Below are 144,179 nucleotides of genomic sequence, written 5' to 3' on the forward strand. Positions count from 1 at the left end.
GTCACAATATCAACAAAACGAGCAGTATACCAAACAACTAGATGGGAGGGGGTAAAAGTAAATTATTACAGACAAAAAAGATTTCTAATGCATCTCAGAGGAAGAGTCTTGGGTGAGCATGGTGTCAGTGGCTTCTTTGGTGGGTGTAGCGGCAATTTCTTCGGTGATGTCTTCCATGGTTGCGACGGTGGTCTCCTCAGTGGCCGTTGCAGGGGTAGAAGTCTTTTTCGCACGGGGGGGGGGGGGGGCAGCCACTTCTTCTCTCGCGGTCTCAGTGGAGTCGATCACTGGGGTGGTAGGCCTTTTAGGGAGAAGCCTCCCTTCCTGTATGAGTCGCGCATGCTCTTCTTGGATTTTCTTCACCACCTTCTTGTCGGCTAGGAGCTTGAAGCGGTCGCGAAGGATAGTCATATCTGCTTGTTGTTTCTTCAGTAGGTCGGCGGCAACATCCTTGTGTTTTTGGTTGAGGGCGTCAATGGCTGCCTGGTGTTGTTGAGTAATGATAAGCACCCAAAAGTGTATTATGAAACCCCATTGAGACATATAAATTTGGTTAATTATGTGTTTAATAATCATAAAATAAATATGTTTTCATACTTTTGCAGGTATTCGCAGTAAACATGGGAATATAGATTAAACCTGCAATAAAGCATGGGGAACGATGTATATATGAATTCTTCCAAATTCGCACAGAAGCATCAAACTTCCGAAGCTCCTACCTCTTGAACCAGGACTCCGAATGCGACAAGTGAGCTGCTCAGACAATCAGGGCAATGAACTCTACGCATAGGCAGGAAGTTGTAAAATTGCCCAAAGACCAGACCGCCACTAGACTGCACATGGACCCACTATGTGGGGCCGCAAAATTGGATGAGTCATCAATCATGGAGCATATCAAGACAAAAATGACAAATTATTGGTGCAAAGTTGACACCTTGCATGTAATTAATTAGATTAGGTGTTAATAGTGAAAAAAAAATACAAGGTGTCACTTTGTTTTAATGTGGTGGATAAAAATGAAGTAAATGTGGTTTGATGTTTCACGTGGGAGGAAATGAGATTTCTCTCAAATGGAGAAGAAAACAAAACAAGGCGGGACACTCCATTTACTCCCTTGACTTCTTTTCCTTACCTTGTATTATTTTAGTTCCTTAGTCTTAGATTTTTATTTAGTTTTTATTTTGGTAAGAAAAAGTTTATAATAGTTTTAATAGAGGAAACTTTGGTTTTCTTCTAGTGGAAAATAAATTAAAAGCAAGTGAGTTTAGATAGTTAGTTTTCTTCTTCTTTCTCTCTCTCTCTTTTTGTCACATTCTACACTTGTAATCCTTTATCCCAAGGATCATGAGCTAACTTCCCTTTTGGGGGTTAATAAAACTCATGTGAGGGAAAATATAATCTTTGTTGTTTGGTTTGGTAAGTTGTCTAGGAAGAACAACTAGACCTACATCCTATCCCAAAATGATAGTTGGTGTAGTGTCTAGTTAGGGATCAAAGTGATGAGCTTAGATATAAGTCATTGCCTTGGTTCCACATGCTAGCATGTATGAGCTTAGAGATGAGTCATACATGTTAGGGATCAAGTTTTCTTTTATTAGGACTTGTCTATGAGTTCTAGGAAGAATAAAATGAACTTATTAAAATCAAACAACAAAAGTTATCTTCACATGAGGAGGATTAACTCTCCACCTTTGCTTTTAGTAAAATTGTATTGTGTATTAGTTGCATGATTTTTGTAACTTAATGTTTTTAATTTTTGTGTAGTAAAGAAACCAAGTATTTAGCATTAATATAATCATATTTAAACTTACTCACTAGTTCCCTAAAGAGTAAAACAACCAAGTTGTAGTTTGTCCTAAGATTTAGGTTGGTTCGAATCCTTACTCCAAACTATATGAACACGAAGATCGTGAGTAAGAAAAATCTTTGAATTCGCACTTTCGCATAAAAAGAGATTCAATTCTCTAACGTAAAAAAGGTGAATATCAAAATGGCGCCGCTGCTGTTCTAAAGGCATAGGACTTGTGCTACAGATTGGAATTTGCTCCAAGGGGAACCCCACTCTCATCCTCCTTTAATTTTTGCTGTTTTTCCGTTTTTGTTTTATTTCTTAATTGTCGCCGCGCAAACGACCTGATTATTCTCAGTTTTTTGGTTGTACTTCCAGAAACAATAAGTTAGGACCGGGAAAGTAAACTACATTAATATATAAGGTTGCTCTGAAAATTTGAGCCCACTCTGGGAGAATCATCCGCGTGCGCGGTACTGGACTCACGTCCGCAGGTGTAACCCGCGTCCGTGGGTGTCGGAACTCTTTTGCTGCTCATGTTCTAGCTCCAGCATCCACTGATCTATCTTGATCCATATTCAGGTCTAATTCTCTGGAACGGTAACAAAAAATTCAAATATCTTCTGGGATTAATTACGTTGACGGATTGAAACATGCGTTTCATTTCTTTGGCGACTAGCGTGACGCTACAGGTTCCAAATTTTTACTGTTTTTGTATGACTGCCATGTACGTAGTTAATATGTGCTAATTTATGGATTATTATTTACGTGTTAGCCTAGAAATATGCATGAATCATGTTCATATACCTGTAAATATTTATATACGATTAACTGGGCATGAATTGCATCTTAATGTATATATACATATAAATGTTACTGTTTTGCATGGTTATTTGTCTTTCTACGTATAAGTGTCTATTGTTGCATGTTTAGTATTTCTCTACGTATAAGTACACGTCTTGTATAATACTTCGATTTTGTCAAGAAAGAGGAGAACATTCCAACGAGGGTTAAAATCTGAGTTGGGTAAGTTGTTTTTAAACCCTACGGGGTGAAGCTACTCTCTATATGACACTCGCAATCTCAATGAGTATTGCCAAAATCGTTTTATTATGCAATACAAGAGTCGTATTTTAGTCTATGTATCATACGTTGCATGTTTAGTTTTAGCATTGTCTTATTTATATGCGTACGTATACTATATTCGCATGGTACTGTATTTAGATACGTATGAGTGATTCAAATTTGCCTGTTAGTGTTGATATACGTCTATGTAATATCGATCTACAAATTAGTGTACATATACGTATTACTGATGTATATTTGCCTGTACATATGGAAGTATTTATCGATGATACAACCTTGCCTCTTCATATAGCTATACGTATGAGTAGAGTATCTTCACATGCTACTGTATCTAGTATTATATGAGTAGATCGTATTTGCATGCTTGTACTTTCATCCTTGCATAAATCTTTAAAAAAAAATAATAATAATAATAATTAATTAATTAAGAACGACCTTGCATAAATTTTAATTCCATAAATCTTAATCATATTCCAACGGTGTTTAGGAAACTTGAAAGATTGAGGTTACTTAATTAGAACCGTGCTTGCATGAAAAGCCTCCCTCATATCTCTCTTGTAACCTGGTCGTTGGTTTATACACACGTATTCCTCGCTTCACTGCTACATTAGCAGCAGCTTAGGCCTACGTTGTTCAACTCCAAAATCTTTAAGAGAATCATAAAATTTAAGTAATAATAAGTTCCTTCTGTCAATTAGATCTAATTTTATGCTTGCATGAGATTAAGGTCTGGTTCCATTAAAGAATTTGAACATACCTATCGTCGAAAAAAATACGATAAGCAACTGCATAAGTTCTCACCTAAAAATTGTTCTCCTTCTGTTAATTACCTTAATCAAGTTCCTTCGTCGCCATTAACTTCTGCAGTTATGGCTAACGATCCTCCACCAGCTGAGAAGCCCCTGTCGGACTTCTATACTGCATTACAGGAATGACCTTCTTCCTGCATCAAACTTGAGGACATTGTCGGTGATTTTCGTATCCCACCAAACGTTTTTAGTTTGTTACCTGTGTACCATGGTTTGGATCATGAAAAATGGTACAATCATCTTCGTAGGCTTCAACATGCAAGTGGCCACAACATTTCACCATCCAAATTGCCTCTAAGAACAACTCTTTGCTTCGCTATTTCCATTCACCTTAGCGAAAAAAACGTCAATTTGGCTTTACGGGACAATAGCCACAATCCATAGACACATGGAATAAACTTGTTCAAGCTTTCATGCTTCAATTTTACACTCGTAAGAAAAAAACTTGAAATGCTTCGTAAAATTCAATTCTTTTCGTCAAAATTCTCATGAATCGCTTTACGGAAGCATGGAGTCGCTTTTATCGATCTTTTTAGAATGTCCTCATCACCAACTAGACAAAGTCGTCCTTGTCCGTTCCTTCTTTAATGGACTTTTTGATCATCAAAAAGAAACTCTTGATATAATGAACGGTGGTTGCTTCATGGACAAAGGAGCTACTGAAGCATATATTTTTCTTGAAAAACAAACGAAAAAAGGTACACACTGGGGTAACACTGAGCCGTCTAGATCATCAAAGGATACTGTAACAAAGGCTATATCTATTTTTGAGGTAAAACCTGATCCCGAATTAAAAAATTTGATAGAATCCCTAACTAAAAAAGTAGATGCCCTTGCAGTTCAAGTAAACGATCAACTCCCAAAACAGGTCATGAACGTTGATACATCCCCATGTGTTCTTTGTCTCAGTCCTGACCATCTTGATGCTTATTGTCCCTTGTTATATGATAACCGTAAAAACAGTAGAATCCTAAATATTAATGCTACAAGAACACTAATACGTAATCCTACCGTTCTTACGTTTAAATCAATTCTTCTTACTCTCAAAACATATTCATGCAATATAATGAGTAAGGATTTGCTTCCACTCTTAAACCCTCAAGACTTAAATAGAATTCAATTATTCAAACACAAGGAACGATTGATGTGTTTGGTGTTTAAACTAAAACTAATTATAAATTTAAGACAACTAAATCTAAAGATTTAACTTTATGAAATTTAACAAACAATAATTAAAATAACATCTTTATGAAATTTAACAAACAATAATTAAAATCTAACATCAATAACTTAACAACCAAGAAATGAAATTAGATCTAAGCAATAGATAAATGACAAAATCGAATTTGATCAATAATAAACTACTTGATTTATCTAATGAAGCAATAACAATATTTTAATACTTTAAATTAAAACAAGGGAAATAAAAACTAATAAAAATGGAGATTCAAAACTAGATCTAGATCTAAAAACTAATCTAGATCTATTTTTTTCTAACCCTAAACTCCATTCACATTAGCTTCCTAACCTAACTGCCATTAACAAAGAGTCAAGCTTTTGTTTTATACTTCCAGATCCAAAATCGTGCATGGGCTTGGCCATGTTTTGGGCCGTAAAAATCGGCCCAAAACCCAATTCTTTTTAAATCCAAAATGGGCTCTTCAAAGTTGGCTTCGACAGATGTTTCGTCCACTTCTGCTCCTCTGATTGGGTCAAGGCTTGGACCATTGAAAATCTCTTTTCCGAGGGGTCGTTTTGACGTAAGGTAGGCCCAATTCGAGGTCTGAGTCCAAAGATACAGCCTTTGGAAGTTCACGACTTTTGCTCCTTTATCTCGCTAAAGTGGCACATTTCTCATAATGGACTTTGAAGCCCTAAATGCATAAAACACGTAATCGATTAACTCTTACTTATTATTCACATAATTGGTCTAACAAGATGATTATTAAGGGGTTAAAACTACAGTTTTGGGCTATTATCATTATATGCCTCCCCTTCTCAACCATCAGAAGAGGCATGTGCATTCAACATTCCTAATGCACTTTGGCGACAAAGATCCGGAATTTCGCTTAATAAATAACCAACAGCTGGGGGCTCCTCCAGGTTTCGCTAATCCACCTGTTCGACCAACCAACAACTTTATTCCATACCGCCAAGGAAATAATCAACAATACCAACAAAGTCAGAATCAATTTCAAATACTTCGGATGCTAACTATCAAACCAACCGTGGCCTTGTTCCAGCCAATCCAAATCCCAACTATAATCAACAACTTCTCAGCAATAATCGTAATCTAGTACCTGTTGCACAACCTGCGCCACTCGTTACGGATAGGACAAGTGAGACTTTCTTAGCTTACATGAACCAACAATCTCAAATTTTAACGTCTATCCAACAATCACTTCAACAATTGGCGCAAGAAAAGAGTCAGAAAAGCGTGTTTCCTGGACAAGCAGTTCCAAATCCTAAGCCAGCAAACACTGCCTTTGAACTCACCAATGCACCTGGTATAAGTACTCCCAACCGAGGTGAGGTGCACGCAATCACTACTCTTCGATCTGGAAAAACTGTAGACAATCAAATACGTATGCCAGATGATCAACCAAAGGAATCCGACGGTTCAAATGAATCTATTTCCAATAATGAACCTACGGAGGATTCACCAAATATAATAAAGTCAACATCTCAGAATTTAGGAAACAAGCAAGCGGACCCCTTTGCAAAATTCTGCCCTAAGGCACCGTTTCCTGCACGCTTGGCAAAGAATAAACCTGATGAGAATTTTGCTGAAATTTGAGAGACTTTTCAGAATTTGACAATCAACTTACCTTTTCTCGACGCCTTAAAGCTATTGCCAAAACGTGCAAAATTTCTGAAAGATATGTGCACCACAAAAAGAAGAACTAATGTTCCTCAACAAGTGTTCCTCACCAAACAGTTTCCATCCATCACCGAACACAATGATATAGTCAAATACAAAGACCCTGGTAAACTAACGGTTCCATGCACCTTAGGTGACAAATATACGGCTACTGCACTACTAGACATAGGAGTTAGTGTGAACTTACTTCCATATTATTTATTTAAGCAACTAGGTCTTCATGAGCTGAAACCCACCACCATGACTCTACAGTTAGCCGATCGTTCCATTAAGTATCCAAAGGGAATTGTGGAAAATGTCACTGTGAAAGTCCAAGACTTTTTCTATCCTGTCGACTTTGTTATTTTGGATACTGAAGATGCATGTGATTTCATTCCTATCATCTTAGGACGTCCATTCCTAGCAACTGTTAATGCTCTTATTAATTGTAGGGATGGTTCCATAACCATGTCCTTCGGAAATCTTTTGGTCGAGGTAAATGTGTTCAAGATGATGAAACAAATTCCAGAGCCTGACATTGATGGTGAGGTGAACAGGATTGATAGCATTGTGCAAGAGTATTTAACAAACACTTTTTCTGAAGATGAAGTATACCAATTTCTTTTCTTTAGCGATTCTGAATTTGAAGACGATGATTATACACAAACGAATTATTAGAGTCAATACCATTATTTGACCCTACGACCGTGATGTCCAGTAAATTGGAAGAACATCAATCTGTTTACTCTATGGACGATGACTTTCCTCAAGAATCTTTAATACCCACTCCACCCGCCCCTGACTTAAAACCTCTTCCTTCGGAATTAAAATACGTACATCTTGATCCAGATGGTAGTCATCCAATTATTATATCATCTCAATTGACTGATGATCAAGAGTCCCGTTTAATAGATGTCATTCAACAACACCGTTCTGCTATTAGATGGTCCCTCGATGACATTAAGGGCATTGACCCTAATGTATGCACCCATCACATACATCTTGAAGAAAATGCTAAAACGTCATGTGAACCGTAGCATCATCTAAACCCAACCATGAAAGATGTGGTACGGGAGGAAGTTTTAAAATTACTCGATGCAGGTATTATTTACCTTATATCCGATAGTATTTGGGTGAGTCCAGTACACGTTGTTCCAAAGAAATCTGGCATTACAGTTGTGCGCAATGATAAAGATGAATGCATCTCCGCTCGTATTCCAATGAAATGGCGAATATGCATTGACTATCGCAAACCTAATGTAGTAACTCGTAAGGATCACTTTCCCCTGCCCTTCATCGATCAGATGCTTGAACGGTTAGCCGGTCATGCATATTACTGTTTTCTTGATGGTTATTCAGGATATTTTCAGATAGTCATAGATCTTGCTGATCAAGAAAAGACTACGTTCACCTGTCTTTTTGGTACATTTGCATATAAACGAATGCCTTTCGGCTTTTGCAATGCACCTGGTACTTTCCAACACTGCATGCTTCACATTTTCAGTGATATGGTTGAACGTTTTATGGAAATATTCATAGACGACTTCTCAATATATGGAGATTCTTTCGATAGCTGTCTATCAAATCTTGAAAAGGTCTTTACACGTTGTGAAGAGAAAAACCTTGTTCTTAATTGGGAAAAATGCCATTTCATGGTTAAAAAAGGAATAGTTTTAGGAGATATCATTTCAAAAGACGGAATTGAAGTCGACAAAGCTAAGATAGAAAAAATTGCTTCACTTCCTATACCAAAAACAGTTCACGACATTCGCGCATTTTTAGGACACGCAAGTTTCTATAGGAGATTTATTCAAGATTTCTCAAAGGTTGCTCGACCTTTAACCAATCTCTACTTAAAGATGTCGTTTTTTACTTCAGTTTCAATTGCAAACAAGCTTTTGACACTTTAAAATCCGCCTTAACTACCGTTCCCATAATTCAACCACCTGATTGGTCTAAACCTTTTGAATTAATGTGTGACGCGAGTGACTATGCTATTGGACCTGTACTAGTGCAACGCCGAGAAGATAAGCCAATTGTCATTTACTACGCGAGTAAAACCCTTAATAAAGCTCAACGTAACTATACCACCACTGAGAAAGAGTTTCTCACCGTTGTATATGCCTTGGATAAGTTTCGTCCTTATCTAGTGAGTTCTTCCACAATTTTCTACACTGACCATGTGGCGCTTCGTTACCTATTAGCGAAAAAAGATGCAAAACAGAGGTTGATCCACTAGATTCTCCTCTTGCAAGAATTTACTCTAGAAATTAGAGATAAAAAGGTTTGCGAAAATGTGGTTGCCGACCATTTATCAAGACTTGTCAGTGATATTGATACTGATACCGAACCTATCTGTGATTCTTTTCCGGATGAACACTTATATTCCATTTTTTCATCCCCTTGGTACGCTGACATAGTAAATTACTTAATTACCGAGGAAGTCCCTTCATCTGTGTCTCGTAATGACCGAAAAAATTTCTTATCCACTGTGAAATTTTATTTCTGGGATGATCCCTACCTCTACAAGTATTGTTCCAACCAACTAATCCGTCGTTGCATTCCTGACTGGGAACACAATGACGTGTTATCCTTCTGCCATGAACAATCTTGTGGTGGTCATTTTAGTGGTAAGAAAATAGTAGCCAAGGTTCTACAATGTGGATTTTATTGGCCAACACTGTTTAGAGATGCACATGAGCATTTCAAAGCATGCAACCGCTGGCAGCAGCTAAGACAAATTACTCAACGTAATATGATGCCCTTAAATCCCATTTTAATTGTGGAAATCTTTGATGTATGGGGCATCGACTTCATGGGTCCCTTTCCAAATTCTCATGGTTTCCTTTAAATACTGGTAGCAGTCGAATACGTGACAAAATGGATTGAGGCATTGGCATATCGTGCTAATGATCATAAAATTGTCGTTTTTTCCGTAAAAGAAAATATTTTCTCTCGATTTGGCGTTCCAAAAGCTATTATTAGTGATGGAGGAAAAAATTTCTGTAATAAAATTTTTGAATCACTAGTAAAGAAATATGGAGTCACGCACAAAGTGGCAACTCCATATCATCCTCAAACCAGTGGCCAAGTAGAAGTCTCTAATAGAGAGATCAAATCCATTTTGAAAAAAACTGTTAATCAATCTAGAAAAGATTGGTCTCTACGATTATCTGATGCCTTGTGGGCATACAGAACAGCTTTTAAGACACCTATAGGGATGTCTCCTTATCGCCTCATTTTTGGAAATTTTATCACCTGCCGGTTGAACTTGAACATCGTGCTCTATGGGCCATCAAAAGCCTTAATTATAATACTAATGCGGCAGGCACAAAGAGAAATTTGCAGTTAAATGAGCTCGAGGAAATTCAGAGTGATGTCTATGATCTCTCGAAATCTTATAAAGCCAACAAGAAAAGAGTGCATGACAAGCACATATTAAGAAAAGATTTCAAAGTTGGTCAAAAAGTTTTGTTATACAACTCAAGATTACACATTTTTCCAAGTAAATTAAAAACTCGGCGATCTGGTCCTTTCATTGTCTCTGCTGTCACTCCTTATGGGGCTATATCTTTGAAAAACGAAAATGTTGAAAGCGAATTTCAAGTAAATGGCCAACGCGTAAAACATTATCATGAGTTGCACTCTCCAGATGTCGAAGAGACTCTTCTTAAAGATCCAGTCTACACAGACTAATAGAATCACTGGTGTACTTCTTTCCATGTGATATAAACAGGGAAAGTATGCCATTAGGGTAGCCGGGCCCTCTTCTATTTTCTTTTCTAAAAATCCCTAGAGTGTGTGGTTGCAAGCGCCGGAACCTTAGTCCACAAAAACTCTATTCAGAACTGAGTATAAATGTCTTCCGTTAATCGAAAGCAACGCGTGCCTTCTGGTAAACAATGGGTACCAAAAATTTCAACTCCTTCCTTCTCTTCCCTTTTCTATTCTCTTTCTCGCGAACTTCAGCTCATCATTTGGTGTAAATCTCACCCATCTCGAATAGGTAATAGTCGTAGTACTTTTGCTCGAAAGCGACGGGCGAAAAGGATGGGGTGGTGTATGAATTGTCAAACACCTTTCTGTCCAGGTCTTGATCTACTATCCGATATGAGCCGATATAAGGTATATTATTGTCTGACACCAGCTCAGCAGGATAAACTTCGTCGTCGTCCCGTTGCTCCCACAGGTTGGGATTCGTCTTGAGGATTTGACGTTAAAAGACTTAGTTTTGTCTTGAGGATCTGACGTTAAAAGACTCACATTCGTCTTGAGGATCTGACGTTAAAAGACTCAACTTGTTTATACTCGTGCCTTTTATTTTCACTTTTGCACTAAGTGTTGTGCACAAAAAGAGTCGTGATATGCAACATCGGATGGTCCCTCGTTCGCACGGGCAATGGATTCCACCTAGGCCAACCCCGATCGGTTTTCTATGTGACTGATTTCGGGGCGGTTTGAGGCAATACCATATGTACTAAGGGTAATATTATTATTAGACCATTGCACATTGGTCAGGGATGGTACCGTCCTGAACCCTAGGCCCCCAAAACATAAAGGTTAAGCCACAGTCTAGCTGGATTGGGTTCGCCCCAGAGCCGACATGACAGTTGCCTCATATTACATTAATGATTTTCTTCTTGAAATCCGGTGTTGTTAACACGTTCATCTCCCCTTGTACATTTGTATATAAAATTTGTAAATAAATAAACTTCCTTTAAAAAAAAAATGGGGGTTTGCGTTCTATTTTTACAAGATTCAAACCCCCCAAATAAAAATAAAAAGGTTTGAATGTGATTTTGTCATATTCCAGTGGATGGCAATTTTAATGCCGATCGTTTTGATATCTCATTCGTTCAATTTGGAGTTAAAACAAATCGAAATTCCACGTTTGAAATTTCGGGACATAAGGGGAATTTCTGGAAATCAATTGGGCTTGGGCCAAAAATTAGAACCCGACCCAAATCACGAGTCTGGTCACAAAACCAAGCACGCGAGGCGTCCCACGCGTCAGCCCCTCACTTTTCTTCCCCCCCTGCGAAATCCGGATCTTGGTCCCCCATAGCAATCGACGCACGCGGTACTGCTACACTAAATTTGACTCAAGACGCCGTGTCTGAATCAAACCAACTCCGATCTTGTTCTACCAGAACCATCCCCTCACCCCACACATCCAATATATAACCTCAAAAATTCATCTCAATCCCTCTATGGCTGGACGAAGGAGAATCACAGTTGAGAGAAAATTTTAAAATCTCTATAATTCCGGGATGTTTCATCCATTTTTCGATAAGGAAATTGCTAGTAGAGAGTGGGAATATCTCTTGCATCGAATTCCAGCTCATTATTCCGAAGATTTAGTGTTGAAGTTTTACAACAATGGAGGTTTCCGAGGTGATGAATTTTGGATTACGGCGGATGGGTTGGAACATGAAATCACGTTGGAGTTAATATCAAATACAGCACAGATTCCGATAAACTCAGATAGTCTGACCCTGTTGTTATCAGAGTATCCGACTACGATGGACTTAATGTTTGACACGTTTCTCGAGGGAGAGTACAATAATGGCTTGAACTGCGTGTACCAAAGACTCACTCGAGACGAAAACCAACTAGTCGTCACTCAATGGGGGCTTACAACGCGTTATTGGAACTTCAAAGACGTCGGCGTGAACAAGACATTCTTGCACCTGCTGTGGATCCTCCAGGAGAAGAAGAATACTTTCTGTATGGTCCATTTCCTGGGCCATGTTCTTACGACTGCGTCAAACAGGTCAGCCCCTCTTCCTGTACTTGTTACTCAGCTTATGCTTAATTAACTTAGGATTCCAGTCTGCTACTCCTTTCATTCCAACAAGGTCTTTCGAGAATTTTGGAATTTTCGAGACTTGTGTTCTGGACCATTGGGACCCAGTAGCTAGAGATGATATTGAGCATGATAACGTACCTCCTCCTCCTCCTTCACCACCTAACTGTTTTAATGAGGATATCATGCGCCGAATCAGCACTCCCATGGAAGCTTTAAGACACATGAATACCAGCATGCGCATGATGTTTCTTTGTCAGGAAGAGATGCTTACTTCCCAAAATGACTTCCAGCAAGAAATGCACAATCGCCAAGGCCGTTTCCAGAGAATGATGATGGCAAATCAGCAGCAATTCCAAGATCAACTTTCACGATCTTTGGGCCACATTCCGGACCGGTCGGCTTTCGGCCAGGGAGTTAAATTAAGTAGCCCGGCGAAGTAGAAACCCTGGTTCATCTTTTGCTAACCCTGAGGATTCCCAGTAGTTGTTAGCTTAGAAATGACTATGTCATTTATTGCCCTTATGCATTGCATTTTTATTTTTCTAGTGATAAAAAATTATATATCGTTTAATTTCTCATAATTTTGTATCTCCAGATGGTTTGAATGAGAAATTATTTATGTTATGCAATTATTGTACTTCTTAATATATTAGTTTGTTCCTTGATGCATTGGGCCTACTCTCAAAGCCCAACGGTCAGAACCCAACGGATTGATCCAAATGGTCAGAATTCTAATTATAAATACAACTCTCCTTTTCCACTTTCACTTATCCACTTCTCTCACTCTTCACAAATTCTCATTTTCTCAAACATAATGAATCCAATCGAGCGATGGGAAAAGGAGCAACGCGAATGAGCTATCACAGTATTCGTGATAATAGTGTTTATCATTGTTTTGCTGTCACTTATGCATAACATGATCCAAAACATTTAGATCTATGTAACCGACATCTCTCTTTCCGTCTGTCGTTTTGTATATTAGTATGGTGTGTTAAATAATTCTCACACATTTGTACGAGTTACGTATTAAATGGAGAAGTTTCGTATTAAATATTTGTGTATATTAGTTGTCTTTTCCTCTAAAAAAAATAATAAAAAAAAAAATAATAATAAAACAAACCATAACAAAGAAAACACCATCCAAAACTCACCAAAATAATTAAATCGATACTCATGGTGTTCATAGAAGATCGCGCACGCTACAAGGTACGCATAACACTTGTCACACATGCAGCTTGATTATTCTATCCATATGCTATTCTTGAGGTCCGATCATCATTTAAAAATTACGTGTAAGTCTAACTACCCTGTGAAACTTTCCTCCGTATTTTCTAACATTGAAACATCTCATTAATTGTTTTTAGAAATCTGACATGACAAGACTTACTATGGATCCCCATTGTTGCTGTTCATAATCACATGGGTCATTAACTACACTTGAAATTCAGATTGGTACAGACTCATAGATTGGCTATAAATCTCTTTTTTCAGCCATTCTCTTGTCAAACAATTTTCACTATCCTTCCCTCCGTAATAGTATCAAATGGATCAACTAAGAAAAATAATGTCTGAGAAAGACTACCTAAAAGTTTTTGAAGATGGCCGGTTTTCTCCTTATTTTGACACCGAAATTGTACGTCGGGGATGGACGCCTCTTCTATATCATTCAGCAGCTGGTTATTCCCGAGAATTGGTTTTGATGTTCTACCAATTTATAGGACCTGAGAATGGAAAATTCTACTTCAATGCTTATGGACGACGATTGGAATTGACTAGGGAAATTATCTCCGACATACTTCAGATCCCAATGAATTCCGGGGAGTTCCTTTTTCGAGTCATCATTTGATTCCGTCAAAGCTTTACTAAGAGCTACCGTGATCTCATGGCGAAGTGGGAAATAGACATCACGCGTTGTTCTTCAACGCTTCTTTGAAACAGAATCAACGAGTTGTGCTCCACTGGTTGGGACACAATGTGATAGGTACATCTCACCAATCAGAAGTTACAAAGTCTCAACTTCACCTACTTTGGGTTTTGCGCGGACTCAAAGGGATGATTTTTGTCTAATCCAACACCTCTCGGAACGTGATCACCGGAAAACAAGAAAGTCGACCTCTACCTCTACCTACTTTAGTCACGCAAATTATGATCGTTAGGGTTATCCAGTAATTTCTCCAGAAACACCACTTCAAAGAGCACATATTAGTGTACTCCAAACAGACTACTCCATTGGTTTTTGGACTCCTGATACTCTGACAGATGAACAGAACGACCCAAGCTCAAACCCTGACCATTTCTTTGATGAAAATGCCATGCTAAATTTTTTTTAATCCCATGGAAGGCATTCAATTTCTTCATCACGGCATGCGGGAACTATACGCTCGTCAAAATATCATCATTACAACTCTTAAGGAATTCCAAGAACGCCAAGCAATGCATGATGTTGAACAGGAGGAAATCTTGGAAAATCATTCTCAATCCTTGAAAAATTATGCTCTCCTAATGGAGAATCAAACTACATTCTCTGCCAGCCAAGGGGACATTCAGATGCAGCTCAGACAACAAATTGAAGAACGAAACATTGTGGTGCACAATATGCGTCTCCAGTAGCATCATAATAATCCATGATTTTCTTATTGAATAAAAATGGAATAATGATACTAAGTGAATAAATAAATAATCGTATATATTATTACGTTTTTCGTCGTATTATTAATTTGTTCTTATCTTTGTGTCTTCTTTTGTACGAAATGGTTGCTAGAATTATTTACGTTGTGACTAACTAATTTTAACATGTGAATTTCAATGTCATTACAGGAGGGTTTATTTTCTTCCATACTCATTTATCCATCCAATTGCCTTTCTCATTGCCCATTTCTTTACTTCATCCACCATGACATCTTCATCAAATATTGCATCTTCATCAAACATGACACCTCCAAAACTCATTCATGAGCAATCCTTTCAGTCTATGATGGATTCCAATACTTATGGTCATCTCTTCCGTTACTACATCACTAATATGGGTGGTCTTCCCTAGTTCTTCAACCTGACCAAACTTATTCTCCGAGTTTGGCCGCATACTTTTATGCTAATATGGAGGACACACCAGCATTCAATCATGCACATGGATCTACTTAGATGGGTTCACAATCCTAGTTGGTGACACACATCATATTTTTTCTGAACAACAGCTTGCCCTAACTTTGGATCTTCCATATCACGAACCGGCCGCATCATGGCATTACATCTATCATAATTCTTACCGTTCCTTTCAGTGGCAAGTGTTTGTGAAAACTTACGATGATGGTCTTGAGATTAAACGAGAAGGAGCTGGCCATGTGCCATGGCACGACATCACCATTCCCTTAGCAAGCATGACCATGAACATGGGGACTGCGATGTTGTTTGTACTCCTGAACATCATGGGAGATTGACATTTTTCTACTGCCAATGAGGTTTTCTGCGTAGTATTCATTAATCGCTCAAGGTCATACATTATTTAACACCTTAGGTTGTGTTATCTCCAACCTAAAATGAGCTCGCGACTTTTCGGGATCGAGATATTCTTTTACCAGAACGCTTGCGAATCATGAAGACACATTTCCCACAGTTTGCAGCTACTTTTCATGACTGGGTCACGGTAGATTCTATGTGCCCAGCAAACAGAATCATTCGTTTATTAAGGTTTAGGCAATGGAAGCGTCCCGCTCGGTACCTGAGGCATGTTCGTTGTTACCCGAAGGATGAAAATATGAAGAAACATTTGAGGATATATGGAGACAAAGAATGGGCAGAAATTTGGCAGACTATTATCTTTTGGCGCGATGCTAAGGAAATGCATTTCCTTATTGAGGACGCCAAACCTACATATCCCGCTGGATGGTAAATTTGAGCTTGTCATTATACATATATCTAGCTAAAAATTATGTTTTGTGTGCTATGTTTCGTGTGCTATTGAACATTTTATTGTTTCTTTCTGAATAATATATTATGTTCTCCAACCTTTCTGTTCCAGCAATCTAGCCCTAATTTTTGCTCACGGTTCTCAGGTAATTTATCTCTTTATTTATTGATACTTCAAGGACTAAGCATCATTCTGTTTGGGGGTATTTTTAAATCTGTAGCAAAAATTAGGCATATTGTAACATGTATATAGTTTTTATTTTCTTGTTAATAATTGTACTTAGTAACAAAGTCTTATTTCCTTTTCAATGATGAAAATTATCTAGAAATCTCACATTAGTATCCGAATTAGGATTTGTTTTAAGAAACTTAAGATAATACGTATGCAATAGTTTATACATCTTTTCATGAATATTCATGCACTGAGTATCATTGATTGTCATAGCAGTAAGTTTCTAGAACCAATGGTTAGTTACTTAAACTATAAATCCTGTGAGAATCTAACCAAAAGCCTTGACATGAGTGATTTGTGTGTGATGACACAGAGGAATAGTTTTTCCGATTAGAAAAAATCACGCGTCTACTTACTTGATCACCACCCGAACCCTAGGCGAGAATTTAGGCCTTTTTTGGATCGACATAGCTAAAATTCTTACTTGTTACAAATTTTACCGCTAGTCACTCCATTGAACCTTTCATCAAACCTTTCACTTTCACCAAAAATTTCTTACCCATCTATTAAACCAAATAAAAGAACCTACCTAAGTGAGGAGTATGAGAAATAGGATGAAATGTGGAAAAATAAAGAGAAAGACTTGTCCCAAATAAAAGTCAGTTACTTGCTTCAAGAAAGAAAAATAGAATCATGTTCTTAAGTTAAAAAAAAAAAAAAAAAAAAATCATCATCAGTATCCAGAGGCTTAAGAACAAGGTTGGAAAACTCAGTTAGAAGAAGGAAAGAAAACAAGGAATTCTCTAGTATAAATATCTTAAAGACCCTATTCTCTCATACTCGTAAATTTTGATTATCCATTTCCATTTTCTTGTACACTATCACTTAAGCCCCACAATACCTAATAAAGACCTCTAGCTCAATTAGGAGTAGGGTGGTGTGATAATAAGTAGTAGACGTGATTGATCGACATTGGCGGCTCCTCCGACCATTTGAGATGTGAGGAAATGTGTGCTCACTGCACACTGGAGTTAACAAAACCTGAGTGGTAAAATTTTGAGTGGAATTGTGTTTCGACACATACCTGTGAGAACCCATTTAGGTACGCTCTCCAAAGGATCCAAAAACGGCCCTGCTAGTACATTTCAATGCAAAGTTCACTGTATGTATTATCATATGTAGATGTTTTAATTATTGGATGCATATTAACTTGAGTTTCAAAGAAATCAATCCTCGTTCCCTGCTAAGGAGATGTATGGATATCTAAGATTAATTTAAGAAACGAGTTTTTATCACTGAGTCGTTGTAGTATAAATGAAGTTTGTGAGTATCTTCTCTAGAAAACTCTCACGAGGCTATAACTCGTCTACTTGAGAATTTCTAGTGGTTTAAGGCCTTGTTGCATATGGTCAATGCAACCGCACTCTGCAAAACGAGAATTAGTTAGGACTATACATTTTTTGCCACTTATCTGTTTTAATGTCTCTTCTTTGCTTGAGGACAAGCAAAGTCCTGTTTGGGGGTGGTGTGATAAGCACCCAAAAGTGTATTATGAAACCCCATTGAGACATATAAATTTGGTTAATTATGTGTTTAATAATCATGAAATAAATATGTTTTCACAATTTTGCAGGTATTCGCAGTAAATATGGGAATATGGATTAAACCTGCGATAAAGCACGCGAATGATGTATATATGAATTCTTCCAAATTTGCACAGAAGCATCAAACTTTCGAAGCTCCTACCTCTTGAACCAGGACTCTGAATGCGACAAGTGAGCTGCTCAGACAATCAGGGCGATGAACTCTACGATAAAAGGAAGTTGTAAAATTGCCCAAAGACCGACCGGACCGCCGGACTACATGGACCCACTATCTTGGGGGGTGCAAGATTGGATGAGTCATCAATCATGGAGCATGTCAAAACAAAAATGACAAATTATTGGTGCAAAGTTGACACCTTGCATGTAATTAATTAGATTAAGTGTTAATAGTGAAAAAAAAGGCAAGGTGTCACTTTATTTTAATGTGGTGGATAAAAATGAAGTAAATGTGGTTTGATGTTTCATGTGGGAGGAAATGAGATTTCTCTCAAATGGAGAAGAAAACAAAACAAGGGGGGACACTCCATTTACTCTCTTAACTTCTTTTCCTTACCTTGTATTATTTTAGTTCCTTAGTCTTAGATTTTTATTTAGTTTTTATTTTGGTAAGAAAAAATCTTGTAATAGTTTTAATGGAGGAAACTTTGGTTTTCTTCTAGTGGAAAATAAATCAAAAGCAAGTGAGTTTAGATAGTTAGTTTTCTTCTTCTTCTCTTACATTCTACACTTGTTCTATCCTTTCCTTTATCCCAAGGATCATGAGCTAACTTCCCTTTTGGGGAGTTAATAAAACTCATGTGAGGGAAAATATAATCTTTGTTGTTTGGTTTGGTAAGTTGTCTAGGAAGAACAACTAGACCTACATCCTATCCCAAAATGATAGTTGGTGTAGTGTCTAGTTAGGGATCAAAGTGATGAGCTTAGAGATAAGTCATTGTCTTGGTTCCACATGCTAGCATGTATGAGCTTAGAGATGAGTCATACATGTTAGGGATCAAGTTTTCTTTTATTAGGACTTGTCTATGAGTTCTAGGAAGAATAAAATGAACTTATTAAAATCAAACAACAAAAGTTATCTTCACATGAAGAGGATTAACTCTCCACCTTTGCTTTTAGTAAAATTGTATTGTGTATTAGTTGCATGATTTTTGTAACTTAATGTTTTTAATTTTTGTGTAGTAAAGAAACCAAGTATTTAGCATTAATATAATCATATTTAAACTTACTAACTAGTTCCCTAAAAACAACCAAGTTGTAGTTTGTCCTAAGATTTAGGTTGGTTCGAATCCTTATTCCAAATTATATGAACACGAAGATCGTGAGTAAGGAAAATCTTTAAATTCGCACTTTCGCATAAGAAGAGATTCAATTCTCTAACGTAAAAAAGGTGAATATCAAGTAAGAGCATCCAGATTGAGTTGGTGTTGTTGGAGGAGCATTTCCCTTTGACGACTCAGGTGGTCGTTGACCGAATACATGTATTTCTGATGAGATGACTCCGCAGACATGAGTTCATCCTGAGCCTTGAGTTTAGCCAAGTTAGCAGCTGCCAGATCTGATTGGAGTCCGGCATAGGCAGCTTTTATGCCTGAAGGGCCGTTAATTTCTTTCTCCAGGGCGGCCACCTTGGTCTTGGCACTAAAAAGGCCGCGGATCATGAAGGAGACGTCTAAGCTTACCTAGGAGAGAGAGAGTACTCTCTCCCAGTTGGTATACAGAGAGGTACGATGCTGATCAAATGACCCCCGTCTGCATAAGCTATATCCTTGGGCAGATGAACATTATAGAATAGAGAGGAGGCTACAACCGCATTATCCAGAGTGGAGTCCGCAGTATTCACCCTGCGGTTGCGCACATTGAAGATAGGGCAAAAGTCCTCTACAAGGGCCAACTCAGAGACCGGAGCTGCCGGTGGAATTGGTTCTTTGCCAGGCCGGCGAGTGTGGGGAGAAGAGACGACGGGGTGAAGTGGTGAAGAGATGGGGCAGGTTCTCCAGAAGAGGAGGTCCGCTGAGTGATGGGGACAGATTCTTCAGAGGCGGAAGTCCGCGGCCTCTTGGCTGGGGGTGGTTCAGTTGGAGCCCTCACTTCTGTGGGAGGAACCTCCTTCACAGCGTCATCATCGGTATCGCTATCGAACAGTTTCTGTTTGCATACATCCATATCGTCGGGTGGAGAGTGGGGAGAGGTGTACTGATCATCCCAGTTAGAGATGGAGCGGTAAGAAGGGATGTCTTCGAGAGCAAAGGAGGTGGGAGGATCACGAGATTCGAGGGAGCGAGAGGAGGTTCGGGGATGACGGCGGTGGGAGACAGGGGCGTGAGTTCTTTTTCTTGTCGGTGGAGATGCTCTGGGTTTCCGCTCCTTGGGGGGGGGGGCGATAGAAGGGGGCTGAGAAGCTGCAGAAAGTGTGTAGATCAGGGATTTGCAACAGTGGAGTAGCGGTAGTGGGGCGGATGCCCAGGAGGTCGGCTTGGGCAGGGCCGAGGTCGTGAAGTCTTTGAAAAATAGGACAGGAGATGCAAGAATATAGTTGGGACTTGGAGTCCGGCCATCAACCTGCAAAATAGAGAAGAACAACGGGTTAGAGTATAACGAAAGCAGCACATCTAGAGAGGGGGGAAGAACAAAGATACTCACCACGAGTTATGAAGGCGAGATGGGTAAGAGTTAAATCTGAAAGAATGTCCGCGAACAGAAATTGCCCCGATACGTATAAAGGATAATGATGTCACACTTTATCTGAGGATGTGATACGGAGCAAAAGTGACGGCTTCCGAAGGCGTACACAAAAAGACTAGTACCCTACACCGACATCTTTGGTACTTTTCTTAATGAAATAGAGGGAGAAGATATCACGGCTCGTAATCTTTGGTTCGCCGGTTTTATTGTATGAGTTCGCAACATACATGATTCTCCAAAAAATTCCCGATGCCTTGATAGGGGGGAATGTTGAAATGATTACACACCTCAACGTCCAGGAGAGTGAGGGGCAGCCGTAGACCGGCAACAATTTGACCCACAGTGATCACAAGGTACCCGGCCGTCGGGGAACCAGGTGGGGGTAGTGTGTGATAGATGGCACGTGCTCTAAGGTGGTTATGTTGGTTGGAATGTCATAAGTAGCCCTAATGGCTTCCAAATTGGGGAGGTAGAACCGAGAAGGTGGTGGCAGCAAAGGGCCTAGGCGCCCTGAGGTAGATGGGACCGCAGTAGGGGGCCATAAGAGGCGGAGACGCTATTCTATGAGATGGAGAAGAGAAAGAGTCGCCGGATTCAGATCCCGACATCGGAAAAGTAGAAAAACATATGCGAGATATGAACAGACACAAATATTCAGTTCGAACAAAAATAAATAAAGCCTAGAAAACGTACCGACTGAAGCAAAGAGAGAGTGGTTATGCCTGAGTAGAGTGTTAGAAAGAGGAAAGAACCACCAGACGACTGAGGAAGCGCACGTAAACTGGAAACTGATCGGAGAGGGGAAAATGGTAAGGCAGTGAAGAGTAAAGGGAGAAGGGGAAAGTAAAGTGAGAAAGAGGGAGAAGGAAAGGAGTTTAAATAGGGGATGGGTAAAAAGGTAATTACATAGAGTTGGGGAACTCGAGAAGTCAGGTAGACCATCTAGCCAGAATGAGACACGTGGAAGGGCAAAAGGTACAAGGGGCGGCTGAAAACGCGCGTGATGAGTGCAGTCCACCTCACACGCAAACCGAGAAAAGAGAATGTGGGCGGTGGAAAAAGAAGACTAATGAGAGTTCTCGACCCCGGATCCGTTATCCGGACCACGGAGTCGAGAAGGGGCATTTGTAGTGGCATAATGTTGGAAGTTGGACTAAGTCAGCGGTATATAGGATAGGGTGTAACATAACGAAGGAAAAGGAGGAGCATGGTATCGTGACCGCCGAACCCTAGACCACGGACGTGGCATGTGTATGGCCAGAAAAAGAGCCATGGGATGGCAGGACAGATGGACGGTCCAGATGGAGGGAGGAGGATATAAAAAGAAGAGGATGGGGAGAAAAGAGGAGGCTGCTGGAGAGAGAAAAAGAGGGTGAACAGTGAGGGGTATAGAGAAAAAGAGAAGATTGTAAGGTGGAGATATTTTAGGTTCATACAACCATGTTTGTGGAGAATGACATGTTTATCATCCAATCAGATATAACTAGATTTTGGACCCGGGCATACGCCCGGGATCTATTAAATATTTTGTGTGTTGAAAAGGTTTTACAAAATGTCTCATACAAATTTTTGAATCAGAATATATTTTTATTGAAAATAAACCAAAATACGTTAATGAGCAGCGATTATGGTGCATAAGTACTTGGGAACTAAGGGATCAAATTGATATAGCATCTTCACTTTGTGGTTTAGGATATTAATTCATAATTTTCAAATAGAATTATCTTAAACTCGATCTAGCTTGTATAATAGTTTTCCTAGATTTATGGTGATTTAGCGGCAAATTTTCGAATCAGAATATATTTTTATTGAAAATAAACCGAAATACGTTAATGAGCAGCGATTATGGTGCATAAGTACTTGAAAACTAAGGGATTAAATTGAGATAGCCTCTTCACTTTGTGATTTAGGATATTAATCCGTAATTTTCAAATAGAATTATCTTAAACTCTATCTAGCTTGTATAATAGTTTTCTTAGATTTATGTTGATTTAGCGGCAAATTTTCGAATCGGAATATATTTTTATTGAAAATAAATCAAAATACGTTAATGAGCAGCGATTATGGTGCATAAGTACTTGGAAACTAAGGGATCAAATTGAGATAGCTTCTTCACTTTGTGGTTTAGGATATTAATCCGTAATTTTCAAATGGAATTATCTTAAACTCAATCTAGTTTGTATAATAGTTTTATTAGATTTATGGTGATTTAGTGGTAAATCATCACCGTTCGGCTTACATACTAATTTGTACAAATCACTAAAACAGATTGATTGTTTCCATATCCTTAAAGAATACACTAATCCCACTTGAAAAGATTTATCACATGAACGTGTCCTACGAACGGGTGCCGTTATATTAAATTATTCTAAAAATTATTAGCAACTATGCATAGCTATGAGATATGAAAATTATATTAATTACTCATTTAAATTTCTTGCACTACTCTCTATAAAAAGGAAGCATCAAACCTTGATAAAACTCATCGACTTCTTTTTATTGTTAGGTTTAACAATAGAAGTTTGAATGAAGTTTTGTAAGAATGCCCAATGTGGCGAAGATAATATTGAAACTACTTGAATAACAAGACATTCCCAATCACAATAAATGAATTATGACTAACACTACTTAAAATGCAAAACTATATTTGTCGAGACATTTATTCTCTCTATATATAATACAAATATGTTTTAGGACTATTAGTTCAATACATTTACATCAAGTTTCTGATTTTTCATTAATTATTTTTTGAAGTTAGTTTAATGTAATACGTTGCATCCAGTTTCCAATTTCTCATTAATTATTCTTTGAGGTTAGTTCAATGCAGTTGCATCAAGTTTCCAATTTCCCATTAATTATTATTTGAGGTTAGTTCAGTACAATTGCATCCACTTTATAATTTCCCGTTAGTTATTCATTAAGGTTAATTCAGTACAGTTGCATCCGGGCAGTTTTCGATGTTTCGTTAATTAGTATTTGATATTAGTTCATTGCATTTGCATCCAGGTTCCAATCTCTCGTTAATTACTCTTTGAGGTTAGTTCAATACATCTGCATCCAGTTTCTGATTTCCCGTTAATTGTTTTTCTAGGTTAGTTCAATAGTTTATAATTTATATACAGTTTGCATTTATGTAAGAGTCTGTTTTTATAAACTAACTTTCATTTTGGGTTCCTAATTACTCGTAATTACTCATGTGAGAAGGCTAAAAAAGCAGACATTTATGCTTTGAGGTCAGTGCGATGCAGTTACATCCGAATTCCAATTTCCAGTTAACTATTTTTTGAGGTTATTTCAATGCATTTTCATCCAATTTCTGATTTCCCGTTAGTTAATCTCTGATTTTAGTTTAATACAGTTGCATCTAGTTTTTAGTTTTCCGTTAATTATTCTTTGAGGTTAGTTTAAAGCAGTTGCATCTAATTTCTGATTTTATGTTAATTGTTCTTTGAGGTTAGTTCAATGCATTTGCATCAAGTTTTTGATTTTCCGTTAATTATTTTTTGAGGTTAGTTCAATACAGTTACATCAAATTTATAATTTCCTGTTAATTATTCATTTAGGTTAGTTCAGTGCAGTTTCATCCATTTTTCAATGTTTCGTTAATTAGTCTTTGAGATTAGTTCATTGCATTTGGATCTAGTTTTCGATTTCCCGTGAATAACTCTTTAAGGTTAGTTCAATATATATACATCTAGTTTCTGATTTCCCGTTAATTATTCTTTGAGATTATTTCAATGCATTTGCATTTAGTTTCCGATTTTCTACCAATTATTCTATGAGGTTAGTTTAATGCAGTTGCATTCGATTTTTGATTTTTTGTTAATTATTTTTTGAGTTTAGTTCAATGCATTTGCATCCAGTTTCCGGTTTCCCATTAATTATTATCTGAGGTTTGTTTTATGTATTTGCATACCATTTCCGATTTCCCGTTAGATATTTTTCAAGGATTTGCATCCAATTTCTAATTTCTCGTTAGTTATTATCTGGCGTTAGTTTAATGCAATCGCATCCAGTTTCCAATTTCTAGTTAATTACTTTTTGAGTTTAGTTTATTGTATTTGCATAAAGTTTCCGATTTCCCGTTAATTACTCTTTGAGCTCAATTATGTATTTGAATCCAGTTTCCAATTTTATTTTAATTATCCAATGTGGTGTGTAATACCAACTTCTACTGATCCATCTGTAGTGCCCTTGCAAATATGACATAAAAAATAAATTATGTTTGATTTACTATGTGGGATCATCGAAGATTATCCAGTTTCCGATTTCTCATTAATTACTCTTTAAATTATACATAACTCATTATGTGGAATCTTCAAAGATTATCTACGAATGGGTGCTGTTATATTAATTATTCTAAAAAATATTTGCAAATATGCATAACTATTATATATTAATATTATATTGATCACTCAACCAAATTTCTTATAACGTGAAAACCTCGCTTTCCATTAAATAAAAAGAACTCACCTTTGATAAAAAAAAATCATTCAACTTCATTTTGTTGTTTAATAAAATAAGTTTGATTGAAGTTTTGTGAGATTGTCTAATAAGGTGAAGTTCATATATATTGAAGCTACTTGAATAGCAAGGAATTCCCAATCATACGGAAAGAGATAAGATAAACATTATTTAAATGCAAAACTATACTTATCGAGACAATCCCACAATATATAACTCAACTATGTTTTGAGATTAGTTCAATACATTTGCATTCAGTTTATGATTTTCCGTTATTTATATTTTAAGATTAGTTCAATGTAGTTGCATCAGATTTTCAATTCCCGTTATTTATTTTTTGAGATAAGTTCAATGCAGTTGCATCTAGTTTCTGATTTCTCGTTAATTATTATTTTCGGTTAGTTCAATACAATTGCATCCAATTTCCAATTTTCTGTTAATTGTTCTTTGATGTCAGTTCAATGCATTTGCATCCAGTTTCTGATTTCCCGTTAATTATTCTGTAAGATTAGTTTAATGCATTTGCATTCAGTTTCCGATTTCTCGTTTATTATTTGATAAAGTTGCATTTGCATCTAGTTTCTGATTTCCCGTTAATTATTGTTTGAGGTTAGTTCAATGAATTTGCATCCAGTTTCCGATTTCCCGTTAATTATTTCTTGTGGTTAGTCCAATGCATTTGCATCCAGTTTATTTTTTGAGATTAGTTCAGTGCAGTTGCATCCGGTTTCCAATTTTCCATTAATTATTTTTTAAGATTAGTTCCACGCATTTGCATCATGTTTCCAATTTATAATTAATTTTCTTTGAGGCTAGTTCAATGTAGTTGCATCCAGTTTCCGATTTCCGGTTAATTTAATCTTTGAGGGTTAGCTCAATGCATTTGCATCCAGTTTCCGATTTTCCGACAATTATTTTTTTATGTTAGTTTGATGTATTTGCATTCAAGTTTTGATTTTCCGTTAATTATTCTTTGAGGTTAGTTTAATGCAGTTGTATCCATATTCCAATTTTCTATTAATTACTTTTTAAGATTAGTGTAATGTTTGCATTTGCATCCAGTTTCCGATTTCCCGTTAAATATTATTTAAGGTTAATTCGATGCATTTGCATCCAGTTTTCGATTCCTCATTAATAGTTTTTTTACATTAGTTTCATTCAGTATTATATATATTTTTTAAATATTTGTCATTATTGTTTTGCCGCTTTTTTTTTTTTTTTTTTCATTTTCTATTATATATTTTGTGATGTTATTTTTTGTATAATTGTTTTTAACTATGTTTTGAGGTCGTGTTAATGATATATTCAAAATAAGTCGGTGTTTTATCATAGATACTAAAATTGTATGATTTGTAATAGGAAATTAGTTTCTACAAATCACCTATTTTTTAGCAATTTTATTATTTGATCAAATATATTATAATTGGAACTCTAAAAGTGTTTGATTCGTAATAAGAAATTACCTTTTACAAATGATCACCTATTTTTTAGTAATTTTTTTTTATTTGATCAAATATATAAGAATTGGAAATACACTCAAACTCTCAAAATATAAAAATTAGAAATACATTCAAACTCTCCAAAGATGTTCTCTCCAAAGAGATTCTATGTACGTGGGATTGTAGGCTAATAGAAAATACTATCTTTCATATTATAGTGGCATATAGGTGAGAGAAAAAACTAACTCTCATATTAATGTGTCACATAGAAGAGAGAAAATCTTCCATGAGAGGTCTCTGCTTTAGTATATAGACTAGATTTTGAACCCGGTCATACGCCCGGGATCTATTAAATATTTTGTGTGCTGAAAAGGCTTTACAAAATGTCTCACACAAATTTTCGAATCAGAATATATTTTTATTGAAAATAAACCAAAATACGTTAATGAGCAGCGATTATGGTGCAAAAGTACTTGGAAACTAAGGGATCAACTTTATATAGCCTCTTCACTTTGTGGTTTAGGATATTAATCTATAATTTTCAAATAGAATTATCTTAAACTCGATCTAGCTTGTATAATAGTTTTCTTAGATTTATAGTGATTTAGCTGCAAATTTTCGAATCAGAATATATTTTTATTGAAAATAAATTGAAATACGTTAATGAGTAGCAATTATGGTGCATAAGTACTTGGAAACTAAGGAATCAAATTGAGATAGTCTATTCACTTTGTGGTTTAGGATATTAATCTGTAATTTTCAAATAGAATTATCTTAAACTCGATCTAGCTTATATAATAGTTTTCTTATATTTATGGTGATTTACTGGCAAATTTTCGAATCAGAATATATTTTTATTGAAAATAAACCAAAATACGTTAATGAGCAGCGATTATGGTGTATAAGTACTTGAAAACTAAGGGGTCAAATTGAGATAGCTTCTTCACTTTGTGGTTTAGGATATTAATCCGTAATTTTCAAATGGAATAATCTTAAACTCGATCTAGTTTGTTTAATAGTTTTATTAGATTTATGGTAATTTAGCAGTAAATCATCACCGTTCGGTTTACGTACTAATGTGTACAAATCACTAAAACAGATTGATTGTTTCCATATCCTCAAAGAATACACTACTCCCACTTGAAAATATTTATCACATGAACGTGTCCTACGAACGGGTGTCGTTATATTAAATTATTCTAAAAAATATTAGTAACTATGCATAGCTATGAGATATGAAAATTATATTAATTACTAATTTAAATTTCTTGCACCACTCTCTATAAAAAGGAAGCATCAAACCTTGATAAAACTCATCGATTTCTTTTTATTGTTAGGCTTAACAATAAAAGTTTGATTGAAGTTTTATGAGAATGCCCAATGTGGCGTAGATAATATTAAAGCTACTTGAATAGCAAGACATTCTCAATCATAATAAATGAATTATGACTAACACTACTTAAAATACAAAACTATATTTGTCGAGACATTTATTCCCTCTACATATAATACAAATATATTTTAGGGTTATTAGTTCAATGCATTTACATCAAGTTTCTGATTTTCCCTTAATTATTTTTTGAGGTTAGTTTAATGTAGTATGTTACATCCAGTTTCCAATTTCTCATTAATTATTCTTTGAGGTTAATTCAATGCAGTTGCATCAAGTTTCCGATTTTCTATTAATTATTATTTGAGGTTAGTTTAGTACAATTGCATCTACTTTATGATTTCCCGTTAGTTATTCATTAAGGTTAATTCAGTACAGTTGCATCCGACCAATTTTCAATGTTTCGTTAATTAGTATTTGAGATTAGTTCATTGTATTTATATCCAGGTTCCAATCTCTCGTTAATTACTCTTTGAGGTTAGTTCAATACATCTGCATCCAATTTCTAATTTCCCGTTAATTGTTTTTCTAGGTTAGTTCGATAGTTTACAATTTCTATACAGTTTGCATACATGTAAGAGTCTGTTTTTATAAACTCATTTTCGTTTTAGGTTCCTAATTACTGTAAAATACTCATGTGAGAAGGCTAAAAAAGCGGACATTTATGCTTTGAGATCAGTGCGATGCAGTTATATCCGACTTCCAATTTCCAGTTAACTATTTTTTGAGGTTATTTCAATACATTTGCATCCAATTTATGATTTCCCGTTAGTTAATCTCTGATTTTAGTTTAATGCAGTTGCATCCAGTTTTTTGTTTTTCGTTAATTATTCTTTGAGGTTAGTTCAATGTAGTTGCATCTAATTTCTGATTTTATGTTAATTGTTCTTTGAGGTTAGTTCAATACATTTGCATCAAGTTTTCGATTTCCCATTAATTATTTTTTTAGGTTAGTTCAATACAGTTACATCAAATTTATAATTTCCCGTTAATTATTCATTTAGGTTAGTTCAATGCAGTTTCATCTATTTTTTATGTTTTTAGTTAATTAGTCTTTAAGATTAGTTCATTGCATTTGGATCCAGTTTCCGATTTTCCGTGAATAACTCTTTAAGGTTAGTTCAATACATATGTATCTAGTTTTTGATTATTTATGCTTTGAGGTTAGTTCGATGCAATTATATCCGGTTTCTGATTTTCCATTAATTATTCTTTGAGATTATTTCAATGCATTTGCATTTAGTTTCCGATTTCTCACCAATTATTCTATAAGGTTAGTTTAATGCAGTTGCATTCGGTTTTTATTTTCTTTTAATTATTTTTTGAGTTTAGTTCAATGCATTTGCATCCAGGTTTTTGGTTTCCCATTAATTATTATCGAGGTTAGTTTGATGTATTTGCATACCGCTTCGATTTCCCGTTAGATATTTTTCAAAGATTTGCATCCAATTTCTAATTTTCCGTTAGTTATTATCCGGGCGTTAGTTTAATGCAATCGCATCCAGCCCAATGTTTAGTTAATTACTTTTTGTGTTTAGTTTATTGCATTTGCATAAAGTTTCGATTTCTCGTTAATTACTCTTTGAGCTCAATTATGTATTTGAATCCAGGTTTTCATTTTCTTTTAATTATCCAATGGTGGTGTGTAATACTAACTTCTAATGATCCATCTCAGAGTGTCCTTGCAAATATGACATAAAAAAAAAGTAAATTATGCTTGATTTACTATGTGGGATCATCGAAGATTATTTAGTTCCCCGATTTCCCATTAATTATTCTTTAAATTATGCATGACTCACTATGTGAAATCTTCAAAGCTTATCTACTTAATGGGTGATGTTATATTAATTATTCTGAAAAATATTTGCAAATATGCAGAACTATTATATACTAATATTATATTGATCACTCAACTAAATTTCTTATAACGTGAAAACCTCACTTTCTATTAAAAAAAAAGAACTCACCTTTGATAAAACCCTTCAATTTCATTTTGTTATTTAATAAAATAAGTTTGATTGAAGTTTTGTGAGATTGCCTAATAAGGTGAAGTTCATATATATTGAAGCTACTTGAATAGCAAGGAGTTCCCAATCATACGGAAAGAGATAAGATAAACATCATTTTAAATGCAAAACTATACTTATCGAGGCATTCCCATAACATATAACCCAACTATATTTTGAGATTAGTTCAATGCATTTGCATCCAGTTTATGATTTTCCGTTATATTTTGAGGTTAGTTCAATACAGTTGCATCAGATTTCCAATTCCCGTTATTTATTTTTTGAGATCAATTCAATGCAGTTGCATTCAATTTCTAATTTCTCGTTAATTATTCTTTTCGGTTAGTTCAATACATTTGCATCCAATTTCCAATTTTCTGTTAATTGTTCTTTGAGGTCAATTCAATGCATTTGCATCCAGTTTCTGATTTCCCGTTAATTATTCTGTGAGATTAGTTTAATGCATTTGCATCCAGTTTTTGATTTCTCATTTATTATTTGATAAAGTTGTATTTTCATCTAGTTTCCGATTTCCCGTTAATTATTGTTTGAGGCTAGTTCAATGAATTTGCATCCAGTTTCTGATTTCCCGTTTATTTCTTGAGGTTAGTCCAATACATTTGCATCTAGTTTATTTTTTGAAATTAGTTCAGTGCAGTTGCATCCGGTTTCCGATTTCCCATTAATTATTTTTTAAGATTAGTTCCACGCATTTGCATCATATTTCCAATTTATAATTAATTTTTATTTGAGGTTAGTTCAATGCAGTTGCATCCAGTTTCCGATTTTCCGTTAATTTAATCTTTGAGGGTTAGTTCAATGTATTTGCATCCAGTTTCTGATTTTCCGACAATTATTTTTTTTATGTTAGTTTGATGTATTTGCATCCAAGTTTTGATTTTCCGTTAATTATTCTTTGAGGTTAGTTTAATGCAGTTGTATCTATATTCTAATTTTCTATTAATTACTTTTTAAGATTAATTTAATGCTTGCATTTGTATTCAATTTTTGATTTTCCATTAAATATTATTTGAAGTTAGTTCGATGCATTTCCATCCAGTTTTTTATTCCCCATTAATTGTTTTTACATTAGTTTCATTCAAGATTTTATATTTTTAAAATATTTGTCATTGTTGTTTTGCCGTTATTATTATTTTTTTTTCATTTTATATTATATATTTTGTGATGTTAGTTTTTGTATAATTGTTTTTAACTATGTTTTGAGGCCGTGTTAAGGATATATTCGAAATAAGTCGGTGCTTTATCATAGATACTGAAATTGTATGATTTGTAATAGGGAATTAGTTTATACAAATCACCTATTTTTTAGCAATTTTTTTTATTTAATCAAATATATAATAATTGAAACACTAAAAGTGTTTGATTCGTAATAGGAAATTACATTTTACAAATCACCTATTTTTTAGCATTTTTTTTTTATTTGATCAAATATATAAGAATTGGAAATACACTCAAACTCTTCAAAGAGGTTCCATGTACATGAGATTGTAAGCTATTAGAAAAGACTATCTTTCATATTATAGTACCACATAGGTGAGAGAAAAAACTAACTCTCATATTAGAGTGCCACATAGGAGAGAGAAAATCCTCCATGAGAGGTCTCTGCTTTAGTATATAGATAGTAGATAGTATATAGTATATACTATGGATAGGATGCCTTGGATAATTTAAAGAAAGGAACATCTAGGTGGACCTGATGAAGGATTTCTTTATCCTTCCTGCCTTGCAAATACATGGCGGTCTAGTCTTCTTGTTGCGTTTAGACGTTCAGTGTACTCCACAACTGAATGCCATATGATGATTTTAGCTAGTTTGAGTTCCCAATTTGTAATGTTTCTAGACTTGTTAGAACTCAAAACCATGACATGAAAAGGGAGTCAAACCCTTATAAAGGAAAGCTTCTGAAACTTGCAAGTTGTCGAGAAAGCCAAGATAAAACATAAGCCTCCAATCAAGATACCAAGGTGGAGAACTTCTGAAACAGTACTGGAAACATAGGGAAGAGAATGCTTCGCGATATACTCTAGAGAGCGGGCACCCCTATATCAATACGAAACCAGAAACTGCAAGATACAGAGACGAAATACCTAGAGCGCGTGCACGCCTAGCAAAAGGCTTAAACCGAGCATGTGCGCGCCTTCCACTAGAAACTGCGAGATACAGAGAGATTGCGATAACTGCGAGATAAAACGAACTTTGAATACTGAAGGAGGCATGCGTGCCTGTACGAAGACAATCTTGAGCGTATGTGCGCCTTGATCAATACGGAGACAGAGATTACGGAACCTTCAATACTGACTTCGAACCATGGAGAATAATGAAACAGAGAGATTGCAGAACCTTAAATACTGAGTTCGAACCATGGAGAATAATGAGACGAGAGATTGCGGAACCTTGAAAACTTCTTGTTGTGAGAAAGATTGAAACTTGAATTGAATATTGAAAATTAAAAGAAAAAAAATTGATTTTGATTTTGGTTGTTGTTGAGGGATTGTTGACGAAGTAGGAAACGTTCCCTAAACTTTGATAGTAATGTTTATCGCATCAATTTTCAAATCCAAAGCTGGAATGAGAGTTCAATATTATTGTACGTTAGTCCGTACAGTGGGCAGAATGACTAATTATTTACAAGTTACAACTCGATAAGAAATTTAACACCCAAAAAAGGTTTTATTGTTTTAAAAACCCATCTACACAAAATTTAACGCAGAGAATATCAGATCCTGTTACAAACAGCTACTAAAACATCAAAGAAAATAGAGCTAGTACTATTTTTACAATTGCACTGAGGTAACAAAACCCAAGCACTGTTGTAAGCTTGCAAGGAGGTAACATAATCGAGTACTGGTTTACTATGTTAAGGTTCTTAAAAGAAAGGAGGATCAACAATTTACCATTCTCATTAATCATAATAGTTTGGGTAGTCGAAAGACGAAGTTCGACATTGAACTTTATCAAGGATATCTCCTCTTACTCAATAGTAACAGACATATTGATATATGCAGAGACATAACTAATACGAACCTGTACATTTCATTGTTGGCATCTCTCTTGCTTTCAGAGATTCAGTACACCTAAAGGCCATGTTGTCTCCACTGACTGAGGGAATCTACTAGTAGTCTTCAAGTCCCCACCAAATGCAGGTAAACTCAAGAACCTGAAGCAACAACTATCTCTGGTGGCCTCTCAAACAGCATAGATCCTTAGCACCTGCTTTATCTTGGCCCTACAAACTGGGCAACCCCACTTTTTAGCTCTGATCTCATTCAAACAAGACATACATCCAGCCACATGACCACAAGGGACGCAAACACCTTCTAAAGGAGCATCCAGACATATCACACATGAAGATGGTCCGCTCTGAGTAGCACTGTCACTGGGCCCAGCTTCACACACATCACATCCGTTGTATGTGCCTTGAGCAGGTTGGTACGACAATCTACTGTTAGCACCGATTAAAGGAGCTGCAGCTCGTCTCAGCCGACCAGAATCACTCTGACTAGAGTTGTTATCCAAAGAGTTGATCCAATGATTTGTGTTGCTGACTACAGAGCTCATGTGAGCATTAGGAAGTGGTGTTCTCTCCTCCATGGCGGAATGAATTGAGGGATTAATAGCCATGGCTAACTCTAAATCTTCCATGTTAGTTGTTGCAGTCGCTGGAATAAGTGAAGCATTGGTAATTAAGTGGCACAGATCGATTCATCACCTGCAGTGGTGAAACAAGTCAAAATTCTAGTGAACCAACATTTTCTTGCCAACAGAAAAAACATTTGTACCAGTTATTTCTAAATGCAGACTTATCACCAACTTCAACCCCCAAAAGCTTGTCAATGCCAATTGCATGTAGAGTAATGACACAAGAATCATGTGTAGCAATCTTAATTTTCCAAGATGATAGTAGTAAAATTCATCAAAACTCAATAAAACTGAAACAATTTTCCTACTTAACTACCTTAACATTCTCGAAGATGGGTGCTGATGCACTGGCTAGGACAGTTTGGCTGATGAGAACTAAGAAAGGTCAAGGTTAAATTTCCATCAAGTATAAGACTGGTCTTAATGATGTTACAGCAAGTCTTATTGGTCATTACAACAGTCTCACGGTTTTATTTTTCTATTTTTTCTCTTTTCCTCAATGCAATTTGTTTCATACTTTCATCATCTATTTGGGACATAACTAATGTTCAGAAATTCAAACATGAAATTTTAGCAGCAGCGTGTGCCCATGTATGCAAAACAAGAGGTAGATACCTCGCGGGTTCGACATGGATTCGGATGGGGTTCAAAGGCAGAAGCAAGTCCAAAAACAACACCAAATATAAGCTAAAGGTTGAATAAACCCCCAATTTGAGGGAATTGGGATAAACCCTAAAACAACACATCTTCAAGCAAAATGAGTCAATTTTTCTAAAAACAACAATTTGATTTGGCCATAGGCCTTATTTATACAAGAGATTCTTTGGAGCACAGATGACACAGGTTCTCGTAGAAAATAACATGATCCGATTCATACATCAAAAAAGGTACCTGAAGTCCTTAACCGTATTCCAGATGCAGTCCGAGGGTATGTTTATACATCTATTAGCCGCCAGCAATAGACAAAAGAAGATCATCAATGAAAAATATGTTAAAGTTGTGTGACAGTATCAATATGGTGAGGTCCAATGACATCAGACAAGATAAAGATTGACATATTGCAGAACATTCTCCTGTATCCAGACAAACAACAGATCCTTTACGCTCTGGCCGAATAGGGTATGATTAAGCAACCAAAACATATTTCACTAGAAAAAGAAAAGAAACCAAGATATCAATATGCACAAAAAAAGCAAGTAGAGATACCTGAAGTGTGACAGCAAATCGAAATGTCATCAACACAAACAACAGGATGAACACAGCAGTTCACATAACATGGAAATTGAAACACCAGTATAAAGACATTGCTTGGACTGGAGGAAAGCCTGTGGCAGCTAGTAAAACGTCTCCAAAATCACATTAACACCAAAGATTAGAATATAACAGTTTAAATCAAGGATAAGATACCACTTTGAGCCCATACAAACATTGGATCTTTAACATGGAAAAAAGTGGAAAAAAAGTTTTAGAAAAAACAAAAGATAAAGATGAAGAAAACAGGTTCACATACGCGATCCTCAGATGGTAATACTTGCCAAAAGCACCAGTCTGGAAAGGCAAAACTTATTGAACCGTAGAGCTTGCAAACAAGAGCAACAAAATTCCAAAGAACACTAAACAACCAACGCAATGCATGGCAATAGGCAGCTGAATCAGCAGTCGAATACCATCAGAAAACCTCAAGGGAAGATTGATTACTTTATAAATGTCTAAATGTATAATAAATTACAAATACTATGCAGAAATGCACCACGATAACATGTGGCAACATGGGAACTATCAGTTTTTCCTCAGCACAAGAACAGATAGCATAATACATGCAAAAGGATCAATTATCCTCCATTTCTACGCCATTCTGGCACATGCTGCAGTAACTACGAAAGGCAAGGATGGTTGCCACCAGAGGTGGTAGAGAATTCTGCTTCCTTCCATATCTCTGTCATTGTGAGTTAAGTTTGTTATGCTTGTCATATCTCTTAAGCTGCACTTTCAACGTTTTCCCACCCAACTGACACCCATTCATCCTAATAATTGCGGCATGGGAAGCGGCTGATGAGTCGTAACTGACAAATCCTGCAGATGCAAAGGAGATACAGAGACTGAAGCACATAGTTTATTTAAAATCTAACTTAAATGTGTAATGCAATGAGCACAATCATGAAGTTTTAAGGTTCTAGATAAAATGACCTTCATAAAGCTGATATGAAAATCATCTAAATGTTTTCTTGTGTACTGGACACTTGGAGGATGACTTCATGCTCAACACATGAAATTCTTATGGAGTATTCGAATTCCTTAATTTCAGATGCAAAGAAGATAAATATGTGCTTACCATAGCATTTGCTAACACCCGTTGCTTTATAGCAGACCTTAGTACTCAAGACCCTTCCAAATGCTTGAAAAGCATCTGCTAGCTCTTGACCACCAAATTCTTGAGGGATGTTAGAAACAAACAAGTTAGCACCAGGAGGACCTAAATGCAACAAAAAATACACAAACATTAACAGCATAATAAGCACCGAGAAAAATCAGGAAATTAATAATAAATTCTCAACAAATGGAAGTATATTTCTTTGACCAGCCTTCCACTTGAGCCCCAGAACTCACACTTCTTTGAAATGTTCCTCTACTACTCATGATTTCAGGTGGGGTAAAACCACATGAAATAGGCCTGTGACTTATAATTCTACCAGGATAGGCCACGGGATACCAAAGACCAGGCTCAGGTGGATATGTAGGGCCTAAACAACTACCAAATGGCACTGTGACGGAATTTCTTGGACCAATACCAGGCGGAAGATCAGGTGAAATTACACGGAATGCACTTCTATGACTAACAGGCGGAATCAAATTATGAGATCCAGGTCGATTCTGCATTTGTGTACACAAGTACTGCCTGAGTCCGTAAGTTGGTGCCTATAAAACAAAAGAATGATAAGACAGAGTTTTGACTTACATAAACCGCATAAATTAGTATAAAACCAGGTGCAATCTACTCAATCAAATCAGATTCCAGTCCACCCACATTTTAAATGGTGTGCGTTAATTTTTTGTGAGAAAAAGGACAAAGAAGATCTAAAATGAGGAAGCGCTTATATTAAATGGAGATAAGTGCATGGCCCCTAAGAAGGGCAACGTAGGACTAGGATGTACTAGCAAAAAATCCTTTACCACAGTACTAGCAGCAACAATATTAGTTTTCCTCTTCTTTTTGTTGCATGATTTCTCCAAAAACTGAGTCTCTGCCCCCACTGCTTTGTTCTTTGCCTTCACATCAACCTTCTTGTCCAAACCCTCGTGATCAATCTTCTTTTTCATCTTGTTGCTGTTCCAATTCCTCTTCCGCTTCTTCTTCATCTTCTTCCTGTCCTCATCTGCATGAAACAAGTCAGTCATTTAGGCTGTGCTTGATTTAAGGAATTAAGACTCCAGGATATATAAAGATAGATTACAAAATTCAAGTCCATGGGTAGATTGCAAAAAATTCATGGATAGATTGTGAAGGGAAGAGCACCAAAATTGTAGTTCATTTTTTCAAAGTTCATTCAAAGAAGGGTGTTAATTTCCTAAATGATTAAATTAGATGGCTAACTTTCTCTTCTAATAACTTGTTCTTGCATAACTGTCTTAGCTAATTTTCCAGAATTCTTAAACTCCTCCAAAGATACACAGCCTTAGTTAATACGGTATTCCATTTATTTCTTTCCTTTTTAACAAGGTAACAACAAGTTTTTGTTTTCAAAGTTGTTATCATTGGTGATATCATGATAAAACCACTAATACTATATCAGCATTTTAACATACACAGTAGAGGTCTCGAACTACACATGAACACAAGATCATGGCTAGGCAAAAATCTGAGACGAAAAAGTTTTGATAATATTACCTTCAACTGGTCCACCGACACTTCCTGCAACAGAAGAATGGCAAATAGAATCAACAGAAGACAACTTAGGAACATTTTCGGCACAGCTCAAACTATCGCCATTGATTTTCAACTGGCCGGAGCAAGCACCATTTCCACCTCCATCGCTTTGAGTTTCAGTTTTGGTATCTTTAGGTTCATGTTTTTTCCTTTCTTTACTGAAAGCTTCATCTGAAACACACTAGTATTTTAGTTTACTTGGTGTTCTGATATTTTGTCAGACAGGAAAAACAGATAAACTAGTTTGTGATTTCAATGTAGTTATCTAGTGTTGATATCACGATAAGATCATTCATAGTGAATCAGCATCTTGACATACACATTAGATTAATCGAACTGCACATGAACACCCTATAATGCTTAGACCAAAATTTTAGTGGGTAGAGGCATTTGTTATTACCTTCAACTTGTCCACCGCCGCTTCCTGCAACAAGAGTATGGCAAATAGAATCAACAGAAGCAAACTCAGGAACCTTTTCATCAAAGATCGAACTATCGTCATTGATTTTCAACTGGTCGGATGAAGCACCATTTCCACCTCCATGGCTTCCGGTTTGAGTTTTGGTATCTTTACATTCCTGTTTTTTTTCCTTTCTTCGACGGAAACTTCATCTGAAACACATTTGTGTTTTGGTTCACATGGTAATCCAAGGTAACCAAAAACACACTTCCCTTTTTTTAACAAAAAAACAAGTTAACAACTAGATTTTGTTATCATAATAATCATCAAATGTTGATATCATGACAAAACCACTAATAGTCGATCAGCATGTTGACATACACATTAGATATCTTGAACTACACATGAACACGACATCACGGTTAGGCAAAAATTTGAGAGGGCAGAAGCATTCATTATTATTACCTTCAACTTGTCCACCACCGCTTCCTGCAACAGGAGAATGGCAAATAGAATCAACGGAAGCAAACTTAGGAACCTTTTCAACACAGCTCGCACTATCGTCATTGATTTTCAACTAGTCCGAGCAAACACCATTTCCACCTCCATTGCTTTCAGTTTGAGTTTTAGTATCATGAGTCAAGCAGGGAAGCACAACAGACATTTTTTTCAGTGAATAATATATTTATTCATTTCAAAACGCTCATCAATGGTGACTCCTGCAATCTTTGATCAAGTTTCACTCTCAGCGTACTTTCAGCTTTTAAAGTTAATACCAATAGATTCGAGGCGGGACTTGTGACTTCTATGCCTACACAACTCTGCATCTTAAAAATTGTCAATCAATATGAAAAAACAATGACACCTGGCATCCCAATTTCAAAGACACCCTTAACATTTCCGAAACAAAGTGTCTCAATTTCCTTGTCAAGGCACCTACTTTCAACCAGACAACGATTTATCGAACTGAATCCGAAGACATTTTTTACGAGTACAAAGGCAATAAGTTTGTGAAGAAAGCATTATGTATATCCTCCTAGGATCCGATTTACAATGACAAAATAACACCTGAACTATATGCTCTCACTAAATTAGTTCTTCAATCACTAGCAAATGCTTTGTCTATTACCAACTAATACCAAACCTGATTTCAAAAACACGCTGCACTAGTAATTGTTTTGCATTTTAATACATGGAACAGCCAAAATAAGATAAATACAGATAACATAAACTCTTATCATCACATCTTGATGACAAAACCAACAAATCTTCACCAGTAATCACCACATGAGCATTTTCCATCCTTGAAATGATGGAAACGTTTGTTATCCCTTACAATCAACTCCCTACCAACAATCTTTGCCATAATCTTAATCGCATTGTGACAGTCACCACAAATACGGAGATTCTTGATAATCCTAAGAGGCATTCTCGCTGGTGTACTGATCAAACCATAAGCAATGGCCAACCTCTCACTGTGATAGAGCAATGCTTGTTCTTTGGCTTCCTGATCAATGTCATGAAGTACATATCTAGTATCCGGCACATAACCTTGTTCCTTTGGTTTCTCCTCATTCTTGTAAGGAGGCAAGTGACGGTATTCATTCACCCTGTTTTTCCCATCAAGCAAGCTAATAGCAGACCGCTTTTTCGGCGGTGGTGTTGGTATCTTCTTTGGATTCGCCAAAGAAGGGACAAGTCCAACCATCAATTCCTCAGCTCTATCCTCAAGATCAATATCACCATGAACCCGAGCAACCTTCATCAACGTCTCCCAAATTTCCACAGTAGGTTCAAACGGCATCTTCTCAACATACTCCTCCGCTTCAGTAACATATCCACACTTACCAAGTACATCAACTATCCCAACATAATGTTCAACACTAGGACTAATCCCATACTCATTTTTCATCAAATCAAAATGTAGAAAACATTCTTCAATAGCATCAGCACTACCACAAGCCGCAAAAACAGCAAGAAAAGTCTTCTCATTCAGTTTCAAACCCAACTTCCTCATCTCTTCAAACAAGTGTAACCCATCATCACCCAACCCATTGGCCGCATACCCATTCATCATGGCATGCCAAGAATCAAGATCCCGGTCCAACATCCTCTCGAAAACTTGTTTGGCCTCATTCATACTCTCACATTTCCCATACATTTCAATCAAGTTATTCAACAACACCAAATCCCCTCTCATTTGAGACTTAAACAACAAACTATGAACCTTTTTCCCCTCGTCTAAATACTTGGGATTCCCACAAACATTCAATAACTCATAAAACACATTAAAATCCGCATTATAACCATTCCCTAATATCTCCACAGCCTCTTTAACCTTCCCCTCTTTACACAAACTCAATAAATCAACTTGTTGTGTTTGAACCATTACCTGCTGAGGTGGAGGGTGCTGCTGCCACTGATTATTGTTTGGGGGCCCACGTCGCTGAGGTGGAGGGTAGTTTTGACTTTGCTGCTGCTGCCACTGATTATTATTATTGTTAGGGTTTTGAGGTGGTGGGTAGTACTGATTCTGGTTCTGGTGCCACTGATTATTAGGGTTAAAATGTTGTGGATTGGGATTGGGGTGTTGTTGTTGTTGTGTTTGATGGAAGTGATTTGGGATAGAAGAAGAAGAAGAAGAAGTGGTGAGTTTGTGACTACGAGATGAAGATAACAGTAAAGGTGTGATTTTGAGAGTGGAATGAGGGTGTTTGAAGAGGGAGTAATAAGTAGATGATGGGTTTTGATAGAGGAGTTTGGAAACTCGATGAACGGATGAAGAAGACGCCATTAAATTTAACTGTTTTGTTTCGTAGGATGTGGGGATTAATTTTGCTTTTAGTTTGGTTCCCCAAAATAATTAAGGCTTGCAAAGACGGTATTGCCCTTTATTGCTTTTGAACCCAACTCTTCGAAACCATCATTGTTAGTTTTGCATACAACCTCATCTCACCATCAACCTTTGTTAATTTAAGAAAACTAAGAGCATCTCTAGGTGGTGGTAGCATACTCTTCAAATTTGAAGAATGCTACCACAACATTTGATAGCAAATTTCGACCAACTCTAGGTGGTCGCAAATTCGGTCGCAAAATTTATTGGGGACCCACTGACATTATTTCTTGAAAGATTTCGTCGCTAATTTCGGCTAGCAAAGATTAATGTCGTCGTTTTAATGTCGCTACGACAAATGGACTTTTGTCATTTTACAATTTTTTTCAACTCATTCACTCTAGTTAGTAGGAAAAAATGAGTTCCTACGACCTAATCCGCCTATAATAACCAAACACGATGGAGTGGTGGCGGTGAGAAGAAGAAAACATGCATACATTTGGGATAATCCCAAGGTGATCTAGATGATGAACCAACCACTTCCTGAGCTGGAAATCAAGGAGTCGAGGGTCGACGATCCATTGGTCGATTCAATATCGCAATTGATTTTGAATTTCTCTGGGAGGCTATTGATTTCAGCCATCTTAGGCCTGTCTAAGAGGTTTCATGAAAGGCATGTCTCAAGAGTTGTTCTTGAACAACAGGTATGTATTTTAATTTCATAAATTAGTAGTAGTAGTAGTTAATTTTAGTAGTTCAATACAATACGTATATTTTTATTTTTATTTTTTTAATTTTAGTTTCATTTTGGCGTCATCGAATCGTAGATGTGTTATGTATCGGTTCGGTGCACTCCACGCGCTTTAGGAAGTGGTGGGATGATATTAAGAAAGTCGGTGCACTTGACCATGTTAGAGATGCAATTTTAGCGACTCCTTTGCTCATCTAGTTGACATCCCTAAATAAGACCGACATTCGGGGAGTTATTAATGGTTTAGTTGAGAGATGGTGGGATAGTACACATACTTTTCACTTCCCTCGAGGAGAGTTGGGCTTCACTCCATTAGATTTTTGCATGATATCCGGGTTTGAGTATAGGATTAGGTAATCCGTTGAGATGTAGCACAATTCGAGTTGTGCCCAAATGATGACTTTCTTCCCTTTGTCCGACCGAGGAGTCGTATGACGTTGCCGGTGTTAGGATTTCGGTATCAAGGCTGCATACATTACACCGCTGACTCTTGATTCAGATTGCAGTTTTGATAGATTATTTGTCACTTGATTCGATGATGGTCAAACACATGTTGATGAATGTAAAGAGCTTTTCGTATGTATTTGATGGGTGTCTTCTTTTTCCTTCCGCCATTCCACGATTAACTTGGGATTTCTAGCTAACTTTGAGCACTTGCAAGTTGGCGCATTGATTTTGGTGGAGCCATATCTTCGTCATTTGTTGGCGTTGTTTAGATAGGCCCCCGACATCTTCCGTGTTGTCGGTCCCCCCGGATGGGAGGGTTTGTCATTCTCTTAGAGGTATGGTTTTATGAGTATTTCCGTCTTTGCAAATCCTATCCTCACAGAGTATACCGATGAGAGGCCTAGGCTCGTGGCTTGGCACGGACCTTGTCGAATCGGTCATAACATAACTTCAAAACCCGTGATCGAGCTTAGCACAAAAGGCTTCTATTGTTTGGAGGCCTTGAGGACATCCGTGTACATCGGCTCGAATGATCGTAGATATGCATTGTTCATTTCTCATAGGAGGATGGTATTCACTTGTGGGAGTGATATGGAGTGGTATTTAGGAGATAGATGTTACTGTTCATTTCACCATACTTTGGTATCCCTCCCCGATCCGCCTACCCATGTATCGAGGCTAAGGACATGACCTTAGAGCAAGTCATCGAGTAACGTGCATTGGACTTGGCTACTGCTTCGACCTAGTTACATTGCAGACTTATGAGCAAAGATTACCATATTCGGGTTCAGGTGTCTATTGGTCATTTGCTCCCAGCGTAGGTCGCAGCAACATTCATACGGTTAGCAATTTGGGTGTCGACGGAATTCCGTGATTCAGACCACACCGTCCGACGCTTCGTTTGACATGGACCTGTGCACACATTTGTTCCAAAAGACTGATCCCCTACCGAGTGGCCTTGGTTTTCAGTTTGAGCGATCCGAGTGGCCGACGATTTACCTTTCTTCTATTGATGCCACTTTCGCCGCACATTAGAGCCCCGACCTTGACATCTATCTCTCGTAATTATTTTTATTGGTTTTGTTTTATTATTTTGGTTTATTATGAAAATGTCATAAATTATTAATGAATAATTATTTCGTGGATGACCTACGCATGAGATATGAGACAAGCATTCGTGGTAAATGATGGCTTGGCTCCCTCGGTATTCGCCACAAAGGTTGAGAGAGAGACTTCTTTCCCGTGCTCATGTGGATTATGACGATTTGTAACGCCAGATTGATGAGTTACAACCTCGATTGATCGCACAAGGGTGAGTTCATCACAAAGATGGACAGACGGAGAGTTCAAAGACAAGGACAAATCTTCACTATAGAGGAGGCGATGTAGGATAGTCTAGGAGGTTGTTGTATAACGATTATTATTATGTTGTGTGATTTAGAATTGTTCATTTGATCATTTTGATATGTTGTGTCATTATTATTATGTTGTGTGATATGTTGTGTGGTTATTATTATGTTGTGTGATTCATATGTGTTTACTTCATTTGATTTAGCAAATGAATTACAATTTTATTAATAGAACCCGACAACTAATACATGATTGCAAACACATAAAATAAAAATAAATAAATAAAAGATAACTATTACATATCACCCTTATTACATACTACTAGAGTTACTCTAATTATATAATAAATAAATAAAAGATTACAACAATCAATGTCGGTCACCCCTAATGCTCCATAGATGCTCGACAAGGTCGCTTTTAAGTCTATCATGCATAGTCTTTGATTGAACTCGTAGAGTCCCTTCAATGTAGTGTTCCCGAGTAGGTGGAATCTGTGGTTGCCCTTCTGGATCAGGAATGTACCTCCTCATTTCATAATTTTTATTCTTAGTCTCATTACCATATTGTGCAATATGATACATGCTCTCATAACAGCACCCATTGTCTCCATTATGCCATAATTTGCAAGCTTTTGCCAAAATACTAAATTTAGCTTGCAAAACCCCAAAAGCTCTTTCAATATCTTTTCTTGCAAAATGCATCGTTCGAACCACTTCGCCTTAAGAGCATTAGGGGTTTGAAATTGTTTGTATAAATGCGGCATAGTCGATAGATACCATCGACTAAATAATAACCCATATTATAGTTATGCTTGATTTACATCAAAAGAAATAGGTGGAGAAGTACCATTGATCACGTGCTCAAATATCGGCGAAGTTGTCCAACACGTTGATGTCATTGTGTGATCCCCGCATCCCAAAGAAAGAATGCCATATCCACAAGTCTTCTTTTGCAATGGGACTCGAATAACGATGGTTTTCCGTAATCCACCATCGTAAGCACCTTGCCATCCAACTGGACAATTATGCCATTCCCATGCATACAATCAATGCTTCCCAACATACCCGCCATCCACGTGTGGCGAATGTGCAAAACCGCTCAGATCTGCAATATTTGGCCTTCGCGTGTAGATTTTCATAATTTGATAATTGCATCACGAAATGCCTCAACCGGTTTCCACTTTGCTCGAAATGTATAATTGATCGTCAAGTTGATCGCACACGCGCCATAACCAAGAATACGCGAAAGTCGCAGCCACCTTGACCGAAGGATCTATACCGGGTTTACCAAAGATTGTTAACTTTAGGCTGAAAAACTTAAAATGAGTTTGAATATCGTTGAAGATGTGAACAAATAAAGATTTTTTCATACAAAAAGCGCCGTTTGAAATCCTCTTCGAAAAGACAGACGATCGATCGGCGAAGTAGTTGTTCTTCAAGATTTCCAAAGTCGAGCATATTTTCTATGTTTAATTTTTCGACCCTTCTTTGAACCACCATGTGGTGCTTCTTCGAGCATGTACTTGTGCTTGTGCAAGTACAGCCAAAGTGTGTTTCATAAGAGGCATGGCATTAACAAATTCTTCATCAAGACTATCTACCGAAGCTTCATTTGGAGGAGATGAAGAAGAAGAAGACGATGAAGAAGATGAAGATGAAGATGAAGACTTAAGCCGAAATATCTCATATACTTCATGATCCATTTTTTCAATGTGTGTGTTGTTTGTTAAGGATTGATGTGAAATGGTTGAGTTGTTTGATACAAATGTTTGAGTTGAGTGTGTGTACAATGAAGAAGGAGATGAGTGTAGATATAGAAGGTAGAAATCAGGCCGTTTTTGCCCGTTTTTGCCCGTTGGAGCACGCGACATTAGAGTGGCGCGCCAGCGCCCGATAGTAGTGGCGCTAGCGGCTGGTAATAATAATTCCCTCCTTGTTTGTGGTCAAAGTCAATAAAGTTGAGCGACATTAGTATTAGTAATGGCGCACGACATTACTATTGTCGCCTCCGCATCCGCGATCCAAATTGCCAAATTTGCGAACAAGAATCGCGAACAAGCAGGTGATGCGACCACGAATGCGACCACCTAGAGTTGGAATTCCGGGAAATTCCGACGCATTTCTTCAAATTTGAAGAATGCGACCACGGATACGTCCACCTAGAGATGCTCTAACATTTTTAAACACACACAATTTAAACTCTAATCTACGAAATTTGAAAGCCCTAATTTCTAACAATTTGAGAATGACAACTCTTCTTATATGTTAAGTCACACCGAATAAAAGCAAGAAACCATCCTACCTATATTAATATCCGTTTCTCTCAATATACTCACAATGAGCCACGTCAGCTCTATTTTTTAAAAAGTCCCTATTTAGAAAATAATTACTCGCTTTCTTACCAAGCTAACCCTGAATTTGGTGTCCTCTCTAATTTAATAAAAATCAAAATTGTCTTTTAATGTGTTATGTTAAAACAAAAACAAAGCTACGCCCTTATTTCACATGTACGCATAGGCTATTTTCGTAATTAACAAAAAAAAAAAGGTAAAACAATATACATAACCCAACCCTTCGTTAAGCATATTTCTTAAAAACTTAAACCTAAATAAAAACTATTTCTCACACTCCAATCACCGATCTCACTACTTCAAGGTAAAATATATACTTCTCCTTCTCTTGATTTCATATTCAGAAGATAGAGCTTGATCAGAGAGGTTCCTTAAATTAGCTCAACCGCCTAGCTGCTATTTGTCCAGGTTTATCTTAGCTTAGCTTTTTATGGAATTGCATTTTTTTAAGTGTAATTTGTTATACATATCACAAAATTAAGAGTTCTATTATATGCAATCCCACTATTTACATGACTTTAGCATCAACAACAACAGAACACTCTTACATAGTTGTATAGGCTTCTAAGATTGTACAATTTAGTAGAGAATAACCTTCCCCACCCAGTCAACCAACCAAATCCCCTATTTAGCCTCTTTTAAAAGAAGCAATCATCTCCACTTAAGGTTCATTAAATAACAACAGTATGCAAGAATGCAACCATCTTAATTTCTTTGATCTGAAAAACTATCTCACTGTAAAGTCTAAAATCACATAAACTTCTGTAGTTCTGTGGAGAAAATTAAGACAAAAAAAAATTACAACCAGCTAAACTGAAAGCCAGGACTCATATAACTAAAGACTAGCCACCTTAACTACAAATAGAAACTATCAGAAAACAATTGTAGCATTTTCACCATTTAACCATCCAAAAACTTGGTCACCCTATCATTGTCATCACTTGACAAGAACTTCATGCACAAGGGAGGCTTAACACCAACCAAAGAGAGTATAGCTGCTGGCATACCCCACAATGAGTCTCCACATATCAACTGTCTATTCAACTGAAAGTGTTCGGGTGGTTCTAGAATCTAGAAGCTTTTAGGAAAACAACGGGTGATTCTCTACTACGTATATAATTTTGATTTGTAGATAGCGGGGGCATGTTATCTTTGTTGGCATTGTCTTCAGAAGAAACAATCCATTAGACCAAGATGCATTTTCATTTAGTCCAGGAGACTTTTACTTAGATATGTCAAGATGGGTTGATTCTTCATATACAAAAGATGGATTTTTCTTTGTGCTTCCCAATTTTTGAAAATTTCAAAGCCCCAATAAATAGCTGAAGAGATACAACCAACTATTGTATCTGAACAGAGTAGGAAAGCGGTTATCGGATATGTTCAGGGCTTAATTGAATGTGTTCAGAGCTTAACTGGTAGTTATCTCGGTAGTAAGGTGAGATTTTTGACTGCCCAAGTATTTATTTTTGTTTAAATTTGATTCCCACGTTCAACTACATAGCATAGCATAACATGAGTGATTTCGAATATATGTGGTAGAAAGCCTGTGTTGTTACCTTTAACATTTCTATTAGTTGTGTAAATCTCACTTCTCTATTTCTTTATTCCGCAGATATATAACGTACTTGAGAGAGGAGGAAGCAGTTCGTTGTATTCAATCCGTACATGGCTACGTCTTAGACGACAAACCTTTAAGGTAAACCATGTTCCCATTGTTTTTGTTATGAGAGACTCCTTAGTTCTCCCTTTCTTTTGTTTGTAATATTGTTTGTGGATGTCATTTGCAGAGCCTGCTTTAGAACCACAAAATATTGCCATGCGTGGTTGAGAAATATGGTACAGATTATATTTTGATTCTTTTCATTTAGACAAGATTTTTGTTTCTGATAGGCTATAATTTTTTATTAACAAAATGTATTTATTGTTCCAATCTTGCAAAATCCCCGATTGTCTCTATTTTTGCATGAATTTGGCTCCCAAGATGATAGTTTTACTAAAGATGAGACAATTTCAAATTATACAAGGTATATCTTCATAGCTTGGGCTACTTTCCTTTTATAATTGTGTTACTGGGTTTTCATTGGATCAATATTAAGATGAGACATATCTTTATAAATTTGCCCACTTATTCATTTTCCCATTTTGCAATCGTACATTTTATTTCCTGAAATCACAAATTGAGTTTTTATAAGTCCCCCACCTACCTAATTTACGTCTTTTGTGATTTAAATATCGATAGTGTTGTTCTAACATACTCAAATTTCATGGGTACCTAATTTAGTTTTGCATGCATGTCTAATACAATACAATCCTGAACTTGCCCATTCTTAAACTACTTTTGAATGTTAAATGGTTAGAGATTAATCGATAGTGTTGTTCTAACATACTCAAATTTCATGGGTACCTAATTTAGTTTTGCATGCATGTCTAATACAATCTGGAACTTGCCCATTCTTAAACTACTTTGAATGTTAAATGGTTAGAGATTACCCAATCATTTTATTTGAAAAAGTTGTGTGGTGTGATTCTCCAAATAGTTAAAGTTTGTTGTTTCACGTAGTCCTTTCGAATCTTCATTCAACAGTTACTACACTATCTATGTCCCAGTCTCCGTCTTTGTAGATTGTACTACTATCATAATTTTGTTTACATGACATGTACAGTTCATTTATACTCCTACTTATTATTTCATTACATTAAATTCTACACTATTGGTATAAATCAATACTGGGACACATACCTTTTCCCATTTGTATCTTCTTTTTTTAATAGTGATTCGTTTCAAATATAGATTGATCAAATTGATAGTTCCCTTATGACAGGCATGATTTGTTTTTCTTTATTTGAGTTTTCTGCTGAGCTTGAGCATGTTTGTATCTTTGTCCCTGTCTTGAGAAGTCAATATTGTTTCCTTATTCCCACGTCAAAAGTCGTAAGGCTACCCGCTATGTTAATCAAGTCCATATACGTTGAAAGAGATTTCTTATATATATATTTTTTAAATTGTGTAGTTGCTTGAGGCGGCTTGGTGCTTGACAGACATAGCGGCTAGAGAGTTCAAGCAAACAAAAGCTTTACTTCCTGCACATTACCTAAGCTTATTGCTCATCTAGGAGGTTTGTGGTTGCTTTTGGATTCTCTTTGAAAATTGCATGTTGTTTTTTATAGTTTTAATTGCAAAGTTATTATTTCCTTTAATTGTTGTTGTTTTTGTGTCTTTGGTGATAACAAACCAGTAGCTACCTGCTTCTTCTAGCCTTGAGCCCAGTCTTTAAGACCTTGAAAAGTTTAGGGTCATTGATTGGTAGAGAAAAAAAAAAGAAATGCCAAAACATATTTATTGCTCTATTAGCTAACATATATGAGGGATTGCATTCAATTGGTGAAATTCGATATCCAATCAAAGAGTCTAAAGTCGTCTAATTAGGATTGTCATATGTTCTATTGGTTGTACTTGGTGAGTTGATGAGAAACTGAATTTGTATCCTACCACATGGTTGTTGTTGCAAGTAACATGTGGTGCACAATACTTTTTTTGGAAAAAAAAAAAAATCAATTGTATCATGAAAATTTGATGGAGTCATTCTTCAAATCTATCATCTGTTTTATTTTTTTAGCATGCTCTCTGTTATTATTCGTTGTTGTAAGTTGTGGATTAAATATTGAAATGGTAATATGTTGCAGAAAACATATATTTTGCATGAAATTGGAGATTCTTATATTTTTAGCAAGTTGTCAGTTGAAATTAAGATCCAAGGATGAGTCTCGAAAAATAAGTAAGTGTCACATTTGGTTTTTCCATTGTTACTGAGGGTTTCACACGAGATGACGATAAGGGATGTGGATTAATAGCCACGGCTTTGGCTACTAATTGGGTTATTCTCATCTCAACTAAAAGAGTCGAGTACTGGCGCGTAGGTTTGGCACTCTCAAGAAGGATCTTAGAAAATATGAAGAAACTCAAGTGACTAGGGCAAACTTAAACTCTTGCATGTTTCGTTTATTGGTGAATTCTTATTATGCAAAAGCTACTATTAGTTTTCTGGAATTTTCTAAGTGCTTCATCAAAGGTGAGTATCTTAATTATGTTATTTTAGATGCATATGATATCAACAATGTAACGTGTGTGTATATATATTTATTTATATGTTGCACATAAGCTTAATGATTATGAACAATTCTTTTATCCTTTTTTTAATGCAAGAACAATTCTTTTGGAATTCCACCTCAGTAGTGAAGACATTAGCAGATAAGATTTGGTTTTCTTTCTGATTTAGTTTTATATCTCATTAACCTCTATCTTCGTGTTTCTGTGAGCTAATCCAACTTATATCATGCCCATCATCTTTAAGAGTTAATGTGAAGGGAAAAGCTAAGTAGCTAACAAGCCAGGAAGAACTAGATAACATTGTCATTGCTACTGTATATAAGGACAAGTCAGAGTGACCTACTAACATATAGTGACTAAGGGGTGTACTTATGACCCTTTGTAATACTTGGTAACTAGGTAATATGCCTATGCTATTGTAACTCCTTTTTTTCGATGAATGATTGACCAACCAACTGACTATTATTGGAAATTTAAGAGATTTTATTTTCTATTTCAGTTTTACCGAATCCAAGTCCATGCCCAAGGTTTTTCCATTGTTACATAGATGCACTAACTTTTTTTCTTTCTCATCTACAACTACAATGTGCACTTGCTAGGATGAGTCTAACAAACATAATTGAAAGGCTCAAATTACGTGTAATTTGGAAATCAACTTATTAGTATATTACTTATATATATATTTCCTAGGTCATCAAATGGAATTGAAGTTCCACTGAGTAAAATTTTATATGCTCGAGCATAATTTGGCTATAAGTTTCTATTAGTTTTATTCATGCCACTTTTTTTGTTTTCCCTCTGAACAACTCATTTGTACTTCATCTCTACATTGAATTGTTTGTACAGAGGTGCCTTTGCTCCCTCTGTGGACTCATGGGCTCAACTTGTTCAATTGTTCATGGAACAATTTTACCCACCACTAAAGACAGATGAAATGCTTCACAAGATTCATTTCTTCAAATGCGGAAATCCTCATGAATTCTTTTCAGAGGCCTGGAATCGTTTCAATCGATCTTCTCATTGAATGCCCGCGATCATAATCTTGCGAAAAGACACGCTTTGTTCGTGCTTTCTTCAAGGGGCTTTCACATTATCATAAGGAGGTTCTAGATATCATGACCGGGGTAGTTTTCTTAGTAAAGGAGCCTTGGAGGCTTATAAATTCTTAGAAGATCAATCTAAGAAGAAAACAATTGGGGAGGTAACGATTCCTCCCGGCCCTCTCCTTCTTCTCTTGAGGTTAAACATGATCCCGAAGCTTAAAACTCTTATCGATGCCCTCACTAAAAAGGTAGATGCCATCTCTGCTCAACAACAACCCACTCCACCATGAACATTAACTCTACTTTCGTTGTAATGTGCATTTGTAGTATTGAGCATTCCGATTTCTATTGTCCTCTTGTCTATGCACAACCATCACCACACTTCACACTTCAACCAGTTCACTCAACATCAAGGACAAGGGAACTTAGGTGACCGTAATAGAGGTTTAGTACCCATAACCCGAACTATCAACATCAAGACATGAACGCCAACAAGCTTTAATTCCAATACAATCATCTACAGACAAAGTAGTAGTGACCTTGTTGGAGAAACAAAATCAAATTATGCAACAAAACTCCAACTTGATGAAAGATCGGCATGATCAAAACTCTAAAATGATGAAACAAACGATGCAAATGATGCAGTCTTTGTGCCAAAAGGTTATTGACATGTCTTCTAACCAAAATAATAACCAAACCGGCGTGTTTCCAAGTCAAGCGATTACCTAATCCTAAGTCAACAAACACCCCTTTGAAATAAACAAGATTTCTTGTAATGGTAATATAAACCAAGGGGACCTACATGCAAATCACTACCCTTCGCTCGTATGTAGTTGATAACCAAGTGACTATGCCTAAAGATTACCTGCAAACTAAAAATGATACCATACCAAATACTATAATAGAAACTGAAGACCCTACAACTGTAGAAGTACCAGTTAAACCACAACCAAAAAGGAAAACATTACAAGACCCAATAATAGAAAGTGAAGACCCTACACCTGTAGAGGTTCCAATATGGACACCTAGATGGAAAACGGATAGAGATAAAGCAAAGACTAATAAAACTTTTATCCCTTCTGCTAAAAATAGCGATAAAGCACCATATCCCCAAAGACTAGTTGTGTTTAAAAAGGATGAGAATTTTAATGAGATTAGGAAAGTGTTTAAAAATTTGACTATAAACCTACCTTTTCTAGAAGCTATAAAAAGTCTACCTGGACACGCTAAGTTTCTAAAAGAGTTGTGCACCAAGAAGAGGAAAACCAACATACCCCACCTAAGTATTCTTAATCAACAATATCCTCTTTATCCGAACATAACAGAATTGTTAAGTACAAGGACCACGGTCGCCCTATCAGATAATGCACCTTAGGTGATACCTTCATAACAACTGCTTTATTAGACACGGGGCAGTGTGTTAACTTACTCCCTTTTTATTTATATAAACAACTAGGTCTAACAAAACTTCAACCAACCAAAATGACTTTGCGGTTAATTTCATCGTTCTATTAAGTATCCCAAGGGTGTAGTTGAAAATATTCTCGTTAAAGTTCGGATTTTTACTATCCAAACGACTTTGTTATTCTTGACACGAAGTTGCTCATGATTCCATTCCCATCATCTTAGTGGCCCTTTCTTGGCAACCGCCAATGCCCAAATCAATTGTTGGGATGGCTCAATGACTCTTTCTTTTGGAAATCTTTTCGTAGAAGTTAACATGTTTAGACAAAAAACAGGGACAACTAGGTTTGCCTGTAGAAGGGGAAGTGAAGTCCATTGAGAGTTTTGTACCTCACATTAGTCAAGCGGTGACACTTTAGTCCCCACACTAGTAGATACCCCTCTTATGGAAGAAGACAAGGATCACAATTTCTACTCCCTAGATGTAGATAACATCAAGGAGGATTTCCTTCGACTCTTTTGCAAACCCTTCTTTGCGCCACCTCATGAGTTCTCTCCTATTGACATCCATTCATCTCTTGACGCCATGACGGAAGAAGAATTTTTTTTGCCTCTATCCCAAATGATTCTTCTTACCCACCTATTATGAATGTCTTACATATCTCAAGGCCTCCTCATGATATAGACCTAAGAACACTAGTTGAACACCATTCACCCACCTCACATCCCCATGTCACTCATTCACCTTCCATCACGAATGTTCCTCGCCCTCTACCTTTTCAAAGAAACATTGAGTTTGTACTTGACCTTGGCATTTCTCCTATGCTTCATAACTATCTAAAACCAATTGGTGAAGAAGTAACACCCAAGGACAAGCCACCTGACACATTTTCATTTTTTCCATTTTTTCCTTCTCAAAATTATCCACATCCTACGTATCTTCCACAACCATCAATTTTCTCACGTTCATTTACTTGGCATCCCCTTCGTAAGAGGACAAAGAAGAAACTGTATGCTCAATTAGGTTTTTGATCTATAAGGCTTTGCTCTCATTCCACTAAGCTACGTCATAGGAAATCTTAGTGCTTAATTCTGTTTTTGATGGTGCATTCCATGTTAATTATTTGTGGAAAGACCCACAACTTTTTTTCGATTGTTGATATATGGTAAACTGCATTTTAATACATATATATTAGTAAGTCTAGGGAATCGACTTTAAAAGACCCAAGTTTTCGTACAATACCAACTTTTTGGAGTATAGGCCAAACAAAATTTTCAAACTTAAAAAGAGTTTTCCAATTTTGTTTGGGGGTAGCATTTTTGGTATTCATTTTAAATCATGTTGCCACCCTAAGCCTGTCATGTTTTACTTGATGGGAGTTTGTGTTAGTTAGACGCGTGCCGGTTTAATTATGCTTCATATTATCATATCATCTTTACAATATTTATTTCACAGTGCACCCAATTTTTTTGCTACGTTTCTATGGTAAATTCTTTCCTTATCTCTTTACACTTTGAGGACAAAGCGTTCAATTGTTTGGGGGTGGGATAGAAACATTGCAAAAATTAGACACTTTTAGGATGTAAATTACGCACTTTTATTTATAAAATGTTAAAAATTATAAAAATTAGTTAGTTACATAATTTAATTGTGCTATTGAATTGTTTCATGAACCCCCTTTTCCCAAATTGTTTGGAGGTGGTATAGAAACACGATGTAAATGTTAAGCACATATTAGGTTGTATATTACGTATTATTTGTCTTAAAAATAATAAAAATAAAAATAAAAATAAAAATAAAAAGTTTATGCTATACACTTAGGAATATTGGTATTGTTTCTTTCTCTATGCTCTTAATAATCTAGAAGTCTCACGTAGCTTTTGCATTAGAATAGTTTTTAGAAACTTAGGTTAATATGTAGGTAATAATCTTTGCATCTATCTATAAATATATTAAATGAGTATCTATGATTGTTTGGCAATAAAGTTTTGAAATCTAGGCTAGAGTACTTATTCTACAAATCCTGTGAGAATATAGCCTAAAGCCTTATATGAGTGAAACATTTGAGAAATGACACAAGGGAGAAGTATATTCGAATAGAAAATCACACGCCCCACTTGCTTGACCACTATACCATGTCCTAAGAGAGAATTTAGGCCCTTTTTGGATCGATATAGCTAGAAATTCCGACCTAAGTATATTTTCCGCTAGTTAAGCCCGAGCCTTTCATTAGCCCTTTCATAAAACCACAAATCCTTTTTACCCCTGTTACAAAACAAAACAAAATAAAAAATTCAACCTACCCAATTTAGATAAGTCCGAGAATAGAATAAGGAAGAAAGAAGAAAAAAAACCTATGTAAACAAAAGTTAGTTAATTGCTTGAAAATAAAGAAAAGAAGTTTCCATCCAAAGAAAAGAAAAAATAGAAATAGAAATAAAATAAAAACTCCAAAAAATAGAATAAAAGGAGTCAAAAGCCAAAGAAAAAAAAAAAAAATGGCTAAAGATGGAAACAAAGTGTAGAAGCAAAAGTAAATAACAAGGTTTTCTCTAGTTACATAATATGAAGACTCTATTATCTCAGACTTGTCTTTTTGAATATCCGTTTCCTTCATTCTTAAACCATCTCCTAATCCCCGCAACACCTAATAAAGACTTCTAGCTCAATTAGGAATAGGTTAGTGGGATAGTAAGTGGCAGATGTGTTTGATCAACTTCGGCTTCCTTGTGTGTCATTGAGATTGTAAGGTAAAGTATGCCCACCGCATTAATGGAGTAGCAAAACTTGAGTGGAAAAATCGAGAGTGATTTTGTCTTGACTTTATGTGAGAACCTACTTAAGGACGCTATTCCAAAGTTTCGAAACGGATCTCATTCTTGCATTTCATAGCATTACTCATTGTATATATGTTTATTCGTAGATGATTGATTATTATGCATATATTAGCTTAGGTTTCGACATGATTATTCTCATTCATTCATTGCTAGTGAGATGTATAGATAATTGAGACATAAATAAGGAAACAATAGTTTTATTTCTTAGTCGTTGTAGTATAGATGAAGTTTGTGAGTACCTTCACTGGAAAACTCTCACGAGGCTATAACTCATCCACTAGGGAATTTCTAGTGGCTTAAGACATTGTTGCATATGGTTAATGCAATCGCACTCAGCGAAACGAGAGTAGATAGAACTCCATTTTTGGTCACTTATTCTAATTTCTCATATTTGCTTGAGGACAAGTAAAATGCTGTTTGGAGGTGGTTTGATAAGAGCCCAAAACTGTAGTTTTAACCCCTTAACAATCATACTTTTAGACCAATTATGTGAGTAATAATTAAGAGTTAATACTGATTACGTGTTTTTATGCATTTTAGGCTTCAAAGTCTATTATGTGCAGAAATGTGCCACTTTAGCGAGATAAAGGAGCAAAGGTCGGTTGCTAAGGAGTTCTGTGAATAAAGGCCAAGATTCAAGGAGACAAAGCCTTTGTAGAGCCCGGTCCAAAAGCTGAAAAGTCAACAACATGGTAGAAACAATGCACAAGTCGCTTAACTTCCGGCGGTCAGATCTTTGGACTCAGACCTCAGAATTGGGAGAATCTTATGTCAAAACGACCGACTCGGAAAAAGCTTTCCAATGGTCAAAGCCTTGGCCCAATCAAAGGAGCAGAAGTGGACGAAACATCTGTCGAAGCCAACTGCAGCTGAAGAGCCCATTTTGGACTAAAGAAATTGGGTTTTGGGCCGATTTTTCCGACCAAAAAATATGGCTCCAAGCCCATGCACGATTTTTGATCTGAATGTATAAAAACAAAAGCTTGACTCTTTGTTAAAGGTAGTTAGGTTAGGAAGCTAATGTTAATGGAGTTTAGGGTTAGAAAAAGATAGATCTAGATTAGTTTTTAGATCTAGATCTAGTTTTTTTTACATTCATTCAATTAGTTAGTTTAGAATCATATTTTAGTTTTTAGAATAAAGTATTAGTTCTTCATTTCAATTTAGATTATTGCTTAAATTCTTATTTAGATTTAGTTGTCTTAAATTCATAATTAGTTATTCACAATCTTAGTTCTAAATTAGTTTTAATTTCAGTTTAATTTAATTATGTCTTATTGTTATTATTGTTCTTGTGTTGGGAATGGTAGTATAGAAATTTCACATCAAATCATTACTCTCACCATTGTTCCTTTTGGGTTTGATTAGTTGAATTTGATTTAAGTCTAGAGAGTTAAGAGTGGACGAATCCTTACTCATTATATTGCATGATTATGTTTTGAGAGTAAGAAGAATTGATTTAAATGTAAGAACGGTAGGATTATGTATTAGTGTTGTTAACATTAATATTTAGGATTCTATTGTTTTTACGGGGTATCAATTAATTAGATTAAAACAAATAACCAAAGGCCCAAAGCCCAACCGGCCAGTTTGTATAATTCTAATCATCCATAACAAACCCGTAATCTCTCCCTCATTTATTTCAATCTCAATTCTTAAACAAGCGTAAGACCTCAACCCAAACAAAAAACAAAAAACAAAAAAACAAATTCATAAAGGACTTGCGACGCAGCTTGTTGCATGCTTATCCTAATTATTTGTAAAACTCGTTATCATTATCAATAAAATTTCTATTTAAAAAAAAAACAAAAAACAAAAAACAAAATAAAACAAGATAATTTTTTACTTTCAATGTTAATCTTTTATAGTTTTATCCACATAATAGTATGGTTATATAGACTTATAGTATTATAGGAAGTTAACAATTTATTGAATTATTGTAGATTTGTGGACTAGATTATGTAGATATATATGGACATAGGGCTTGTCCTAATTATTTGTAAAACTCGTTATCATTATTAATAAAATTTTCACTTAAAAAAACAAAAAACAAATATATAACAATGGGGTTTACTGTTTGATACTATTGGCGAACTATGTATCCCATCATATCCCATCATTTTTTACAGCTTTTCTCATGACTACCTCGATCCTTGTAGTTATACTCTTTTCCACATGTTATACATGTCATAGGATTTTCCCCAGCCATAGATGAACTGATTTGGTGTATATGACCTAAAATATCACTTTTATCTGGATATGATGTTTTGATCCGATGTTTGATATGAAGTTGTAATAAAATAAGGCCGAAAATATCGGTCGAAATGTAGATATTTTGTTGATATATTTCGGTTTCGGCGGTACCCGAAATATTGACCATATATATTGACTTATTTCCAAACCGAGATATATCGTATTTTTTGATATATTGTATCCTAAAAGATATATGTTTTAATAAGCCTAAAAGAACGATATGTATCCTAGACACATCTCTACACTATATGATAGCCGGATTTTTTGGAGGAAAATTTCTCAACTGAACTATGTATTTGTAATCTTTCTATTTTATGATTTTAGAACCACCTCCATTAATTATTCTAATCAGCTCCCTCCTTTTTAAATAATTTACCAAAAACTCTCTCACTTTATTGAAATTAGAATTAGCTTCATATTATTCTAATCAGCTCCCTCCTTTTTAAACAATTTACCAAAAACTCTCTCACTTTATTGAAATTAGAATTAACTTCATATTATTTAAAATAATTTAGAAAACCTCATTCACGTCACTCAAATTATATTCAACTCCTCCTAATGTTTTTATATTATTTTTTAGATTATAACTAGAATTCAAAAAATCATACTATCGAAGAGATGTTAGAGCGACAGGTTTAAAGATTTGAAAAAACATCGATGCGTAGCACGGTTCGCATACTCGTATACATATATAATAGAAATATGCAAACGCAATATGCGTACATAAACTGAAATTCTCACTCAATTCCATGGCTTAACAATCACGTCAAGGAATAGGTCTCTCGAGTGAGTTGCACATTTAAAAGCATGCGAAAAGTTATTCATCAAGATAGAATGCCACAGTGACTTAGCATCAACTAGTGAGAGTATAATTCACAATCCTCCTTGTCTTCCTTCTGTAATGGTCGTGTTAACTTTCGGTTAATTCGAGGTATGCATATTAGCTCCTTATCCTACACCACGCCACCACCATTGTTGGTCATAGATCAACCACACTATGTGAATATTTTTTAATTCCTTACTAATCAAGTAATCGGTAGTTACTTCTTCCGAAGTCTCGATTCTTCATCTCTCTAACCTTCTTCCTTTAACCCTTGGTTGATCGCCGGTAAAAGCATTCCTGCGAGCATACCGAAAATGAGCATATTTTAGTTATGGTGTAGTTTTTGCAAGGTCAGCATTTCGGGCATTTGATGAACCTGCTGCAGGTTAGGTGAATAAATGGCAAACTAATTTGACATCTGAGTAAATAATGACGATTGATACACTAGGGATACATGTGTTTCTGCTAAATAGATCTCATTGGCACAATATTTGAAGAAACTTGTATAGTTAAATTGGGTAATTTACCTTGATCACCCAGTCAAAGTTCCTCTTTGGTCACGTATTCCTGTTCAAGAAAGCCTTTGCAAGCATTCTTCAATGGTAGTTCCCGATACTCCAGGTTTGCTCAAAGGGAGAATGGATGAGGGTAGGGCCGGCCCTAAGTTTCCAAAGGCCCAATGCAAAGTCCGCAATATGGGGCCTATTTGTTTACTTTTTCTGGGCTATTGTTTGGGGTTTTAATACCATAGTGGGTTTTGTATAGTTTAATGGGGCCTTTAGTTTCGGTTTAATTTGGGGGCCTTATGCAAGGGCTTAGACAGCATAGGCCCAGGGCCCCCCGGATGAGGGTGGACTTTTCCATGAGATTCTGCAAGAAGACATTCAATTACTGAAACAATACTAGCTAATCTGCCTGTCCTATGGCCAGGCTTACTACTATAGAGATTAGACCACATTAGTAAATACATATTTTGGGTATGTTTGTTATTAGTCTTAAAAGTTAGCGTTTACAGTGTTTAGTGTTTTTGTACATGACAGACTTGCAATTTTCCTGTTTATATATAAACTTCAGAAAAAAAAAATAGCAATAAAACTATTGACAAAGTCATATATACATTTGAAATGAACAATTATACCTTAACTGAATTCTTACAATGAAATAAAAGAATACAAATATAAATCAAAGATGAATAACCTAGCCATATGGTGTCCAAAACATATTTGAGTTTTTTAATAAAGAAGTGCGATAAAAGGAGTAAAACTTGTCAGTATAGTACATTTTGACTTTGATCATACCTGTGTTCCAATTAAGTTCATATACACAAAATCAATGTCAACTGAATAAACCGACAATGGTATGGAAACATTTCAAACAATAGCAATTAACATAAACTAACTATGATATAATTTTGACTTTGATCATACTTTATCGCCATAATGTTGACCACCACATGATATTATGATGCATTGGTACCAAATAATTTTTATACTATAATGAAATATATATAAAAGCATGTATCAACATGAGTACATGATGTACACTCGTTAACTTAATCAAGTAATGACACTTTTGATTATCACCGGCGATAATCTTCTCAAAATTATATAGGAGCAGTGTTGATGTAATGTAGCCTCTGTAAAATGCATGACATCAAAAAGAAGTAAATCGATAGCCAATATGTCCATGTATTCCTTAAAGAAGTAAAGAATTGATCATACCATCCACTCGCTATACACTTTCCATTATACAAAAAAGTTGTTTAATGGCCCAACTATTTGTTTAGTAAATCCTTTCAAGATGCTTAATATAATAGGTCACTTTAGTGCACTAATAAATGAGAATGTACTTGTCACTTCTCCTTATGCTTTAGGCAAGGGGATACGAACTGTTGAAAATAACACCTGCTCTATGGCATTAATTCATGCATGAAAGGCAGACACATTATTACATAACCATGGTCTTTGTTGAAATGAGAAAAGACTGACTCTATCAAGAACATTATACATGTCTTTGAATAAAGTAACGTTCAAATTCAAATCTTCCCTAAAAAAAATGTTTACTTAGTCAAGGCATAAACTTTAAAAAAAATTAGCATCTTCAAACCATTGCAAGAATCAATAAAAGAACAACGGTGATAATCTCAAATAGATTCAATTTGGACATTGACTTAAGACAGTTCTCTACTTATTTGGCCACTAAGTAAGTGATTTGGAAACCCATACAATGTTTATGAGAAAACATCAAATTATTCATTGCATGACTTATTTTCTTACGTACATGCTTTCTAATTTTATCTAGAATTTGATGATTCAATTAGAAGTGATAGTGTACATATACACTTACTGTTTTGGAAGCCTTAAGCGATGTTCCTTAGTATTACTTTCCTCTGCTATTTCTTTGTGGAATGGTTTAAGGAGAAAAAAAAGAATCCATCACTTGCCACTAAATAATTTTCCCCCGTTTAACCAAAAGGAAATTGGGTCATTCAGCAAATACTAACTTCCTTAGTTCCATAAAGTGTTAAGCATTTGAATATATGTGTTTCAAAACCACAGTATACAATATGTTTTTTTTAGTGTACATAGTAAGAAAAGATATTATCAGCAAAAGCAAAGAGTTCAGTAGCATCAATGTATGAGATCAGTAATAGTTAAAATCAAGAAAAGTCAAAAAAGAGGTATTTAACGCAATGCAATCTATTAACTCAAATCAAAATTGTTTATTCTTCTTTCAACTCTCACAAATTGTCTTTACTGCTAAACTTCTACGGTGATTAACACATGAGAATGCTCCATATCTAGTGAATGGATTCTATTGTTAAAATTTGCAATATACAGGGTGAATGTCACTAAAACAGGAGTATAATAATAATCATAATAAAACAGGAAAGAATAGTGGAACAGGAGGACCTGCAGCATTTTGAACACATGCAACCGAATCTCAGAAGACCAATCTTTCCTGACTAAAATAAAGGATGTGCCTGCTAGAGTCCTAATATCTCCGGATTTTATCTACAAACAAACAAATGTATTGATCAGTCTATTATTAAAAAGCACTATTGAAGGATTTGAAGCAAAAAAAAAAAAAAAAAAAAAGTTACAGATTCTAAGTAAGAAAGAGCAAATACGTTTCTAGTTTCTCAAAGAAGAACTCCAATCCACCATTGCAGCTATCACCGTGCAACATTACTTGCAGTACTCTTCTCCTCCTCCATAACCTTTTTTTTTGATGAGGTTTGCTTTTGCAAGGCTTCTAAACAAAAATTTGTTGGTACATTTCGATTAATAAGAAGTAGTGAGGCCGTGAGGGTGGGGGTCCTTATCTCTTGAGATCTCTATCTCTTTTCTTATTGGTTTCGACACTTTGAGCTTCAATTGTTTGTCACCCGATAGTCTCTAAGTCTCTATACACCATGAAAAACGCCAATATATTTCTTGTGTGGCTCTTCCACCTTTCATCACTTCCCACCCTTCATGTCCACACATATTATCCATAAGAGTCCACATCTGTAATAATTCAGAGAGAACATCCAAGAAATATGCAATTACATTTGATATAGCTGCTATAAAAACAAACATCAATGGAGTGGAACCAGCTAACAGATGCTTCTAAGTGAGACGGCTTCTATAGCTACAAACGAAAAAATTCTAAAAGCTACACAACATCGTAATCTTTACTATAGACTTACCTTTCTACACTCGTTTTGTCAAGAAAATGAAGATTGCTGGGATCGATTTTGAAATAGGCGACAAAGTACGTAGGAGCCCTGCTAAAAGAAAACACCTAAGTATCGAATAAGGAATTATATAGCTAGAAGCTAAAAGACTTAAAGTAGAATGCATGCCGCTGCTTGTGGTCATCTTTCGTAAAAAATGTTGGAAAGGTTATGTTGGCACAACAATTAATGATGTCCCTGGGTGTTTAGTGTTGCGATGTCCTGATCCCTCATGTCACGCTGCTGTTGGTCATGACATGATCAATTCTTTGGTTTCTAATGAAAGTAAGGAGAAGTATTCCCGTTACCTTCTTAGAACCTTTGTTGAAAGCAATCATAAAATCAAGTGGTGCCCTGCACTTGGCTATGAGAATGCTATAGATTTTGAAGTTGGAAGTGAGAGCTACAATGTTTGTGCGGAGGACGCTCATAGTGACCAAGTGGATCTTGAAGAATAGTGATGAGTCTGAAAACGTCAACTGGATATTAGCTAATCCGAAGGCTTGTCCTGAATGCAAGAGACCTATTCAGAAAAATGACGGATGCATGCTTATGACCTGCAGACCTCCTTGTCGCCACGCGTTTTGCTGGTGGTGTCTTGCTGGTGGACTAAGCATGGCTACGATGGTCCGTGTAATCGTTATAATGAGAAAGAAAAGCAAGACGGGACAGAGAAGAGAACAAAGATGGCTAAACAATTGATAGATAGATATACTCATTATTATGAAAGATGGGTTGTCAAGGCAAAAGGCGGTTGGAGATTTGAAGCAAATGCAAGATGTCAGATGTGAATATGGAGAAGCTAGGAAAAAATCAATGTCAGACTCTATTATAGCTCAAGTTCATAATAGAGGCCTGGCTACAGATAATTGCAGGCGTGTTCTCGAGTGAACCTACTACGCCTGAGCATGAACATAAGAAGAGGGAGTTATTTGAGTTCGAGTTAGAACGTCTTCATCTATGTGCAGAGAAAGAGTTTCAATAACTTCCGTGCAAAGCTAAAATTTCTGACCAACACTACCTGTAAAATCCTAACTTTAATCGATAACAAAACACTCTTCCCCTTTGAGGTTTTTCAGATCTTCTTCTTCAGAGAAAACAACCCTTCGTATTCGTCTTCTTATCATCTCGACAGAAACAAAACCCCAAACCCACTTTTCGTCAAAACATTAAAACAAAAACAACACCCCGACTAGGTCAATTCGATGAAGATTAAATGGCTCCTTTAATTCATTTTTAACTGTGCAACAGCTCAGGCTCTAGGATTGCCATTTCTAAGTTCATATCTACAATCAATTGGATCCAATTACAATCGACGGTGTTACTTCCAAACGGTCCCTAACAAAGTAATTCCTGATCGTGAAAAAATCCAGTCAGATAAGAAGACTCCATTTCTACCAACCGCAAGGTTGTCTTGCGACTGTCTTCGCGGAACCTTTCCAAAGCTTCATTTGCAGCAGTAGCCAATTCAGCTGTAAGTGTGGAGAACCTCTTTAACTCCTGTTTTATTTAAAGTGTCAGTTATTCCATCACGCTAATTATTAAAGAATTAGGAAAGGGTAAACCAAACCTCACCTGCCCGTCTCATTAAGAGACTTCCTGACAAGTTCCTTCAGTACAAAATGAACCTGAAAGAACACTTCATTAGTTAAAGAAAGATGTCTACTTAAGTAATTAAAGACCTTAGCACCTCCAGCAGAAATTCTCTGCCGCAGTTACACACACGCACACCATAAGACAGTCGACTATAGCATGGCCGTAAGTTAACCTGATATTCAAAGACAAGTAAAACATTTGCAGCAATATAACTTACAGCATCCACTAAAGCTTCAGCAGGACCTCTGAAATAATTTAGAGCTCCTTCAATAAGACGCCGGTAACCTTGCTCTGGAGCAATCAAGTGGGTAACCATCTGCCTCGGAAACCACTTTCTTTACATTATTTATGGAAAGATGCTGATCAAAAGGAAGCTTTTTCAAAGCAGCAGTGAGCTGGTTGTCAAAAACTCCATAAATCCGATCACCGCCAGGCCGTCTGCACTTGCAATAAATCAAGAAAGAACAAGAAGGAACATAGGATTAGTATGTAAAAATACTTGCTATCAAGGTTTACAAAATGCATTGAGGTTTAAGCCTTTTAGGGATTTTGTGCCTTAAGGCTTAAGACTTCACAGATGTATACATGCTTACTGTGAAGCTACAACCTCAATGGTGTGAGGCGTGCGTGAAGTCGGATTTTACCCCAGCCGGACCATTTTTATATTGACTTTTTTTTGTCCATTTTTTTCCCACGGTTTTGACATCAACCCTATAAATTTTTTAAGGGCTAAATGCCCCAATTAGGTCTTCTTATCTTCTTGACAGAAGCAAAACCCCAACCCCACTCTTCATCAATAACAGCCACCAGCATGGATGCATGATGCGTCAAGCAGGAAGGTATATGGCTATTTACAGAAAGCTTGCAGAGAAACACCCATCCGTCAGGGAAAGGTCAGAGACAACTGATGTCATTGTGGAAATATCTTTGCAGCCTTGGAAAGCTTTCCGTCCCGATGGAGTTATTATTTTCTCTGACATACTTACTCCTTTTCCGGCATTCGGTGTGCCATTCGACATTGAAGAAGTGAGGGTCCTGTTATTCAGTCTCCAATTCATTCTGAAGAGGGATTGAAAGCATTGCATCCCATTGACTTAGACATGCACTCCATTTCGTGGGGGAGTCCCTGCGAATATTGCACTAGGAGGTATACATTTTGTTTTTTTTTTTCCATTTTGAAGAGAAGTTCTGTTCACCTAGGAAATGTTGGTTTAAAGATGAGATATGTGAGAAAATGTGGAACCTTAAAGTCTGAATAACAAAACTTTATTTATTTGAGATGAAAGTCTAAGAGAAGGAAACTGATTCATACGAGACTCTCTTCTTTCTACTGGAAGAGACAGCCTAATATATAGGACTCAATACTAGTAGTGGGCATTCCCACGAGTCCGAATTTGTTCACCAGCACATTTGCTGGTGAAATCTACCAGCGCTACTTAGAGTCCACGTGTATTACTAAACTTCTCCTATTTTCTTTTTTCTTTTTTAGAGAAATGAATTAAAAAAAAGTAAGTATATCAAAAAAAAACCAAAAAGAAAATAACAATTTTCTTCAAGATTTTCTCCCCAAACTCTCTCTCCACTTCCCTCAATCTTCTTTCTCGCCCTCCATCCCTCTTCTTCCCCACTTTTCTGTATTCATTGAATCAATTTATAAATGGATTCTAAAAAATTTAGATAAAAAAAGGTTAATACCCAACAAGCCAATTGTAGCAGTTGGTGCAAGTGCAACAATTATTTTAGGAGCTTAATCCCTTTCTAAAGCTCTTCCCGATCAACTTTCATAAAACTATTCACTTACATATACCTGCTTCACGTAAACTTGTTTTGGTTCAAACACAAAAAGCAATTATAGCATTTTAAAAACCCAACCCCGTTCTTTTTTTTTCCCATTGACCAACACATATATGCAGTAGAGCTTGCTTTCAAGAAAGTAAACCTGCAAAAATAAGCTTGTCGAATTTTTTTGGCATCCCATGATTTTTTCTCAATTTCGCATTCATCTGGTTCCATCTTTAATTACTAAAAGAGAAAAATTATAGAAAAGTATTGGAGTGGAGAAGATGAAGAATGAAGGAAGGGCGGGAGAGAGAATGGAAGTTGGAGAGAAGTGGGTGAGGAGAGTACGCCAATGATTTGAGGAGAAAATTGTGGGAAAAATTGTTATTTCCTTTTTTATTTTTTTTGGATATACTTATTTTATTTTAATTTATTTCTCTAAAAAAGAAAAAAGAAAAATAAAAATAGGAGAGATTTGATAATACACGTGGACTCTAAGTAGCGCTGGTAGATTTCACCAGCAAATGTGCTGGTGAACAAATTCGGACTCGCATTCCCACTATGAACTTCTAAACTGAAATACAGAACTACATGCTCTAAAATAGCTAACAACTAAATACTAAGTCAAACATGACACATGGCAGAAACATCTACCTAGCAGACTAACAAATATACTTGCATCAATTCTCATCAGTTTATGTATAACTTGGTCATAGCTCTTTCTTTTCTGATAGTCGATTATTCCTTACTAGCATACTCTGATTCAACTTTACTATATGTAGGTCGGAGAACAAGCAGCGGTGCTGGGTTGTGGGAGCGCCATGGACGATTGCAACATACATAGTGGAGGGGGGGTACGACTCGCACATATACAACTATTAAGAGAATGTGTCATACTGCACTGCATGTATTGAAGGCTCTTCTCTCTCATCTGACACAGGCAATAACTGAATATATAGTATTTCAAGTGAATTCTGGGGCTCACTGCATACAAATATTTGATTCACCCTAACATAAGTAGCTTTAGAAATCATGTCAATAAACTAAGTATATAGACCATAAGTTGTAAAAAGTCGATGCTAGAATACTAGGCACTATATGATAGGTATATATAATAGCTATTGTAGTTACAGAAACTTCAGAGTCTAGTTTGTAACGAAGGTGCTTTAATCAGGATCAAATCAAAAAGATTTGAGCTTTATGAACACATCTCCAAAAGATGGAAATATCGGTGTTCAGAGATTCAATCTGAGATGTCTGTCAAACTGCTACTACCACCACTAAAAGTATTACTCAAGAAGATAGTCATGCTCTAGTTCTATCTGAGTCAATGTTCCACAGCACTTATTAGTAATTTTGGCCCATTCATCATCAAAACTGACAAAGATGATGAAAACTTGAAGAGTGTCACGAAGGTACTTGGTGTTGCTGCCTTAAAAATTAAAACTCTGTAGGTTTCGTGTAGTAGGGGATAGATTTAGGATGAACAATGTTCAAGGCATGCTTGGGACTCGTGGTGGTCTAGTTTTGCGTATTTGTCAAATTGGGTTAGCCATTTCCTCGCTTTCCATCATGTCTTAGAACTGTTAGATGCTAGATCCGCTTCTCGTATTGTTGTCTCGAGTTGTTTTTCTATGTCAACAATTGTTTTACTCTTATTCCAAAGAAGTAAAATAAGTTCCTCATTCCACATTTCAGGGTTGATTAGGGTAGAGTGGTGTATTGGGATTTTGGATTTAGGAGGCCGGATTATTAACTAAACTGCTTTATTGCCTGACAGGACGACATTTATGTTAAAGTTGTCAATGCATTGGTAATCCTCGGAGGACAAACCCATTTGAGATATTATGGGGCATTTACACTGAAATGTGTAGGTGGTATCCTGCCTAAGGTTAGGACAGGTTTCACAGATTTCTTCCACTGTTCTGGTTTATAATTTTTAAGTTGATTATTGCTTCTTTTTACATGTGAGAATGTCATGTTTTTAGGACAGGTTTCACAGATTTCTTCCACTGCTCTGGTATATAATTTTTAAGTTGATTATTGCTTCCTGTTACATGTGAGAATGTCATGTTTTTAGTGAAGGGGGAAATTTTTGGGTTGTCTTCCTTTTGTTTCTTCAGTTATTTAGGGTACCTCAACCTATGGCATTGATTTTAGAAATAACGTACTGTTCTATAAGGATTACCTGTTTAACGAAATGAACTCAACTTTGTTCGAGAAAATTCAATCCAAGGCATACCTAAATTCCTAATGTTTAAACCATTGTTTGCATATTAAAACTATGATTTCGAAAAATGATTTACTTCATCATGAGTAAAATTTTAAAGGACACCTTTCAGCATTTATCGTGAACACAATCAACAAACATTTCTGAAGAATTTTGAAAAACCAAATTCTGGACTGTGCAAACAAGTACAGAGCAAAAGGAAGGAGCACAAAACTAATGGTACAAATAGTGCATGTTCATATTATGTTTACAAAGCAATAGAGCACAAACAGGTCGGGGCAGGGGCATGTCCCTGCGTGTAAGACTTGAACGCTGAATCTCTTTACAATCTAATGATGAGCAACCTCGTTTGACTTCACTTCCAAGTTTCCTTTCTATTTAGCTGAGGACTTCGAAATCTATTCCTACTTACTCTATGAGATCGCAAACTCGTGCAATGTTTGCACCGCCTAAAAAATTAGTATGATGTCTCCAGCGCTATAGGAAGTTCTACTGACACTCAAGTTATGCTTACTAAACCTCAAGTTATGCTCTATATTTTCACAAGACGGGTGCACAACATCTGCGTAATACTAGTTTTAGACTTTACATTGGTGGGATCGGTAAGTCCGTTGTTCTGTTCTTCAATTGTCCTCCGCCTTGCATCCTCCATGAAACCAATTAAAAGCCATAATATAAAATCTACATATCTATAAACTTTCCAGGAGGGGAAGTTTAAAGGTCAAGGAAACTTTGAAGTTGTACCTCGAAGTTAAAACTATATATATACTAGCCATGCAGCCTGGTCGGGCCTACTATTTCAAAACCTATGATGACTGGCTTATTAATTTTCAGAGTTTTAATTTTGGTTGATGTGCTTAATGCATAAGCCCATTTGTATAATGAACACGTGATAATATTTTCACCAGTTATTTAAGTTATTCGATAGAATAGCAAATCTTATCATCCGTGTTTGGTTATCCATCCATATGCAAACATAATTTTCAATGAAAATAACAATAATAATATAATTCTACAATGTATGGTAACAATAATAATACTTCACCACTAATGATATGGTAAGTACAATACTCTTGGACATATTAATTAGTAGGCTAAACATGCCATTCAGACACTAAATAAATTACAAATAATGAGTCAAAATCATTCCATTCTTCAGTTGAGATGATTTGAGTTGTGGACGTGTATGAAAAGTAACTCTAGGAAACGACCAAGTTATATCCTTCCAGTCACCTCCCAAATTGCAATTGACAAATGAATAGCTTGAGTTCTCATTGTTGGGTGCTCTATGTTCTTTATGGTACTGGACTTGTCATAGAACTGCACATTGAACTCAACTCCACAATCACAATAATTCCGTGCAAACAAATTTGACAGATAAAAAAATTATAAATATAGTGAATAAATTATAAATCACATCTCAGCCTTAAGCTAAAGAAGCATTATTTTTCCTCATCAAGAGTGAGTAAACTTAACCGATTACCATAGACAAAGAACACAAACAAAATAGCTTTATGTGAAATCCATGCATCAATTGGATAGTTCATGTTCAATGCTAAATGTGGTCAATTATCAAGTTGATCAGATTGATAAGTTGATAACTAACCAAGAAGCATATTAACGTAACCATATATTAGTTTGACATTGATAACTAACCAAGAAGCATTAAGTTCACCATCTAAGTTTGTTTATTCCCTAAATTACTTGAGACTTTAGAGATATCAATACTTATAAAATGAACCAATAGATAAAAAGGAACATACAAAAATCAGTACACTATATATATATATATATATATATATATATATATATATATATATGAAAGATCTTTTTCTGACTGAGAAACAGTACAGTATCTGGTGCAATGTAATATGTGATTCTAATTTGAGAAATCATTAGAGGATAGCTTCCAACCAAGACCGGAGATATATATAGATACTTATAAGGCTATTGGATTCTTTTGACGGGCAAAGGGTCGCTTCATAGGTGGGATTTTGAGACTCAAGAGGAATGGGCTACATACAATGAATGAACAGAAGGAAGCAATGCCAAAGGCGGCATTCCAATTTGGTGTGAAGATGCGGGATGGCCGTAAAGGCACGTAAACAAAACAAGGATCAAACTCACCAATGAGCTACACAAGATTAACAAGATTCTTGCAAGGAAGAAGGGGAGAGCCATGATGATGATGGGGAATATGACGATGAGATTCAGCCTGAAAGAAAAAATTTGTGTGAAAGCTTGATAGGATATTGAGATATTCCTGACAGTTTGCGGGAGAAACTTCTCCTAGTGCTTCAAATTTTGTGATTTTTCACGACTGTTGTAAAACTGAGACATGCTTTACCATCCATCGTGGGCATATCAGTAGTCTATGTATGGAATGACAATGTATTGTCATTTTTATTTTGTCTATTTATGCTACACTACTCAATAAGTAGTCGTTGCCTATATGGTGCAGACTTATCAAGATGCTATTGCGATATGTAAATGGGCAGGGCCCCCTGATCTTTTCATAACTGTAACTTGCAATCTACATTGGGAAGATATAAATAGTTTTTTAAAGTATGACCCTGGATTAAAATCAGAGGACGTACCAGATGTTGGATGTCGGGCTTTCAAAATAAAGTTGGACTGCATAATGAAAAGACTCCGTTATGGGAATCATTTTGGTAGAGTCATTGCAGGTACATACTATTTAAAATTACCTTTTTATTTTACATGTATAAATCTAAATAAAGAAGAATTGGAAACAATATGCAATGATATTATTAATTCCACAAATATTTTACTAATATCTAATTATTATTATTTTCAGTGTTGTACGTTATTGAATTTCAGAAAAGAGGTTTGCCACATGCTCACATTTTGCTATTTTTGCATCCGAAGACAAACCTAAAATTGGATCCGACATAGACAAAGGCTTATTTCAAGAGAATTACCCCAAAAGATACAGATCCAATACTTTTACTAAACTATAGTCGATTATAATGATTCATGGTCCGTGTGGTGAAAAGAAAAAAGGTTCTCCTTTCATGAAAGAGAACAAATGTTCTAGACATTTCCCTAAAGATTTTTGCAGTGATACTAAATTTGACGAAAATGGTTTTGTTGTATACAGAAGAAGAAACAACAAGCGCACTGCAATGGTTGGTCGCTATAACCCAGTTGAGATTGACAATAGATGGGTTGTTCCTTACAATCCTAAACTCAGCAAAGAATTTCAGTGTCACATTAATGTTGAGCATTGCAATCGTACACGGATGATTAAATACTTATTCAAGTATATTACCAAAGGTCCAGATCGAGCTACATGCATTATTGAGGAGAATTATAAGTACGATAAAAATACAAGAAAATGTACCATTCAGGAAGTGGATGAAATCAAACGTTATCTGGACTTTCGATATATCTCTGCATCCGAAGCAAGCTGGAGAATCTTTGATTTTGACATTCAGTTTCGAGATCCATCTGTTGAGAGAATGAATTATCATCTTGAGAATCAACAAAATGTTGTATTTTGTGATAATTCTAATACATTTTAGGTTGTACAAAGTGATAAGGCTAAGAGAACAATGTTCACAGAATGGATGCTTACTAATCAGAAAAGTGAAAAAGCTCGACAGTTAACTTATGTTGACTTCCCATTAGAATTTGTGTGGCACAAAGACACGAAGGTATGAATTATAATTTTGATAGATCAAAAACAAAAATTAAAGTAATCTTTAACATTGTCATATTTTTTTTCAGATCTGGATAGAAAGAGCTCATAATGGCATCAAGATTGGTAGGATATATTATGCACAACCAACGCAAGGTGAAAGGTTTTACTTGCGTATGCTTCTCAATATAGTAAAAGGTCCACAGAGTTTTGAAGAAATAAGGACTGTGCATGGTAAAACTTATGTAGACTTCAAATTAGCATGTCGTGCGCGTGGATTGCTACAAGGTGACAGTGAATGGCACTCGACAATTAAAGAAGCAGGAAAATGGTCTAACAGTAGATCATTGCGCCAGTTATTTCTTACAATTTTATTGTTTTGTCAAGTATCTGACACAGTTGGATTGTGGGATCAGCATTGGGAGATGCTTTCGGATGACATATTGGCTATGAAACGATTAAAAGTTGGAAACAATCAACTACAATTAGCCAATGAAGAACTAAAAAAATGTACACTTCTTGAACTTGAAAATGATATGAAAGAAAATGGTCGAACACTTGCTGATTTCCAGTTTGATATTCCAAAACCAGATCCACTAGATAACAAGTTACTACGGGAGGAATTGAACTATGATTTTGAAGCACTCCTTGCAGAATATGAAGAATTGCACATTGGATTGAATGTTGAACAAAAATAGGTATTTGACGTTGTCATTGCTGCTGTTGAAAGTGGTAAAGGGAAGTTATACTTTGTATATGGAAGTGGAGGTACGGGGAAAACATATCTATGGAATACGATCATTGCAAGGTTACGATCACATAGAAAAATAGTGCTTGCAGTTGCATCATCAGGCATATCATCACTTCTTTTACTAGGTGTTTAAAAAAATATATTATTGTCTTTATTATAAATGTTAATATTGTTATTATTATCATTACTACATTTTTTTAATATTTGCTATGTATGTGGTGCTCATGCAGGTGGTCGTACAGCTCACTCGAGATTCAAAATTCCAATAGAGAAAGATAAGTCTAAAACTTGCAACATTAGAAAAGGAACTCACTTGGCGGATCTGATTGTAGCAACTGATTTAATTATTTGGGACGAAGCACCTATGAGTAAAAAGACGGACTTCGAGGCTGTTGACAACAGTTTTAGAGATATCATGTCAGAAAGTGATATAAAGCTCAAGGACAAACCATTTGGAGGAAAAACTATTCTTTTGGTGGTGAGTTTAGACAAATATTACCAGCCATCGAAAAGGGTTCAACAGAAGCAATTGTTTCTGCATCCATAAACAGATCCTACTTATGGCGTTACCTAGAGGTGTTTCGTTTGACAGTTAACATGCGGTTGCATAACAGAAAATCTGGACAATCAGATGTAGATTTCAACAAATGGATATTATCTATTGGTGAAGGTACAATTCCAAGAAGATCACTGTGTGAGGGAGAAGAGCCTACTTGGATTAAAATCCCAGAAGACATTCTTATTCAATCAGAAGGTGATGGGATAGAAAACATTGTGAAGACGGTGTACACAGATCTTTTACAAAAATATGATGATGCCGAGTATCTCAGAGATAGGTGCATTCTAACACCTACAAATGAATCAGCAGATGAAATAAAATCTCATGTTCTATCTTTAGTTCCGGGAGAATTGGTTAGTTACTCAAGTGCAGACACATTAAGTCCGCTTTCGGATAATAAGGTTGCAAATCAATATATTTTGTATCCTACAGAATTCCTCAACACTCTCCAGCTCCCAAGAATGGCTAATCATTTGGTTCAGCTAAAACGAGGAGCACCTATAATGCTTCTTAGAAACATAAACCAGAGCAAAGGTCTTTGCAATGGTACGAGACTTATAGTGACTGATTTGTCAAAATTTGCTTTGGAAGCTGAAATTATTACTGGAAGCAATAAAGGAGACAGACTCACTATCCATCGGATAGACTTTTTGTCTGAAAACACAAAGTGGCCTTTCATCTTGAAGCGAAGACAGTACCCAATAAAACTTTGCTATTCAATGACGATAAACAAAAGCCAAGGACAGACGCTGAAGAATGTTGGAGTTTATCTTAGAAACACTGTTTTCTCCCATGGGCAACTATATGTTGCGGTATCACGTGTAACTTCACGTGATAGTCTGAAAATTCTAATCGAGGATAGAGAAGATAATTTGAAGCAGCATACAAAAAATATTGTCTATTATGAAGTATTCAACAATTTGCCACAATGAAGCTTCGTCAAAAGGTAAGAATAAAAAAAAATCAAAAACTTATATTATTATTTTTTTATTGTTTGTAAACAATTACAATAATCAAACAAATGTAAACTTTGATTGTCAAAGCCAAACGATCCAATAGCTCAAATAATTTTGGTACTACATACATGTAATCAACTGTTTTTGCATCTGTTTATGTAATTAAATGCTCTAATCTTTTTATGTAGGTTTTTGGTGCAGTATGTGAAGCGCTTTAGCCGTTAAACAAACCCAAATGCTGTTAGGTAGGTTCGAGAGTACCCTTGAAATTTGTTTAACTACAGAAAATTGTTTTTGCTTGAAAATTATATTAAACACTTCTTCGGTACATAATAAAAAGTATCATTTGTAGTATGATTACATGATTAGTTATTAATCATGATCACATAATCACATTTTGTAATGAGAAGAGAAAGTGTTTTGGTATGATACATTTGTGTCTTGAGGGTCATACACTCATGCTTGCCATGCTTATACTAGCATCAGTCCTTGCTAAGTGTAGGAACTGGTATTGATTTCCAGCTAGACCGCTTTGACTTGAGTGGTACATGATCTTAATATCTGATGATTTTTCCTCTTTGCAGATCAGTAACATTGCTAGCATTTGGTTTCTATCCCTTTTTTTGTCCATCTTTGCCACTGGTATTTTGGAGATGAGATGGAGCGGTGTAGGGATTGATGAGTGGTGAATAAATTAACAGTTTTGGGTTATAGGATCGGAGGTGTTTCAGCCCATCTCTTTGCTGTCTTTCAAGGGTTGCTCAAAGTTCTTGTCGGGATTCACACTAATTTCACTGTCACCTCCAAGTCTTTTGATGAGGATGGAGATTATGCGGAGCTCTACATGTTCAAATGGACAGAGTCATTCTTTTTTGCTATTGTTTGGGTTGTATTGCTGGAGTGGAACTCACTATATCTTAAATTTACTTGACCTGAAATTAAAGGATATTATGATGAATACTTCCAATTGTTTATGGCGTGTGTGGTCTGTGTCATACTTTGTTTCAGTAGCTCTATATTGACAATATGATCCTTAACTACCCTGTAGAATCCAGAGTAGGTAGGTACCAGTTGGCCGAATTCGAGGTAATGTTTAGTATGTAATGTTTGATTGGATCATTTGAACTTCGGAGGTCGAAGATGTGGCAATATATATTCAATTGTACATATCAGTTAGTATTTAGAATGATTTCTTATGGGTATATTTAACAGGAAAATGCTTGCTCTTTATTTCATTTGATATTAAACCTCACAAGTCAAATTAACATGCCTAAAACTAACATGTCTCATTCGATATGAAACATGAGACTGAGAAACAAAGAAATCACATTTCCATCAAGTAAAATTCTTTATGTATAATTTTATGAAAAATTATGTCCTAACAAGACTGAAGTAATCCAAAGTACAATGTCCAAACATAGAGAAATTAATAACTTAATATTTTTGTTCACTAATCAAATTCAATCACGAGTCAATAACAGCCATATTTAAAGTTTGGCATGTCTTGGGCTTTTTCCACATAGATAGTAATTTTAAACCAAATACTACATTAGATCCATAATAGATCCAAAAAAAAAATACTAATACATGCGGAATTTCACCAAACAAGGACTCCAAAAAAAAGAAGTTACCTAAACGGCGGCTAAACTTCAATTCTAAACAAAACTTTAGTTCGGCAAAACAAAATATCAAGGACTCCAAAAAAAAGAAATTACCTAAACTTCAATTCTAAACAAAACTTTAGTTCGGCAAAACAAAATATACTAATATAGGCAGAATTTCATCAAACAAAGACTCTAGAAAAAGAAGTTTCATAACCTACAAAATGTAAACAAAACTTAAGTTCCGGATATATTAAGTATACTTAAAGGTCGATAAAAAACTCTTAATTTCTATCTTAACAAGAATTTTGACAAACAAGGACTCCCATAAAAAGAATTCACCTAAAAGTCAAATTCTACTCATATGTTAAAGTTATAAATATCCATATGATTGTAAAAACCTAGGCTCCATCGACCTTTACTGCTATCAAGGTAAAATTTTGCAACTTTTACTTATTTTTTAATTCACCTTTTCATAAAAAACAAATTTAAGAATTATATTTCTTTTCTTCACATATTTTTTTGCAGCTTAACAACATGACTAACAAATATCATGCAATAAGCAACATCAACAGCACAGATTCAGATACTCCATGGAAGCTACAAGTCAGAGTCGTACGTAAGTGGGACGATCTTTATGCATCAAATCTTGCTATCAAAAGTAAAGATGTTCTATTGATAGATGAACAAGTAAGCCATTTACTTTCTTCATGTGATTCAAACACAGTCTTTATTAAAAGAAAATTAATAATGCTAATTACCATTTAATATCACAGGGACATGAAATGCAAGCCATGTATTCGTTAAACTTAACAAAAACATTCAATAACCATCTTGAAGAAGACACGGTAATAGTTTTGGAAAATTTCACAGTGATTAAAAGTGACAGGTTTTAAATCTTGCAAATCATGACTTCAAACTTGAGTTCAATGATAAAACAATAATTAAGGAAACCAACAAGCAAGGTGTTCAAATACCAAGGAACATGTTCTTATTCACTCATTTCGAAGACATTCATTTAAGAGAAGACAACATGGTACTCACAGGTATACTTCCAAACTGTGAAAATAAATGTAATTTTTTTGTTAAAATAACAAAACAAACAATAACTTATTTTGTTATATTGCAGCTGTTGTCGGAATGCTACTCAATGTCAAACCAAAAGAAACATCAATTATCAGAGGCGGTATTACAAGACAAAGGCGTGACATTATACTTGCAGATGAGAGGTATGCATATTTTTAATTAAATCTGCTATATGAAAAACTTTAATACCCGTTGACTCATTTTTTTGTGTTAAATGAATTTTTTTGTGTTAAATGCAGATATAGAACAATGAAAATTACTTTGTGGGGCCGTACTATGGATCAAATTCCACATGATTTTGACCGTTCACCAGACAAAGCATATGTCTTGATAGTGACGTCCACTTCTGTTAAAAAATTTAAGAGTAATTACTTCTTTATACATATAAATAATTTTGGTTTTGTTTATCAAAATAAGTTACAATACTAGCTAATATTTAAACCTGGCCAGGTTATTATCTCCAGTCAACATTTGCTACCAAGATATATACAAATCTTGAAATTCCAGAAGTGGAATCCATTATAGAAAGGTAAGATTTATTTAAGTTTTTTTTTTTTTAATGTATAGATAGACAACAACGTTTACACCTTATTATAATCATTTAACATGCAGAGCCCCGAAAATCAAGACGGAAGTAGCAAAAGTGCAGGAAGGAAATATAAATTCAATCCAAATAAAAAAAGAAGATGAGTTTCAAACCTTGGCAGAAATAATGGATTTGGATAACACTGTAAAGGTAAGAACTACCTATTTTACTTAAAAAATGAAATTAGAAAACAATCTAAATGAATTAATTTTATTTATCAACAGGAGAAATCATACATGTGCAAAGCAATGGTTTCAAGAGTCTATAATGACAACATCAAATCACTGTGGTACTACAAAGTGTGCAAAAAATGTGTCAGCGGACTCGATGAAATCAACAATAAATTTTGGTGCAAAAGATGCAAAAAATTTCCAGAAATTCTCAAAAGGTATCATTTAAATTGTTTTTTTTTCTTATATATATACATTAATTTAATACATTCACACAACAGGTACAAGGTCAACATTGTGATTTCAGACAAATCAACATTTGTCAATGCAGTTGCATTTGGAAATATAGCAAAAATAATGTTCAAATATTCAGAAAATGAACTCTACAAAATTGGAGAAGAGGTATTGTATTTCTCATTCAACCAATTATACTAAAGTCAATTTCAAAGAAAAATTATCTTTTAATTTTACTTTGTAAAGGATGACAAATATATGGTGAATCAAATATTGCAAAGTCCTGTCGGGAAGGAGTTTGTTTTCCATATAAAGGAATCAAACAATAACAACAACTATAGCACAAAAGCATTCACTATTTTATATGTCGTTCCTGAAAGCATTGATCAAGAAGAAGAAGTATGTAAACCTATTTATAATGTTTGTTTAATATCATTTGATACATGCTACTTTATTATTATATGTTGTTTCATTTCTTTTATTTATTTAACAGAAATCAAAATCAAGCCAAACATCTTTGGAGCTATCAACCCCTGAGAAAACTACTATGACACCATCACAAATTATAGATCTCACGGAAAAGGTATTATTCAACTTAACTATCATATCTTACACAAAACAATTATTATACCACTTTTTAATTTTTTTGGGTTTTACATCTATTAATGCAGGAATCAAATTCAGATCAATTCACACCATGATTCAATAAAAAAGGTAAATCCATTCATTAGAAAAGTAAATTTCTAACTTTCATTAAAATTACCCAAAAAAATTAACAATATTGTGTGCAACATTTAGGAATGGAAGACTAAAAAGACCATTAAAACAGAACCTTCAGAAGAAACACCAAAATCAAAAAAAGCTTGCAAAAGCTTGAAATTTAAGGTAAACAAAGTACATGATTGAATTTATTTCATTATAGTGCTATAATCCATTTACAGTTAAATAATTTATTTTCTGATTTAATTGTTTCAGAAAGATGAGCTTGAGGAGTGATACTCAGCAGCTGCATTAATTAGGAAGTCCAGAAACAATGGATTAGTATATTTGATTGTTAGATTTTCTTTTTTTTTTTTTTTTTTTTTTTTTAATTTTGGATTGTGCTTGAATACTAAGTTTTGCACCAATTTCTTTTTCATTATATTGTTTTTGATTCATATCATTTCAAGCATTTTATCATTTTATCATTTAATTTACTTTGGTTAACTTACTAAATTCTATTATACCATTTAAGTTTGATTGAAGGCAGATACAGTTCGTCAATTTTAATATTGAAGATAGTTTATATTTTAAACCAATATCAGTATGTGTATCTTCGAATATAGGAACTTCAATTGGTGGTTTAGTTAGTTGCTAATTACATTAAAAAATGAGTAAAAAATATATAGAATAGAAGAATCAGAAAAAAAGAGAGTAACAATTAGAGAAATAAGAAAAATTAGTAGTGTAGCAGACTAACCTGAGAATTTAATCATAGACTGACCCATTGCAGAGGTGTAGACTTCGAATTGTCAGTGAGAGCACATAAAGACCTCTAACATGTTCCTAACTGAATTCTTTGTCAGAAGATTTGATGTGGCGCTAATAATTAGTGCTTCAGCTGGTAATTGACATGTACTGATCTGAAAGTTTTAAACTTTACAAAGATCGCCAAATGCTACTTCAAGATCACTCATTTTCTTGAACACCACTTTAGCACTGCTCATGTCCCTCAAAACTTCTGTTTCCGATTCCTTTAAAGGTCCAAAGCGTCTGAATATCTTATTCAGATTCAATATCGAGGGAATACAACCTGAATCAGTAAAGCTCATCGATAATGTTGTCGGAGATTAAAAATATATATAGCATAGAAGAATCAGAAAAAAAAAAAGTAACAATTAGAGAAATAAGAAAAATTAGTAGTGTGGCAGACTAACCTAAGAATTTAATCACATACTGACCCATTGCAGAGGTGTAGACTTCGAATTGTCAATGAGAGCACATAAAGACCTCTAACATGTTCCTAGCTTAATTCTTTGTCAGAAGATTTGACCCATTGCAGAGGTGTAGACTTCGAATTGTCAATGAGAGCACATAAAGACCTCTAACATGGTCCTAGCTTAATTCTTTGTTAGAAGATTTGATGTGGCGCTAATAATTAGAACTTCAGCTGGTAATTGGCATGTACTGATCCGAAAATTTTAAACTTTGCGTACCACGCCAAATGCTACTTCTGCATCACTCCTTTTCTTGAACACCACTTTAGCACTGCTCATGTCCCTCAAAACTTCTATTTCCGATTCCTTTAAACGTCCAAAGCATCTGAATATCTTATTCAGATTCAATAGCGAGGGAATACAACCTGAATCAGTAAAGCTCATCGATAATGTTGTCGGAGAAATTTCAGTTAGAGAAGCACAAGAATGTACAGCCCGAGAATGACCATGGACAATTTGTAGTTTCCTTGAATCCACTGGGACACACTTTTCCATGCAAACACCAGCTCCTCTGCTTTCACCAATAGGCTTATCTTTCAACCTCTTATTTTGTGTCAAACAAGAGGACTTCCCATGAGTGTTATAAACTCCGAAAACTTTGCCTTCACTTTCCAAAACCCACTCTTTGTCTAACATTACTTCTATTGCTACAACTGCTCCAATTTCTTTATCCACTGATTCCGCAATCACTGCTTCAATTACACTTTCAACTTTTCTTAAACTTGAGTATGTTAAACGTATGGTCCCAAAATCAGTGTTGCAAATTAGGCTAACCTTCATTCAAGCAAACACCATTTTTCCTCAATCGCTCTATACTTTCTGCTATGGTCGACCCATCAGTCCCGACAAAACCCCATTTCCCACAACTGCAAATGGCTTCTTCCAAGTACAGAAGTATATCGGGTAAAATATCTACACGACATTTTTTGTTTTTATTAGTGTCCAGATTCCTAAAGAGAGAACCAGATCTCAATCCATATTCTACATTTGCAATCTTCTTTGCAATCATCGCTCACTCATCCCCACTTCGTACCAGGTCAAGTTCCACATAATTAGTACATACCAAGAAGTAATGGTCAAGACATTTAGGAAGGCGTAATCCATGTATAAGTAATCGGTCCTCCCCCCTAATGGAACAAGCCAAGTTAAACTTTGACAACAGAAACTTATACCTCACAGTTAAACTAAAGGACAAAAAAGACTAACCTTTTTTTCCCTCCGCTCCTTATCTCAAGACCTCGATATAGCATCACGGACTAAATTAATTTATCATGGAAGAACTTCCTTTGGAACTGAGCCAAGAACCCTTAACAAAACTTCCCAAGCGACCAGCTAATAATAACTCAGCAAATTGACTATTGCTTTCATCCATTATTTCATTTTCTACATCATTCTTTGCAGGTCATTCTAACATTATACCACGCACCTCTGCCTCCTCGACTGCGAAGAGCATTCTCAAAGAAGATGCAATGTTTCCTTCTTCATCTATCAATAAAATAAAACACAAATAAGTTGCAACTCATTAAGTTTTAACACTAACTCTCTACATCAGTAATTAATTTAGTCAAAGGTGAAATTTATTTGATCACAGATTGTAAAGATGATAGATGGCAGCATATAAAAAAAATCGTAATAGGTGAAGCCTAAATAAGTTAAAGCATGTACTTCTATGAGTGATACGAAGTCCCTGAAGATTCATCCTCTGCCTTTCTAGCATCTTTGCCTTCTATGTTCTCCATCATATTCTTCTCTACAAATTCATCACCTTTCCCCTCTTTCTTTGTTGTCACATTGCCTTCACACTCCACAATAATTGGCAGCGTGCTGCAACCATGAGAAGATTAAACCCCCATGATGGAATAGGCAAAAAAAAAAGCGAAAAAACAAAGTTACCTGTCATAGAAATTGCCGCACAATCACAATGATCTGCACTTCTTTGTGGTGGCTCATGTAGCATAAAGGCACCACCTTTCTCATCTTGCTCTTCCCAACATTCCTCAACTGAGGAGTCAACACCCACTTCATTTTTATCAGCTTCATGAGAAAGCATAACATAGAGAAAATCAAAATTTTCCTCTCTGACCTCTACGTTATTTTCTAGCAAAAATTCATATTCATCTTCAGCATCAAGCGCTAAACAAGGGTGTGAGTTTGCTTCAATACTTTCTTCCGAGTACCTGAAATATTGTGTTGGTCTTATAGAACATGAACCATAATCAATTATCTACACATATTTCCGACGAATCATAGATCATCATAGCAGCAGTTTCATCATCTTGCTAATAAAGAGATAAAAAATGGGAGATAAGATAACTAAAGGTTTTTTATTCAAAACATCGTCAAAAACATTTGTCCAAAATGTGTACACATGCTATCTTCTATTACAGATGCAAAACAAGTGGCGATAATCGTAACACTTGGTAATAACCATAATAATATACAAATAAATTTGGACAAAGGCCTAAAGCCCAAAATAAAAAAATACCAACCTGTTAAAATTAAATATAAATTGAATAATAGACCCACATGATAGTTCTACAAAATAGCGGGCCCGACCACAGGTCGGGCTGCATAGGTAGTCATTGTTAGTTTTGCATACAACCTCATCTCACCATCAACCTTTGTTAATTTAAGAAAACTAACATTTTTAAACACACACAATTTAAACTCTAATCTACGAAATTTGAAAGCCCTAATTTCTAACAATTTGAGAATGAGAAGTTCGGATCAGCATAGTAATGAAGATTTGGGAAGAAATGAAGATTCATACAATGAAAAAGATGAATTATCATTAAAGGTAAAACCTTAGCTTTTGTGATTTATCTTATTTACATTTTTATTGTATGTAAATATGTATGTAATTGACATGTTGTTATTCATCTTAAATTGTAAATCATCTTTAATACATAAATTACAACTAATTTGAGCAACGAATTTACATGCATAAAGTTGTTTGCATGTTCTAATACACATGCATAAATTTATTTGCACGTGTGTTGTATTTGCATGAAATTAGCGAATGAAGTATCACGAATTTTTTAGGGTTATTACATTAAAAAAATTGATTAATTTTTTAGAAGTTTTCAATTATTTGTATCGTATTATTATTTGTTAGTATTGACATATTGACGGAGGAAGTTGAAACCCAAAGTTTCTAGAGAACAAAATGAAAAAGGCGATGATGAGCATGAAGAAGAAGACGATGATGGTGAAGAAAGTGATGACAATCAACAACAAAATGACGGCAATAATGATAGTGGACAAAGTGATGAAGAAGAAACTGATGACGAGGTAAAACTAGCGTGCATTTTATGAAAGTGATGACAATCAACAAAATGATGGCAATAAAGAAGGTGTTTAAGCACGTGCATTTTTTTTTTCACAGAACTTCATATGTATATTGGTGTATGCATGTGTGTTAGTCTCTACATGTGCATCATTATACACCTGTTTTAATGTCTATTTATATCATGTTGCAAATAGATGACTATATAATTTTTTTAAACTATTTTTGTATTTCATGCAGGCGTCCGAACAGGATTTTGTTGTTGTACCTAAAAGGAGTGGAAAAAGAAAAAAAGTTAACAACAAAAGATAAGTGAGCGAAAAAGATGTAAAGACGGCAAGAAAAGGCACGAAGAAAACTCCACCCAATAAGGAGGAATTGTGACAAAGAGAAAATGAGGTTATGTTAAAGGTGAACAACAACAATTTCGGTGTAGTTTCTCACATGTGTTTGACTTGATTAATTACACAGCTGAAGAAGAACAAAGATTTTGGAGTGGCACATGTAGCAGCTATGGAGAGGACACATTTTTATTGTATTTTTAAATGTTTCTATGAAGAAACGTTTGGCAAGACGCATGTTCAGTTGTCCACAAATATGATTCTTCAGCTTTTGAAGCATTACTCAAGAGATATGAAAGCCTTTAAGCTTGTAGACCAACACGTATAACTCACAGTAGAGGATGTTGCTGTTACGTTTGGGCTACCCGTGAAAGACATTTGCATACAACGTACTGCGACAGTGACAGGAATTCGCCAAGATAAAACAACAAGGTTCATTCGAGATTATCTCAGTGGAGCGGGACGTGTATTGCAAAAGAAAGATATTAAAGGTGCAATCATGGAGTGTCTCAAATCCAAAACAGAGACCGCATATGAAGACTTTGCAAAGCTCACGTGTCTGTGTCAATGTAACTTAGATATATAACAATCTTTATCCCAGGAATTTGGATAAGAGTTTAAAAAGAGCTGACTGTTGTTAAAGGAACCCAAAGCTCCTTCAGAAACAATGCCACTAATTAGAGAAATCAACCACCTACTTGATGGGATAATTACAAAGAATATTACATGTGCACATTATACCATGTTGCATTGTTGCATTGATCCCCTGATAAACCATATTACGGAGTAAAAATTCTATAAATACGTTCTAAACCATTGGTGTTACTTGGTAGTAAGGTGATTTTCACCTCCAGTTGGAATCGAAACAAAAGCATCATATGCACTCATTATTGCATTGATCACCTCCTTTCGATAAGGTTTCCAAAAGCTTTCCCATTATTAGACTTAAAGAGGAAACCTGCTCTTTTTGGATGAGGCTTTATACATAGGAATATTAATTGCAATTAAAGAAGGTAGTGGCAAACTCGCTACTACAATGAATAAAAGTGAATCAAAACACTGAAAAGTTTGAGAAAACAAAGGATAAAAAAGATACATAATAAAAATAATAAAAAATGGGGTATTTAAATTAGAACAAATAAAGAACATATTATTAATAGTTAATGCAGACGGATGTTATTAAGAAGAAGATAAAGAGTCATACCTTTGATTAGATTGAATTTCCATGGATGCAAAGATGAACCGGCGAGGTTCTGCAAACCTTTTCTCTCATAGTGAGTAAAGCAGAGCTTGAGAAAGTCAAAGAACCATAAAAATTAAGAAGAGTGGAGCATGTAATTGTGAAACTCAAAGCATTACGTCTAATTGCTCAATCAAGTGTGAAACACTCGAATCAATTATTCCTGTGGGAAGGTTTCCCCAGACTTGCACTATAGTTATGTGGAAACCTTACAGAGGCATTAGAGCAAGATGCCAAGATGGAATGGAATTGGAGATTTGTTTGGTCAACGGTATTTTGGAATATTTTATCGGTCATTATTACAGTTACCATAACTACAATAAAGTTACTAATGCATTCTTATGCACCTATAATGTTGAACATGAGCTAGTTTATGAATGGTGATAATGCATACTGTATACTTACCAATGCATACTTGTATAAGTGCTACTATGCTTGGTGTGTGTAAACCCACTCATAATACAATGAAACACCCAAATATAAATAATTAATGCCATGAAACTACAATATTTTTTACCTTAAAATACAACTGTAAAGAGACGTTCAAACTTTAGGCAGTAGCCAAATAGTTGGTACTACTAATATCATTTGAATACATTTTGTCATCTAGCAGATTATGACGTGTTTATTCAACAATCAAGTATTCAATCTCGAATTTACAAAACTATCAAACCCATTTCACATAAAAACTATAAACCCATTTCATTGCATCATGATCAATAGGTATAAATCCAAATTGGACACGGCCCATATCTTAATTTTTTGTTACGCTAAATGATTCTGGATTACATAAACTTTTTTTCGAGAAATATTCAGGAAATTGAAAAAGATAATCTATAAGATCAAAGGAAAACCATCGACTAAATGGAACCATTTAAAATCCAAAAGTGAAGTCAAGTTAAGACAAAACCGTGATCTTTTTTATCGACATTGACTCGCTAATAAGATTAGGAACATCTAAAACATTTAACTTTATTTTACCCTAGATATTTTTTATTAGTTTTTAGCTTGGTTATTACGCTTTATGCATTTCAAGGACTCCACATATGGATGCATTCTAGAATACATCAATCTAGTTTTAATTAAAAAAATAGGCATTTTGCATTAATTAAATATGCCAACAAGGTGGGACCCATTGGCGTGTTATTAAATTTGGTCACTGGCAAAAAGTGATTTTTTTTCTAAAAGACACATAAATCCAAATAGAGAGTGCCCCCTTGTTTAAAATTTTATTTTGAATGACTTTAATTTTTTGTATTTTCCAATAATGTCATTTAATAAAAATATAAAGGGCAAAATGGGAATCCAAAAAGTGCAAGTGGAGGTATGAAATTTTAATCTATCCAAATTCAGACGCTGTTTACTTTTTACCCTTGGTAGGATAGATTAAAACATGTGATCCTTTGTTAAAACAAAGTTGCGTTAAAACAAAAAAAAAAGCCCAAAACCAAATAAGAAAAGCCCAAAACCAAATAAGAAAAAGCCCTCCACCAAATCGTCCCCATTTCTCAAAAACCCAAAAAAAAAAAAAGAGACCTCCACTCTCACTCTCTCTGGCGATTCCACCCAAATTGAGGATGGAGATTTGTTGATCCTCAAATTCGAGAATGGAGATTTCGCAAAGCGTGATTATTCAATAGTGAATCGACAATGGAGAAGAAAGGTGAATTAGAGATTGGAATTATATTTTGGCAGTTATAAAAAAAAACATGTTTTAGTCCCACATCGTCTTTTTTATACAGTGTTTATTACGTATTTAATAAGTTTGATACCAGAAACAGATGCCCACGAGGCACCTTCCACCCACCACCCCACTTCCTGCTGAGGACATGGCAGGGGAAACACGACCCCTCACTGAGGCTGAACCCCCTGTCATCGAGGCACTACCACCCCTTCTCGGTGAAGGGGCTCCACCCATTTTTTTTTACTTTTTCAAGTCTCTGGTTTTTGCTTTTTGTATGGGCACAGATCAAGTCCTACAATCTGGTTTTTTTTGTAAACCTCCATTTGTTTTATGCAGGTCATTCAAACTCCATTACCAGTTTAATAAGTTTGATGGGAAATTGCTTGCTTCTGGAAGTTTTATTCAGTTTTTGTTATGGGTTGCATCTTCTATGTTTTTTATGTGTTCTTTTTGGGGTCATTATGTACTGGGACATCAAATGAACTGAAAGGATATTCTGAGCATAGCCATAAGTTTTAATGATGCTTTGTGCGTGTACCATAGCCTTGTTTCTATCTTTTTTAAGCTTGCAGGTCCTAAATATCGGAGTTTTACGAACCAAGCACTTGAGATTGGCTGGGAGTGAAGTCTCAAAGAATATTAAAGAATCGACCCATCAATTGAAAAATATCTATCACAGCCGGTTTGTGTAAGAATGCTGCCCGGCCAATTTCAATAGACTAGTTACATGGGATATGGTTTTTGGCCACAATCACAATTCATCTGATTGGATCTCATTTCGAAACAAATCAACGGGTTCTTTTGTTTGATTTAGATAACTATATGGAATCCAAATCAGTGATTCCTCTTTTATTGGTCTTTAAGTCGTATGTTTCTTCTTTCAGGATACTCAGTGCCTACTCTAAGGTCCCTCCAAAGCTGGAAGTATGTTCAACTAAGAGGTAATATTAGATTCTGCCACTTCAACATGCTCATCAACTAATTTGTAGTATTCGTATACGACTCATGTTCTTAGCTGGTCTTTTCAGTTTTTGTTGTTTGAACCTTTCTATTGGAATACATGATATAGTTTATGTTCTCAAAAGAATAAAAGAACATATCATCGTAAGTATAAATGGTTTCTCCTCCTTAACGAGGAAAGCTTGTTGAGTTAACCTTGGGTGGTGGGTAGAGATCTAAATCTATTTGGAACTGGTGATGGAGAGATGTAAGTGGAAGTTAGCATCTTGAAAAGGCAAGTACCTATCAAAAGGTGGTAAGCTGGTTCTCCATAAGTTGAGTGGCTCATGTAAGGTGATTAGAGATGGTGTTATGCATTTTAGTAATATTTCAAGATTTTAGTCATCATATTCAAGATATAAGGTGCTTATATAAAGTAGCCAGTTCTTAGCATCTACTAATGTTGGGTTTAAGTCCATATTCTTAGCATCTACTAATGTGGATATCCTGTTTTCTCTATGTTATCCTACTTATCCAGTTGTATGTAGTGTAATATGGGTGGAGACCTTCTCAACCAAAACGCAATGCGTAAGCACGGAAGCGAAAGCGCCTTACGTAAAATTTTACCTTTATTCAGAGCGCTCTTAGAGCGTGCATGTGTGTATATAAAAGTGTATATATACAACACATTATATGGAGAAAAATCAAAAGGAATACTTAAAGAGGTTTTACTTGTTGTATTTTTCTTTTCTTTTTTTAATAAGAAATGTAATGATTTAAGTGAAAATTCTAGTGTTGTAGATGGCGTGGTTGTAGTATACTCATTAGTCAAACTCAACTTTTAAATCGTGAAATTCATTGTTAGTTGAGTGCTTGCCGTGTTGATCAAACATTTTGTTGCTTGACATTCTCAAAAAGTAATGACTTTTGCATCAAAACCAATAAACCATGTGGTCTGGTATTAATAGTCTGCTAAATTAAGACATGTGATGACACCTAAGAGCATGAGAACAGCAAAACGTTTTTGTAAAATGGGTGAGCTGGCGGCTCAAATTTTGGTAAACGCGCTTTGTACACATTTTCGAATTAAAAGCGGGACAGCGACTTGAGTGCTCAAAGCGGCATCCTTGTCCCACGCTTTAGGATTGCTAAGGTGGAGACTTGTGTATTAGTTTTCTTAATTCAACTCTTTTTGATCGTGGACCAAATATTTAACGAATCTCATCTGCTTTTTACATACTAATATTTCTTGGCAGCGATTTTGAGGAATCGGAAACAGTCGGGAAAAATGTGATGGAGGTCCTGCTGGAGTCACCATCTTCAAATTCAACTGAACCTAACATAGCGAGCGGCTCGGAGGATTCTTCTTTTTTCTTAAATTTTTTTTATGTAAATGATCTTAATACCCTATCCCCATCTTCTTCTTTTCTTTATATATATATATATATATATATATATATATATATATATTTTGTTTTTATGAGACGGTGTTAGAGACAAATTGCTGTGTCATTTTACCTTGAGGTTTGCTTGAAAACTTTATGATCGTCATCGTTATTGTCAACCATATTGTGTATAGCTGCCTGTCATTGGTAATTTCTCTGTTTTACTCTGTGACCTCTATGGCTCCCTGACTTTTCTTGTGGTCATGTTTTTGCAGACAGCTACCAGTATAACAAACGCTTCGAATGCAGCAAACCCTGGACAATACCAACCTCCTGCAGTAATCCCTCCGTCATTCCGCTCACTAAATGTACCCACCACTGTACCAGCCTTGGAATTACCATATGCACCTTCGCCTAGGTCTGGACCATCAGTGCCCTTCCCCAATTTTTCTGAGACAAGCATCATTAGCAACCGTGTCACTAATCTTGTAAAGCCGTCAGTATTTCTTATGCAACCTCCTTTGTCTACATATATGATACCATCAACATCTTCTTCCACGCCAACTACTCCAATTAATGGACTAGGCATTACAAGAGATAAAGTTCGTGATACACTTATGAGGCTTGTACAGGTTTGTTCTTTCTAATATACTGTATTTTCACCAAGAATTTTATAAATTAGTGCTGTGACTTAGCCTCGTGAACTTTGTTCATTTGTTTGTGTTTTGTTTGATTTTTGTTTTTATCTCTATTAACGATTATGAATCATAATAAGAGCAAGTTTGTAGCAAGGCTCTCCGATTACAGCTAGTAAATGTATCCCTGTGAATGTGGCATTGTATTAGAGTGTCCAACAGTTTGTTCTAGGGATTCACTACGTATGATCCTGTTCTGTCTTTCAAGATGGGTAAACAAGAGGTGCTTAGAAAGTGGAGCTCTTCATTGAATGCATATCTGGTAGTGTGCATTCTTTTAAAAGGTAAATAATGTTGATGCATTGTGAAAATGAGTTCACATGTGTGGTGTTGCAATTTGGTGAATTAGAAGGGCTGATATTGTCTCTTTGACACTCGAACGTGTTCTCAGTTTGTGTTTATGGTCGCTTTCTGTTGTATACCTATATAATACATATATGAAGTTATTTAATGTGGGAATAGGTTTCATTATCTCACTCATCAGGCTGGTCGATATATACACAGCAAAGCATGTAAAACTTTTAGGACAAACTTACTGTTTACGAGTGTTAATTGACTAGTTATTGCTATTTTATTCCGAAAATAAACATTGTGATTCGTATATGATGTTACATTTTGGCTCGTTTCACCACTAGTATGCAAAGTGAATGGCTTCATTCTTCTGTAGTAGTTGCATTTCTAATTGAGACTGCTTTTCTGCAGGAACTAGTGTTCAGGGATAACAAACTAATGAAAATGCCTGATGTCAGCATTTTCAAAAGTCTTCTGGTGTTTGATGTATCTTACAACGAGATACTGTCCTTAAATGGTGTCTCAAAGGTCTCAAGCACCCTCAAAGAACTCTATGTTTCTAAGAATGAAGTGACAAAGATGGAGGAGCTTGACCACTTGTACAATCTGCATATTCTTGAACTTGGTTCCAACAGATCAAGGGTAAACATTACTTTTGATTTTAATTTGTTTGTTGAGACTCTCAAGATTTTAATTCATCTAGTTTGGAATAGAAAGATTTGAATTTACCCTTACAACTCCATGTTGAATTCTATCCTTTCCCAGGTAATGGAGAACTTGCACAATTTAACAAATTTACAAGAGCTGTGGCTTGGACGGAATCGTATACGAACAGTTAACTTGTGTGGGCTGAAATGCATCAGGAAGATTAGTTTACAGAGCAATTGTTTGACCAATATGACAGGATTTCAAGTATGCTACCTTGATAGCCTTTTCTTTATTGATAAACAAGAACAGAGAATAATGTTCGTCATAGTTTGCGTGACTAATTTAGTTTGCATGCTTCCCTTTCAGAATTGTGTTGCATTGGGTGCCATAATGGTATTTCCAGTTAATCTTCGGATCTTGGATATTTCCTCCAACAAACTGACAACAGTGGATGACATTGAAAAATTGACCAGGTTTAGATGATTTTTCTCGGGTGTTTTTTTTTTTTATTATTATTTTTTATTTTTAAGGGGTGTTCTTCTTCTGTTATTATTACTATCTGACTTTTGTTTTTCCTGGTTTTTCGTCCTTTTTTCTTTCTTTGTCATTGCATTTATAGTTTATTTGACATTTTGACCAGACATTCTTATGGATTGTTGGTATGAAGATTGGAAGATCTTTGGATGAACGACAACCAAATTGCATCACTGGATGGCTTTGATCTAGCTCTTGCTGGTTCAAGAGATAAACTCACAAGCATCTACGTTGAACACAACCCATGTGTACGATTCTTTATCCGTCATATTTTGTTTTTTCAAAAGATTTACCTCCCTGGATTGCATCTTGAATGTGAGGTTTGTCCCATGATTATGTCCTACTCCGTCTTGAAGTATTGAGTTGCTTTGTTTATCGCAAACAAATTTTTCCTAACTATCACGAAGACCCCGAGACAGTTTTCCCAAATTTGGGGCAAATTGATTCTTATACATTCTCATAAGGTTTGGGCCTTGAAAAAGGATGAGTAATACACACTAGGATGTTTCAGTTGTATTCTCATATGCAATTGTGCCTTTTCCCGCAACTTGTTTTAGCAGTTGTTAACAAATGAGATTTCATCAAATGCTAGTTGCTGGATTCATATCAGTTTTTATATATTAATTATGAGAACATTGTAATTTACTTTTCTTTTATTATATGGGGATCGCCACTATATCAGGTTGTGAATATACAGGTGTAGTAATATTTTTGTCACCTTAATTGATCTTGTAGGTACAAGTCATCAATCACAAACCATTTGGGTGCAAAGGAGGATCACTAGCAGAATGTATGAGTGCAAATAATTATTATTATCTTTTTTAAATCTAAAATTAGATTAGTGATGCCAAATGGTGTCATAAATATTTGTGACTCCAAAACGATGTCACAAATTTGTGACACACCATTTTGGCGTCACTATTTTTTATGACGCTATTTTGACATTACAAATATTTATGATGCCAAAACGCCCGTTACAAATTTTGATGCCACAAAATGTCACAAAAAATAGTGACGAAATGGCATCATAAAAAAAAAATTGTGCCATATTTGAGATAAGTATTGTTTCCACGTTATTTAAATATCTTTAATGTACAACAATATCAAGGGATGATTGGACACTTGTTTTGTTTATAACCAAAGATCTAAACAAAGGTGTGGGCTGTGTCATTATGTTTTAACTACTTATTATCTTGCTTGGTTAGTTTGTATCCCTTCTTTCAAACATCCTCTATTTTCATTTTTTGTTCATCTTCATTTGCATTTTTCTCTTACACTCTTATTGTCATCTACTACCATGTTGATAAGTACATGCAATATTAGAAAAAGAAATTTCACATTGGCAAGGTATGTACATTATTTTTTAACAATCATGGTAGTCACTATTGATCGATAGGACAGGATTTACACAAGTAGATTATATTAAGTAATCTACTAAAGATTTGGCTTCTTTTGAAGCTTGATGAATTTTCTAAGCTAATGTGCTTGGTTTGCTCACTTAAGATGAAGTAGGGTTTGAATATTATATACCCAAAACTCAAACAGATTACTTTGGAACCAAATTTTCTCTGGGAGCTTGCCAACACAGGATCGCTTTGATAAAGAAGAAGGTAATCAGTCATTCCTTATTATAACCGGGAGAGGAGAATTAAACACTTATTTTTCCAATTATATACTCCAAAAAGTTTGGAATCATACCATAAATGAAATTTGGCTAATATAATTTTATGCCGAAAAGAAGAATGAGGTAGTGGAAGTCTACAAAGTGTAAAGCTATATATGGAATGAAAGAAACAAAGATGATTTTCCAAGATGAGATAATGTGTGGGTAAAGCTTGGTTTATAGGCCATCAGAAGTGTTGCTTGATGGAAGTAGGGTTTGAATATTATATTCAAGAAAGTGGTGGTGGCCCAAACTCTTTACATGCAGTCAAGTGCATTAACAAGATTGAACACTTGGTTGGAACCAAATTAAAACTGCCTCAATCTTGTTTTGAGCATTTAATGCTTGTGTCCTATTTTTTTGAATTATCCAAATTTTATACATTTTTTCTTGTTTAGAAGAGAATGTAGTGTATTCAAGGTTGGTTTCTTATGTTATGAAATAAAAAAAAATCTATTGAACATGCTACTATATTTATTTACCTTTTGGTTTCAGGATTTTTGCTACATACTTTGGCATTGAGAGTCAATTTGATGAGTTGATTCACAATTTCTTACCAATTTCTAATATATAAACTACTCATTTCTCAAATTAAGATTATGAATTTAAGATTCCTAATAATTCCTAATACATACACTACTATAAGTTAATTAAAGTTAGTTTAGCGTATTGAATTCATTAAGTACTTGATGTCATGTCTTGAAGTTGAAAGTGAAGAACACGTCTTGAAGATACTAATTTTATAGTGTTTTTATGTATCATCTCCAATAAACTATAAGAATATACCGATATGTTTAGATATAATGGCCTTGGAATACCCAATAAGTTTAGAGGTATGGACGGTATACCCAACTTCGTTAATATTGGTGCAAGAGATTGAGCAAACGTTAGGAATTCCAGCACGTAAAAAAGAATCTCTAACACTCAAATCGAACAAAAAAACACCAATTTCACCCAAACAAATAGAAACCAAAGCTAAACCTACTTCAATATACCAATTTTTGTTATTAAAAGTTTATTACTGCTATTATGTTTGTACTGCAACAAAACTTTGTAAGAGTTAGATATCCTGATAATTGCCACAAACAATTCGAGACTGGGTGGAGATGCAACATTCAATGATGGCAATTGGTTTTTTTATTTTATTTAGAAATGTCGGCAAAGGGGCGAACACGTGTAGAAAAATTAAGAATAGAATATTAAAAAATTAAAAATATAATAACACAAAGGAGGGGTTAACCAAGAAGGATATATCAATTCATCACGCTCGGTGGAACAAGCAATGCTTCAATCCAATATATGAGCTCAAATACAAAGATAAAAGGAAAAACCTTAGCACCCGGTTCAGTGGTCTTAGAGATGGTCAACAAAGAAAACAAAAAATATCTTTCAACAAAGAAAACACAATTATGTTTTTCCAAAACCCCAAAAATCAAGAATAGATCTTGAAATAAATATGCTAAAAACTTACAAATCAATGGACTGATTAAACTGCGATAAACATCTGTACCCTAAACAAACAATTTAGGTGTATGTTTCTTTATTTACAAACAATTTGAAGAAATAAGTTTCTTTATTTTATTTTATCTTTAAATAGAATTTCTTGCAAGCTATTCTTGTCTTATTTATCTTGCCATATATTTGAGTGTGTTATGCCATAAATAGTATATATTGCCATATATTTGAGTGTGAAATGCTCATACTAGTGATTAAAACAAAATACACCAAATGTGAGTTGTTGAAGCCAATGTCTGCTTAAGAAGGTCCGACTTATGAGAATTCCAGGATAGAGATGTACCTTATTGAAATGCTCATACTGGTTATTACCCAAACAAAATACACCAAATGTGAGTTGTTGAAGCCAGACTCCTCTTTCATATTCCTAGATGCAGTATTACCACAAATTATCAGAGTGCTTAAGAAGGTACGACTTATGAGAATTCCATGAGATACGACAGACTTTATCTAGTATGTTCAATATTTACTTGAGTAAACCACTTATGAAATCTTGCAGCATTATCTATCGGCTCACCATCGCCATATCTAAAAACCTGTCACAAAAAGTGATTCAACAACATATAATCAGGCCAAGCTCGTTCAAAAGTTCATCATACCCATTGAAGTTCATGAGGTTGACAAATCTCCCAAGAGCAGTTCCATACATGTGGACCTGAAAGAATAGCATAATATACTTGTGATCATTTATGCCTGAGAACAAAAGGGAACTCAGTCTTATTAACAAGAAGAAATTCAATTTGCTAAGAACAAAAAGTAAAGAGAAGGCCAATCAAGTTTAAATCAAGTACTAAAAATTAGAAAATAACAATCGACTTACATGGTTTTAGATAGTTTAACCATGGAGGTAGTGTATTCATCTTTTTTTTTTTTTTTTTTTTTTTTCTCATTAGTGTTTAGAATAATGGGGGGTTTTTGAATTCTTGCTCGGTAGGGGAAAGGGAAGAAGATAAGAGACAATCGTAGTTTGAGGAGAAAAAGTTAGGTTTTGGGTAGAATTTGGATAAGGTTTATTTTTTTTTATTTATTTATTTTTTTTAATTTGAAGAGTCCATAGAAAATTAAGCATAGATTAGGAGAAAACAAATCTGGGAGGTGTGACTAATTATTATTCCATCCGATTTTTAGGAGCCAATCATATTGCTCAAACTGCAAAATGGAGTTGTATCATGACTATTATATTTACACACCCTTATCAAATATAATAAATTACAAATAAAATCAGATTATAGCCTTGTAAATAGAAAATATGAGTGAGGGCTGATAAGAGCTCAAAACTGTAGTTTTAACCCCAATATTGCAATTATGTGATTAATAAATTTAGTCTTTGATGACACGTGTTTTATGTATTTTAGGCATTGGAGTCAATTATGTGCAGAAATGTGTCCCTTTTGTGAGATAAAGGAGAGAAAAGGTTATTGGTTAAGAAGTTCTATGATTAAATGCCAAGATTCAAGGAGAAAAAAGCCTTTTTTTTGAAAAGTCAAAGTCAAATTTGGATTTGGAAGGTTTAATATGTCAAACCTTTAAAATAGCTTTCTAATTATCCAATATTATTATTTCCAAGTATTTTTTTTTGGGCTCGGTTTTAATTTGAGGATGCACGAATTTATAGAAATATAAAGAAAAGATAGACTTAGGCCAAACTCTTGACACTTTTAAATACAACATCCTAGATTAGATAAATAATATAGATTAGTCTTAGTTCATTAGTTAGTGACCCTTTCAATTAGATTATAAAGTATTATTATTTTTTAATAATGTCTTGTTCTTATTGTTATTATTCCAATAGTTTGATGAATCAAGGCTAAACCTCCATTAGAGGGGTTTGAGGAAGCCTTGATGAAAACTTGATTGTGTTAGTATAGACATAGTTAGTGATAATCTATTCCACTCTAGAAAGTAATTAGTTCACCATGAGAATAGATTTAATTGCTTCACATTAATTATTAGTTTACAGATTTAATTAGGGATTATCCTTGTGAAAACGTTACGATTCGGATTACAAAAATATATTAAATTACAAATTCCCCTAATTCCATCCCATATTCATCATAGTATTGTTGTTATCAATTAAATTAAATCACCGTCTTAGCATAATTTCATTTATTACTCTCAAATTTGTTAGAATTAATTAACTAAAAATCTTACGTTTAAAAATAACTAGGATTGAAACAAATTCTCTACTCCACATATTGCATTGATAATAGATAGTAAAACTTTGATCAATTAAAAAATTCTTATCGTTTATTTTTTATGTTTTTAAGTTTAAACTAAAGTTTTTTACATTTATCAAGGGCAAACTTGGGGAGTTTTTTTTTATAAAGTAAAGATTATAGATTTATAGTATAGTATACCAATTTAACAACAAATCTTCGAGAAAGGTTGCATCGCTGACATAAAAACATCCTCCAACTAAGCTATCTAAATTTAGTTCATTAACTACCTCACGATCCCTCACCCTCACGCTGGCGGCAAAAGCAAAACGACAACATTATGCACATGCAAATACATTCACTACCTCCTCCCCTCAGTACATGTTGCATAACATAATTCTATATCTATTAGCACGACTCAAAGTTTCCACGAAAAGCCTTAACAAGTCAACCTGCAAAAACAAAAGAAAAATGATGGCCAGAGTAGCAAACTTACAAGTCAAATAACTTACAAGGTAAAATCCTAAAGTTAAGCTTCACCAGGCCATACTGAGAAAACAACTTACTATTACTACCTAGTATCAAACATAAGTAAAGGCGAGCAACACATAGCATACTCTATTGTATCAACTATACAATAGCTAAAATTGTATGTAAACACAAGAATTCTCACAACGCTCAAAAGACTAGGAGAGAACGATATAAAACAAATGGGAATTACACTTCATTCAGGTCGCTTTTCATCTTCTTCCCTTTCCCTACCAATCAAGACTTCCAAGCAAGAGTTCACAATAGCCCCACTACTACATCGAGCAAAAAAAAGCAAAAAAGAAAGAAAGAAAGGATATCGAGCTCCTTCTATCTCGAAGCAATCATGGGATTTTTATTCCCCCAGAAATAATCCCAGTCAATAAGGAATGAAGTCCTCCAAGTAAAATTCCCACAAAAGCATTTAAGGAATACCAAAATCACAACTGAAGTTGGGAATAGAGACTAGAGTTTAAAGGACGATTCAGAAACAAAATCTGAAACAACATGGACAACAGGGCATGCAAAGTATTTGAAAGCAGAAGCTCATTTTTATATAATTTTTTTCATTTTATTATTATGTATAAAAAATCTGACTTCCAAATTATTGAAACTCATACAATAAATTAATTGATCAAAGTTCCCAGTGCCAATAATTTGTTATGGCTATTAAACAAAGCTACAAACATAGATCGCTGAGCAAAATCCATTATAAAGTAAAAATTTGCGTTGTTGGTCATCAATGTGGGGAAAACTGGCATGAAGGAGCTCCACTGGCATTTCCTTATAGCACTCGTTGCTTCTAACCCCAATTGCTGCAACATTTGGACCCACTAAAGAAAACAATTAAGTATACCTCTTTGCTTCCACTTCTACTTGTAAATGATATATTAAAATGAGATTTTCATATATGAGAATGTACAATTGGTTTTAATCTAACGGTTCAATCTAAGTTTGTTTTTCCCTTATTCCAAAAAATTACAAAAGAGAACCTTAGGAATACTCATTTTTAAGTATTTAACCTCATAATACTTATATCATCAAATAAAATGAAGCATAAAAATTTTGTTTGTTGAAATCTTACATGTAGCTAGTAGAGTTATGCATCAAAATCGATTAAACAAATATATGGAAAGTCGAACCTATACTCCTTGCTAAGACATATTCTCATCCGTTCTAGATTCCAAATAGTTCTATCGGATCCTTGAGCACTAACTGATGATACACACCAAAGAAGTTACCATCTTATCCAAAAACCTCTCACTCACACTTCAAAACAAATGTACATATGAAGTTTTGTTTTGGGGGTCCTCTTTCATTCAATTCCAATTCAATCCCGATAAATAGAATTATAAAATTCCTGAAAAAATATATCATTCAATTCAAATTAAGCATGACGTTAGCACAACGCCTTAAGGTTCAATGACATACACGTGATAAAACACTACTTGTTTTAGACATCGAAAGATCATGACTACCATAATTATAATTAAGCTTGCTAGCTAGATTACCCAAAAAAAAAGCTTGTTAGCTAGTTGTGTCCCACGTGATAGAGTTTAAGGTCATGGGTTGATGAAAAATACACATAATCATAATGATTGCATTAGTTAAAATTACAAATAATTACTGATTCAACCTACATATAACTCTGAAGTAAACCAATACTCTACAATTCTATAATGAAAACACTGAGTACATCAAAACATAGTAATTCGTGTTACCTTCTTGATTAAATCCAAGCATATATAGATATCGTTGATGTCCCTTCTTAATCCATCTGGCAAATATTTGATTAGTTCTATTTCATCTTCTCCACTTTTGTCGTTCAAAATGACGTACTTTATGTGTCAGGCGTGATAACAGTTCCCTTTGTTTCATATATCTTAGTGGTCTAGTTAACAGTAGAGAAGAGTCTTTTTATCTCAGAGCACTCTAAACACCCTGTTTAACAATGTGGAAACCCCATAACAAAATCACACACCTTAAACTTTGTCCTATCCCTATAAATTGAAAATAGAATAAACAGATGATCCTAATCTCTTTTGCGATCATCGTCCAAGACTTTTCCATTGGAGTCTTCTTCTCTAATTCCATATTCCATTGGAGACTCTTTCTCAGTGGTGCTTCAATATATTTGAGTTCATTCTACTATACAACAAACAAAAATATTATTAATTGATTCTACTATATTACTCGCATGTAGAGATTATAGAAGTTTTAGAAGAAGTGAAATAGATGAGAGAGTTGTACTTTTAATAGGAAACAACCAATAGCTTTCCGGTCTCAAAATTGCACTTGCACTCAAATTGAAATTTAAGTGATCCACGTGACAAAACCAAATCTTGGGAAATTGCCACATAGGAAAGAAATTGTCCACCATACCTCAAATTTGCTTTAATATAGGGATGGTCTACTATCTATATACTAAAGTAGCATATTAGATTTTAAGTTCGATCAATGAGATGAATAAAAAGAAACAATCCATATAATTTTTTTTAATATATTTTTTTATTATTATGTATCAAAAATTTTAACTCCAAAATATTTTAATGATTCAAGTTTTGATCAAAACAAAGAGGTTTTCTCACTTCGAGAGAGGATTCATCAACTAACACTTCCTTTCAAACCATTCAAGTAGGGATTAAGATGGCTTAGTCTTCATTTTTTTTAAATTTTCTTGAACATCATGCCCAACCACTCTTTCCTGACAACAACTCCAATGATCTATGCTTCTCAAGTGGCGTAGTATCAGTATTCCTTTCAAACTAATTGGTTGCCATTGTTGCACACACTCATATACAATGAAACTTGCTAGCATTTATTTTACCCCTTTTATAATCAAACTGCAATATATATTCACAATTAAAATAAACATAATAATGATTGAAATGAATGTGTGAAAGAAAAATGTAAGAAGAAATATCATGTTGGAAAAAATCAAAATGACAGTAAGATTGCTCAAAGATTTTGCAACTTAAGTGCGTCGACAATGGTATTATTTACATTAGTTCTCAAACACATGTTGATTTCAAACAAACTTGAGAAAATATTAAAACACGATGATTTGTGTCTCACAAAGCCTCACCATGTTTGATATGATGCACCCAAGTTTATTGTTGTGCTTAGGGGGCATTTGGATAGAAAGCCAGAAAGCAAGAAAGTAAGATGCTTAAACTTTAGGCCAATAACGAAGAGATTGGAAGAGCGGGAGGTTGAATTGCCCTTTAAATTAAGTTGGCCGGGTATCCATGGATATATATATCGAAAGAAGCAGGAATGCATACAATTCAACCATCTCAAGCTAGCAATGCAAATACCAGTTTTTTACAAAAATATTATAAGTAATGGATTGAGTACTCGCGGAGTAAAAAAAACAATCATGAAGAAGAAGGCAAAGAAAGACATAACATTATAGGAGACATGAAAAACATGAATACCTGATGAAGAATAGCTGAGGTTTAGTTGTCTTGCTTGCCAAAAAAATCAAACTATGAATAAATGTTACCTCCTGAACTTTTGAGAATTTAAATTTTCGTAAGAGAGTTTGAACAGACAGAGTGTAACGCCCGTATTTAAAATACGTATTTATTTATTTATTTATTTATTTAATTAATTATTTAATATTTAATTTGGATTGGATTTGGGATATGGGGGCCTGGTTTCTGGGCTCGAGTTTGTGTTGGGCTTGGGTTTCAAACCCAAGTATATAATCACATTGTTCTAGAGAATAGGGTTAAAGAATAAAAAAAATAATAAAAATGGAAAAACTTGTTTGCTCGAGCATTGGAAGTAGCGACAATTGGACGATGAGGGATTCATCGGGTTTTAATAATGGTTTAGATTAGTTTTCTATTTCACAAAATATGTTAATTATTATTCTATTAATATTCGTTCCCATCATTGGTAAAACTTTATTAAAACGATTAAAATCTGTTGAAACTTCGAAAATTGATTGAACTTTCTTGAAACAAGTCATTCAATGGCGGTCTTGAAAAACGCTTGTTATTTATATTGTTGTGTTGGTTGATTAAGGGTTAATGTTGGGTCGATTGAGTGTTGGGTATCTTTGAAGGGGGCGTGTAGGTGGGTGTTTATTGATGGAAGAAGATCATTTTGAGTTTTGGGAAAACTCGGTTGGGTTGTTTTTAGTTTAATTAGAACTGTAGTGCTTTCATCTAGATTAAAAATCGATGGGTTCATAGTGATTGTAGTGTGTGTGTGTGGGTTGTAATGGGAGTTGTCGAAGCTCTGTTAATGGCGGACGAGATGTTGATCTAGTGTGGCGGAAGGGTTCAATGAAATTTATAATGTAGTTGTGTTGGTTGTAGATTCATGGGGAGGGGTTTGAGTGAGTGCTGGAGGTTGGTTGTTGGTGATTGGACGAGCTGTTCAAGCTCTGAAGAAGTCGTTAATGGTCGACGCCAAGATGGAGAGAAAAACATCCTGTAGTTGTTTGGATGGACTTGAATGGGTTGTTGGATGGGATGTTGGTGATTGGGTCGTGTAGTGAGGTGGTGCTGCTTTCATTCCGGAGAGGAGCCGTTAATGGCGGTAATATTTTTAGATCTAGTTTGATGAAGAATCGGGATTGAAGGATTTGGGGATTTTTGTTTTATTAAAGTTGTGGGGGTTTTTCCCCTGAGCATTTTCGAGTAGATTGGGAAGAGCGGCGATCGGTATTGGCGGTGGCCGAATCGGTGGTGGTGGTGGAGGAAGAAGCTTTTTATACACGGTGGTCTCTCTCCCGGCTTGGGCTTGGGCGAAATGGTTAAGTTTTGGTTGGGCCAAAACTCTATTAGTTGTGTTGGGTCCGAAGTCCGAACCATTACTTTGGTCATGAGCCCATGAGCCATGCACCTTGACCTTAGCCATGAACCATGGCTATGACCATGAACTTGTTGGACATGGAAACGACAGTTTGACTTTGACAATGACGTGTTGACTTTGACTTTGACCGTTGACTGTTGACTGTGGAATGTTGACTTTTTCCAGTTTTTCACATATTAAAGAATATGGACAAATATAGTAATAAAATATTGTCGAAAATTGTATAACTTTGTTTGTCATTATCTACTTAAGATTTGACGTAAGTAGTGTGTAAAGAATATAAGATTGGCACGTAACAAGTGGGGAATTTTTAGAAGACTTAGATATATACGTTTTTATGAGAATTAAATTATATACGGACTTAGATTCATGGACTTTAGATTTTTGGAGATTTGATTGTGGACTGTGGACTGTTTAATTGTGCTACGTTTTATGTTGTAAGTTGTATGAACAAATCAAATGCTAAAATTTAAGCTTGTATAAATTTGGTTGTCATTATCTAGGGTAAGATTTGACGTTGATATTGTGTATATTTTGACACGCATGAGATAGAAACTTTAGGAGATATAATATTCCTAAAACGCTATAAAAATGTATGCGATCGTTTGAAGCAATTGTGACATTATATGATATGTTGGGATATATATATTAAATGCAATATGTTTGGGAGAAATAAATGTATAAACACTCCATTATTTTATCCGTGAGATGCTAGTAGAGATTTGTAGATATTTCCCACGGGAGTGTGGCAATCCAATAATATATTTTTAAAAAGAATGAAAGCGGTTATGAGATATAATTGAGATATTTATAAATATTGTTTAGTCCAATAAGGTATTTGACATGATTCGATATAGTGGAATTATTAAAATAAATGTATGACACTTGAATAAACTTCGAACGAAAATCCTATAACCTAGCTACCACAACTCATGTGATTTGCCTTTCAATGCAATTTGATTGGCCCTTTCCGGGCGCGTTTGATGAATCTGAATGGCCCTTTTTTTAAAATGTGATTGGCCCATGCCGGGCTTTTAAGAAAACTGAATGGCCCTTTTTCAAACTATGAATAGTGGCTTGATTATTACGTTATAGCAAATTTAGAACGAGATCTTGCGATATTTTATGCCGAATGGTGACGATGCTTACATAATGACTTTCGTGTGAGGGTTACTTGGTGTCATCATCCCCGCCGGGGGTATTCACATTACGGAGTGGTTCATTATGTAAGGGGAGGCATGTGGATGTACATGTTCGGCGTTGGGAAGCGATTAGTAGCGGGGGCCGCTTAGTTACGCCGCGAGTGGTTCATTATGTAAGGGGAGGCATGTGGATGTACATGTTATTCACAAGCGATTGTAATAGCCAGAAAACTAGGTAAGACATACATATGACATGATTTTAGGGACACGTAAAGAAAGCCTTAATTAATATAATTATGGTAATATGTTGGTTAATGATATATCTTTAGATAGATGATTGTATATGGTTTTGCATAAGGGTTGGGTCATACTAATTACTTTCGTCGCGGTACCCACTACATTATTGAGCATGAAATCGCGATGCATTATATAATATGCTTGGTTGGTTATTTGTTTAGTTCGAACCTAAGGCGCCTCGATAGATGAACTACATGCCTTATTTATTATGAGTATAGTTTGTTATGTGGTTAGTGGGAAGTTAAGGTGCCTCAGTGGAGGAACTACCTGCCTTAATTATTGTACTTAAGGATGTTGTATTAGTTGTTAGAAGTTAAGGCGCCTCGGTAGAAGAACTAACGGCCTTATGGATTTTGTATATATATGTATAATTATATGTTGTATTTTAGGGCTACTCACACCAATTTTTTATAATCTCTGAAGATTTGCATGTTTGCTTAAGTGTGTTCATTAAATGAACATAGTTGATAAGTCTTGATAGGTTTAGTGTTGAAGAAAGTTGGTTGCTGCTTGTGGTTTGCATTAACGTCGCATTTCAAGATAGGTTTTGTTTTCCCTTGAGGTGATATAGATTTTCAGTTGAGACAATGTTATTTGTATTTTCATTTGTAAATTTAATTAAAGAGTTATTGAAAAGAGATTTATAACCTAATCTTATTTGTGAATTTTTTGTAATGAAGAGGACTTTTGTTTAAGTTAAAATTTTTATTGGTTTTAATTATCCGCATATTTAAACTGTTTATGGGTTTTGGGAATGAAATGTTCACCTCCTTAGATCGAAGAGTCGGGAACAAATATTGTTTTTCCGAATTTTGTCGAAATTCGGGGTGTGACACAGAGACTTTATTGATGCTTGGTTGCCCATAGATATCGAGTCTCATCTCCACTGCTTTGAGTTCCTAGTACAAAATTGATCTCTTTGACATTCCTCCTATGTAGGTAAAAATTACATTTCCCTCGTGATTTATTGACATGTTGACTGTGCACAAAGTGTCTTTTAGCGAAAAATCTCAAGTCCAACTGTAGATTGAAAAGTTAAGATCAAATTACTTAAAACATAAGCAATTAACTACAAAGGGAAAATTTACTTCCTCCAATCAGTAGATCTACAAAAAGGAATACACGTGCAATCATAAAAGAAATATGAAAAAGCTATATATATAATACCTTTAATTGGTGTTAAAGACATATAGTTTTCCAATTTCATTGACCTACGAACATGCAAATTAATATTTAAATAAATTCATATTTTCTATATCCTACTTAAAAAAATATTCTTCGCCCGAAGGCCTAAAAGACCTCAAGTATATATAAAGACCGACTCTTTTTTTATGTTTGAACTTTGCATATAACAAAATTTTTGGGTATAAATTAAAATGAGATGTTGGAAAGTTATAGATCCATAAGAATGGAGCCATAACGAAAAAAACATTTGTTGAATGTTGCACTACAACGCTTCAACTAAAAGATGCACATAGTTTTGTGCAATGAGCTGCATTGTGATAGTAGTTATTGTAGTTCATAAAGAAAAACAAACATGATAGACGCCAACATAGTATAAAAATAAATATCTAAAGGCAGCCCTATATATCACTCTTCAGCTATGGCTATTGAATTCATTGCTCTCAAAATCAACACCAACACGCAACCTTGCTCCACACTTCTCATTGTTCCCCCCTAAAGTGAATTGAATCTTCCTGCATCACCAAAGAATTTAATCGGTGAATGGTATGCTTTGATTCACAATAGGTCCAGAACGGACATGGCAAGCCGTGAGAGAACATTGAGAAGAGGGTTAACAGTGATGATGCAAGTGATACTAAAACATGATTAGTTACTTCATATAAAAAATTTAAAGAACATAATGACATTAGATATGAATAGTACCTTATTAAATCAAGATTGTTCCAAGATCCATTTTCCCAAAGAATTCAGGAACTCCTCTCATGACTTATATTTGAAGTCCATCAAAAGCAAATATACGAAATATGGCCTGAACCAAAAAGAAAAAGATAAGGAAAGAATATTAAAACCATTTTTACGTACCTTACCCAAACAATGTTTGGATGGCCATTTAACTGAGATGCTAGCTATAGTGAAACATCTATATACCAAACAATGTTTGGATGGCCATTTAACTAAGATGCTAGCTATAGTTAAACATCTATATACCGAACAATGTTTGAATGGCCATTTAACTAAGATGCTAGCTATAGTGAAACATCTATATATGATAGTTTTTACTGTGTATGTATGTGTTAATTCTCTACAAAGCCTGATGTACCACATGACATCCTATAAGCATTTTGATAAAAAAAAATATATGTTAACGTTAGTAAGCAATTGATCAACCCATAACCATATCTAGCTTATCAATAAGCTTCAATTAAGAGTTCAGTTTAACCCCCAAATATCTTCCTTAACTACGCCAGTCCAACATAACTTAATTAGTTTATTTTAATGATATTTGCAAATATCTGGTATGTATATAGCTATATTACATGGACACGCCATATATATTTCACAAATAATCCATGTCAGACACACACAGACACATTTTGTATGTAATATACCTCAGTTTTTTTATATTTTGCCGTGTCAGACACTTCAAATTTGTGTCGGATACGAACACATGTGTCTATGTCAATGTAACTTAGGTATATAACAGTCTTTATCCCAGGAATTCGGATAAGAGTTTAAAAAGAGCTTATTGTTGTTAAAGGAACCCAAAGCTCCTTCAGAAACAACGCCACTAATTAGAGAAATCAACCACCTACTTGATGGGATAATTACAAAGAATAGTACATGTGCACATTATACCATGTTGCATTGTTGCATTGATCCCCGATAAACCATATTACGGAGTAAAAGTTCTATAAATACGCTCTAAACCATTGGTGTCACCTGTAGTAAGGTGATTTTCACCTCCGTTTGAATCGAAACAAAAGCATCACATGCACTCATTATTGCATTGATCGGCTCCCTTCGATAGGGTTTCCAAAAAGCTTTCGTTATTAGACTTAAAGAGGAAAACCGCTTTTTTGGAGGAGGCTTTATACATAGAAATATTAATTGCAATTAAAGAAGGCAGTGGCTAACTGGTTACTACAATGAATAAAAGTGAATCAAAACACTGAAAAGTCTAAGAAAACAAAGGATAAAAAAGATACATAATAAAAATAATAAAAAATGAGGTATTTAAATTAGAACAGATAAAGAACGTATTATTATAGTAATTAATGCAGACAGATGCTATTAAGAAGAAGATAGAGAGTCATACCTTTGATTAGATTGAATTTCCATGGATGCAAAGATGAACCGGCGAGGTTCTGCAAACCTTTTTGCCCATAGTGAGTAAAGCAGAGCTTGAGAAAGTCAAAGAACCATAAAAATTAAGAAGAGTGGAGCAGGAATCCCTTTTCCCATTACTAATTGTGAAACTCAAAGCATTAAGTCTAATTGCTCAATCAAGTGTGAAACACTCGAATCAATTATTCCAGTGGGAAGGTTTCCCCAAACTTGCACTATAGTTATGTGGAAACCTTACAGAGGCATTAGAGCAAGATGCCAAGATGGAATGGAATTGGAGATTTGTTTGGTCAACGGTATTTTGGAATATTTTATTGGTTATTATTACAGTTACCATGACTACAATAAAGTTACTAATGCATTCTTATGCGCCTATAATATTGAACATGAGCAAGTTTATGAATGGTGATAATGCATATTGTATACTTACAAATGCATACTTGTATAAGTGCTACTATGTTTGGTGTGTGTAAACCCACTCATAATGCAATGAAACACCCAAATATAAATAATTAATGCCATGAAACTACAATATTTTTTACCTCAAAATACAACTGTAAGGAGACGTTCAAACTTTAGGCAGTAGCCAAATAGTTGGTACTACTAATATCATTTGAATACATTTTGTCATCTAGCAGATTAAGACGCGTCTATTCAACAATCATTATGACTATAAAGTATTCAATCTCGAATTTACAAAACTGTCAAACCCATTTCACATAAAAACTATAAACCCATTTCATTGCATCATGATCAATAGGTATAAATCCAAATTGGACACGGCCCATATCCTAATTTTTGTTACGCAACAGATTCCTGGATTACATAAACTTTTTTTAGAGAAATATTCAGGAAATTGAAAAGATATCATAAAGATAATAACTAAACCCTGTAAAGTTCCGATACAACATGGACAATAGGGCATGCAAAGTATTTGAAAGCAGAAGCTCGTTTTGCACTACAATAATCAACGACTTGTAAAGCTCTCCACCTTTACTGTGGTTGATAATTTTTCGACATAATAAATAAATGGTTTCTTTTCTTGTACTGTTAGCTATGAATCTATGATCTCATTTGTGTATACCTTGAGAGTTTTGGAACATGGTATTCTTAGTTTTGCAGAGTGATTCTCATATCCTATTCTCCAAAGTGAATTCTCGTCCTTCTACACTTCGGTATCTTATTGATCATGTGGGCGAGTTTATCTATGATTTTGAACAAGTATTGTGTTTAGCTTCATTGAGTTTGGTTCAATTTGCCATTTTAGTAGGATTCCCATACGGAATACACGTCTGGTGTATATATATGTCTACCAGCACCAAATCAAAGAAAAATGTTCAAAGAATTAAGATTGCATTTCCTTTAAGTAACAAGTGTGGGTACTACGATTTTATCTATATTCTCAAATTCTCAATGGTCTCTCCATTGAACTACTCTGAGCCTCTTCTCTTCATCTTTTAACTCTCCTCTACCCAACCTCCCATGCAGAGACACAAATAAGTAGTGCCTTATGAACTCTTTCAACAATGTTAATTGGCAAACTGTTGGAACGCAGTCAACGCACCCTACACAACTTTGAATCATTCCATTTTAGCCTCCCTGGTATTGCCTGTTCGGGCCACTTTTTATAACACCTTAAAATTGTTAAGTTGAGTCCCCATACCTGGTGTTGCCTGTTAGTGCTACCTTTTTAACACCTTAGAGTTGTTAAGTCTCCACACCAATTGACTACCACGTGGATTCATCACTTTCATTTGTGTGGTCTCCCTCTTTGACCGGTGTAATCGCTTGTGTGCATAAGGGCGGATCTAAACCTTCGTTATCCATTTCATTAACTCCATTAGAGCAATATGCACTTCCTCTTTCTGTGTTAACCTAATTATTATATTCACTACATCATTTTTCTTGACCCGCTTCAACTCAACGGGGACCGCTTTTATAAATTTTATTATTATGTATAAAAAATATTATATATCGAAACTCATACAATAAATTTATTGATAAAAATATTATTTAAATAATTATATTGAACAATAAATATAAGTTTATTTGAATCAATGGATACCGTTGCTTTTCTCCCTATCTTCCCGTGAAAAACATGTTTTGTACAATTACTTGTCCGCATTAAAAATGCTATAAGTTTGAATAGCACATCTATTTTGATTTCGATGGGGCGAGTCATTGACTTTCATTGATCAGTAAGCCCATCTATGACAAAAAGTGAAAAACCTCTTCCCTTAATATTTAATTTCATCACAATTTAACTAAGTTTAAGGTGAGTCCAAATTTCACTTCTCGCTCTTGAAACTTTTCAGATTGTTGTAAATAAATTAGATAGGTGGGTTTCAAATAATATGGAATTTGATAGGTGAATGCTCTATATCATTTCAATATGGAGATCTTTGTCAAGACTTTAACTGGGAAAGCAATTACAATTGAGGTCCAATTTGAATAGCAAGATCCAAGATAAGGAAGGGATCCCACCGATCAACGAAGTTGGTGTTTGCTTTGAAAACATTTGGAAGATGGTCAAACTTTGTCCGATTGCAATATTCAGAATGGGAGTGGTGTTACTGATATTGAGAGTAAGAGGTGGTGGTAATACACTCTATATTGCATCTCAATATGTTCAAAGTGATGGGAGTACAATGAGTGATGATGAGATGTATGACATTTGCTCCTACTTCTCCAAGCGTTGAGATGGTTAAGAATCAAATTGAAAAGCCCGAGCAACGCAGAGTGTTTGTGAACATGATAGACAATATGTTTATAAGCCAAATCATATGATATCATAATTGAATAATCACATACTAATGCATTCTTTCCCATTATTATGTAGCTATTATGACCGCATTTTTTACTTGCGTGACGTTTGGGCATATTGCAAAGGTCTTAGATGGTGGGAAGATAAGTAAGAGGGAAAAAGCCTTTTTCCTTCATTCGTCGTGATGAGAAGAGATCGTATCACATAGCCTGTAGTGATTATATAACATATTCAATTTATAATAAAGAATGATGAACATAAGTTATCTCAGGAATCAATGAATTTGGAGGCCGGTTACAAAAATGATCATTACTATGGTGTATGAATTGTATCTGGTGAGGTACTGTAAGGTCCCAACTCCATTAAGCAAACATCTTTTGTACTGTTGTAGATTTACTTTGTGCAGATTAAAAATGCTAGAGTTCGAATAGCACAATAACTTATTTCTTTTTCGATGAAACGAATAGCATATAAATGCAAGTCTATATCTATATGCCCACATATTCAGAGAAAAAGGCATACGGGTTCAGAGCGAAGTAATTCTTCATTGGTTAGAAAGTAGGGGTGCAAGTGGATATCCAAATATTTGAATCCGATTCGAATTCGTATTCGAAAAATCAGATATTATCCGAAAATTTTGGATATCGGATTCGGATTAGGATAATTTTTTACGTCCAAATTGGTTTCGGATACTGCCATATCCGCATCCAAAAATATTCGATCCGATTTAAAAAATTAATAGTTATTATATATAATTTATTTATTTATTTATAATTGTATAAAATATTATATAAAATTATAAACTAATAATATAAAACTATAATAACAAAATAATAATAATAAATGACAAATATATATATTTATAATAGTTTTTATAGTAGTAAAATGAATTATTCAAAGCAAATAAAATTTTAATTAATATTAATTTTCGGATCGGAGATTATCCGATATCCGATTCGAATATCCGAAATCGGATTCGGATAAATTTTTTAATATCCGTCGGATTCGGATTTAGATTCGGATATCGATATAAATTTTCAGATTCGGATTCAAATACATACATATCCAAATCCGAACCTATCCGTTTGCACCCCTATTAGAAAGTGCGAAAACAAATATCATTCTCGAAAATGCAGAAACATTTGGGTTATGTGACTTCTTCCGTGAAACATATGTTCCAGATGTTAATCCACCTTAAAAAAACCTAAACCTAAACCCTACCTTCCTAATTTAATTGTTTGTAAAAAAAGACTGAGATCCGATAGTAACATTATAAATAATTGAGATCAGTTGGGATATGCAAACTCTGATGTTGTATAGGGAACCAAATCTTTACTTTTTTTTTTGCTCGGTTTAGAGCTCCAATTCTTAGATACTATTAAAACCAACATTTCTCCTTTATTTTTCCGTACGAGAGGACTTTAGTACGAAAACCCAACCCATCTTTTATCTGTCATATCCCTCTGATTTCAAGACCCCACTTTCACGAAAAACTTCCCTCCTCATTTGTTGGAGTTATCCCTCACATGAGGGAGAGAAAACAGAGCCGACGTAAACGGGCTAATTCGGCATTGCACAAGTCGAGAGCCCCAAGACTCGGATAGGGCACCGACTTCAAGGCCGAGTTCCAGAGACTAGGGCTTACCCGGCCATAGAGGGCGACCAGCCGATCTCCAAGACATTGAAAAACGCGCCAAGGCCAGTCTAATTTTCGTGGGCTTTGCTACTCACGAGATTCGCTAAATTTGGTTTTGGAGATAAAACCAAAAATCAAGGTTTTGGAAAACCTAACCAAAAACAAGTCGGAAGGATTTGGAATCCGCACCAAAACAAAGAGAGAGAACCTTTACGAGATACAACCCCAGAAAAGAGATAAGAGTGATCTAGTAAGGTGAGAGACCGAAAGGAGAGATTGTAATCTTCCTTCCCACTTTATTAAGAACTGGCTCTTGTGGAAGTAGGCATCATTGGCGAACCACGTAAATCTTTGTGTTGTGGTTTTGCTTCTTTACTTTACATTATTATTTGTTGTTAATAGTTGTTTAATGAGTTGGGCATGTTAGTATAGGTTATAGTTGATATTTAGATTTTGTCCGAAGTTGAATTGTGTTCAAATACAAGTTATTTGTGTAGTGGGGGGAATCGATTGGTATTGGTATAATCCCCAACAAGTGGTATCGAGCCTTGGTTAGAATAGCCTAGGGTGTTATCCGAATCTTGGTCGGGCGGTGTTTGACGAAATTCACCGGAGAGAAGATTTGAGGTTAAATAACTTGTAGAGATGGACCATTCCGTGAACACTTTCGTATGATGAGTCCGAATAGGAAGAACTACACCATCCGAAAGCCAAGATGGAAGACTTGCTATCTTTGGGACTTGGCACTTCCCATTGAGAATGAGGGAGTAAAACCGAAAAAGACCGATGAGGTCGAGTTGAAAAAGCTTGACGTAAAAAGCGATTGGATACATTCGACAAAGGATTGACGGCGTGTCTTTCACCATGTGGCCCAAGAGACTACAGCCTTGATCCATGGAAGAAACTCAAGACCTTTATGAGAGGAAGTCGGGTGGAAACAAAGTGCTAGTCGTTAAGAAGTTTACGCATTACCGAAGTACCAAGAAGGTTCTTCAATGTCCGAGCATCTTAATGAAGTCTGAGAATATCATCAATCAGATGCATTTGATGAAGATCAATTTGGGAGACGAAGTTGAGGCTTTGTTTCTATTAGGCTCTCTACCCGAAAGTTGGGAGACATTAGCAGTTTCTCTACATGGAGCAGCCAAGGATGGAATTGTTACCATGGAGATGGCTACCACGTCTTTGTTGAATGAGGAGACTAGAAGGAGTGGAAGAAGCAGCTCCTCTCACTCAGAGATCCTTTTCACAGAGAAACGGGGAGAGGTCGGCGAAAACCATCTCGCTTCTAGGGTGATGATGTATAAATCTAGGGGTGAAGCTAGAACTCCTAAGGCAGAGAGGCAATGTTACTATTGTGCCACCAAAGGCCACTTCAGATATGAGTGCAGAACACTGAAGAGGGATGAGAAGAATAACTGTGTACATGAAGACATGGTGCAGAGGAACGGAAACACAGGCAGAGATACTACTGCACTAGTCGACGACCTAGTGGGAATTGTGTCGATCAGGGTGGTGTGTCTTTGTCTTAGTACCTCATGTCGATACTGAGAGTGGGTGATAGATACGAGCATCCTATCACGCCACACCGCGATTGGGGATTCTTCACTACCTACAGGTGTGGTGAATATGGTGAAGTAAGGATGGGTAACAGATGGAGTCTCAAGATTATAGGCATGGAGATGTTCATATAGAAACCAATGTCGGCTACACCTTGACACTCAAGGATGTAAGACATGTCCCCGACATACGGTTAAGCTAATTTCGGCCGAAAAATTAGATGACTATGGCTTTGTAAACTCGTTTGGTAACGGGGTATGGAAACCGAAGCGAGGTTCCATTGTAGCAGCCAGAGGAAAGAAAAACTTGCTCTCTTTACAAAATACTGCTAGTTTGTGTAAAGCGCAGAATGCGCGTAAGAAGAAGCTTCATCCGAACTGCGGGCAAGAGATCGTGGTCACATGGGCATAAAAGGGATGGAAGTTCTTGCTAAGCAAAAGGCCATGCCGGATTAAAGGTACACATTTAAATACATGTACTCATCGTTTGGTAGGAAAGCAACACGGTGTCTTTCCAAAGATTCCGTCTCACAAAAGGACAATCGTCCTTGAACTAGTGCAATACTGACTTATGTGGTCCTATGAGAGTAAAGTCCCACCGTGGAGCTTTCGTGCTTCTTGACATTCATTGATGATCGTCAAGAAAGATATGGGCCTATAGTCAAAGACCAAGGATGAAGTACTTGGCGCGAGTTTGAGAAATTCCACAAAGATGGTGGAAAGAGAGACCGGGAAGTTGTTGAAGTGTATTCGCCGGATAATGGCGGTGAGTACATTGGGCCATTTGAAGAGTATTGCCGTGAGTCATGGGATTCGTCATGAGCGCACCGCTCCCAAGACACCGCAAATGAGAATGGAATAGCAGAGAGAATGAACCGCACCATTGTAGAGAGGATGAGATGCATGCTATCTCACTCTAAGCTACCTAGAAGCTCTTGGGGAAGAAGCGCGCATACCGTGCATGTGATCAACCTCGTCGCCGCAAAGCCTCGAATAGTGATTATCCGCAGAGAGTATGGTCGCGCAGAGATGTTGATTATGGATACTGAGGGTATTTGGGTGCGGGCATTTGTGCATATTCGAAGGATGAGAGATCCAAGCTTGATGACAAAGCCAAGCAAAGTGCATTTTTCCGGTTATGGAGATGAAAAGTTTGGTTACAAACTCTATGATCCGATTAACAAGAAGGTAATCCGAAGTCGAGATGTTGTGTTCTTAGAAGACCAAACCATAGCAGAATTTGAGGAGGGTGAGAAGTCTGGGCTTTCACCAATGATCTTGTTGATTGTAACCGGAAGTTCCTACCGTGGAACGTCTGCGGTAAGGCATTGAGAATCTGCAGAGAACCATGAGTTTGAAGCTCATGATGAGAATCCTATTACTCATGATGGGATAGAACCTATTGGTATAGAAGATCTTTGAGATGAGATGCATGAACCACCACCGTGAGCAAGTAGAAGTGCAACCTCCCGAGGCACCGGAGATAGGGCAAGGAGGTCCGGACAGGAGGGAGACTAGCTTCAACCAGTATCCACCACATAATGCACGCTTTACTATCGGATGGTGGAGAACCTATGTACTATCAAGAGGCACTTGAAGGTACGCACAAAGAAAAGTGGTTGAAGGCCATGCATGACGAGATGGATTCTTTGCATAAGAATCACACTTATGAAGTTAGTTGAAACCCACGGGAGAAAAGTTCTCAAGAATAAGTGGATATACAAAGTCAAGCATGAGGAGAACAATCCTCACCCAAGGCATAAAGCTCGCCTTTGTTGTGAAGGGATTCATCAAAGAAAAGGGATTGACTTTGACGAGATTTTCTCTCTCTAGTAAAGATGACTTCTATCCGGGTGGTATTGGGTATGGCCGCAAGTATGAACCTAGAGGTTGAGCAGCTAGATGTTAAGACAACTTTTCTTCATGGAGACCTTGAAGAAGATGTCTACATGGACCAGCCAGAGGGGTTTGAGGTCAAAGGCAAGGAGCACCTAGTATGCAAGCCGATAAAGAGCTTGTAGGGGTTGAAGCAAGCACCGAGACAAGGGGTACATAAAGTTTGACTCCTTTATGGCGAAGCAAGGATACAAGAAGTCTGCTTCCGATCATTGTGCGCTTGTTCAGAGATTTCCAGATGGGGATTTCATAGTGCTATTGCTGTATGTGGATGATATGTTGATAGTTGGCCCAAACATCAACAAGATATCCAAGTTGAAGAAAGACTTGAGTAAGTCCTTTGAGATGAAGGATTTGGGTCAAGCAAAGCAGATACTTGGGATGGGATCACCGTGACGAAAAAAAGTGGGAAGTTGTGGCTTTCTCAGAAAGCTACATTGAGAAGGTGTTGAAGAGATTCAACATGGATCAAGCCGAAGCCGGTCGGTTTGTCCGCTTGGTGGCCAGTTCGCATGACCAAAGAGATGTGTCCTAAGGGTGAGCATGAGCAGAGTCGATAGAAAAGATTCCTTATGCATCCGCAGCGATTAAAGGCGCTTTGATGTATGCCATGGTGTGTACTAGACCGGATATTGCTTTTCGCCGTTGGGGTTGTAAGCGATTTCATCAAAATCGGGTAAAGAACATTGGGAAGGTGTTAAGTGGATATTGAGATATCTCAAAGGCACTTCCAAATCATGTTTGTGCTTTGGTGGAAGTAAGCCCTTACTTGAAGGCTACAATCGATGCGAACATGGCGGTGATGTTGACTTCGATGAAGTCCACCTCCGGTTATCCGGTTACTTTTGCGGGGAGGCGGTTTCTTGGCAATCTAAGTTGCAAAGTGTGTTTGCCCTCTCCACCACTCTGAGAAGCCGTTTAGCATATTGCAGCCATCGAAAGTGTTGCAAAGAGTTGCTATGGATGAAGAGGTTCTTCGACGAACTAGGGCTAAAGCGTAAACAGTTTGTAGTTCTATGTGATACGGTGAGGCGCCATTCACTTGAGCAAGAATCCGAAGTTTTCATTCTAGATCCAAGCACATACACGCGTTATCATTGGATTAGAGAAGTACTTTCGAAGACAAGCATTTGTGTATCGAGAAGATCCATACCGACAAGAACGGGGTCGGATATGATGACCAAAGTCTTACCGAAAGGTAAGTTTGATGTTTGTTGTGCTATTGCCGGAATGGCAGCACACTCCTCCTGTTGATTTGGAAATTGCATGGAGGAAGCCCCTCACTGTTCGGGAGGGGGAGATTGTTGGAGTTATCCCTCACATGAGGAGAGAAAACAGAGCTGGACAGAAACGGGCGAATTCGGCATTGCATTAAGTCGAGGCCCCAAGACTCGATAGAGTAGCGACTTCGGCCTTCAGTTCCATAGACTAGGGCGACCAGCCATAGAGGCGACCAAATCGATCTCGATCTCCCCAAGATATCGAAGCGCAAGCTCAAAGAGGCGGCCAAGGCCGGGTCTAATTTTAAAGTGGGCTTTGCTACAAGATTCGCGAAATTTGGTTTTTGGAGATAAAACCAAAAATCAAGGTTTTGGAAAACCTAACCAAAAAACAAGTCAGAAGGATTGGAATCCAGACCAAAAACAAAGAGAGAGAACCTTTACAGAGATACAACCCTGTAAAGAGATAAGAGTGATCTAGTAAGGTGAGAGACTGAAAGGAGAGATTGTAATTTTCCTTCCCACTTTATTAAGAACTGGCTCTTGTGGAAGTAGGCATCATTGGCCGAACCACGGTAAATCTTTGTGTTGTGGTTTGCTTCTACTGCTTTACATTATTATCTGTTGTTAATAGTTGTTTAGCGAGTTGGGCATGTTAGTATAGGTTGTAGTTGATATTTAGATTTTGTCCGGAGTTGAATTGTGTTCAAATACAAGTTATCTGTGTAGTGGGGGGAATCGATTGGTATTGGTATAATCCCGAACACTCACCACTGGACTTATCTATTAAAATTTAGCGCCTCTATAATGCAAATTGGCTAGTTGCTGTACTAAACAATTGCTCAAATGCAAACGTCTGAAGTGGTTTGTGATGGTAATCATAGTCCAAAGTGGTTTTAACAAAGGACATGTCTACCCTACCAAAACGCGTGTGATACCATTACAATCAATTGAGGCTGAAAACCTAACGTTAAGTGTCACCACTTGACCAAAGGAAACAGAAATTTTCGTAGAGGAAGTGTGAAAGCTTCGCTAACAATTTCGGGATAGATCACATGAAGGCACCGGGAGGATTATAGACTTATAGGAAACAGAAACATACAGGGATAAAAGATAAGCAATTGGCAACTTAAGATAATTCAGGTGCGATTTACTATCGTGTCGGGAGCATTGTCTTGCTTTACACAAAATCCAAGGGACACCCAAAGGCCGGACCCACAGACCATTTCTACCACAAATTCTCATATATGCTCAGCAGGGAGGACCGGGCTCATACTCCATAGGCCCATACTAGATGCATTGGCCCCTTGTTAGAAACAAGTATCACCTGAATTGGAGTAACTTTCTAACTATTTTATGTTCCAATTCTTGCTAGTCGCAACCACCATTGCTAATGTGATTGTGTGCCATTTTGCTTCAAAATTAGTTATTATAGCTAGTCCCCTTGTCTTGCCATGATACCAATTAAGTTAGCAACATGATCTCTGCAGACTATCCCAAAGACCTCCCCGACTGGGTTATCTAGAACTTTGATTTCAATTTGTTTAGGGCGGACACCGAAAGCTCCATTGTTCTTTGATGCATCCCATTCCACTGTCATACTAAAACCATTCAAAGATTCATGCTCCATCACTGAGCCCTCGCAAATCTCCTTTCATAAAAGCTGACCTATGATTCACATATCCATTTATTATCATCACTCCAAGCTTAGCTTGAACAAAAATTGTTTTCAAAAACTGACTTTCCAAATGTATTGTGCACCATGGGGTGAAGAACTTGAGCAAACAAAAACAACCATGAGATGAAGAACTCCAGCTGAGCAGGCCTGTTAGTATGAAGAATTTCAAGTTTTAGTTGCAGCAGGAATCTCTTGTACATTATAACTTATTAGTCTCATGATGCTGATTAAAAGCCAATAAAGCAATATAATGAAGGAATTGAAAAGAAGAAAATACCTAGGGCAATACACAAAAGAAATTCATTGACACATGGGATTTTTTAAAAATTCTAATTTCGTTAATGCTACACTAAGAATGCCTGTTATACTAAAAATCCACTAAGAAAGGTGGTGCTTATTACTGATCGTTCAACTATAAAATGTCCAAATAAAGGTAAGATAATCACAGATAGTCAAGGCTCACGGAGGCAATTCCTATATACCCTCAAATGCTTAAAACAGTGGCAATTGCAAGACTCACAAATCGCCCATACGGATCCCTTTACCGTATCGCACAGACCCACAAATTGGTGATTATAACTTTTAGGGTAATATACCAAGTCTAAGGATCCGAGAACCCACGAAAAGGAAAAATCAAAGTATCCGAATAAGATGGAATCCCATTACAACATATTCTATTAGCAATAAACCATTAGATGAGAACGAGAGATATGATGAGTAGGGAGGTTCAATTCGTGACGTCAAGTGTCTGAACGTTGACACCGAAGTATTAGCCAAGAACTCATTTTACTGAAACTGAAACTGAGTTGTTAATCTGCATATGAAGACCATCCATGACATGATTATTAACCAATTGCGCGAGATTTGGATTCTGGGGTGTATTGACGGAAAATTAACTAATTTTTTTGGATCTTAGTATGTTTTGACTACATTTAAGCTTGGTCGCAACATGTAAAAAGCTAAACAGAAAAAGATCATGGATATGGTGGTTTATCATGCACAAAGTTTAAAGCTACAAAGGGTATTTGCATAAACCTGTGACACTCTAGAATGGATATCATGGAAATCAGAGATTGAAAATGTAGCAAGAAATCTACACATGATTACCAAACTTTCGAGAATAAAAGAAAGGGCGATTTTGAGTTATCCCCCCAAAGATATGTCGAGTTTTGTGTTTAACCCCCAAAATTTCAATCATCACAATTAGACCCCCAATCTGTCTCAGAACTCTAAAAATACTGTTCATTTTTTCCATAATGCCCAAACTACCCCTTTGAAAGCGTCTTCCCAGGATTGAATGATAATGCCTCTTCATATATCATTTCCTTCATCTCCTCTTCCATCAAGGGTTGTTTCTCAAAGTCAAAAGAGAAGGGCTTTGGGCAGATTGGCTCATAATCTGTGTTATGTAACCTTGCTAGGTAAGGATGCGCTAAAGCTTCTTCAACTGCATAAACAAATAAGAAAATTATTTTCAAGCCTTATCTACATCTACATAAAAAAGACAGGCAGAAATGAGAAATCTCAATGTATCAGTATATTCAATACGTTTCAGTGCTGTTATCTGTAGTTCTGTACATTAGTTTTGTCGGTTACTCTACGGTCTACCTCCTTGGCAGTCATAAACAAAACATTTCCAATGCAAGCGGAATGTTAAGTTCAATGAACACATGAATAGAGAAGAAAAAGCAGTAAAGTTATGATCAAGAGTTTAAGCAGCACTTGGTCTCTATAAACTTCCAATAAACTATTCTTAATTCTTCCAATAAGATGTCAATTCCATGACCCAGTAAGAGGACCAAATGAAACATGGATTTACTGTGGTTTTTAGATTTCAGTTGAATAACCATGATCATTTTAGATGTAACTGTTGAAGCTCTTCATTTAATATTTAAGTAGTCTTATCTTGCGACAAACCAATTATCACTCTAAAAATAGCAAATCATATTTCCATTAAACAGTACAAACTTACAAATAGAAACTTGTAAAAGAAACGAACTTACCTGTAATTCTTTGGGTAGGGTCAAAGGTCAACATTTTCTCTACAAGATCAATGGCTTCAGAATGAACATGTGGGAAGACGCTTGCTAAATAAGGCACATGAAAACAGTACAAACTTACAAATAGAAACTTGTAGAAGAAACGAACTTACCTGTAATTCTTTGGGTAGGGTCAAAGGTCAACATTTTCTCTACAAGATCAATGGCTTCAGAATGAACATGTGGGAAGACGCTTGCTAAATAAGGCATATGAAAATTACCTTGACTGTGAGATTGTCGATTCGAGTACGAGATCGTGGATTCTAGTGTAAGAAGTAGTGAGAAGTAGTGTAAGAACCCCAAGATCATGGATTCCACACTAAATAACCCTAAATTCAACAGACGAGCGATGAGAGATGAGAAATAGAGTAAGAAGCAAAATAAAACCCTAAGTTGGGGGTTTTAATCTAAGTTATTGAAGTGGGCCATGTTTAAATGGGGGCGAAAAATAATTTGCTCCCGCAATTTTCTTGAAAGGGTAGTTTGGGCATTATGGAAAAAATGAACAGTGTTTTTAGAGTTCTGAGACAGATTGGGGGTCTAATTGTGATAATTGAAATTTTGGGGGTTAAACACAAAACTCGACATATCTTTGGGGGGATAACTCAAAAAGACTCTAAAAGAAAACCAACTTTGCATACGTGAGGCTTCAATCACAATTTGAGTTTGAACTTGTTTCCGTACTTTAGCACGATCATTTTCTACATCTGTTTGTTGTTCCATGATGGCTATCATAGCTTTTTAATTGAAATGCTAAGCTAGGAAAAGTTGAATTGTGTTAGATAAACAAAGTGTCAAACAACCAGCTTTACAAAATCACTAATTACCAACTCCTCTTCAAAAAATCAGCAAAGAGTTAAACAAAAAAAATAGAATAAAATAAGACGCAAACCAATGGATGGAAAAAGAGAAGAAACCATTCCTTGATTACAAAAATCACGATCCCGTAGAATCAAAGAAAGTAATGGTAATCAAGATTTAATACCAAGGGTCTGGATTGAATCAAATAAACTATGGCACGTGTACATTTACAGCAACGTGCAAATAACATTCGTCCATTCAGCATCATCAGATAGTGAATCTACCTAATATCCATCAAACCAAATGAAACTATTTCAGAGAAGTGAAGTGTGGTGTAAGTAAAAAAGACGACATAGACTGATAGACTCGCTAATAAGATTAGAGAATTGCTAGCGCCCTGCACTCTAAAGGGGTAGGACCATCCTAACCCATTACAGACAAAAGAATACTACTTGCTCACCTATTTAAAAGGTTCCACTTTATTTATTAGAAAAAAAAAGACATTTGAAAACAATAACCTAACCCAAGTCCTAACCAGCCCCAGCTAACCACTGCTCCCGCCGTCGGATTCCGACCAAACAATTTTTTTTATATTTTGCTTTTTTTTAATCCATACAACATTATTCATTTGAAATTATAAGGGGAACATATAAGCAAAACATCAAAATAAGATACCTACCAATTTGAGATAAAAATCATCCAAACACAAGAGTCAATATATTCTATATTCAAAAGTAAAAAACTCTATATATTTTCAAGTGAGTCTTAAATCCATAAATAAAGCATAGTAAGAGTAAAACTAAATAAAACCCCTTTATTAAGTTTAGAGCAATTAAACTACTATGAGGCTCCCATCTTCTTTTAATTTTGGAATTTGGTAAGTAGTGGTGGGGTTGTGGATAGTGAGAAGAGTGGTTGGAGCAATTAAACTATTATGACACTCCCATCTTCTTTCAATTTCGAAATTTGGGAAGTAGTGGTGGGGGTGTGGAGAGTGAGAAGAGGGGTTGAGACTTAAGAGGGAAATAAGAGAAGAAAAATCAAACAAAAAAGATGAATAAGGAAATACCAAGAAAGAAGTGAAAAGAAAAACAAGATGGACAGCTGACCCGATGGTGGTGGTGATGGGCGTGGCCAGTGGTGATGGATTTGTGGTGGTGGTGGTGCTTGAGAGAAGAAGAGAGGAAGTGAAGAGACTTTGAGTTGATTAGTTTTAGAACTTCAGAAAATTTTACAAGTACCTGGTCATTATGTTTTGTCTATTTTTGGGTTAGGACGGTCCTACCCTTTTAAAGGGGCAGGACGCTAGCAATTCTCATAAGATTAGGAACATCTAAAATATGACTGTATCTACTATTTTACCCTTATTTTTTTAGTAGATTGATGATATTACCCTTCTATGCTTTAAGCAAAGCGCACAAGGTGCGTGCATCAATCTAGTTTAATTAAATACTAGATTTTGCATTAATTAAATGATGGCCAACACGTGGGACCCATGTGTTAATGGCAAAAATATTTTTTTTTCTAAAAGACATATATACCCTTTTCAAAGACACATACCCTTGTTTAAAATTTAATTTACTTTAATTTTGCTTTTCTAATAATGTCATTTAATGAAAATATGAAGGGCAAAATGGGAATAAAAAGTGGAAGTGTATGAAATTTTAAGAATCTAAATTCAGCGAAATTACTTTTTTACCCTTCGTAGGATAGATTATTTACATGTGACCCTTTCAATATATGATTGTTAAAAGAGAAAATAGTTGGGCGTAAAACGAAACCAGCACTATTCATCGTGCCATTCTCTTTATAGTAGTAAGAGAAATTTTTTCTTGATTTCATATTGAACTTCTAATTATCAAGCTAGTGACCAGATTAAGTTGGTACTCTTGTTTCTCAAGAAAAAGAAACGAGATCTTTCTGCACAATTATTTGGTGGGAATTTTATGGGACGGAAATCCAAATGGAGAGTGCCCCTTATTTAGCTAAGAATATGTTATTTTGAATGACGTCCGAGTTTCTAATATCGAAATTTGTATATTTTCTCCATTGGAGACATTCAAGTATCTAATAATTATTCATACCGTATACTAGAGTGGAGTGGGGATGTAAAACCAAATAAGAGGGAATTTGGTTTTGGCCGGTTCGGAAAGATTCCACTGTTTGGTTTTGGAATGCTGACAAAGCCACGCATCTGAATATTTTTTTCAGTCATGAAGCCAGCGTAACTTGCGGAGATTTTACTCCCGATGGTAAGTACTTACTGTTACATTTCTCCTTATATCCTTGTTTTTGCCTCTATGTTTTCAGTTTTGTTAACTTGGTATACTTGGTTTCATTTCTGTAGGGAAAACAATTTGTACCGCTTCTAATGATACATCATTGAGGATATGAACCCTAAAACGGGGTCCGAAATTCATGTTGTGAAGGGTGTGTATACTGCGTTCTTATCGTGACTTTTCTTTTTAGTAGTAAATAAAATAATTCTCTCTTATTGGAAGCGATTTACCATTAGTTCCTTAATCTTTATAATAAATAAGAAGTTAAGCCCCAAAATCATATAAAGTTTAGCACAGTTTATATGTGAAAGATTTATACTAAGAAAATATTCAAAAGTAGATGGGTGAGGTATAGGTCCAGTACTTTCTACACTTTACATCTGGTTTTCTGGTAAATTTATGAAAGTATAAAACTTTAAGTCCCGCGATGTCATTTGGCAACATCGTTTACATGTACTTGCACTGCAAAATAGACTTTGCAGTGCGAACTTGCAATGCAGAGTAGACAAGATTCAATTACTTGCTGTTGTGTAGACAAGTGTCTGTTCCTGTGAATAAGTTTAGTATTATATACATGTCTGCCCTCGACTGAATGCAACATTTCTCACATGTGAACTGTGATAAGCTCTAATTTCTCAATCTGTACATAAAAAGTTGATGAAATGTGTGGGTTTGTGCAAGAGCACAAACGTCAATTACTTGCTGTTGTGTACACAAATTTCAGTTCGTGTGAATACGTTTACCATTGTATATATGGTTGTCCTCAATTGAATTCAACCTTGCTCCTTTGTGAACTGTGATGTGCTTTGATTTCAAAATATACACATAAAACTCAGTGAAATGTGTGGGTTGTGCTTTTGCACATTTGACACCTTGTTACTTTGGTTTTGCTGTTATTATCTTTTTCTGATTCTTTTTTATTCTTCCCTCCTGATACACCCTTGATGCATTGGTTTTTCTGACAGTTATTTGTTCTTATGTTCTGTTCTAGGTTATCCGTATCATACCAAGGCAATCACGTGTTCTAGGTTATGACTCCAACCTTGCTATCACGGGGTTAGAGGATAGTTCTGTCCACATAGTGCACATTGCAACTGGGAAGGTCTGTATCTCTCCCTTTCTCACCAATCGGGCTTTCTTTTCACCTCTTGTTTTACTATTGTTGGGTGCCCGAGCCCCTGGACCATAGTGAATTGGGTCCATGTGCAAACCACCAAGATTGTGTTAGAATAGTTGTATGAACACAGCAACTAAAGTAGAACAGAAGGAACAGTAGCAATGAAGAAACAAGGACGGCCCGAATCTTGGAATAACCAAGGCGCGGATTAGGGTCCCTTAAGGAAAGATTTAAGCCCTTCCAATGGTGCGAAAGGCAACAGGTGGCGTCTTCCTCCACGAGATTCAATGGTTAACAAGTAGCGACTTTTTGCACTAGAAACGGACTACCCTCTCAGAGAACGAAATATAACTCTCTCTGGCGGCTGACAGGAAGAAGAGAAAAAGAAAAGGACTGGTTTGAGTTTTCTGTTTCTCTGAGTTGAGTTTCTGATCAAGTCTACTCTCTCTATGGACTCACAGTCTTATTTATAGAGGTTAGGAGGAAGAGAGACCAACTCCTAATAGAACACTAAAACTTGCTGCACAAGAAAAAGGCAAAACAAGTTTAGGCTATTGGTCAAACCACTACCCACAACAGTAAGCCCAAGCCCAAGCCCGAACCCTACCCGATGTGGTGGATAACCAATGTGGGACTATCTACTATGTACTAAAGTGGAGAGAACACATATGGTTCATCTCCTCCACTTTGCACACACTCACAAGTATTTCGAAATACACTTAGAGATTCCAACAATCCCCCACTATTTCAAAATACTAATAGTCCCCCACTATTTTGGAATAGGATATTACAAAAGAAAAGGGTTAACGAAATGCCGGAGAATCGAAAAAAACAATGCATAAGATCTTGGTGCTTTTTAGGGCTTGAACCAGTCATAGGGTAACATATCTTATAATACGTGAAAGTGGTGGATTAAAAAATCTTTGAACCAACATTCCCTTGTAGTAAAATAGAGGACATGCATCCACATTGTTCTTTCATTATATGCCGATTACCCTGCGATTGTTGCTTTTTGGCCCCTGCTTGGCTTTTGTGTTATGTGAATGCTCTAGAGTACTTGCCTGAATACTCATAAGAACCGACCCAGTTCTACATTCACGTAGGTGGATATCCATCAAGTGTACATAGCAGTTAAAATACACTATCTCATAAAAATAATGGACTATGGATTCCATTAAGAGTAAAATAACTCATCCTTTTCTCATTGCTATTCAAGTTATACAAAGTATACAATAATGCTATCTAGTCATAGGGTGGGACGTCTCAAAGAAAGACAATAGCATACCAGAGCGACGAGGTGACTTGTTTTTCCTTTGAACCTAATTCATGGGATCTCCAATCACATAAAATTGGGGTTCTTGCGTCGATGTAAGCCCTCTATCTAAGGCAAAAGTCCCATCCCCCTCGACGTATAACCACTTGCCTCCAAAGAAGTGGTGCGGTTAGACATGTGGCCAAACTAAGTCCAACCTAACATAATCTCTAGCAGCTGCTTGATTAAGTTATATCTCAACTTACATGTATTCTTTTCCCATTGCACATAAGATAACATGTCTTAGCTATTGCAATGAGGAGCAGGTTACCAAAGCATATATACATCGGAGGTCATTTTAGAGCCAATGAGAAGATTTGCCAAGAGGTTGCTAACCCACTCGGCATCATCACATGCCTTTTCTAAAGGCGATTAAACTTGGATGATATCCAAGACACTCAATTTCCACCAAAGGTAAACACATAAACATTCTTGGATCCAATTTATAACATATTACCGCCTTAACAATGATGGAAATTTACTAAATATCGATCCATAATCAATGGCTCTGCTATAGTACTTGGATAATCGACAATATACATCAAAGTTCCTTATAAGGACACAATGGGTTATCATTTCGATATGTCATTAATGTAGGCAATGTCATGTCTCACATACATTATCCATCAAGTACAATTGGCTACCAATGATATTGACTTATTTAGTATGAGAAAACCACAATGATATTATTTTTCATAAGATGGATATTTGCCACAAAAGGTGTTAACACATGCTTACTATCATAATATCCATACTTTTCAATGAAAAATATTTCTACTAAGTCTTTATAACAATATAATGAGACCAACATGAGTTTTAATTCCTATATTCACCAATCATTCAATTACAGAGTGCCCGAAATTCCCTATACCATCCGGTACGGTCCGGTTTAAAGTATGCAATTTGCGCCCTTCACCATATTCAAATGTCAACATCTTGACAACTGAATATAGCAGTTACAGAAATGAGTTTAACAACATAATAAACTATCATTTTCAATGACGATTTATGATGTGTTTCAAATAGGAATTTCTCTGTCTCATACACATTCTCAATGCTAGCACTCATGATATTAAATCATCTAAACAAATAGAGATTAACACATATGTCTTGCTTTGCTCTAAAGAAAGTACACATTTTTTTTTATCAACAACGATGCTTTGACATCCATATGACACTAATATGTTGTTGAATTGCTCATGCCATTTTATAGGCGCTTGAATCAACTCATACAAAGATTTAACTAAATTGTATACCTTCAGCTCATCACCTGGTACTACTTGGTATTGTAGTTCCGCCTGACTACTCAACTAGAGTCTTTAGAATTACGTAGAAGAAATTCTAGTTATATGAGCAAGGTTTCAAAATAGTATAAATCTTGTCTCTGATGAAACCCCTTGGCTATTATTATTAGCATTGTATTTTGCAATACAACTATCACGTTTTAGTTTTCTTTTGAAGATCCAATTCAACCTATAGATCCCCCATAAATCAAGAGTCCGGTTTAGAGGAGTTGTATCCTTCAAAAGGACACTTCTCATGGAACGGAACAAACTTCCTTATAGGTTAATGAATCTTCCTCAAGAAACATATAAAACATCATCACCGTGAATGGTGGAAATACTCATTGATAGTCTTCCAAATTTCTTGTCGCGAAATAATGGGATTATCTTATGTAGTTCATTATGAACATTCAACCACTCTATGCCATTTCTCGAGAAAGCACAACCTCAAATAAAATTAGCATATAAGACATTCAATAATAGTGTGGTATTTACAAAATTGTTATCACTCATGACAACTGAAAACAAACATCACTATTATGAGTTTCACCAATGAATATCTACTAGATAATTCTAGGTCTCAAAAAGACTTCTTTTAGATTCATTCACAATAGCCTTGGCAAGACACCCCCACATTTTGAAGCATTGTTGGATAGGCCCAAGACCTTTCCATACTTTGTAGTTCAGTGTCTTTCCAATTATCTTGTGAGATGAACTATGGTAAAAAACAAGATGTTATGCATATGGGTCACCACCCCCCCACAGTTCAATAGTTACTCAACCTAATCAAACTTACATGCAAAACACATTATACCGCTACAAACACTAAAAGAAACAACAACAATAAAATGCACTCTTATGACAAGAATATATTTTACTCAAGTCTATGATTCTGGATCATATAAACATAGTCATATTATGTTCATGTTATCTATATGAAAGGAAATCCACAAAAGATTCTAATGAATCTTAAAGAATAGAAGAATCGGATGAAAAGGGTTTTGCCCAGATAATATCATTATCATCCTTCTTTTCATCATTCAACATTCCAACTAACATAGGGAGACAATCCACGCACTTGTACATCACCTTAGCTATTTATCCATAGTCATAGGAGGATAATGCCTAATAAGACAATCCACAAGCGTTATATCTCTTTGTCTAAAATAGTCACTGGAGGATATTGTCTAAGAAGACAATCCATAACCTTACATCTCCTTGACTAAATTAGGTTTAGGAGGATATAATTGTTTCCCATATTGTTTCCTCTCATAGACAACGATACTCATTACTTAATAATATATGACATGGTTAAACTTCATGTCAATGTTAAATAATGCATTCATGCCAAACATGGTAAATATCATATCATAGGTTCAGAAAAAGTAAACTTTAACTTGTACCCTCACAACAAAAAAGTATACGATATTTAAGCAAATCTAGCCACTTGAATATACAAAACAACCGAGGACTTCACCTCCTCTTTTTACATGAGCTCAAAGCAAGATAGGATACCCTATTAACAAGACCTCAAATACTACCACAACATCTAATGGCTCAACCCCGTAATGTCTTCAACTAGAAAAATTTACCAATAAACTATTATCAAGTTTAAAGTAAATCCATCCACGATGATTAATATCCAAAACTAGCATGCTACACAACTTTAACATATGCTATATTAGATATAAGCTACAAGTTACTTCATTTAACATGTATTTTCACAACAGTACAATTATACCCATCGTCTAACAACACGTTCACTCAATAAAGGTAAGCAATTATGCATTGAATACATTATAATTACTATCCAAGATTTGAGTGTGGTTGATATTAACTATCTTAAGGTCTCTCTTAGACCATCTACATACATCTACATATGTACAAAGAAAATTAATATCAAACTACTTCTAGTCAAACTAATTAATTCCTCAGTGATAAACACGTATAATTTGTTGACTAGGTTATTAAAGAAGTTTAAGCTTAGGGATTTCCCTCCTAAGAAAAACTAGCATGCAACTCAAGGCAAGAATATCACCATATAATCAAACCAAAAGAATTGCAAAGAGTGAAAGAATACGATACCTAACCGATTGAAAAATTGGATTACCATATTTTCCTCCTTCTAGAAAAAACAGTTCAAAAGAACTGTAATTCTGAACCAGCTCAGGACGAATTGGGTATCAAGCCTTATACCACTGGAAAGCTCTTTGAATCAGCTATCCAACACAAGAAGCGGATTGCAAAACCGAGCTCTGAGCTGAAAGTTATAGCAGTTTCCGTAATGAGTGACGCAGCTGTCAAAAAGACGAACTTTGACGTTTTTCTTGATAGAAATCTCAGATTTGACTCCCACAAACGTATGAGAAAAGTCTACAACCATATAGGGTTTGATAAACCACAAAAGATCAATAAATATTCAATCTTTAATTGGTTTCCCTATCAAAAACGAAATTATTAGAAAATTTCTAAAGTCATAACCCAATAACACAAACAATAACTCAAAGTAAAAGACTTATCTTTTGATTGTCGTATTAAAGCACTCTCCTTTGTTCTACTACAAAACTCTTTCCTTAAGATTGTTAGAATAGTTGTATGAACACAGCAACTAAAGTAGAAACGAAGGAAGCGATGGCAATGAAGAAACAAGGGACGGCGATGGCCGGAATAACCAAAGCGCTTATTAAGTCCTTAAGGAAAGATTTCGCCCTCCAATGGTGCGAGAAAGGCAACAGTGGCGTCTTCCTCCACAGGATTCAATGGTTAACAGTAGCCTGACTTTGCACTAGAACAGACTACCCTCTAGAACAGCAATATAACTCTCTCTGGCGGCTGACAGGAAGAAGAGAAAAAGAAAAGGACTGGTTTGAGTTTTCTGTTTCTCTGAGTTGAGTTTCTGATCAAGTCTACTCTCTCTATGGACTCACAGTCTTATTTATAGAGGTTAGGAGGAAGAGAGACCAACTCCTAATAGAACACTAAAACTTGCTGCACAAGAAAAAGGCAAAACAAGTTTAGGCTATTGGTCAAACCACTACCCACAACAGTAAGCCCAAGCCCAAGCCCGAACCCTACCCGATGTGGTGGATAACCAATGTGGGACTATCTACTATGTACTAAAGTGGAGAGAACACATATGGTTCATCTCCTCCACTTTGCACACACTCACAAGTATTTCGAAATACACTTAGAGATTCCAACAGATTGTTGTATTGACTTTGAAGAGTATTAATAATGTTGGATGCTCCATGTCGTATGGATCGCAAAGTCCCATTAGCAGTGACACAGGGCAAGTGCCTCCGAGGTGAAATATTTTTAAGTACTATTACATGTATTATGTAGAAATGGAATATCTGTTCTTCTAACTGAATGTGTTTAAGTTGCTTGTCTACCCTAATCGATTTTTATGGATGGTGCAATCTCTCAAGTCATTTTGAACTCCCCCCCCCCCCAAAAAAAATCTATCTATGTTAATCTTCTCTATAGTATTAATATATCGAATATCTTGCCACAGTTCTGTGTTTTGAACTGTTTTTTCTTTTTTTTGTATAGTTTGATGCATAATTCTTCCCTTCATAAAATTAAGTTTCCCACATATAGTAGCTAGTTGAGTCGAGTCTATCAATTAAAAGTTTCACACATATAGTTGCTCATTGAGTTTAATACATTTTAGAAGTTATGGACCTAAAAGAAATGCTAGATTTTAGTTTTCCTAATTTTTTTTATATTTTTTAAAAAATATTTTGATGAAATTATGGATGGATAATCCTCAAATTGAAATCCTTAACTTTCATACTATATAGTTTCTTATTTTTTGCATTATTGTTATTTCTAAGAATCGATTAATGTTTGCCAATTAAATCGCTAGTATGATTTCTTAAAAATCAGTAGAGTTCAATTTCGAAAGAAGTGTATTAAATCCCAATTATTGGTAGGTTGTTAATTATTCCCCTAACCTTTTGGTGATTAACACAATTGTTGAGGCATGAATCCTACCCACGACTTAGACAAACCATAGCATTTAACCTCGGCCGCAAACTAAAAACCATTATAGTCTGGAGTTTTTCCGTGGTGTTCATTGAAATAGGTAGACCTTTGGGCTAGAGCCAGTTAATCGCCAAATGCATGTGTTCCGGCCCCCACAAATATGGCCCAATAAAAGCCCAATTCAATACAAGCCCATGTTCAGAGTCTATCTATAAAAAAGCCCACGCTCATAGCACATGCTCAGAGCTTATCTATAAAAAAGCACACGCTTAGAGCCAATGCTCAGAGCTTATCTACCATAAAGCCCACACTCAGAGCCCATGTTCAAAACCTACATACCTACACGTAGGAGTGTAAAAAAAAACCATTGATCCATCATCCGGTAGGGTACCCGATTTTCACCCGCCAGCCAAACCTCACCGGCACCGACCCGAAAATAGACCCGCCTTGCCCCGCCACCGTTTTTATGCGGTCGGGTTATGGGTGTAGGTTCTATGTTCAAACCCGACCCGTCAAGCTGCCCAACCCGCACCATGTCAAAAGCCGTTGACCCAACCCTGTTGACCCGTACAATTTCAAGACTCTAACTCTAATATTTTTGTATTTTGTTTATAATTTCTTTTAACTTTTGTAGAAATTTGAGAGATATGAATACAAACTTATGAGTTCAATATCAATTTCACATATTCAAGTTTGAACATTGGGAAAATATCAAAAATTCAAATTCAACTTTCGAATTTTAGAGAAGATAAATCATTCATCCTTGTATTTATTTTGAATTTTTTTAGTTTATATTTTATTGTTTTGTACCATAGATCCTCGCCCCCATCTTCATTTTATCATGCTATGGAAAATAATCAATTTATAAATGGTAAATCACGATAAATAAGTTTCAAATTTACAAATATGGTTTTGGATTCAAATTCAAGTTTTTTTTATTTTTGTTTATTTTTTATTGATTGGTTCCATTTTTTCTCTATGTTGTGAATTAGAAATATATTACTTGCAGAATTAGAAAGTTTTTTTTTGTGAAATTGGGTTAAAATGATAATTTCCACCCGACCCAGATAACCCGCCCAAAACCCGCCCCGTAAGCTGACCCAACGGGCCGGGTGATGGTACTAAGACATGACACTTCAACCCGCCCCGCCCCATCGGGGACCATTGGATTTGTATCCCCTAACCCCGCCCAACCCTGCCCCATCACTATTTGACCCGTGGTTGACCCGCCCTTCCCTGTATTACACCCTTACCTACACGTAAAATTAATATCAATTGCGCACATGTTTCGCGAGTCAAACAACTTCCACCAACTTCATCCCACGAATGGACAGTTCTCCCGCAACTTCCACCAACTTTATCCCACGAATAGACAGTTCTCCCGCCAGTTCTTCAACTTCATCCCACGATTGAACAGTTCTCCCACCAGTTCTCCAACTTCATCCCATGATATGACAATTCTCCCGCCAGTTCTCCAACTTCATCCCATGATTGGACAGTTCTCCTACCAGTTCTCCAACTTCATCCCACGATTGGAATATTGAAGAACGAGGAAGTAACTGTCACCAATCCTATCTATAAAATCCAACCTTCGTCATTTTTCCAGAACTACGCCATCGAGACTTGATCCCAAGTAATACATTTGGATACGTAGGTAACTTCAAAACCGAAATCCAGTCTCAACTCTCCCCAACAACTATCTCTTTCGCAAAATCCTCTGAAAAAGATCACTTCCGACCCAACTGGTGTGTTTAGGCAAATCTTGTCGAAACAGCATGTTTTTTAAGTTAAATTTTTTGAAGGTATTAATTGGAAAAGTGGGAAGTTATGGAAAAATGAGAAACTATTTTAGGGGATAGTGTCATAGTGGGAGCTTGGGCATCCGACTAAATTTGTTAAATTGGTAGTCAAAAGGATCGCACTCAAACTGCAAAAAGTTGAACCGAGATGTGAATCTGACAGGAAGTGGCATAATAAACTTGCATAACAAGAATTTATTACTTGCATAGTCGAATGAATAATTCTAGAAAAGATGTTTTTTATTACTGACTGAACCACAAACATCTACATATGCTACGAAGTTAAACATTCATTTGTCCTGATTACAGCAAATTGGATTCACAGTTTCTGTTACCAACAGTACTGCAAATACTACTTAGACAGTCAGACTGCTCATTTAGGTGGTTTCACGATTAGGATGGGGCATTTTACATGATGTGCGCAGTAGTCACTCACACTTCCAAGAAAAGCTCTGCAAGCAAAAGACAAACTATTAACATCTTCATCACTGGGGGAAAAAAAATCAAATTTCAGAATGAGCTACAAAGCATTGATTTGAAGATGCCTCAACTTGATTTAGAGATGTTATCATTTTTCATCATATGCGGTAAATCGAATTACAGGATTTTGCATGCTTTCCTTGTCTATGAAACAGTCTGAACTCTGAATATCAACAATTTATGTGTTTTTTTCAATTCCCTGTCGCAAGCATTTTGATCGCCTCTTACGGTTAAGAAGCATTAGGTGCACCAAATTGTCATGTGAAGAGGTTTTTTTTTTTTTTTTTTTGAAACCTCTTTAGGAATTAACAATAATGTGCTAAGAAATCAAGAACTAAATGAGAATTGAATCATTAGTCGGAATTATACCTCTTGAGTTTGCTAAGACCACGACTCCTGACAACAACTATGTCAGGGTGAGTCTGCTCCGCTGCCTGACAAATCATATCCTTTGGGTCTCCATCAAGAACAACAGTTTCAACTTTGATCTGCACAAGATTATAGAAACTATTACAATTTAGGAAATCACTTAAATAGTTCAGGTACCGACATTTCTCATGTCGGACAATCCAACCAATATATACACAATGTCTTTATGTTCATTTGATACACTGATATCCTTTTCCTCTTGGTAACATAAACACTATCCCAAAGAATGCAAAAGACGACATGGCATATGTTACAGATTACATCATACATACCTTACATAATATATAGCTTCTAATTATATTATAACCGTACCATCTAATAGGGAGTTTAGCACTTACTGGCTTTTCCTTGCAGATTTGTACAGCCCGGGAGAGTAGCATGGCAGAATTCTGTTCTTGAGCTTTCTTTACAGACTCTATTACCATAGTCGTTGCATAAACAGCTGTAGGAAACACTAGCACAGTAAACAACTTATAATTTAGTTGCATATGTACCATTTCACTGTCAAACTTTTTTCCTTGGGATAAATAGTACTCGAAACTTTTATCGTTATCTATGGTAGAATCGACATATACTCGATGGTTATCATGCAATACTTGATACAACCTCCAAATGTTAGAATGTGACCTAACCACTCATCAAATTCCCAAAGTGAACCTATTGTCTGTTGATGGATATACTCTCTTCCCAGGGGAGATTTTTCTCAGAAAAAATCATCTCATTTTGAAACTTCTAGCAATGCCAGAAGATGTGGTCAGATTTTTGGAAGGTCCACATTTTTTCAATATAAGATCAGTTTTCAAATGAGCTAATTGTTATCGAGGATGATCTCCATCATTTCATGTGCAAAGAGCCGAAGACCATATCCACCAGAATCAGCCTCTAATTAGACCTGGACCTTATGTCAAATATGGACAAATTTACTCACTCATGTCAAATATAAAAGTTATAAAATCAGAACTTTCAGTACAATAATCTCTTTTTACAAGGTAATTCTCAAATTTGGGCACACCTTAACAGGTATCATATTTAATTGAAAAATTCCAGGCCAATGCGAAATTCAGGTTAAAGCATCAAGGTTCAGCGGGAAAAAAAAAGGTTACCATCAAAACCAGTAATATATGGGCTCAAATAATATGCTCTATAATATATAGGGGTGTCTCTTTTTGTCGAATTTCCGATTTTTCCGAAATCCGATCTGAAATTGGTCTGGCTCTGGGTAGTTTTTATGGGCCGATTTTCCAATTTTCTGAAAATTCCGAAAAAAAATTGGATCGGATTCGGATATAACTCTAAAAATTGATCCGATCCGAAAGTTCCGATATATAGCCGATCCGAAATTTCCGATATTATTGCCAATTTATTCCGAAAATATGTACTTCTCTCACTATCCACTTGATTAGATCTTGACCAGATCTCGACCGTTCATTCATTTTCTAGTTTTTTACTTCCAAAAACAAAACAAAAACATAACATAGCCGCTACTTCCCCACTTGAATTGGACCACTCCACTGTCATTACACCGTCTGCTATAACAACAATGATATAAAAAAAAATGTCATTGAGTCATACAATGACTTCCAGACCAATCCAAAAGCCAAATTCCAATAGATAGAATATTATGTAAAGCTACTTAGAGTCCAAGACCATAATCCATTATTCATGCAAACACTTCACGCTTCAATTTCCACACACGAAAAAAGATTGAAACATTACAAATACCCAGACCTCAACAGAATGCAATACTTGTTGTTGGTAGCTGCAGGTTCTTTTTCTCATTTTTTCTTAGATCACTTGTTTGAATGAAATAGGTTTTCTCAGTAAACAAGTGTGTATTGCTGTTAGTACATTGGTGTTGTGGACATGGTTTTCTCTCCCTACAATAAACATTGGCGTATGATATTCCAAGAATAATTGAAAGTAAAAAGATCTTTGAAAATTTACCAAGTATTTTGAAATTTCCAAATTATTCTGAAATTTCTAAAAATTTCGAAATTGAAAATATATTTTGAATCCGAAAAAAAAATTGGATCGGATCTGGCTACCATATTAGGTTCCGAAACGATCCGAAATCACCCCTAATAATACACCAATATCTTTGACTCCCTACTACTAAAGGTGAACAGGGGCTTGGAAAGCTAGGATTAATATCTACCTTTCCTTTCCATGAGTTAAAATTTAACAAACACACCCCTAGTATTTAATAAACACAATGTATTTCAAGTAGCTGGAATAGCTTCACTCTCATCAATTGCCCCACTAACAAGTTACCAAGATGTTGCATGGTTTCTTCGGCTTCTTCACTCCACATCTCCATCTTCACTATCTTTTCTCTCCTTTGCCACCCCTCTATCAATTTTGAGAGGTTTGTCAATCTGTGTGTTGGTTTTGAGTTTTGACAGTTGGGCCATTCTAATGCCACCTTTTTAAACTCAAGGATATGACTAAAACTGAAAGTGAAGCTCAGGTGACAAATGAGTTCAATTTAGCTATGCCACGTGGATACCATGCATGAATAATAATCCACTGCTTACTTCAAAACAATGGATCTTTTTATATTGAAAACCTCGACTCTGGTTTCGATTTTTTAGTGCTCATCTCGTATTTGCATTTCTTTACACTTCCCACAGTTTACTGCACCATAAGCCTGTGCGCCGTGTCTGGAACGCTTCAAAATTCAAATGCCTCAGAGCTGCTTCCAAAATATTTTGGACATAACCGTGTAGTCGTGTACACAAGGAGTTTAAGGGGTTGTTTGTTTTTTTTGAATTCAGCATTCAGAGCCTTAAACTTAAGTTTTAAGCATTCAGAGGTTCAAAACTTGTTTGTTTTTTTTAAGTAGTTTAAGCATTCAGTGGTACTTTTAGCATTCAACATTCAGCACCAAAATTTCTTCTGAATGCTGAATTCTAATACTTGAAACAAGAAAGTCCCTTCTTGCCTTTTCTTAAAAACTCAATCTTAAGAACCCATCTACTTTCCTACCTTGACTTTTATGGCTTCAAAATAAGTTCTTCAAAATTTGATGTTGGCATCACGGGTTTTTTCATTTTTTTGGGTGAATGATATCCACTTTGTTAAAAATAGAATTACATATATATATTCTGAAAATAAACAAAATATGAAAATAAACCGTTAAAATATATTTGTCAAAACATATTTTAAATAAATTTATTTATCATTTATATTTTTCGATAATCCATCTCTTCTCCTCAAATATAATATATATTTTGTTTAACAAAAGTTAGTGTTTAAAATAGATAGCATGAGTAAAATTGTCCGAATGATTTATATTCAAATTCTCCTGAGCCGGTGTTATTCTAACGTAAAAACAAACATGTTTTTAGAATTCAAAGAATCAACATTTAGCATTCGAGGAGGATGAGCCATTCAAAGATTCAAAGATTCAAAGATTCATAGGCTCGAGAAAAAACAAACGACCCCTAACCCATTCTCCCATTGTCTGATACTACATTGAAGTATTGAACAACAACAGGAAAAGAAAAAAAAAAAAGAAAAAAAATTAAGTACTACCGTAATACGTTCAAATAACATATGAAATTCTGACTGTATACATCATTTGTTTTTCCAAAGTTCACCACTGTTGGATGAAATCGATATAAGATTACAGTTTGTGAATACCTAAAATCTGCCAAAATAGAAGTCGATAAACAAAATCTCACATCAAGAGTACAACAGCTCGAACTTTACGGCCTCTTAAATAAGTTCACACCCGTACAACACCTTAGAACGTATGCAGCTCAGTTATTTCCCAAATTCCAATTTAATCTCTTTCCCTGTATCCCTGTGAGCCCATGAAAAGTTGGTCTGGACACTGGTTTCCCAAAGCTAATTGCTGAGTGATGCTGCTCACAAGAACCACATCACTACGGTAATCTGACCGTGATCAATTAGAACACTGAAGAATAAATTAGAAAACAAATGAATGTTACTTTGTCACGACTCTCAAACTGTGTAAAATTATATATGGAGCTTATAAAACTACCAGTTTGCGAATTCAAATTACACTTATTCCTGATATGGCTCGTTCGGACGTCTGAGCTTGCTAATGGTATGATCTCTTCTCATTCCTCTGGACTAGAAATCTCTTCCACAAAATTATCCTCCTTTCAGATACTAATAGAATCGATGAGGAATGCGGATTCGTGAATTCAACAAGTAGAAACATATGCCCAGGCCCCGCATTAAAATTGACAGGTAGTCAAAAGGATCACACTCAACTGCAAAAAGGGAAGGATTGGAAATGTTGAGATTCAAAGAACTAAGACCTGGAGTCGTTATTCAAGGAGATTCACGCCTTGAATAATAACATTAGTCCCCCTCTTTACGATGCGAGTTTTCCAAACAAGATCCCACTAAAAACAAGTGCTCCAAACCACTTATTGGACACAAACCTGCAACCAAAATCGGAAATGTTAACTTAATGGTGATTGAAAATTGAAAAAGGGCGACATGTTCCGAGAATGATGAACCATAGGGTACTGACGCTTGTGGAGTACATATTCTGCGAAACTGGACTTGTTACTGTTTTCTGTTCTCATAGCATAGATCATTAGAACCTTAACGAAATCCAGCCTGACTAGTAACTGTTTATGAATTTTTACTATCACCCTCAAGGTTGGTGAAATGGAATCTGCATTATATGATGCAGTTAAGTACATATAGCATCATATACTATGTTGAAATGTAAAAGATGCAATCAGCCTGATTTTTATGTAGAAATGGAATATATGTTCTTCTAACTGAATGTGTTTAAGTTGCTTGTCTACCCTAATCGATTTTTATGGATGGTGCAATCTCTCAAGTTATTTTGAACTCCTCCCACCACCCCAAAAAAAAAAAAAAAAATCTATCTATGTTAATCTTCACTGTAGTATTAATATACTAATGAATGCCCGTGCTAGTCGGCACTCTAGACACGATGGCTGCGCATGTTCTTCTTTTTTATGAAATAACTTCTCAAAATACCATCTCCATTGGTAGCATGGGATCAGTGTCATTATTTATTTCACTCCACATTCAAGTGGGTTTATAGAAATCTTATATACGCAAGCTTACTATGCTTATGAACAATGTGCCAGATGACATAAAGCACTCTCCCCCTTCTCTCTCACCCACTCCCCAAATAGCTATAATTTGCTTTGCAGGCTCGAGAAAAAGTCCCTATAAAAAATAGAGAAAAATAGGCCAACTCGTTCATACTTATCGGCAAGTAGATATGAAAAGAAGATGATGCTTAGTAACCATCAAAGAAATAGAAGGATCATTAACACACATCTCCAACAAACTTTTATTTAGCGGCTTTTAAAAAAAGCAAAATAATGCGATGAATCCAACATCGCCCTCAGATTGTTACTATATCATCTTTGAGCGTTCAAGGTCCAGCTACTTCCCCAACATGCAGGCCTATTGACATATCTTTGCAGGCATAGGAAGATCTAAATGTTGTGAGGAAAAGGAAATATAGTCAACTGATAAATCAACCAATTAAGCTCAAACCCCAATTCATTAATTTTTTTGGCTCCCGGGGTGTTCAATAGCTTAATAAATAAATACATATCATTTTTCAATGTTCACTTTAATAACCCAAACTTAAGAAATAAGTTCAAATGATAAAAAGGGAATACATAGATAAAGACTTACTCAGAAATACGTTCTTAAACTATGATGAAAAATGTATCGATCTTATGCTTCCCAACCCCTTAAGAGGTAGGTGAGAGAACCGATTGACTTTGAATGTGAAGACACCCATTCAAAGGCTGAAACCCTGAGATTGACACATTGCCTTGATATTACTGAGCAAAAGTTCGAAGCACGTCTCATGTACCTCTGCAGCTCATTGTTAACTTTCTCATCTCCCCACATAAAACCTTGAATGTTCTAGAAAAAAATGTAATGAACATGTATTTTCCTCAGTATAAAGATAGAGGTATATGAAGTTCTAAGATAAGAATAAATGAGAGAGGCCAAGTTCACAAATATTTAGTACTATACCGTACCTGAACCCATTCAAAATAGTTCACTGTCACCCCGCCAGCTGAAAATAACATATGGATTTGTATCTTTGCATAGGATTTGACCAATCTGAAAATCTTTATTTGTGGGTGCGCATCTTGGAACTTCCCCACTCTTTCTTCCTTCTCAAAGTAAAAATATCGATCAACAAATAAAATATTTAACAAATGGGTGACAAACAACCTTCAATGGAATCAGTAACTGCCACACCAATTTTGTTGCTACGCGGTGTTAAATGTGTCGAATCTTTTTTAACACCCATCTTAATAGCTAAAGTGTCAAAGATGTGTGATCATAATTGTAATGTCTTAAAACCTGGCCTAAGAACTTAAATAACTTATCCAAAAATGTAGTAAACTAAGAAGAGCATTAAAAACTTAAGATGCATTTAAGAAAGCACCACAGTAAGACTATTATGTCAAAAAGAGCTAGAAAAGAAGAACTTTACAATTGTTGTACTTGGCAAGAACAAACAACCAATATAATGCTAGATATGTAGCAGGAAAAACAACCTAACAAAAACAAATATTTATGATATTTAAAACCTAGGTCTTTGAAAGGGTTAAGTTTTGCTCAACTATAATTGCCACTCAATGGCTAATTATCTGTCAAAAATTAATAAGGAGTTTCCCCAAAAGCAACGACTCAATCAATACACATACCAAAGGACACGAGGAAACCTAGGTGCCAACTACGCGCATCTATCAGATTGTACACAAACACTTACGACCTACAAGCATAAAACGATCTAGCAAGGCGTCATACGACCTACAACCATCTACTACCATGCAGCACATGTCGTCAAATAACAAATCACAAAGCAAGAGAAGCAATCACATTCATACAACATTCAAACACAATCTCAATTCAAGACAAGTAAGTAATTTAAATATTTTTACTTAATACAAATTCGGTTAGATACTAGAGGCCCCCAGGTTACCCTGGGAAAATAACCTCAGCATCCCCATAAAAAATATGAGTTGTCAGTATCAGAATGAAATATAGTTCAAAAATTCATCCATCATCATTCAAAATCAGAAGAAGACACAATCAGGCGACACGGGGAAGATTCTCCACATTCAAAGGGTCCAGTGGGCAGCCCTCTTTACCAACAAGGCCACTAGCTGGATCACCACTCGATTCAAGACATCTCGTGGCGGATCTTCATTAAATTTGGCGGCCAGTAGCATTCAGTCGGATGGTAGATCGTCAGCCTACTAGCATCTACAACAACACTTTCCACAACTACTGTTGCAGCCCCACTTTCGACCGACCTCTTGAAGGTTTTGTACTTACGTTCTAGTTTCATATAATCATCCACTAGAACGTAGACATCCCCACTCTCTACCAAATCAACCAGGTCGTTATATTCAGCTTGAGCTCGTTCAGCAACGTCCTGTGCTCATTTGCTCTCATCAATCCAATGCTGAACCTCTACTCTTGAAGCATCAAGTGATGGTTGCAACAAGGCCACCTTCCCAGCCAAATCCCCGACTTGCGACCTCAGCCCCGACACTTCAACCCTTTCCATCTCTTGCACAGCCAGCAGCTTGTCATAGGCATCCTTGGCAGCATCCAGCTCCTTCTTGAACAGGTCGGAGATAGTTGTCATCTCCCTCAGCTTCCTGTACATAGCCAAGACCTGACAAAAAAAAAAGTCAAAGCACAACACAAAAGTTCAGATCGGAAGGACACTTACAAAGCAGATGTAGCGATCCATATCTTTCAGGTTAGCCTCCAAATCCTTCCCAGTCTCCCGCTAGTGCCTATCTCCATCCAAGGCAATACTCTCCAACATCCCTCCATCAACTAGTGAAGACTTAAAATTGCAGTCCTTATTCTTCACTAGCTTTGTCAACCCACTCACTGGGTCGTAGTAGGTGACCATCCTATCCAAGACGTCAGACTCAGCAGCTTTATCACCTGGGGCCGCACTCCCCGACCCCTTACACTTTTGGGCTGCTAGCTCAGCCTCACTAGCTTTCTTCTTACCCCGGGCATCAGCCACCCCCATATCAACAGCCAACTCCTTCAGATTCATCCTCTTCAAAGGAGCCCAACCTGAAGAAGCTCGACCTTCCCCCATACCAGGTCGTTCCTTGGCCTCAGTTCGGGTCCTCTACACCCCCTCAGACTCAACCACCTCAGAACGCCTCTTCAAATTAGGCCTCATAAACTAAGCGGGAGCATCACCACCTCCCCCAGCACTCCCACCTTCACGACCAGCCCTATCAACTTCACCCCCCTCAGGTTGTCTTGAAGCAGAACGGCTACCAGAACCTCCCCCAGCCGTTCTCACTCCAGAAATAGGTGCTCGCTTCTGGCTCTCTCTCTCTATCTCAGGATCCGAGCTAGAATTAGAGACGTCAAGCACTAGCTTTTGAGCCTTCTTCTTCTGCTCAGCCTTCTTCCTATTGATCCTCTCACCACCTCGTCTCTTAAAGTAATGAGCAACCTCCTCCAGCAAGGACGCTTTCTCTTCCCAGCTCAGCCTCGCAAACTCTTCAATAGCCCCCGTTGACGTACGACCCTGAATTACGACCTCTGAAAAACAAACAAATGTCAAAACGTCATCATATCAAACTCATAAACAAAACAAATGACCTATGCAAATAGACGACCTACAACATGAAAACGATCCACATCAAATAACGACCTACCATCAGTCCTCAGTCCTCAGACTACGGTTCTCCTATCCACCTCACAACCAAGAGGATAATAACTTCCCATAATCAACAAAGGCATATGCCACCACTCCTCCTTACTCACACCAACTATCACTAGTGATTTACCCCTAATCACTTGGAAACCAAAGTTCATAGCAATAGATATTTTCACAGTAAAGTGCTCTAGCACGTCAGACAAACAAATATTGTAACCCCTCTATCTCAACAGATCCAAAACATGCAACACCCTCCAACTATTACCCACAAACTGCAAAGGTGCCTTCCTACAATAGTTTAGAACGTCCAGGGTCAGACGTGAGAACGGCAGCCTCAACCCCGCCTTTAGTTGGCCATATGTAATTATAACCCCACCATCCTGAGGTACATAATCTGAACCAAAAACGTTCTACTCACCACTTAGGTTGTATATTATCAGATCGGGGCTATCAATCCCAAACTCCCTTCTCAAGTCCCCAAAGTTATCTAACACCAACCTAGACACCGCCACCTCAGTCATCGTCTCCAATGAAGAGGACGATGATGCTTCACCTCCACTACATGCCCTAACACCTTCATCTCCATCACTCATCGTTCTCTCTCTTCACTGATCCAACTCCACTTCACCACTCAAACTATCACTAGTAATTGACATTACAAAATCAAAAGAAGCAAAATATCAAATTTTTGAAGTTCAAAAAAGACACACCTGAGGGCGAAAGGTTGGAGAAGCTTTTTTTTCTTTTTTCTTTCGCTCTGTTTTTCTTCCTTTGTTGATAGAGTGAAGAAATGAAGAAACTTCACACGCGAAAACCCTTCAGCTGCACAAATCTCGAAAGCAGACAAAACGTTTTGCCTTCCCCAAAACGTAATCATAACCTCGCCCACAAACTGCCGTAATTTTGGGCCCATGGATCAGCCCAACAGTTCCCGCACATTTTCCAAACCTTTCAAACCAAACCAGCTGTGCGACACGTGTTAAAAGCTTTATTCCATTTTTTTCTTTTCACACCATAGTTGTCCAAAGAAATAAATAAAATAAAGGGGGTTGTGTAAGTACCCTCCGTTCTCAAGCATATCACTAGAGCACACATGTCCATAATCCAGATCGTATCTTTACAGCTCGTACATCACCAGCTCGTACCACGCCACCATGAGATAACAACGACCCAGACTCAGGTCGTCCCAATCATCAGTTACAGTCATATATGGAAGCAAATGATCTAGCGCGATCCTGGAGCTCAGTCAACGCACCAATCAAGGAGACATTTACTTTGTAACATCAAGAGTAATGATGAATCATCAAGATAATACAAAATATGGATCTACACTTAATAACAACGGCCTGGAGCAAATAAAGAAGGTCAGCTCAAACATCTATAAATATACAAACCTCTACACTAACTAAAGAATAAATAGCCTTGCTTGGAAATTACACCTAACTAGGGGTGTTCTTAAAAAACCAAAAACCGAGAAACCGAACCAAACCACACCGAACCGGCCATTTTTTTCGGTTTCCAACATATCCGGTTCGATTTATACTTCCTAATAGTGAGAACTAGCTGCAGTCAGTTTAGCTTAAGGTTTGCACCCTCGGTTAACCGAACCGAACCGACTGAGATGTGCTGTCTACATGTATTAAGACTTGGTTATAAACCATTAGATCTTCAAGGTAATTTCTAGCCATTGGATTTAAATGTATTCTTTCAACTACCAAAGCCCTAGTTTTCTAGGCTCTCTTCTCACCTAGCCACCTCTTCTTACTCCACTGTTATCCAATCCAACAATATTCTCGCTCCCTTTCTTCCAATCCAATAACTTATTCACAATAATAAAGTATCACTCATTTATTCATTCTCTTCTCACACCATTCGTCGCCATCGCGAATGAAGACAAAAGGGTGGTCTTAGATCCGACGACCCTTACAAATTTAGTAATTTTTTTTCTTCTTTTAATCATGTTAAGCGTGGTTGCTTTTTCATCTATGTTGTAATCTTTATATATATATATATATATATATATATATATATATATATATATATATATATATATATATATATATTATAGCTCTCCCTCCTCAATTGAGGAAGCATTGGTAGAGTGTCCACGTCCATACTAATTACAGAAAATCAGGAGAAAAAAACTGTGATATATATTATAGCTCTCCCCTCCTCAATTGAGGAAGCGTTGGTAGAGTGTCCACGTGTTCATACTAATTACGAAAAATCAGGAGAAAAAAACTATGAAAACTAAGAGTCCCACTTAATTATGTTTCCTAAAAATGAGGACCAACAAATGAAAGTAAGTTTACCAGCAACAAAAATGCAAACCCATCTTTCTCTCTACAAAGAAGAACGGCCAATCCATCTCTTACTCTTCGCCATTAAACAAAACTTACCATTCATTCTATATCAGCTAAGAGGATGTCACCCCAATATCGGTTATCTTTAACTTATTTCTTCAAACCAACTATCACAATCCATCTGATATCACAAAAATTTCAAAAACGTGTTAACCCTTAAACATCATGTACCAAGAACCCCATAAATCAATTGATAGAATGGAATTGCAATTTGTAAAAAATAATTTGGGGTTGTTTAAATGAAACTGAATTTAAGGAGTTGAAGAAACTTATCTTGACGGCTCGATATCGGTTATGAAATAATGAGGTTGCTACTACATTGATCCCATCTTTGGACTTTTGTTGATATCAGTATTGGCATCATTCTTGGTCTTTCTGAACATCAAGCATGGCAAGTCGCCCCCAGTATCGGTATCGTCTAAATTTTTGATGTCGTCCCAGGTTTTTATCTGTATCAGTATCAAAAGTTTAAATGGGTGCTTGATATCGAACTTCAGTTGTTAGAATTGATTGGTATTGATATCGAAAATGGGTTGTTGACTGCGTTCTGTTGAGTTGGGTTGGGCTGGTTGGTCTTGATATCGAAAATTTGGTATCGATCTCGGTTTGTTGGGGTGTTATTCAGTATCAAAATTGGGTGTTGCTGTTTTTGGGAGTTTGAGATTTAGATCAAGGAGGAATCGAAGTCGCCCCAGTATCGGTATCGAATTTGAAGTCGGGTATCGGTATCGAAATTCTCCCACCCGATGATACAATACCACCCCTCTCCTACGAGTTAGGAGTGTTCACTTCAAGTCTCTATTCTAAATAACAGGTGTTCTCAGTCACATACTCACACATGTGCCTTCTCTCAATCCGCCTCTGCTTATGCCGATGATTATTTATTTATTTAAATTTCTTTTTAGTTTGTATTTGTATTGAATTGATTAATCAAATTTTTATTGCAGTCTCACTCAATAAAAATAAGACTGGACCAGCGATTCGGGTTATCTAAGGTAATCACAATTGGATCAATTGAACTCTCCAATGATTAGTCACAGTAGAAAATGGTTATTGTATTTTGGTAAGGAAAATCAGTTACTATATTAAACTGTTGTTACTTCTCATGTCTTTGCTTTTTGATCACCTTCTCATTCTCAATCCTTTTCTCAGGATATTGGCCTTTAGAAAGGATTAAATTAATGCTTAGTAAGTGATTGCAGGTGTGACAACAATTGCTGGAGGAAAATACATTGGACTATTAACACCAAAT

General features: G+C 35.9%; 4 protein-coding genes, 2 long non-coding RNA genes and 3 pseudogenes across 14 annotated transcripts; 5 read left to right on the forward strand and 4 right to left on the reverse strand.

The window, feature by feature from the left end:
• Window positions 1-35,355: 35,355 nt before the first annotated feature.
• On the reverse strand, window positions 35,356-38,941 carry LOC147485953 (RNA-binding protein BRN1-like). Of its 2 annotated transcripts, none has more exons than XM_086570315.1 (6): window positions 38,002-38,941; window positions 37,563-37,772; window positions 36,848-37,040; window positions 36,259-36,592; window positions 36,009-36,149; window positions 35,356-35,749 (listed from the first exon to the last, which is right to left on the reverse strand). In XM_086570315.1, exons 3-6 carry the CDS (start codon window positions 37,031-37,033, stop codon window positions 35,616-35,618), a joined length of 795 nt encoding a protein of 264 aa, XP_086426441.1. In that variant the 5' UTR covers window positions 37,034-37,040; window positions 37,563-37,772; window positions 38,002-38,941; the 3' UTR covers window positions 35,356-35,615. The 2 variants fall into 2 exon arrangements, with proteins under 2 accessions (XP_086426441.1, XP_086426442.1); XM_086570316.1 differs by having other exon boundaries at window positions 36,848-37,050.
• Window positions 38,942-39,092: 151 nt separating this feature from the next.
• LOC147485954 (pentatricopeptide repeat-containing protein At2g15690, mitochondrial pseudogene) lies at window positions 39,093-81,842 on the reverse strand (annotated as a pseudogene). The gene is made up of 2 exons (XR_015200932.1): window positions 81,710-81,842; window positions 39,093-40,947 (listed from the first exon to the last, which is right to left on the reverse strand). The product of XR_015200932.1 is annotated as a pentatricopeptide repeat-containing protein At2g15690, mitochondrial pseudogene (transcript).
• LOC147485955 (putative E3 ubiquitin-protein ligase ARI7 pseudogene) lies at window positions 62,044-62,907 on the forward strand (annotated as a pseudogene).
• Window positions 63,258-66,620, forward strand: LOC147485956 (uroporphyrinogen decarboxylase 1, chloroplastic-like; annotated as a pseudogene). Its single transcript, XR_015202721.1, has 3 exons — window positions 63,258-63,396; window positions 64,246-64,665; window positions 66,080-66,620. The product of XR_015202721.1 is annotated as a uroporphyrinogen decarboxylase 1, chloroplastic-like (transcript).
• On the reverse strand, window positions 69,983-72,811 carry LOC147485957 (uncharacterized). The gene is made up of 3 exons (XR_015202159.1): window positions 72,253-72,811; window positions 70,892-70,998; window positions 69,983-70,161 (listed from the first exon to the last, which is right to left on the reverse strand). It is a non-coding gene; the product is annotated as an uncharacterized LOC147485957 (long non-coding RNA).
• Window positions 72,960-73,430, forward strand: LOC147485958 (uncharacterized). Its single transcript, XM_086573615.1, has one exon. The coding sequence runs from the start codon at window positions 72,960-72,962 to the stop codon at window positions 73,428-73,430; it is 471 nt and encodes a 156-aa protein (XP_086429741.1).
• Window positions 81,843-85,469: 3,627 nt separating the features above from the next.
• On the forward strand, window positions 85,470-90,873 carry LOC147485959 (protein phosphatase 1 regulatory inhibitor subunit PPP1R7 homolog). 6 transcript variants are annotated; one of them, XM_086569943.1, is made up of 9 exons: window positions 85,470-85,637; window positions 85,995-86,063; window positions 86,543-86,599; window positions 88,258-88,614; window positions 88,758-88,961; window positions 89,380-89,610; window positions 89,734-89,880; window positions 89,983-90,089; window positions 90,284-90,873. In XM_086569943.1, exons 6-9 carry the CDS (start codon window positions 89,407-89,409, stop codon window positions 90,510-90,512), a joined length of 687 nt encoding a protein of 228 aa, XP_086426069.1. In that variant the 5' UTR covers window positions 85,470-85,637; window positions 85,995-86,063; window positions 86,543-86,599; window positions 88,258-88,614; window positions 88,758-88,961; window positions 89,380-89,406; the 3' UTR covers window positions 90,513-90,873. The 6 variants fall into 6 exon arrangements, with proteins under 6 accessions (XP_086426069.1, XP_086426070.1, XP_086426067.1 ...); XM_086569944.1 differs by having other exon boundaries at window positions 88,828-88,961; XM_086569941.1 differs by lacking the exon at window positions 88,758-88,961.
• Window positions 90,874-121,042: 30,169 nt separating this feature from the next.
• LOC147485960 (uncharacterized) lies at window positions 121,043-128,619 on the forward strand. Its single transcript, XR_015200761.1, has 4 exons — window positions 121,043-121,432; window positions 121,528-121,610; window positions 122,451-122,680; window positions 128,375-128,619. It is a non-coding gene; the product is annotated as an uncharacterized LOC147485960 (long non-coding RNA).
• A 2,647-nt stretch (window positions 128,620-131,266) lies between these two features.
• LOC147485961 (universal stress protein A-like protein) lies at window positions 131,267-132,722 on the reverse strand. Its single transcript, XM_086569960.1, has 3 exons — window positions 132,205-132,722; window positions 131,807-131,925; window positions 131,267-131,409 (listed from the first exon to the last, which is right to left on the reverse strand). Exons 1-3 carry the CDS (start codon window positions 132,361-132,363, stop codon window positions 131,331-131,333), a joined length of 357 nt encoding a protein of 118 aa, XP_086426086.1. The 5' UTR covers window positions 132,364-132,722; the 3' UTR covers window positions 131,267-131,330.
• Between the last annotated feature and the right edge of the window lie 11,457 nt (window positions 132,723-144,179).

This window comes from Coptis chinensis, chromosome 7, assembly GCF_015680905.1.
Source record: "Coptis chinensis isolate HL-2020 chromosome 7, ASM1568090v1, whole genome shotgun sequence".
NCBI lineage: Eukaryota > Viridiplantae > Streptophyta > Magnoliopsida > Ranunculales > Ranunculaceae > Coptis > Coptis chinensis.

Excerpts from the sequence above, each read along its gene's own strand:
- LOC147485953 (XM_086570315.1), bottom strand. The coding sequence starts at position 37,033 with ATGAAGAAGAAGCGGAAGAGGAATTGGAACAGCAACAAGATGAAAAAG. Across the intron at positions 36,593-36,847 it reads TTGTTGCTGCTAGTACTGTG|GCACCAACTTACGGACTCAG; the intron begins GTAAAGGATTTT and ends TTTGTTTTATAG. Across the intron at positions 35,750-36,008 it reads GGGTGTTAGCAAATGCTATG|GATTTGTCAGTTACGACTCA; the intron begins GTAAGCACATAT and ends TTGCATCTGCAG.
- LOC147485958 (XM_086573615.1), top strand. The coding sequence starts at position 72,960 with ATGGCTAATCATTTGGTTCAGCTAAAACGAGGAGCACCTATAATGCTT.
- LOC147485959 (XM_086569941.1), top strand. The coding sequence starts at position 88,492 with ATGCAACCTCCTTTGTCTACATATATGATACCATCAACATCTTCTTCC. Across the intron at positions 89,611-89,733 it reads TTGGTTCCAACAGATCAAGG|GTAATGGAGAACTTGCACAA; the intron begins GTAAACATTACT and ends ATCCTTTCCCAG. Across the intron at positions 89,881-89,982 it reads CCAATATGACAGGATTTCAA|AATTGTGTTGCATTGGGTGC; the intron begins GTATGCTACCTT and ends CTTCCCTTTCAG.
- LOC147485961 (XM_086569960.1), bottom strand. The coding sequence starts at position 132,363 with ATGGTACATATGCAACTAAATTATAAGTTGTTTACTGTGCTAGTGTTT. Across the intron at positions 131,926-132,204 it reads AAATCTGCAAGGAAAAGCCA|ATCAAAGTTGAAACTGTTGT; the intron begins GTAAGTGCTAAA and ends AATCTTGTGCAG. Across the intron at positions 131,410-131,806 it reads GGTCTTAGCAAACTCAAGAG|AGCTTTTCTTGGAAGTGTGA; the intron begins GTATAATTCCGA and ends TTTTGCTTGCAG.